We start from the raw sequence: 138366 nt of genomic DNA on the forward strand, positions 1-138366 counted from the left end.
GGTTTTATTCCACCACCCACAGGCCCTTTTGCAGAGCAATCTGCTCCCTGCTTGTTTGCTGTGCTCTTCATTCTGGGTCTGCATCCTGGGCACAAATCCATGTGGATTTGTGTAATGGAGCAGGTATTTCCCCCTTCTCCCTGTTTCTGGAAGATGGTTTGAAAACCATTTAGGATGAAACCTATTTGCTGAGAGCTATTTATATTTTTGCTTATTTATATATTATAGGGTATTTGCTTATATATGTATGTGTGTATATGTATAAATGGAATATATATATACTTCCTAATTATGTATCTGCTGCTTCTCTGCTGGAAAAAATAGAACAAGGCATTGGGACGGTCGAATTCTGCTCTTAGGTTGGAATTAACTCTCAGCTGGCTGCATTGTGGTTGTTTCCAGCCTGGAAAAGACTTCTGGGGAAGAGGGGATGGGCAGAGTGTGAGGGGTCAATGGGGAAATGAGAAGAAGCAGATATATTGCCTCTTCTTCCAATCCTGCAACACAGTTGTAGCCAGCAGGGATAAAGTTCTGCTTCAGAAAGGAAGGATTTAGCTCCTCAAGCAGAATCAAGGCCAAGAATGGGAGCTATAGATGCTATGAAACAGCCCCAGGCTGGGGAGTGGAAACAGCCATGGGCAGAACATGGTGTGTTCCCGTTCACACATCACAGTGAAGCAGCTGGGATACCAGGAGCTGCTTTTATGACAGCTCTGTCCCCTGTGCACATCCTCCTATCTCAGTGTATCTCTAATGATCTTTTCTGTTGTAGCGGGTGTGAAGCAGGACCCAATTGCTCCAGTTTGGGTGCCAGCTTGGCTATTTCTACGTGACACCGCAGTTTGCAGGGGAAGAGCATGGAATATGGGTAAGTCCTTGTCCTGGCTGTGCCCTTAGCAGCTACTCAAGGTGTAACACACACAGGAGCAGTGCTGTCAAAGCTGCCACAGAAGTCAATCTGTTGATGGCACAAGATGGGCCATTCCCTACAGTCCATCATCTCCTTTCATCACTGCATCATGCCCACACTTTTCATGTACCGTAGCAAAGGAAGCCCAAACACAGAGGTGTTCCCCAGAGCTTCCAGGTAATGACCCTGAAAGCGATTCAAGTTTTCAGCTACTGTCAAAACCAGGCCAAGCAAATTAGAGTCTTGATTCAAACCCCAATTACATTCGTTTTTATCCCAGCTGTGTCCTGGGAACACCTCCTGGTAATGATGTCTTATTGCTAAGGCAGCAGAGGACGTCTTCAAAAGTCCTTGTATTCTCATAGCATCCATTAAGAGAATCCAAGAGGAAAATCATTCCTCGAAGTTCACATAACAGCAGCAGCCGTCTTTTGCATGTTTTATTTTGAAAACAAAGCAGTCCAAAAGGAAGATTTTTCTTGTTTAATATTAAGACTGTATTCCATGCAGCTACTCCATAGTAAATACCTTGCATTAAAAGACAGTTAAAGTGCCTTTAGTCCCTTGAAATAGTCCAGCTGTGCTGTAAATTCAAGTATGTGGAAAATAGGCCTTTAGTTATTAAGAGAATATGTTTTGATCAGGGTCTTGCTCCCACTGATGTCAAAAACGGGGGGGTTTAGCCTCCAACTTCCATAGGAGCAGACCCCACCTCGCGCTGGTCTCTGGCAAGCCCTGTGCTGTGTTTGCCCACCACTTGCTGAGTGGCCAAGGAGCAGCTTCTTGGTGGCATTTTCTGCCCGCTGACCGGCAGCTGCCTTATGCCCAATGACACACTCAGCATTGCACGGTGCTTGGAAAGACAAATGGGGAGGCACAGCACTTGGTTGTGGTTTGCATCTTTAACCAGCTGAGCACCAGGCTGAGCACAGCCAACAGCCCATATTAGAGCTCTAACTTACACAGGTCAATATACACATGTATGTTACGCAGGCTGAAGCAACCCCAGACCCAATCCAGAGGGAAACCCCAGGATGTGGCTAGAGAAGCCCCAAGATTCAAAGCAAAATCCAACTCTTTTCATGTCATAATCCCCATCATCCTGTTCTTGCTCCAACACTCTAGACTAGCAAGATTAACCGGCATCTTGAAGTCAGAGTTTAACAGACAGCACAGGGATATTGGTCCTGATGCTTTTGACTTGGTGCAGCCAGCATTGTACTTGCACCCAGCCTCTTCTTTTCAACGTTAGAGGAGCGCTTCCTGATGGCAAAGGCATTTTTCTCTTTCTTATAGGCATTGGCAATGTTACCATTGGGTTTTCTGGAATTTAACAGACAACCTCTTCTCTTCCACTCTTCCAGATGTGAACTTCAAGTGCCCAGAGCTAGACCTCACATCAGAAGGTAGGGCAGAGTATTTCACCCTCCTTGAGACACAGTGTGTAAGTGCCTTGCTTCTCCAGGCTGGGCACTGGGAGATGCTGGTTGGCTCCAAACCTTCAGCTCAGAGCATGACTATGAGCAGAAACGCCTCCATCTACTCTACCCCAAGATCTTAGAGATGATGAAATGGAGCTGTTAATGCTCTACTTGACAATACCCTAAACCATATTCCTCAGTCAAAGAGAGAGCAAACATCTGGTGCATGGCTGCAGAACACCTTGGTTTGGTTTCTTTCTTTCCTTAAAGGAAAAAGGACCGTTTTAAACAGCCTTTTTCCCTCCAGGCACTCAGAACTTGGCCTCTCCCTTCAATGTAGGTGTTTTCCATATCTCAACCATTGCTGGGCAAGGCACTTGGATGTTGTTATTCTCCACCTGAGCACCTGATCCTCTTCTGAAGCCTTCCAAGACCCTGGCTGCAGGAATGCCCCAGTGTTTGACACAGCTTTATACATTATTTAAAGTCTGTTTTCTTTTAAACTCACAGCATTTCAGAACCCTTGGATGTTACCCAGCATTTCTAGGGCTTGTAGATGAGGAGGAGTACCCCAAATCTTCCAGTTTCTATGTGTGCATGGTCAGAAAAACAGGCAAACCAAGGCCATTATTTGGAAAGAGTTAAATCCAGAGCAAATTCCTTACCAGCTCATAACCATTTCAAAGGAGATCAGATCCTGGGCCTAAACTAGATGAAAGCATCCCTTTAAATTCTTTCTACTTCAAGGATACAGGGGGAAAAGCAACCTTCCAGCTGAAAGCTTTATTTGGGCATAAAGTTTCTCTTCAAACTATGTCTAAAGAGAGACTTTGTCTGGGCTGGAACAACTCGGCACGACTCTGACTTAGGCAGTTTGAGCGTGTTGGTGCCTTTATGCCATAAGATGCAGCCATGTCTCCCTAGTGGCTATGTAGGAGATAGTAGAATCTGGGTGTAAATGCCCCAAAGCAGCCGTATTTGTCTTGAACGGCTATAGGAGTCAGCAGATGAGAAGGAAAACACGAATTAGATGGCCCCTGCCTTTGGCAGCATCCCCCATCAGTGGCAGCTGGACCAGGCAGGGGATGAAATCTGCACCAAACCCATGATTATCGGAATAAAAAACTGAGGATCAAGAGAAAACGAATTAAAAAAGGGACAAAAGCCCCATACACCCAACACCTTTCGGGGGGGGAGAACTTTCACCGTCTATTGGACTTCGGTCTCCCCCATTTTTAACAGGAGCTTTCCTTAGTTTAGAGCGCAAGCTTTGTCTGTGGAAGTAGGGGGGAGTATTTCTGCGTGGAATTTGATGGCACAGAAGGAGTAGGAAACCCTGAGAGGTCTCATGTCAAAGTCCCTCGCTAGGGTCAGAGGCTGGACTCATTATCCTATGCCCAAATCCAGACTAGGGACCTGTCACAGGCAAAATAACCCAGCAGAAGCAATCCGCTGCCTCCAGAAGGCTCTAAACCCAGGATATTCGATGGTGTGAAGCCACCAGCGTGTGCCTTCACTCCTTATTTATGTGCCATGCCCACGGAGGACTTTGGATTCACTGCAGGACCAAGCCTGTGGGAGGACACGGATTCACTCATGCGCTGTCCCCATCCTCCTCCAGCAAATCCCACTCTGTTCCTGCTGCATTAGTGGCCACAGCACCAGGATGTGTTCGGAAGGAATCCAAGCTCTCTGGAATCACACTGCCTGCTTTAGGGCAAGGGTTATCATTAGCGATATAGCAAACTAATGAGATGCCAAAAAGTGCTTCAAAGCCATTGGCTCACAAACATCCCGAAGGGGAATCCTCTGCAGGGTTTTGCCATTAAGACAGAGCCGGTTTCCCTTTCTCCCAGGCAAGGGGTAGAAGCTGTTGCTTTGAAAGGAGAGGAGGGCCAGGGGGTTGAAGGCTGCAGGCTTCCCAGCTGCAAAGACAAAGCTAACCGTTGCCTGCCATAAAAGGAGGGGAGAGAGGAGAGAGGGATGGAGATGGCAGGGGAGAGAAGAGAAAGGGATGGAGATGGGAGAGGGTTGGTGAGCCCTGGGAGCCAGCCTTAACCTCTCCTGGGCCACCACCAGCACCTCTCCAGCCTCTCCATGGAGACGAGTGAATCAGCCCAGCTTTCCTGAGTGCAGGCAGCAAAAGGCATTGGTTTTGCTGTCTCCAAGAGCTTCCTGCTCGAGACAACCCCATGGTTTGCCCATAGCAAGATTTCTCCCCCCTTTGCTGCCTCTGTAAGGCTCCCGGTGGAGGAGGGAAGAGCTCAGCCAACACAGTGGGGAAAAGCCCAACCACAAACCGTAAACCCCTCTGTGAGCTGAAGAACTGACTGCCCTTCTTTCTACCCCACATCCAGGGCTTCAGTGCCAGGCTACAGCCAGTCCTATGGCCACAACCAACTGCCACCACTGCAGGCTCTGCTATCCCGTGAGGAATCCAGGCAAATCCAGCCCCACATCACCCCGACTCGCTCTTCAAATGCTCCATTGGGTCTTTATGCCTCTACTCGCTCTTTCTTTTCCAAGAGGGGAAAGACTTTGCAATAGGGTAACAGAAGACTCCAACGCTTGAGATATGGGAGGTTTGAGGCGCAGGGGGAGAAGCGTTCAGCACTGTTCTGCTTCCACAAAGCCCTCCTTCTCCTGGCTGGCTGGTTCCACCTCGGAGTACGTTGCGTGGTTGCTGTGATTTCGGAACTTCATGGCAGGCCAATGATGTGGCCTCCGCTGGGAACAGAAACAAAGAGGCATCAGAAGCTATGGCAGAGCCCTTCACGCCAAGCCCGCAGGGAAGTAGGAGTCTTGGTCCTGAAACAAGGACACTGCTGTCTTTGTGGAAGTAATAAATGCTAACAAGTACTTTCATGCTTAACCCCGTTCATTCCAACACATCCATCTCGTTGAGCTGACCCACTGCTAAGGTTAAAATGGGGGAGGAAAGGGAAACTTGAAGTGAAATCTCACATCAGCCTCAGAACAAGGATGGTCCGTGCCCGGCATGGCCACCACAAACACGTCAGCTTTGTGTGTCCTCTATCAGCAGAACAGGCACAGCTGCATTGCCCCGTCCCAGCCGGGTGCAGGTGAATGCATCCAACACTGCCAAGGGCTGCTAGACTGGTAAAGGCCACGAAGCTCAACTCCCTGCTTCCTGCCCCTGCAGACAGGGCAGATGGGGCAAAGCCAAGTGCTCAAGGAAAAAGCCAGGGAGCCATAAGGAAAGGCTGAGGGCTCGGTGTTGCTCACTCCCTCTGCAGCAGCTCCTACGCCAGCATTCAGCCCACTTCTGCCTGCCTTGGGATCCTACAGCAAGCGGTCTTCTGGCTTTTAACAGCAGATGGGGATGGTTGGACCCCCATCATTCCATGAATTAAACCCTTCCATTTAGAGCCTTCGCGCCACCACTTACACAGTAGCTGATGGCGTGACATCTAGCAGTGAAACCTGACAATTTTAGTCCCCAGCATCCAGCTGGGTAACTCTAAAGGCAGCCATCTCAGATGTGTTGTGGCTCCAAGAGAGCCACTCAGATGTGTCGACGGCTCCTGCAAGCAGGTGGAAGAGCGGAACGTCGCATGGGGGAAAAGAAAAGGCAATGTGTGAAAGAGAGCATGTGAAAGGGAGCAAAATAACAGCGTGTGGGAGGGGAGAGCCTAAGTTTAAAACATCATCAACGGGAGGTTGGGAGATTAGCTGTGACTGTAGGACCGTGAAAAGAAACTCAATCTGGACTCCATCAACGCTCCTCTTTGCTCCCCTGGAGAAGGCTGGGATTTGGGGTGACAGCAGAGGAAACCGGGGCGAGGGATCAGGCTCTCCACTCACCTCAATGAAGAACAGGGCAGCGGTGGACGTGGGGTGGCTGTTGATGTAAATCCCAGCCAGGATGATGACCGCGATGAGCAGCACGGCCAGGACGATCCCCACGATCGTGCCGCTGTGGAGCGGGGCGCTGGCTTGCCTGGAAGGAAGGCTGCTTCCCAGCCCTGCAAGAAAGGGTTCACTTCAGCCCGGGCCTGTGCCGGGACCTCGGGACAAGGAAGGGAAAAGCAAGGGAAGAGCTTTCAGAGCTCTGCACATAGGACCGGGCACTTCAACCGGCTCAAGGAGAGGGGAGGAGGCCCCAAAGGGCCGTCCGGGGTCCAGCATCCCTTGCAGATGACACGAGGAGCTGGGTTGAAGGCAGATTAAACCAGCACCATGCAGAACCCCATCTCCAATCCGCAGTCTTTATATACTGGCTGCTCACTCTGGTGGAAAGCCATTAGCCATATGCTGAGCTGGGGCCTCCGTGTGCCTCCCTTGCCCTCGGTCCTCAGCTATGAATATGCAAAAGAGCTACAGAGGATGGAGGTGGCACTTATGAACAGTGACATTACCACCCTTTGGGAGCAGTTTGGCTGGAACTGGGAAGACAAAGCATTCCAAGGGCCCCGTGCCTGCAAAGGAGCTGATCCTGCCCCCAGTTTGACTTCCCTGAGCTGCTTCCAGGTGAGCGGAATGGGCTCGCGGTTGGCACAGACCACAGTGCTTGCAAACCTGACATGGGGTGAGGAGGGCTCAGATCCTTCCCGTACCCTGGAATTAGTCAGAGCCTTATGGCAACGGTTCCCTGCCCTTGGGGCCGACGGACAGACTTTGAGTGAGAAAGGATTCATTGGAACAGGGATGAAAAAGGCAGAGCTGGGCTTGAGGACACTTCGTATTTGGGTTTTACACTGCTCTTTGGCACAGCTGAGGGAATTCAAAAGGAAAAAGGACTTTCCCTGTGCAGAAACTGCAGAGAAAGGGGATTACATGGAAAGAGAAAACTCATCATCTTCGTGTGCACAGCAGGACGAAGCGGGAGAAGCAGACAAACAGCACCAGGGTAAAAGAGATTTGGCCTGACTCTCACTTTCCACTCTCTGAAATGGTATTAATCAGGGTAAGGACAAGAGGAGCCTTATCTTGATCCCATCCTTTCTGCTCCAGCTGCCCACCCTTTCCACCCTGCAGCTCCCAGGGGATTTGATTTCACTTGGAATGCCTGCGAGCAGGCAGGGGGAGGATGAAGGGCTTACCTTCACTGCCTGCGTACTGAGTGAGCTTCGTGTCATCTGAATGAACAAAGGCAAATAAAGTTAGGAGGCACCAAGGATGTTCTGCACCTTCCCACCCGCTCCCACTATGGCGTTTGCAGCAATGAGTTGCTAATACAGAATCCCAGCCTGGTTTGGGTTGGAAGGGACCTCAAAGCTCCTCCAGCTCCAACCCCTGCCACGGGCAGGGACCCCTTCCACTGGAGCAGCTTGCTCCAAGCCCCTGTGTCCAACCTGGCCTTGAACACTGCCAGGGATGGGGCAGCCACAGCTTCTCTGGGCACCCTGTGCCAGCGCCTCAGCACCCTCACAGGGAATTGAAGGCTCCCTTATAGCAGGTTCTCAGTCATGGTGCCCATACATCCCAAATGAATCAATGGATGTTGTCACGCTATAGATGTCTTCCGTGGCGGCCCAAAATCCAATTCCATTTTCAGTCTCGTTCTGGAAGAACTGGGATATTTTGTACAAGGCTTCACACCTTGATGGGCTCCACAGCAGCACCCTCACGTGTCCAGCTGGAATCTCACCGCTTGGCTTCCACGCTGACACATGAGACATCCACAAACATCCCCGTGAGCGGCTCCAGCGAGCTGGGGAGGAGGATGCAGGGGGTGGGTCCTTCCTCTGCTTCACTTGTTCCTTGGCTGTGCGTCTCCAGATGAAGCTCGCTGCCTGATGCAGCTGGATGAGTGTTTGCTTCCAAGATCACCAATGAGCTCCGTGCCTGGCTCTGTCACAGAAAAGCCTCTTGTTCTTCTTCCAAGAACCGGCGATGAGTTGGGAAACCATCTCAGCGCTGGTGTCATGCTCCCCCCTTGCCTTTAATTGCTCCTTTCAAAGTCAGCTCTGTCAGCAGGAGCTCCGCTCGTCTGCCCAGCTCCTTCCCGCTGCTGAAGAACAATCAGGAGTGCTCCTTTCTATTTATTCTAATTAGCAGTTTGCTTTAGGGACTATTAAGCAGGCAAATGGAAGCGATACCTGCCGCTAGGATCCGAGGAGCCAGCCCTGTGTTAATAGGATTATCAAGCTTTAGAACATGGGTGTCTTGAGGGAAACTCAGGGCCTTATGCGGAGCTTTCCTGTGCTGGAATCAACACCATTCCCAAGCAGAGGGCAATCACAAGCCTGTGCTGTGTTATTGCCACTCTGATTGTCCTGGCGGCCCTGACACACCAGCTAAGACCAAGCACATTAAACGCATGAGCCCTGTAAACTGTATTGACCTCTGCTATGATGCTGGGGTTCTCCCCACCAGGTATCAGCTCCTTGTGGACCTTCTTAAACACCTAAACCGGCTGCGATGCAACTGTAAAACTCTCCCCACTGATGGGTTTCCTCTCCTCCTTTGCCACATCACCCCTCTCACCTTCTCCTTCCCATTGCCTCCTGTACTCACCCCAACCCTTGTGCTTCCAGACCTGCTTGTTCTTGGATTCATTTGGATATGAATGGGCTTCGGGGTGAAAAACCTCTCCAGGGATGAGCATCAGGGAGGCGGTACCCACGCGCTGGCCCCTACCTTCTGTAGTGAGGCTGTCAATGAAGAGCGAGGACGTGGAGGTGGTGATGTCCTCATCCAGCGGGGAGGAAGAGCTCTCAGGAGGTGCTGAGTAGTGCTCACCGGCTGCTAAATCCTCACAGGTCTTCTCGTCAGCCTGGGAAGAAACCAGACAGGAGCCACTTTGCCCTTGCTCTCCTCCAGCAGGAGCATCAGTGGGGACCGGACTCTGCTTCCCAGGCTTGGGGCTACCGAGCCCGAGGGCTTCAAACATCGGAGTGGAAGCAGGGGATGTGGTCCAGGAGTATGGAAGGGGCTGACCTAGGGGTTAGAGGAGGAAAAGGTTGGGAACCACTGAAGCAGGACAAGATCTGACCTTCTTGCATCACTGGGTGAGCTTACATAGGCCCTGTGACCCCCTTTCCCCTCACTCATCCCTCTCGGTTAAGAGGGAACAAAGCTGAGTTTTCAGAGGGAGAAACAAGAGAGAAAACCAACCCAAAGCAGAACCAGATGTTTCCTTAGAGCTGATCTTTCCGAGACAAAGAAACTGGTTCATCCAGCGTGGAGATAATTGGAGAGCAAAGAAAGTCACAAGGAGTAATTCCTTCATGCTTGATAGTGAGTAAGAGTCATGCTTCAGAAGGTGAAGAAAAACACATCCCAGAGCACTCCGACTGCACCACTTGGTAACTTAAGGAGGTCTCTGCACCTCTGCTGAATATCCAGCACCAAGGGAACAAGGCAGCAGCAAAGCAAACCCCGCGTGAGATGGACCAGCTCTTAACCATTCCCATACAGACATCCAAGTGGATCGGTGGTCCTGCTCTAATGGGAAAGGGCTATCTAAAGGGATGCTCAGCCTATTCCAGGCGTGGGTTAAGTGGAGCCAAGTGTGACTTTTAGGGGATGTGGCCGCTGGTTTCGCTGCAGATCAGCATCACCCCTAGCAGAGGACCTAAAAGTGACTCTTGCCCCAGCCTCACCTTCTGCCCGCAGCCATAGGACAACCACTCCTCACGGTACCGGTCAAAGCCGCTGGAACATCTGTGGACAAGAGCAGAATTAACCTGTGCCAGAGGAATTCGAGGGACACGGCAATGCTAAAGCTCCTTTGCCTACTGTGGGGGCACTGGTAGGGATTCCCAAGCTGCCCAAGAGTCCCAAATGCTGCCTCGATGGGTGTTTGGACAAGTAGCCAAGGGCTGGAAAGAGGAGATACAGGTTGACATGGGGATGTTGTATCTCGTAATACAGCTGTGCTGGAAGGACCCAAATGTTCCTCTTCACGGAGGAGGAAAAGGGTCAACACCGCTTCTCCGAGGTAAACAGAGAAGCAGAGAAATAGGAAAAATACAGGGACTGACTTGGACTTTCCATTCCCTGGACCCTGCCGCGATCTCCACGAGGGTTTGGTGGGGTTTTTCCAGCAACATCTGCGCAGGAAAAACACATTAAAGGAATTATAAATGAGCTCAGGAAAACACCAGCTCGAGAAATCCCTACAGCAAGAGAGGGATCGGAGGAGCACGCTGACCTTTGGGAGGTCTCCGGGGACAGCAAGCCGTGAATCAGGGGTTCACAGCTCATCCAAGCACTGCTTCACCCAACGACCAAGCAGGAAAAGGAGGAGAAACCACAAAACCCCACTCCAGGTCCTGCTGAGTCACTGGCATCTTTGCTTAAGGTGCTGTTCCGGTGACAATTATGGGCTCAGCAAAAGCAAAAGCACAAACCCCACTGTCCAGAGGTGAGTTACGAGGTTAACTCTGGGGTTAAATCACTGAATTCACTCCCTGGAAGCCACTCGATGAATTTCCTTGGGACAGATCCTGTTGGCTTTGCGAAGCCAGCCTGGTTGAGAGCCAGCAAGATAGCAGCAGGCTTGCTCCAGCTCGCCATGTGTCCTGTCCATGTGCAACCTCAGCTCTTCGGGACGGAGCTGCCAACACGCAGTTATGGCTGTGGGAAGCGTGGCCTTCAGCCAACACACACAAGCATCTGGAGAGGGGCTTTGGACAAGGGCCTGCAGGGACAGGCCAAGGGGAATGGCTTGAACCTGCCCGAGGGGAGACTGAGATGAGCTCTTAGGCAGAAGCTCTTCCCTGTGAGGGTGCTGAGGCGCTGGCACAGGGTGCCCAGAGAAGCTGTGGCTGCCCCATCCCTGGCAGTGTTCAAGGCCAGGTTGGACACAGGGGCTTGGAGCAAGCTGCTCCAGTGGAAGGGGTCCCTGCCCGTGGCAGGGGTTGGAGCTGGAGGAGCTTTAAGGTCCCTTCCAACCCAAACCAGTGTGGGACTCTATGAAAGATGAGCAACAGTGACTGAGGGTTTGGAAGCTGGGGTTTGCAAACACCATGAGGTTGGAATAAGCAGGATAGCAAAGCTCTTGAACCCTGAGGTTTCAGCCCAAACAAGACCCAGACTGAGCCACTGCCCAAACCCAGGTGTGGGTTTGCTGCAAAAGCCACATCTGGTTTCATGCATCTTGGCTGCAAGAGCATCCCGTTCTCTGATCTGAAGGGAGGAACCACACTGAACCACGCTGCCCTTGCAGGAGGCGGCTGGGGAAGGGGACCAGCCACTGAGCCTCCCTGGGAGATCCGAGCTGTGCCGCATGTGAGGATCTGTGTTACTGGGTCCCCTCCCCTGCCACGAGCTCTACATACAGATTTCAGCAGAATCTCATTAAACTCCTGCTCCCCATCACGCTGAAGGAGAGCACGGAGCAGAGATGCTGCCTGGCAGGGCCAGCCTCACCCCCCGCATCCTCTGTGCACCCCTAAACTGGCACCAGTAACCCCCCCCCTTGCTATGTCTCATCCCCAACAAGGAGAACATGATAAGCATCCCCCTCTCTGTGACCTACCTGAAGCTGGAGGCTGTCCCGGGCTCCCTGCCCTGCACTTTGGGCTCAAATCACAGCCTAAAGCAGGACAAGTTTCCCCCCTTTAAGCTCACTGATTCACATAAGAAATGTGAATCTTGCTTCTGGTCCCAACTTGTTCCAGCTGCTGCACTGAAACATCAGGACCGAAAGCCCCAGGGTTGGGAAATGTCTCCTTCCTTTCAATGGCTTGTAGCTGGAGACCAGCTCACAGCATCACCAGGGCTGTGAGCCTGAGAGCAGCACCAGAAAGCAACAGGGAAAGGAAAAGAGTAATAAAAGCCCATGAGCACTGATCCAGGCACCAAGCCCGGAGCTGTGCTTGCACTCCCAGCTATAGGAAAGTGAGCAAGAGAAGAGGTGGGGAGGAAACCCATCCCTGGTACCTCTGCAGGACGTGGCACCAGCTGCAGTTGAAGGTCAGCTCCGAGCTCATGCACATTTCGCAGCTCTCATGCTGGAGACAGGCTGTAAAAGAGAGAGGAGACACAGTGACACAGCAGCATGGGCACGGGTACCATCCTGTGTCACAGCAGCATGGGCACGGGTACCATCCTGTGTCACACCAGCATCTGCATGGGCACCATCCAGTGACACAGCAGCATGGGCACGGGTAACATCCAGTGACACAGCAGCATGGGCACGGGTAACATCCTGTGTCACACCAGCATCTGCATGGGCACCATCCAGTGTCACACCAGCATCTGCACAGGCATCCGCTGTGCGCTGGTGGTGTGGGCAGAACCAGAGCATCAGCAAAGTCTCTAACCCAACCTCTCTGCTATGGGCCTGCAGACACCTCTCTAGCAGGATGAGCTCCCAGTCCATCTGTAAACCTCTTCCCATCCTGTTTAACTGGGAGGTAAAACGCAGCTGAGACTGACAGCACTTCTATTACACAGAGGGTGTTGAGCAGAAGGAAGGGAGCGATACAAACAGCTTAACCCTCTGTTGCTGTGTCCATAGTAAGTAGCTCTGCAAGAATACCTCCATCTGATGAGGCTGACCTGCTTGGAGAGTCCAGCCCTGGCTGGAAAACGCAGTCTGTCAAGAAAAGCACAGAAACTGGTGGTTTCTGTGCCCCAGAGCTGCCCTCCTGACCTGAACGAGCCTAAACATGAAGCCCCCAGAAGGAGAAGTGGCCTCCAGCTCTCCCCAGCCCTGTGGCTCCTCTGGAGATGCTGCTCTCAGCATCCCTGCCTGCTGGGGAGGACGAAAGAGCAGGGTTTAAGGAGAAGAAATAGAGCTATTTCTGGATGCTTATTTATGATGTGCTCTGCCGTGACCCTGCTGCTGCTGCCGCTGTCACCCCATGCCCCGGGGAGGCCGTTTCCATGCATAACCCTGGTATCTCCAGACACATTCCCTCCCTGCTCTGTATCCATGGGCTTCGTGATGGCTCACATGTGTCCTTGGATCCCAGCACTAAAAATGGGGCTGCTGAACAGCATCCCGAGATATTCCATCTGAGTGTGGAGGCGTCCGAAACAGCTCATAGGCAGACCTGAAGTGAACCGGTGTCCAGCGGGATTAGCTCAGCTTGTGGAGCAAAGAGAAGGAGTTCTGCTGGATGGGCAGGTGGGAAGAGCAGGGAAGAGGGAATTAAAGGCCTAGGGTGAAAGGGGATCCGTTGGTGAGCAACAAGAGCCATCAACCCAACATGAGGAATGGTGCTGGCAGTGGCATGGAGCTTGGCTTGGGGCCATGTGGGGCCACGGTGCTTGACAGCACGGCTCTCATGGCTTAGCTGGGGAGTGCTGAGTGGTAGGGAAGGAAAACTGCCTGCAGATCCCTTTTCCCAGCTTTTCCCACGCCCGCTGGGCTTTGCTGCATCCCAGGCTCCCATCCTGGCTCCAGAGCAGCCAGCCTGGCACACACATGGGATTTGGCCGAGGCTGAGTCTGAGCTGATCAACCCAAACAGGGCTGCAGGCACAAGATGGCAGGGGTTGGAACTGGATGATCTTAAGGTCCTTTCCAGCCCAAGCCATTCTCTGATTCTGTGTTCAGTGACAGCCATTCAGAGACCTTCAGGATAAGTGGGGGACCCTGCTTGATGCTCACCCTCCCTCCATAGCTCCCAGCCATCGGTTGATGGGTGACAGCCACACACCCCCAGTACCCACTGAACCTGCCTCCTCCAGCCCTCGGCTCCACATAGGAGGCTGCTGTAGCTGCTGGGTGAAACCATGGGAGGAAAACAGCCTTCAGGGCACCACCCCAGCTGCATTGTCCCATCACTGCGGTCCCCAGGGCCCCATTGCCCCATCACTGTGGTCCCCAAGCGTGTCTGACTCACTGGGCAGGGGGGTGAACTCCACGGCTGACAGGTTGGTGATCTTGCTGGTGTCCAGCTCCACGCGATGGTACTCGTAGATGGTCCGGCGGCGGGACTCTGAAACATGGAGCCTTGGCTATAGACCAGGCACGAACCCACCCTTGGCACCCTTCTCCATCCTGCAAAGGGGGTTACCCCGCTGCTGCTGACTCCCACTTGGAAGGCAAAGGCGGCCCCAGCTCTTGGGGTTGTTCCTATGGGAGAGGAGCGTATGGAGGCTGCAGGGAATCATGGAAGAGTTTGGGTTGGAAGCGACCTTCAGCGTCATCTCCTCCGCCCCCTCTGCAATGAGCAAGGACATTTCCAACCAGGAAGCAATGCAGGATGCGCTGCGGGGCAGAGGGATGTCAGGACACAGATCTCCCCATCCCTGTTTGCTGGGAGGAGCTTGGAGCTCGCTGTGCCCCTGTCCCTGAGCAGAGGTGGATGTGGTCCAGGCCAGCATCGCTCTAAACAAACACATTTCTCATCAGTGACTCATGGGGCTGTGAACCTCCCCCTGCGCAGCGCCGGCTGCAGCCGCTTCTCCACGGCCTCCTCCTTCCCCATTTCCTTCTCTTTCATGACGGGTGTCCATGCAGCCGAGCCCCACACATCTCCTCACACTCCTTGCTCCCTACCATGAATCTAAGCAGTGCATCCTCCTGAAGTGCCCCAAGGTGAGGACATCCCATCTCTCCTTCCCCAGCTGTGATCCCAGGGGAGCTGTGCCATCCCTGTGGGATCCGCTGCTTCCCTGCCCCAGCCTCCCCCGGTTCCCCCAGCACAGTGACCCACCAGGCACGTCAGGAGATGGGTTGAGGACCATGAAGGCATCAGAGAGGCCGGCTTTCACGGGGTGCTGGGCGGCACTGATCTGCAGAACTGGCACGGGGATCTGCAGCCAGGGAGAGAGGATGTGGTGGAGGTGATGGAGGTGATGGAAGTGATGGAGGTGATGGAGGTGATGGAGGTGATGGAGGTGATGGAAGTGATGGAAGTGATGGAGGTGATGGAGGTGATGGAGGTGATGGAGGTGATGGAGGTGATGGAGGTGATGGAGGTGATGGAGGTGATGGAAGTGATGGAAGTGATGGAGGTGATGGAGGTGATGGAGGTGATGGAAGTGATGGAGGTGATGGAGGTGATGGAGGTGATGGAAGTGATGGAAGTGATGGAGGTGATGGAGGTGATGGAGGTGATGGAGGTGATGGAGGTGATGGAGGTGATGGAGGTGATGGAAGTGATGGAGGTGACAGACGTGACGGATGTGATGGCCGTGATGGACCCTGCTCCCGCTGCTGCTGCAAATGTCTCCAGTGTTTTGGTGGCACTGGGAATGCCCGGACCCAGTGTGTGGATGGTTATAACAGGGCCCCTCCTGCTGTGCCTTCCCCAGCAGAAGCATCTCTCACCTCCTTGTACCCAAAGACGATCCTGCCGGTGCTGTACAGCGCTGCCTGGAAGGTGAAGCTGCCCATGTCCTCCTTCCCCTGAAGATAGACCTTGTCCCACTGCACCACAAACGCCGTCCCTGCAGGAGAGACCAGAGCACATCAACCCCTCACCTCTGATTGCTCCCGTTCCATGAGGATGGAGCGGGAAGCTGGGATGCTCCAGGAGCCACCCCGGTGTGCGCTGGGGTGGCCGGAGCCGGACTCACCATTATCCATGTACTGGACGGTGGAATTGCGGGAGAAGCTGGGGTTGAAGTTGGCCATGAGGGGAGCCACGTACTGCGTGGCTGTGAGCATCCGGTGGATGACGTCCCCCATGAAGATGAAGCCTGAGCGAGCAGAGGAGGGTGAAGAGCGCCCGGCCCCTCCTTCCTTCCCTCCTCTGACCCCCACCTCCCTGCCCTGCCTCCCGCAGCATCTCCCCAATGCCTGTGTGACCCCTGCATCCCCGCAGCCTCTGGTACCTGTGGCAGGGCTGGGGTTACACTTGGGGTGCAGGGAGAGAGCTCAAAGGGCTCTTGGGGGCTCAGGGTTGGACTGGATGATCTTCAGAGGTCCCTTCCAACCCTACTGATTGTGTAAGGTTGGAGTCAGCCCCAGAGCCATGTCCTCCCACTATGGGAATGACAATGGAGCATGCACACCCCATTGCATCCCACCCCATCCCATTGACCCCATCGCATTCCACCGCATCCCATTAACCCCATTGCATCCCACCCCATCCCACTGACCCCATCCCATCGACCCCATCCCATCCCAACTCACCACCCGTCGCTATCGTGACCTGCCGCAGGAGGTGGCCGTAGAAGGGGAAGTCGAAGGAGAGGATGATTCTCTATGGGAGGGAGATGGGGTGAGAGCCCGTCCCGCAGGACATGGGCTGGGGTGCAATGGGATGGGTCGGGGCTCACCGATGCCTGTCGGTGCGTGTTGGAGAGGATCCCATGGATCTTCACTTGGCTCCTGTTGGCTGTGGCCAAGTCAACCCACAGCCCCCTCAGACGAGCATCCGCCGGCCCATAGACCCGCGACACGTAGTAGCTGTGGTTGTCCTCCTGCGGTGACAAGGGGCGATGGTACCCGGCTGGCCCCATGGAGACCCCCAGGCAGGGCTCAGGGACCCCATCTCAGCACAAAGCAGCCATAAACCAGCACCCAAAGCCCAGTGTGAAGCCTGCAAAGGGCTCTGAGCAGTAGGAGAAGGTGCAGAGAGCACCATGAGACAACCGAGAGCAGAGGCCGGCTGGCAAGAGGGAGCCGTGACTCAGAGAGACCTCAGCTGAGCAGATGCAGCCTTCCCGGGAGGAAAACATCCTGCTCCCGAGCCAGGGCTGGGAATTACACACGGGAAGTGAAGCCAACAAGTGAGGATGGGGAAACCCAGAGGAAATGATTACCCTTGGAACAGGCAGCGCAGGGAGAGCAGCAGAGTGGGAGCGAGGGGCTGAGCATGGGGACACGGGGCTGCATCCCCGGAGCACGGGATGGGACACGGCTCCATGTGAGTGGTCAAACCCCTCCTTGCTATTCCCAGGCTCCCAGACCCCCTTCCCAAGCAGACCAGAGCATGGAGCACACAGCAAGAGCCGTCTCCAACCAGCCAGGGACCTGCCGGAGGACGCACATCCCCAGGCAGACCACAGCATCTCTCCCTAGGGACCTGTTCCCTGTGTGAGCCCATGCCAGAGGCAGGGAATGACCCATCAGCCCAGGATGCAGTGGGTAAAAATGAGGCAGTAAAGCTCTGTGTTACTCCCAAGGGAGCGATTATAGCCCCTTCCTGCTCCCAGGCCTTCCCAATATATTCCCAAGAATCAAGAGGGGATATAAGCAGGGCCGGGATTGCGGAGGAGCTGACTCACTTGAGTGTCCTCATCCATCACCTTGCTTTGGATAGAGCAGGAATTAGGAGAGGGTTTGGACACACCAGTGAGCGGGGCAGGGTTTTGGGCAGGACTTGGGGATGCCCAGTAGCACATCCCCCTTCATCCTTCATCATCCCAACATTCCAAACCTGGAATACTTTGGGAAACCCCTCTGGGCTGGCACCCACGGGCTGGACACAGCGAGATGCAGCAATGTCCCTGACCTGGCCCATGGCTCCGAGTGCCCCAGCAGGGAATTGCTGCCTTTTCCTCTGGAAAGCACGAGCGCCATCGCTCCCACCCTGCGGCTCCATTGCTGGGTTTGGGCTGCTTGGGTTTTGCCTTTAAACGCTTCCACATCAGGGACTTTGCTGGTTTCTGGCCCCTCTCCATCCCTGATGCTCCCAAGCTGGGGCTCCAGGCAGGAGCAGCCCCAGCCCTTTCTCCCCTCCACACCAGGCCATGGAGGCACCAATCCCATTGAATCCATGAGGGGCAAAACCACCAGGACAAGTCACCGCATCCTCCATGAGGAGCCAGCCTCAGCCACGCATCCAGAGCCAGGTACCCTGCGATCCCGCGATCCCATGAGCCCATCCCGTAGGGATCAGCGGCAGGCAAACCCCCTCGGTTTCAAGGGACACAAATAACCAGGAGCTAATTGAGGGCAGGTAATTAGGCAGGGCTGGATGGGGGAGCCAGGGCTGCTATCCCAGGAGGGGCCACTGCAGTGCTGCATCCAAACCCACCAGCTTCCAGCACCCCTCAAGCCCCATAGCAGCATCTCCCTGCACACGTGGCAAGTGGAGCATCCCCAGCTCCTCAGGATGGGAAGGGATGACCACAGGGCTCGGGGTGATGCCCAGGGCACCTCCCCACTGGGCTGTAATTACCCTCCTGGATCCAGCCCCATGCATTAAATCAAAGCCAACATCTCCCTGCCCAGCCTGGAAATAGCTCCCAGCAGTCAGGCACCGGCTGGATCCTGCCTCGCTGGGACCAGATTCCCCCTTCCCAAGGGTGGATCCCGCTGAGGGGGTCCCCACTCACCACGATCCGTGTCTCGTTGGCCGGCAGCGTGTCGATGGCCAAGCTGCCCCCCACCAGGTCCTGGCTGATGTGGGTCCCCTCGTGCCCAGGGCCTTCACCCATCGCTGGGCTCCCAGAGGGGTGTCCTGGAGGTGGGGGGGCACAGGGATGGGTTATCAGGGTCCCACAATGGGAGTAACCCCCCCCAAGCAAGGCAGCTTCTGCTTGGGTGACACGAGTTTGGGGGGGTCTCAGCCCCCCCTCGCTGCAATGATGGAGGCAAAGAGAAGGCTCCCCAGGTGAGGGATGGGTGCAGGGATGGGTGATGGACACCCATGGCCATGGGAGGAGAGCTGCCATGGGGGGGTGGAAGGACACCCCCCAGCTCATTCACACCCGCACGAGGTGCCGGAGATGGGGAAGATGTAGCTTCAACCACCAGCACCAGTGGCCGTGGTCCAGAGCCATCCATCCCCAAATCCGGGCTGGAATGGGGTCTCAGGACCCAGAGCATCCATCTCCAAAAGAAACACATCCCTTGTTCCTCCCTGCCCGGCTCCAGCCCCAGGGAGATGGAAAACATGGAATCGATGGGGGGGGCGGGTTGAACAAGCCATTTGGGACCAAACCTCCAGAGATCCATGGCACTTCCCTGCGGCTCCTGGTGGAGCCAGGACACCCATCCCCAGAGACTGGGACAGCAAAGACACGCGGGGGGGCTGCTCCATCACCCCTGGGACAGGGTCCCCCCCTTCTCCCCATAGGGAGCTCGTTGCTGCCTGAGGAGCTCGGAGCCATCCCGTGGGGCTGGGCTCTATTCCCAGCTCCTCTGGGAGGGGAAACTGAGGCACGGAGGAGCCGGCAGCCCCCTGGGGTGAGGAAAAGGGGCTCAGTGCTTGGGGGTCCCCACGGGGGCACTGAGGGGGACCCAGCCCTGGCCCATGCTGGGGGCTCAGTGGGACCCCACAGAGACTCGAGTGTGTCCCCCCCCCAGTCTGCATCCACAGCCACGGGTGGGGGGCTCCGGGGTGGGGGCTCCCCAGCAATGGGGCCACAGCCTCCCCCCCAGCCCCACCGCTGCACCCCCCGTTCGGGTCCCTCGCCCCCTCCGCACCCCCCTACCTGCGCCCAGCGCCGCGCGGAGCAAGCAGAGCAGGATCAGGCCCCCCCAGCGCATGGTGCTGGGGGGCTGCGGGGCCCCCCCTCGGGCCCGGCGCTGCTGGGGGGGGGGGTCAGAGCCCCGCCATCGACCGGTACCCGCGGGAGCCGCGCACCCGCCGGGAGGGAGCGGAGCGGGAGCGGAGCGGGGCGGGAGCCGGGGGTGGGGCCGGGGCGGGGCTGGGGCGGGGCTGGGGGGGGGATCCCGGGGCCGGGGGGGGATCCCGGGGATGGGGAGCCCCGGAGCGGGGACGGGATCCAAGGAGCGAAGCGGGGATCCCGGCGGGGGGACCCCAGCCCCGGTCCGGGCAGGGCTGCGGCCGCCCCAGGCCCGGTCTCCATCCCCTCCCTGGGGGGGGGGCAGCAGCGCAGCCGGGGGTCCCGCAGCCCCGTCCCCATTGCGGGCAGCCCCGGCCGGTGCCGCGGTGCCCCGGGGTGGGGGGTCCTAAAGTGGGGGTCTCAGAGGGGAGGGTCCCAGGGTGGGGGTCCCAGGTTGGGGGTCCGAGGGGGGGGGAATCCTTTGGGGGGGGGGCACTTTGGGGATCGCTGCCGGAGTTGGCTCCATCCTTCTGCAGGAGGAAGCGAAGCCTCCGGTGGGGTCACCCGAGGCTGCGGGGAGCGGCGGGGAGCAGGACGCGACCCCCCCTCTTTGCGGCGGGTGCTGGGGAGCAAATAAAGGGGGTGGGAGAAAGGAGCCTCCCGAGAGTAGCAAAAGAGGGGGCACCCGGATTTGAACCGGGGACCTCTTGATCTGCAGTCAAATGCTCTACCACTGAGCTATACCCCCGCTGCAATCCCAGTGCTCTGACTCGTGCTCCAGCAACGCTGCATCCGACGACATCCGTTGTGTACCCCCGGCCTATGGACACCCCCTTGTGCACCCACTGAGCACCCATGACCCACAAACTCCCCCATGCACACCCCCTCTTTCCATCTGCCCACACAACCCCCCCACTTGCACAGCAGGGGTTGGAGGATGCAGCCCCCAGACCCATCCCCAGCCTCAGCGGGTCGGGGGGGGGGGACGGGACGTGGCATCCTCACCCCCCAAACCCACCCGCACAGAGCAGGATGGAGCCAGCGCAGGCTCGGGCTGTGCGTGCACTGCAGGGACTGGGGGGGCTGCGGGACCCCCGGGGGTTGGGGGGGGCAGAGGCACCATGCGGGGCTTCCGTAGGGCTGGGGGGGATTAGAGCCGGAGACAGCAGCGTTGGGGGGAGCACCCAGCGGGGGGCGGATGAGGGGAGCGATTGTCCCCATGGAGCGGGGTCAATATTTGCTCCCGGAGCCGCTGAGCAAACACGGAGCGAGCGGCGGCAGCGCCCGGGGCACGATCCGGGATCCGGGGGACAAAGAAGGTTCGGGGCCACCCCAGTGCGAGCGGCCGCGGTGGTTCCCCAGCCACCGGCCCGGGGGGTCCCCTCGGCCCCGTGTCCCATCGGCCTCCCCCCTGCTCTTTACATGGGGAAACTGAGGCACGAATCACTCAGGGCAGGGCCCAAGGGGGTGATCTCCATCCCCACATCCCTGCAGCGCCAAGGAGGGGACATCGCAGTGTCCCTGCCCTGGGGACAAACCAGAGCAGCCACGTCCCTGGCATCGCTGCAGGAGCCAGCCCTGGGCTGCCTTTCCCCGCTTCAAAGTGTATTGGCGAGGTCGGCGGGTGCCCCCCCGCCTGCCTGGGACCACACTGTCTGGGGGGATGCTCGGGGGGGCCATTAGCGGGTTTGCCCAGCGCCGGCGCAGCTCAGCCGGGTGATAAGGGCCTGGCCACGCAAACACCTCGTTAGTGAACCCATTAGGGAAGGTGCAAAGCCCGTCACCCCCCGGGGGTTGTGTGTGCACAGGGAGGGGGCACACGGAACATGCATGGGGGGGGCACAAAGCAAAAACCGCTCAGATGCCAACTGCGTGCCAAGCGCTGCGCTTCCTGCGTTTGCCCCCTGCTTTCTCCTCCCTCCTTCCCACTGTCCCCTATGAAACGAGGGGGACAAACCCCAAAGCTGCTGTTGCCTGGAGCTGCTCGATTCCAGCCCCCCAAACCATGGGGGGGGACACACACAGGGGCACCCCAAGCTGCACCCACCCGGCGCCGGAGCCAGACTGCACCGAGGGGGCTGTTTGCTTTGGGGCTGTTGCCCGCAGCGAGGGGAAGGCTGCAATTATGTTAATCCCTTAACCCCTGATTGCCGCCTCCTTCCCCATTAGGTGGGCAAACACTTTTAGCAGCAGGGCTCATGATAGGCTCTGGGCTACAAATACCTCGTGTGCCCCCGGCCCGGGCACCCAGCGCCATCGCCAGCACCATGCAGATGTCCCCGGCCATCCTCGTCCTCATCGCCTCGCTCCTGCCCGCTGCCTCCGGGTACCTCTGGGCCTGGATGTATTCGCTGCCCCATCAGCCCCCCGAGGAAGCCGCGCTGGGGAGAAGCGCCAGCCCCGGGGACAAGGCGGAGGAGGTGAGGGATGGGTGCCCGGTGCGATGGGTGCCGCACGGTGAGGGGGTCCTGGGGGCAGGAGGAAGGGGGGTACGGCTGCGGCAGGGTGGGAGCTGAGTTTAGAGGATGGATATGGGAGCAGAGATGGGTACAGGAGAGCTGAGTTTGTATCAGGGTGGGAGCTGGGTCTGCAGCAGGGTCTGGAGCAGAGATGGGTGCAGGATCGGGGTTTATAGGCAGGGTGGGAGCTGGCGTTAGCCCCTGGGATGGGAGCCGGGGCTGTGAGAGAGCGGCTGGGTGCAGGAGCAGGAGCCGGGATCGCAGCACGGAGGGAGCCGCGTTTCCAACCGGGGCGGGGCTGGCGGGGCCGGCAGGGGGCGCGGGCGCGGCGGGCGGTGCCGGGCGCTCCAGTGGCGCAATCGGTCAGCGCGCGGTACTTATAGGGCAGTACGCGGAGCAATGCCGAGGTTGTGAGTTCGAGCCTCACCTGGAGCAGGACTTTTACGTGCTCCGACAGCCGCCCCCCCCCCCGCTCCCTGCTGCTCCCATCACCCGCTCTCGCTTCCATCTCCGCTTTGCTTCACGATGCTCGAGCAGTTTTTGCCCCTCTCTGCTGTTTCTGGCCTGTCCCGGAGGCAGGGATGAGGATGCGCTGTGTCCCCCCCCGCCTTATAGGCAACAACGTGCGGCCCCGCCACCCCCTGCACCCACGGACACTTCTGCGACGAGCACTTCGGGCTGTGCCTGCCCGAGCGGCCCGAGGGGCAGTACTGCCGCCGAGACACGCACTGCGCCCGCGGCCTCCTCTGCATGTTCGGGAAGTGCCAGCAGCCCGTGCCCGACGGGCAGGAGGGTGAGCGGGGACCGGGCTTTAACGGGGGGGATATCGCAGCATCACCCCTACGAGCTGTCGGAGGGGGGCACCCACTGGTCCAGCTCCATCCCTGTCCCCGGCGAGGATTCTCCCTCCCGTGACGCTGTTCCCCATCCCCGCAGGAGCGCGGTGCGTGCGGGACGAGGAGTGCGGAGCCGACGGGTGCTGTGCGCGGGTGCACGGCGAGAGCGTTTGCCAGCGGCGGCTGGAGCGGGGCCGGAGCTGCCACGTCCCCCCCGGCGGGCTCGCCTTCAGCATCAACCAGCTCTGTCCCTGCCAGCGCGGGCTCGTGTGCAGGGCGAGCGCGCCCGTCAGAGAGTGAGTGCGGGGCTACCGGGGACACGGGGAGCGGGGCCCGGAGCGCGGGGCTACCGGTTTGTGCTCCATCTCCGCAGGAAGGCGTTCGAGTACCGGCCGGAGAAGAGCGAGTGGCGGTGCCGGCAGCCCTGAGCCGGCGGCTCCCCTATTTATTGCCTGTAAATAGCGCGCCCGGAGCCGGCCGAGCAGCGCCCATCCCCGCGGCTTCGGGTCCTCACCCCTTCCGTCCACCCAGCGTGGAGCCGGGCGGGTCCCAGCTCCATCCGCAGCAGTTCCCCCTTTCGCTGGGCACTGCAGAGCTGAGTTGTGCCCGGTCTCAGCCCTGCGTGCGTGTGTGTGTCCGTCCCCTCTGCACCAGGCACAGCCACGGGGCAGGTCTCACCGAACTGTTTATTACAAAGAACCAAGCGAGCGGGGCGAGTCCCCCCCAAAAAAACAAAAAAGAAAAAACCCCAACAGAATAAATAAATAAAATAACACTTTTTTGGGTCTTTTAAATAACGGTTGTGGAGTGACATAAATAGGGGGCATCCACTGCCCATGGGGGGCCTGGGGGGACCCCACTGCCTGGCGAGCACCAGGGCAGGCAGGTCTCAAAGCACTTGGCAGCAGTGACACTGTGTGACCCCCCCCAAAGGGAAACTGAGGCACACATGGGCACAGGTGGCAGAGTGGGGTGTCCCCCCCCCCCCGATCCCTCCAAAGCTGGGGGGGGTCTGGGTAAGGCAGCGACCCCCATAAATGGGGCAAGCCCGGCCCCACGGTGAGGGCTGGATGTGGGGTGGGGACACCCCCACCTTGGTGCGGGTTGGGGGGGGGGACACAAAGGGCACCCCGGGGCGGGCGCAGGAGAAGGCAGTGCCCTGGGGGGGACACACAGATACAGGCTCACAGACAGACAGACGGACACAGCGGGATGGGGCACAGCGGGGTGGGGGGGGGCACAAGGAGAGGGGGGGCTCTGCCCTGTGCACCCCAATCCCAGGGCAAGGGCCCCCCCCACAGGGCAGGCCAGGGCTGGGCGGCTGTTAGCATGTGTTAGACCCCCCCAGACTGGCTCAGATTGACACACACACCCCCAAACTCAAGCAGAGCCCCTCCAAGGCAAACACATGCAAACTGCCCCCCCCCGCGGCACGCAGCACCCCGAAACCCTGCTCACACTGCACACGCATGCACTGCCCCCCCAGGCGCTGGGGGGCGCTGTGGGTCACAGCCCTGCAGTGGGGCAGTGCCAGGCTGCTGGAGGCACTGCTCGGGGGGGGGGGACGAGTGCAGGGGCCCCCCCTGCAGCCGGGTGGCAAAGAGCACCATGGAGAAGCAGGGGGCACCCGGGGGGGGGGACACACACATACAGAGCCCCCACCATGGGGCAGGGGATGGGCTGGGGGGCCCATTTGGTCACTTGCCCCCCCCCCCCGGCAGGGAGGGCCTGAGGCACCGCGAGATGTTGGGGGGCTGCGGTGTAATGGGGGGGACACCCCCCAAGTGAGAAGTGGGGGTCCCAGGGCAAAGCAAGGGCTCCCCGTGGGGGGGCACAAAGGCAGCCGGTGGGGTCCCATCCCCCTGGGATGGGGGGGTCCATCCCTGCCTGCTCCCCCTCACCCTAACGGGGGGTGTAAACGTCCTGGCCCCATTGCTCCCCATCGCTCTGCTCCGATGGGCCCTGCCCCATAGCCCGGCCCCGGGGCTCGCCCTCACCCCATGGCCCTGCGGGGGGGTGCGGTGGGGGGGCAGCCGGGGGGGGCCCCGCGGGCTCCTTGTCTCCCGGCTCCATCTCGATGTCCGTGCAGCAGGAATCACCGGGCTCGGTGCCGGCCGCATCCGCGCTGCCCGCGGGCTCCATGTCCACGGTGTCCTGGCGGGACAGGCGGCGGGGGGGGTGCCGGGGGGGGCGGCCGCCCTGCCCCGGCACCGGGTACGGACCCTGGTTAGGAGAAGCAACCACACCGTGCAAGGAGGGATGGACAAGGGGGGGGGGTTAGTTGGGGGGGGGGGGCCACATGCGCTCAAGCCCAGCCTGGCCTGCACACGCTGCTCACTCAGGACATGACTTGCGTCAGGTCTCAGCCTGGGGGGGGCCAGGCTAATGGGGGGTAATAGGGGGGGTTTGTGCCCCAGCAGCCACAGACAACACAGGACACGTGTCCCCGCCCTGCCCTCCGGTGAGGCTCACGGTGGGGCAGGGGCTCTGCGCCCCCCCCAGCCGGTCCTTGCCCTCACTGCAGATCCCCCGGGATCGGGGTCTGGCACCCCACATGGAGGCACCCCATGATCCCAAAGGGGATGCTGGGGGGGCAGATCGCTTGGGGGGGCCCTAAGAGAGCCCTCAACCTGGGGGGGGGCACCAGTCCCAGGCAGGGAGCAGATCCCAGGGGGGAATCCCAGGGATGGCCCCATCCCAGGGGGCTGCAGCTCCCCAGTGTGACCCCATCCCAGGGATGGCCCCAAACCTCGGTGTCCCCCCCATCCCACAGCCCAGGTACGGGGGTCCCCATCCAGCACTCCCCATAGAGGCCCCCCCAAGGATGGTCCCCGGTGCCTGGGGGTGATGCTGGGGGGTGTCTGTGTGTGTCTCACAGCGCGTGCTCCTCCAGGGCGCCGGGGGGGCCGGCGTCGGTGCCCCCGCGGCCCCAGAGGCCCAGGTTCCGGCGCAGGGAGGTGAGCACCTGTACCTGGAGGTTGGAGACGGGCGCGGGGCTGGCGGCCAGCGCTGCCGTGGCCATGGTACGGTTGAGCAGCGGGTTGGGGGGGTTGCTGCTGGGGGGGTGCGTCGCCTTCCAATAGGCCTCCAGGTACTCGGCCAAGTGCTCGCAGGCCTCCTCCAGCTGGTTCTCGTCCAGCACGATGTCGAACATCTCCTGGGGGGGGAAAGGAGGATGTGGGGCAGAGCAGGGGCTATGGGGCGTGGACTATGGGGCAGGGTGAGCGTTATGGGGCAGGGCTATGGGACAGGGCAGGGGCTATGGGGTGGGGGCTATGGGGCAGGGCTATAGGGCAGGGAGATGGGGCAGGGTGGGAGCTATGGGGCTGGGCCGTGGGGCAAGGTGAGGGCTATAGGGCAGGGGTATGGAGCAGGGTGGGGGCTATGGTGCAGGCAGATGGGGCAGGGCTATAGGGCAGGGCTATGGGGAGGGGCTATGGGGCAGGGTGGGGGGTTATGGGGCAGGGCTATAGGGTAGGGCTATTGGGCAGGGGGGGGGCTATGGGGCTGGGCTATGGGGCCCCTGAAATACGGGTGGATCCCATTGGAGAGGGTGGTGGAGCCTATCGGATGGGGGGAGCTACTGGGACAGGGCGGGGCTTACGAGCTATGGGCGGGGCCTATGCTAACGGGCGTGGTTTCTGACTAACGGGCGGAGCCTATTCACAAAGGGCGGGGCCTATCGGGGCGGGGGGGCGGAGCCTGCGCCAGAACGAGGCGGTGGGCGGGGCGGTGACGCACCGGGGGGCACTGCGCCAGCTTGTCCGAGGCCACCATCTGCACGTTGAGGTGCTTGGCCTGCGACTTCCCGCGGGACTTGACCAAGCGCTGCAGGACCTGGCGGGGGGGGCACAGGGACCCTGCTGAGCCCCGCACCCAGCACCGGGCCCCCCCCCCCGCGCCCCACGGGCCCGGTCCCACCTTCGGGGAGGCGATCTTGATGTAAACGATGATGGGCGCCAGGGAGGTCTTGGCCAGCTGCGCAGGGTGGTTGATGGTGTCGGCGTCCAGCGCCACGAGCTGCAGCGTCCGCGCCAGCTCGAAGATGCGCTCGGTCTCGCTCTGCACCTCGGCTGCGGGATGGGGGCATCGGGGTCAGCACCAAGGAGGGGGGGACAGGAAGAGGGAAGGGGCAAAGCCCCCCCTCCCCGGCCCCGTGACCCTCTGGTGACCAGGGTGTCCCCAACCCTTCTGTGTCCCAGAGCCAGGCAGAGAGGATGGGGGTCCAAAGGGATGTGTCCCCCCCCCGTTGTCCCCCCATGCCAGGGGTGTCCAAGCTACATACCCAAGACATCTGTATCAGGAGCAGGGGAGGAAGGAGCAGCGCGGAGGGGAAGGAACCCAAAGGAAAGGAGAAAAGGAAACAACAGAGAGAAGATAAAAGAGGAGGAGGAGGAGAGGCTGAATCAAACAGGTTGGGGGGAGCACAGGGGATCAGCATGGGGACAGGAGGCTGATACAGATGGAGGCTTGGGGGGCGGGTTCAATGGGGGCTGTTCAGCAGTAGGCGGGTCCCAAGGGGGGTGCTGAGCCTCACCCAGGCTGGAGCGCGTGCTGGAGCGCTCGATGATGGTGTGCTTGCTGGGGTTGTTGAGGACCGAGCGCTTGGCCAGCGAGATGTCGGCCGTCACCCTCGTGATGGAGATCCTGGGGGATGGAGGAGGGCACAAAGGGGGGGCAGACCCGGCCCCTTGGGACCCTCCTGACACCTCCCTCCCTTTCCTCCCCCTCCTATGCTGGAGCTGGAGCTCCTCGGGGGAGAGATGCCCCCAACAGCAAGAACCATGGGGCAAGGCGTTAGGGGTCCCCCCATGGGATTAGGGGTCCCCTTGTGGTGTTAGGGGCCCTCCCATGGGGTTAGGGGGTTCTCCCATGGGATTAAGGGGGACCCACAATGTTAGGAGTTCCCTCCATGGTGTTAGGGGTCCGTCCCCCCATGGCATTAGGGGTCCCCTCATGGAGTTAGGGGTTTTTCCCCATGGGATTAGGGGTCCCTTTATGGAGGGAAGGATCCCCACATAGTGTTAGGGGTTTCCTCTGTGGGACTAGGGGACCCCTCATAGGATCACCCCTCCTTGGGGTCAGGAGTCTCCCTGTAGTGTTAAGTGTCCCTCATGGGGTCAGGGGTCCCCTTTTGGCACTAGGGATCCCTCACTGGGTGATGGGTCCCTCCCATGGTGTCAGTGCCCCCCCGTGTCTCACCTGCCATCAAAGCGATGCTTCAAGAAGTCAAAGAGTGCTTTCTGCATCATGTCCGTGACCTGGGCAGGGACGCACAGAGGGGTCCATGGCACCAGGGTCCCCCCGTGTGTCCCATTCCCCCCGTGCCCCCCACTCCTCACCTCGTACCCCTTCAGCGACGGCCCCACCAGGATGATGGGGCGCATGGAGGGCACCACGTCGTAGGGGGGCACGTGCTCAGTCTGTGGGGCAGAGCTGGGGGTCAATGGGGTGAGCACACGGATGGAGGGGGGGGAGGGATGCTCAGCTTCACCCCTGCGGGGGGGGCAGCTCCAAAAGGGGGGGCTGCAAGCGGGGGGAACCCCCAAACCCCTCCCGGGGGGCCCTCCCGGGGGTCCTGTCGGTACTCACCGACTTCTGCTTCTGCTTCGCTACGCGCCGAGGGGCCGGGGGGGCCGGGGGCGAGAGGAGACAAACAAGGCATGCGTGTTACCAGCCATGGGACACACGAAGCATCGCCCTGCTCTGCGTTAGGTTCTGGGGTGCAAGCGGGGGCTTGGAGTGGGGCGCTTGCCCCCAGTTAAGCCTCTGCAGACCTGCTCCCCCCCGTGGCGGGGCTGTGGTTGCACCCAGAGCCCCCCAGCTCCTGCCCAGCTGAGGGGGAGGAATGGTCCATTCTCATTCGCAGGGGGGTGGGGGGTGACACACCGGCCGTGCTGGCACACACCATGCGCACACATGGGGACCCCAGGCAATGGGGGGCGTGGACTGATCCATCCATGGGCCATGGGAGGAGGCAGCCACAGACTGATCCACCCCATGGGCCACGGGCTGATCCATCCCATTGATCATGGGGGGAGGCAGCCACGGACCGATCCACCCATGGACCATGGACTGATCCATCCCATGGACCACAGGGGGAGGCAGCTGCAGACTGATCCATGCCATGGACCACGGACTAACCCATCACATGGGCCTTGAGGGGAGGCAGCCACAGGCTCATCCATCCCATGGACCAAGGGCTGATCCATCCCATTGATCATGGGCAGAGGCAGCCGCAGACTGACCCATCCCATGGACCACGGACTGATCCATCCCATTGATGATGTGGGGATGCAGCCACGGACTGATCCACCCCATGGCCGGGGGGAGGCAGTGTTAGGGCAGGCAGGGTGCAGCGGGCGAGCGCGGGGCCCGGCGGGTGCCGTTACCTTCCTAAAGAAGGGGATGCGCTTGTTGTGGGCTGGGGGGGTGGTGACACTGCTCACGCTACTCTTAGGGGAGCGGTGGGTCTCCATGGCCGCCTCCTCCTCCTCTAACTCATCGGGGTCAAAGGCAAAGCTAGGCATGTCCAGGGCACCTGGGGATGGGGGCAGCCGGAGCAGGGGATGGAGGGGGGGAGAGAAGAAGAGTGATGATGGCAATGGAAGAAGGAACATGGAGGTGTGGGGATGGTGGGAAGAGCAGGAGAGGAGATGGGGGGGTCCCCAGGGGATGGAGGGGGGGGTGCACCCGCCTGCCTGCACCGGAGCTATGGACAAGGAGGGGGGTCCTGCCCCGGGGACCCCCGACACTCTTACCGCTGGCGGGGGGGGTCGGCCGGCGCGTCCCCGTCACCACATCACCCAGGCTGGAGCTGGAGTTGTCGCCCGATTTGCTGGATGGGAGAAGCACAGGGGGTGAGGATGGGATGGGGATGAACTTGGGGGGGGTCAGCACCTTCCAGAGGGACAGAGCCAGGCTGGGGCAGGAGCCGGTGCCCCCGTGGCTGAGCCGCACCTGGAGCTCAGGCGGTTCTGCCTCATCTTCTGCTCCTGCAGCAGCCGCATGTTCTCCAGCTTGACGGGGCTGGGGATGAAGCCGACCTCGCAGCCCTCCTTCACCAGGCGCCCGATCCACCAATCGTTGTTGTACTTCTGATGGAGGAGAGGGGGGCAGAAACCCCTGAGACCCCCAATTCCTCCTGCCCCCCCCCATCACCAACCCCGTGCCCACCTCCTTGATGTGCAGGAAGTCCTTGGGCTCGAAGCAGATGGCCATGCCCTGCACCGGGACGTCGTCGCCGGCGGATGGGTTGTACCCGACGTTGGTCCGTACGGCGAAGGCCACCGGCTTCGTCTGGCAACGGGAGAGGGGTCAGCACCTTCCACCCCCCCCAGCACCCACAGAGAGCCGGGGACAGGCAGGAGCTGGTGCCGCAGTGGTGCTGGTGCCACCGGCCATGGGTACCGTGGCCCAGGCCCTCACTGGGGACACCAACGGGGAGGTAAAGAGGGGCTCATTGCATGGAGCAAGGGGAGAACCTGGGCTCGCAGTGCCACCCAGTGCACCCACTGCTCCCCAGTGCCACCCAGTGCTCCCCAGTGCACCCACTGCTCCCCAGTGCCACCCAGTGCTCCCCAGTGCACCCAGTGCTCCCCAGTGCACCCAGAGCCACCCAGTGCACTCACTGCTCCCCTGTGCCACCCACTGCATCCAGTGCCACCCAGTGCACCCAGTGCCCGCAGTGCCAGGGCTCCAGCGCAGGCGATGCTGCGGGGCTGGGGCAGGAACGAGCCCGACCCCGCGGGACGTGGGGGCTCCCACCTTGGCTTTCTCGAGCTGGGCCATGGCCTGGCGCTCCGCCTCCTTGCGCAGCGCCTCCCGGTCCTCCTCCAGCGACACGTCCGAGTCCGACGGGCGGCTCGTGTAGGACTCGGCCGAGCCCTGGGGGGGGCAGCGGGGACGGGGTCAGGGCCCCCCCACCCCGCACCCAGCGCCCATGGGGGGACACGAACCCAGCCCCAGCGCTGCCCCCGCCCCACGGATCCTGCCCCCGGGCCCATGGGAGCCGCAGCTGCTCCCGCAGGGAACGAGACCCGAAGCCACCGCCTGCTCCCGGCCGGGCTCCCCCTCGGAAGGGAGGGAATTGGGGACCCCCCCTGCACCTCCCCACTGCTGCCCCCCCCCATGGTAATGGGGTCACCCCAGGACAAGGCTGGGGGCGGGTCAGAGCCCCCCATAACCCACAGCCCCTGGGTCAGGGCAAACCCAGCCCCATGGCAATGGTGCTGCAGGGGAGGGTGAAGGCACCAAGCACCCCGGGGGGGGGGGGGCTGCTGCCTCCCAAGTCCCACCAGAGCCCCCCCACCCCTGCGGTTGTGGGATCCCCAATTTGCCCCATGGAGGTGTTTGAGGGGGGGGATGCTCCCCTTCACCCCAGCCCCAGCCATGGGTCAGCCATTGGGGACACCCCCCCCAAAGCCATGGGGCAGGGAGACCAAGGGGTCAGGCCTGAGCCCTATGGGGAGGCTTTAAGGGGGGCAGAGGGGACACCCTCACCCCACACCCGCCATGGGTCCCACAGCTCCGAGGCAGTGGATGGGGACCGAGGGGTGCCGGGGGGGGCAGAGGCTCACCGGGGCAGCGGGGGGCTCTTTGCCGGGTACCTCCATGGCTTCAGGGCCGGGGCGAGCGCTGGGGCGGGCGCTGGGCTCGGGGCACCCGCTCAGGTTTCAGCCCTGGGTATATTTAGCCCAGAGCCGGGCAGGGGTGGGGGCCAAGGGGGGGGGAGAGCACAAATGGGCCCAATATGGGGGGGGGACCCCGTTGGGAGGGGGGTGCAGGACCCCAATATGGGAGGGGACACCCTGGGAATGGGGGTGCAGGACCCCAAACGGTCCCAGTATGGGAGGTGACTGCAGGGCTGAGATTGATGATGGGGGGGGCACAGCCAGGTTGGCCTCAGCCATTGCAATCCCTGCGCTCCCAAACCTGGCTCCCGCCGTGATTCCCGGTGGGATGAGGCACCCCCCCCATGCAGGCAGAGCCCCGGGGGCCCCCCCGCATCCCTGTGCCCCCCCCGCTCACCTGCCTGACAAAGCTGTTGGAGGTGGTGTCGGACGAGGTGCTGCCATCCGAGCGCTTGAAGCGGCTCTTGCGCTTGCTGTACTTGCCCTATGGAGAGCAATGGGGGAGCCCCAGGACTTGGGGGGCAGCTCTGACCCCCCCAAAGCTCCAAAGCCCCCCCCCCCAGCATTGCTCCGTGTCCTCCCCCCGCCCCACAGGTTCCTATGGGATGAGAGAAGGGAAACTGAGGCAGGGAAGGGGCTGGGGTTGCTCCCACTGCTTGGGGACCATGCAGCCCCCTCCGCAGGGCCCAGCATCGCCTCATCCATGGGGACTGACTCTGTGATCCCAATGGAAAAGTGCAGCTGATGGGATGTGGGGCAGACCCCACTGTGCCCTCACCCCCCCCACACCCCATAGACCCCCCCCAGCCAAACCAGAACCCAGGGAGGTGTCTACTATGGGGGGGACACCCATAAGCTCCCATTGGGATGGATGGGGGGCAATGGGGATGCCCCAGTGCCCCCCCCCCATGCGCCACAGGGACAGCTGGGCCCGGCTGCCACCAGCAGGGGGGGGGGCCCATAACGGGCAGCTCTGGGTATTTTTAGGTCCTTTCCCCCCCTCCTCACCCACCCAGCCATGGGGCTCAGTGTGGGGTCCCCATGGGGGGGGTCACCACAGACACCCAGAGACCCCCCAACCATGGAGATGGAGGGGACCCCCAGCGCCTCCATCCCTTCTATGTGTGTGCCCCCCCCCCCATTGTCACCCCAAGTGGTTGAATGTCCCCATAGGGGGCAGCACCCAGACACCCCATGGGGATGGGGTGCCCCTTGGGGGGCACATCCCTTGTCCCCAAGATAAAGGGGATAAACGGGGGGGGGGCACACAAACCACCCCAACAGAGTTTTCCCAATCCCTCAAAGTTTCCCCATGCACCAGCATCCGGGGGGGGGACAGGGACACAACCACAGTGACACAGCAAGCACAGACCCCCCCATGCACCCCCAAACCTGCGATGGGGCCCGCATTAGGGGTAGCTTCATTATGGGGGGGGAGGAGCACCTTGTTTTGCACGCTGGGGGGGGGGGGATCACCCCAGTTATGGGGTGTAGGGGTTGCGGGGGGAATCAATGGGGCTCGTTGCGGCCGGGGGGGGTCACCTGGAGGGCAGCGTTGTCCAAGACGTCCATCTGGATGTCCTGCGTGGAGCTGGGGGGGGTCCGGGCCATGCCGCCTTCCCGCACCATGGAGCAAGCCGGGGCCGGCGGGGGGGCGCGCACGCACCGGGGCGGGGGGGGCAGGATGGGGACGATGGAGCCCGGGCCTGGCCTCGGCGGTGGCGGCGGCCCCGGCGTGCGGCGAGGGGAGGAGGAGGAGGAGGAAGAGGAGGAGGAGGAGGAGGAGGAGGAAGGGGAGTGGGGACCGTGGCGGGGGGGGGGCACAAGGGATGGCGGCGGCTGCCTCCGCCTTGGCCGCTCCCACCGCGTTCCGGCAGGGATGGGGGGCGCGGAGCCGTGGTTGCCATGGAGGGGACCCCAAATCCCCCCCTTTCCATGAAGGGCACCCCCAAAACAGATCCTTTCCCTTGGGGAAAGCGAGGGAGGGTGACGCAGAGCCCCCTCCCCAAGGCGCTGCTCAGTGAGGGGGGGACCCCGAAAGGAGATGGGGGAACACCGGCCCCCCAGTTTAGTGTGTGGGGCTCGGAGGCACACACGTGCAGAGGCAGCGATCCCGAACACCAGTGCTCCATTGGGATGCTCTGGGGCTCCCCCAGGACATGGGTACCCCTAAACCTCCAGCTCCCAACCCCAGGGATACCCATACCCGGACACGGGAAAGGGCACCCCGGGGACCCCATAGCAATGGGGGGGGGGAACACACCGTGGCTGATGGCCCCCATTGACTCCCAGTCCCATCCTGCCCATGGGGTGAGGGGCAGATCCTGCCCCCGACAGGACGGGCTGAGCCCCCCCAACCTCATCCCAATGGCACCGGCTGTTGGAACACACGAGATTCCTGTTCCATGGGGTCAGGAGCGTGCTCCCGGGAAGCGGGACAGCTGACACCATGCTTTCCATGCTCGGCCCCATCCGTCACAGTGGGGAAGGGATGAGCCGCCCCGGGGGGTGCAGGATGGGACCGCCACCAGCCCCTTGTGCTTGACCAAGCTTCGGGTGTTGGGGCTCCACTGCCCCCCAGCACCAACCCTGCCCCTCTCCCTGGGTGCTGCGGCCAAGGCAGGAGGAGCAGCACCTGAGGGTGCTGGTGTGGAGCAGGGGGTGCTGGGGATGGGTTTGGGGAGGCAGAGCTGCTGCAGGCAGATGTGTGGGAGCGGGATGCGGTGACAGCATCAGCTTCCCACTGCCAGCACGGCTCTGATGGGCTCTGCTCTGCTCCTGCACCCACCTGCACCCGCAGCGCTCCTGCACCCACCTGCACCCGCAGCGCTCCTGCACCCGCAGCGCCCCTGCACCCGCAGCGCCCCTGCACCCGCAGCGCCCCTGCACCCGCAGCGCCCCTGCACCCGCAGCGCTCCTGCATCCGCAGCGCTCCCTGTGCTGCCCCGTCACTGGTCCAGGACATCCAGAGCAGGACACAATGGAGCCGGCAGAGGACCATAGGATCCCAGCCTGGTTTGTGTTGGAAGGGACCTTAAAGCTCCTCCAGCTCCAACCCCTTGCCACGGGCAGGGACCCCTTCCACTGGAGCAGCTTGCTCCAAGCCCCTGTGTCCAACCTGGCCTTGAACACTGCCAGGGATGGGGCAGCCACAGCTTCTCTGGGCACCCTGGGCCAGCGCCTCAGCGCCCTCACAGGGAAGAGCTTCTGCCTAAGAGCTCATCTCAGTCTCCCCTCGGGCAGGTTCAAGCCATTCCCCTTGGCCTGTCCCTACAGGCCCTTGTCCCAAGCCCCTCTCCAGGTTTCCTGCAGCCCCTTTAGGCACTGAAGCTGCTCTAAGGTCTCCCCTTCAGGAGCCTTCTCATGTCCAGGCTGCCCCAGCCCAGCTCTCTCAGCCTGGCTCCAGAGCAGAGCTGCTCCAGCCCTCGCAGCGTCTCCATGGCCTCCTCTGGACTCATCCAGCAGCTCCACGTCCCTCTTCTGCTGTTCCCTAGAGCTGGACCCAACACGGATCCCAGCTGCAGATCCCTGGTAACGGAGCTCCAGGCTCTGCCCTGCCCCAGGATGCTCTGGATCGCGCTGTTTGTTGTAGGAACACGAGGAGCCCCATTCCCACAGCACACGCCTGTGTTTATCCCTGTTTTTCCCTCCGAGTGAACCAGGAAATCTGTTGCCATCGGCTCCCTTTCTCACACCATATGCTGAGCGCGCCTGCGGCCGCCAGATCCCAAAGCAACCGTTTCCATCCTGTCTTTGGTGCTTCGGGAGGTGGCTTTGGGGGTTCGCACCCTCCAACCGCTCCAAAGGTGGAAGGAGGCAGGAAAACGGCTGCAAAAGGATGCATCTGGGCGCTATTTGGCACCAGAGTGGTTAAAACGTGATGTTTTCACTGCACAAGTTTGCTTTAAGGGGGAATTCGGTCCCTGAGTGCGGTGCAATCCAGGCGTTATCACTCCGCATCATTCCCTTCTCCCGGGAACTCTTCACCACGGCTCCTGGAGAGGCTCCAGCGCCTCTGGATGCTCCTCCCACATTAAGGACACCGGTTTCGGGCCTCGCTCGGGGTTTTCCTGTGCCAGGAGGGCCCAGAACATCCCTGAGCCCGTCCCTGCTTTCCCAACTGCGGGAGCAAAGCGGGACCCGAGGTCCCAGCTCCAATCCCTGCTCATCCGCACACCCCATAGAGGAGAGCTTCGGAGCAACTGCAGGAACCAGAGCCCATCCTGCAGCTCCCAGGGAACAACCACGTCCCGGCTCCCTCGGGGCCAACAATGGGACCCGGTCCCATCCCACTGCCCCCAGCCCCACCGCGCACGCGCAGGCTCTGGCTGTACCATCCCGCACGACACAGAGGGGTGTCTGAAGAGGGAAACCGCGTCTTTCCTTCCACCTCCAGAGCCTCTACGCTCCCGGTCGCCCTCAGCCCCCACAGCCTCATCGCCGCTCTCCCCTCACCTCGCTCCGCACCGCCTCGGTGCTGCGGGGCACGGAGCGGAGTGCGGCCCAAGTGGTACGTTCCGCTCCCCGCGGCGCCGGTACTGGGCGGGACCGGCCCCACGCCTCTTCCTCCGCGCCCGGCCGCAGCCATGAGGTGAGGGGTAGCGCTCTGCGGGGCCCGGGGCGGGTACAGCGGCCATGGGGGGGGATCCGGCGGGGAGCGGGGCCTGGGGTCTCGGTAACGGGGGGAGGCTTCGGTAACGGGGATCCCGCGGCCCTGGGGCGGCTGCGGCCTCCGCGGGGGAAAATGGCGGCCGCGGTGAGGGGAGGGGGAAATGGCGGCTGAGGAGAAGCTGAGGGAGGGAGGAGCGGGGCCAGGGCAGGGCTCGTCCTCTTGTGCTGGGCACTGAAGGGACATTGAAGTGCTGGAGCGGGGCCAGGGAAGGGAGTGGAGCTGGAGCAGGGCCTGGAGCACAGTGTGATGGGGAAGGGCTGAGGGACCTGGGGGGTTCAGTCTGGAGAAGAGAAGGCTCAGGGGGGACCTGATGGCTCCCTACAAGTGCCTGAGAGCAGGATGGAGCCAGGAGGGGCTGGGCTCTGCTCCCAAGGAACAAGGGATGGGACAAGAGGAACCGGCCTCAAGCTGCACCAGGGCAGGTTTAGATGGAGCTGAGGAACAATTCCTGCCCAAAGGGTGCTCAGGGCAGTGCTGGAGTCACCATCCCTGGGGTGCTCACACGGTGGGGATGAGGCCCTGGGTGAGGGCTGGGTCGGGGGTGCTGATGCAGGAGGTGTTTGCAGCATGCTCCGGCTCCAGAAGAGGTTGGCCTCCAGCGTCCTGCGCTGCGGCAAGAAGAAAGTGTGGCTGGATCCCAACGAGACCAATGAGATCGCCAACGCCAACTCCCGTGAGTGCCCTGCCCGGGGTGCTGGGACACTGGGAGTGTGAGGGAGCCCAGTGACAGGTCGCATGGGGTGGGTTTGGAATGGGGGGGGCTGCAGTGATGGAGAACCAGGAGCACGAGGCGGCTTTGGGAATGCAGGCTTGGTGCCTGTGCTTCCCCCCGGTGCACGGTTGGTGTTGGAGATGGAGGTTTTTCTCCGCAGGGCAGCAGATCAGGAAGCTCATCAAGGATGGGCTCATCATCCGCAAGCCCGTGACCGTGCACTCCCGAGCCCGGTGCAGGAAGAACACCCTGGCCCGGCGGAAGGGCCGGCACATGGGCATCGGTGAGTCCATCGGAGCAGCGGCCTCCACGAGGCTCCTGGCAGGGCCTCCGCTTGCGCTTTGTGTGCATGGTGTTGAAGGTGCAGGAATCCGGCTCCATTCCCACCCTGTTTTCCCTCTCCAGGCAAGAGGAAGGGCACGGCCAATGCTCGCATGCCCGAGAAGGTGACCTGGATGCGGAGGATGCGGATCCTGAGGCGCCTGCTCCGCAGATACAGGGAGTCCAAGAAGATCGATCGGCACATGTGAGCTGGGCCCGGGTGGTGCCAGAGGCGTCCCCACGGAGCACGGCACCAGGGATGATCCCAGCAGGAGGGATGAGGGGGTCTGGGGCTGCCTCCCTGAGCCCCGTTTCCTTCTGCTCCGTCAGGTATCACAGCCTGTACCTGAAGGTCAAGGGCAATGTGTTCAAGAACAAGCGGATCCTCATGGAGCACATTCACAAGCTCAAGGCGGACAAAGCTCGCAAGAAGCTCCTGGCGTAAGTGCTGCATCCACAACTGGAGTGATTCTGGGGGGGTTCTGCTGCTGGTGGCTCCTTCTGGGGCCCGGCTGAGGAATGGAGCCAGAATTGGGCAGGGCTGGTCCAAAGATGAGCTCTTAGGCAGAAGCTCTTCCCTGTGAGGGTGCTGAGGCGCTGGCACAGGGTGCCCAGAGAAGCTGTGGCTGCCCCATCCCTGGCAGTGTTCAAGGCCAGGTTGGACACAGGGGCTTGGAGCAAGCTGCTCCAGTGGAAGGGGTCCCTGCCCATGGCAGGGGTTGGAACTGGATGAGCTTTGAGGTCCCTTCCAGCACAAACCATCCCCTGCTTCCATGATCCATTGATGCAGCTGGTGCTGGAGCAGCGCTTGCTTCAGGTCTGGGGGAGCAGGAGCCAGGGTGGAAGCTCTGTGGTGATCCCCACATGAACCAGCTCTTCTCTTGCAGTGACCAGGCTGAAGCTCGTAGGTCCAAGACCAAGGAGGCTCGGAAGCGGCGCGAGGAGCGGCTCCAGGCCAAGAAGGAGGAGATCATCAAGACCCTCTCCAAGGAGGAGGAGACCAAGAAGTGACCGCTGCTTGTCTTGTGCGCAGGGGATCCTCCATCCACGAGCATCCAATAAAGCTCCAGAGCCCCGACTGCTCCCGCGGAGTCTCCCTCTTTCTCTCCAGCATGTGTGGAATGGGAAGAGCTCCTGCTCCTCACGTTGGTGCTTGTCAGGGACAGGCTTGGGGTGCGCTGCAGCCACACAGGGGAAGGGACAGGAGGGAGCAGGGGACCCCCAACCCTCACCCAAGCAGCTCCTCACCCCTGTGGGTGCTTCGAGGGACCACCCCCCACAAGCTTTTATAAGCTGGTTGAGCCCCACAGCCCCGTCCATCACCACCCAACCCCTCCCGTTCTCACCCTTCATCCCCATCCTTCCCCCTGCCCCCAAGCACAGAATTCATCTTCAGAAGACCTGTTTTAAACCTCATTTTTGGGGTCCATCATCCTGAACCTCATCTCCCCCAAACCCCCACGATGCCACATCCATAGGGGACTCCAGGAGCAGGGATCTGTTCAGGTGTCTGGTTTAACTGAGCTCTCTGACAGCCCCAGCCCCATCCCTGTGGGAGCAGCTGCAGGAACGCGCTCGGAAGCGCTGCTGCAGGTCTTGAACCACCAGAAAAGCCTCATTTGGGGTGGAATTGGGGCTCCCTGGCCCGGAAGGACTCAGTTGCTGCCCTGGGGAGGTCCCTCCTGCTCCAGCCCAGGAGGGTTGAGGCAGCAAAAGCTGCTTCTCAAGGCTCTGCCCATGGACCCTATGGCACGGGCTGGGTGTCCGGGGAGGAGCAGGGAAGGGCCCTGGACTGAGGTCCTGTCCTGGGCCAGTAGATCCAGGACCCACCAGCTCCTCACCCCACCTCAACCACAGCTGAGCCCCAGACCTCAGTGCTTGATGCCCTCTGTGGCCACCAAACAAAGCCAAGCCCCAGCCTGGAACGCTGCCCTGTGTGCCGGGGTTGGGTTTTGCTCTACAAGTTCCTCCTGTGGTAAAACAAGAGCTTGGAAAATGGTGTTTATTGGTATTTATAAATACAAACAGAAAGGAAGAGTCCATTTGGAGACGGATTAAGTGACTTTCAAGGACACTGTCAAGTAGGTTCTGAGCTACCTTAATGCTGTCACCCTGTTTGGAAAACGACGACGAAAAACGCTTTGGGTTCTGTAGTCTTGGGAGTTTCCCCCCTTGAAAACTGGGCTCTGCCACAAGGAAAATCCATCCAATCTGGCTTGGAAATCCACGTCAGCTCTGCCCTGCCCCGTGTGAACTCGAGCTCTGCAAAGACCATGATGGCTGATGCTGCCCCGGTACCATGGGAAGCTCAGTTTGTCCTCGGCCACCCTGAAAACTCAGGAGAAGGGAGCTGTGCAAAGGGGAGGAGGAGGAATGCTCGTGGAGGAGGGAGGGAATCCACAGGGCTCAAGGGAGCTGAATAAAGAGAATGGATTAAAAGCCAGCTACAGGGGAAGGATGGGCAGCATCCTTGAGGCACCACAACGGGGCTCCTGTCAGCACACTGGGACGTGAACGCTGATGGGGTGAGGTAAGGGGAAGCTGGAGATGAAGGTGGGAATAAGTGACCCTTCTGCCTGCCCGAACTGCTTGGAAGGGTGGGAAGAGGGTGGGAAGCAACAGAAACCCAACCCTGAGCCTCAAACAGATCCCTCGTGCTGCGCCCCATGGAATGAAGGTGCAGCACCACTTCTGGGGCCAGGCTGGTGAACCAGCCCCAGCCAGAGGCATCCATAAACACTGGTCCCTTCCAGCCCGGGTGGGCCATGGCAGGAGGAGCACAACAACATCCCCAAACCTGTGACAGAGTCTGAGCTCTGCCCTATGAAACCCATCAGACCCCTGCCTGTTCGTGTTCCATACTGGGAGCAGCCGGGCTCATCCTGCTGCAAACACATCCCTTGGGAGCTGGGAAGCAATGGAGCAAACCCTCCTTCCATCCACAACACTTACCTGCGGAAGGGGCTCAAGCAGCAGCCCCCCCAGTGCTTGCACAGAGGGTGATGACTCGAGGTGTGTTTTCAGGCTGCTCCTCCCATGGTTGGGATTTCTTGATCAGGGCAACAAGCAGAAAGACTCTACCCTGCTTTTCCTTGGGGATGAAGGGAAGGAAGGCAGGGATTACAGTCACTGCAACAAGGGTTATCACTTGTTCCCCTATAGCAAGAGTTAGATCCTTGTCACTGGGAGGAAAACCTGAAATGCAGAAGAGATTTGGACACACAACCACTGGTCAGAAGGGGCCGAGGAGCCTCCTGCGGTGCAGCTCCCTTGTCCTTCAGCATCCTCTCCTACCAGGTCACTCCAGGCTCAGGCTGCTCCCGGTGGGAAGCACTCATTGAAACGCCTGAGTCCTGACTCTGTGGTTGGTGAAGCTCCAAAAGTGACTGAATTAAAACGTGTCAAATCAAACCCAAGCAGGATGCAGGGAGGGGACCCCCCCTGAGCCCGATGTGCCAAGTTTCGAGCTGGATCACAATGACCTAAGGAAGCCTCTGAGCCGGACGCTACAGAACACAGAAAGAGATGAACGTTCGCCGCAAGCATGCTCAGGGTGCTCAGCAGGGGAGCCCGGCTCAATCCTGTCTCCCAGCAGCTGCTGGCTCATCCCCTCACTGAAGAATGGACACAAGAACGTGGGGGGGTTCAGGTTTGTTTTCTTTGTTTCCCCTCTGGACAAGAGGCGCGGGGTTAAAGCGTGGTCCTTCCTCTCCCCCTTCCCCATGTCCAAGGGTTTCACTTTACTCTTCCAACCTCAACAGCAGTGACAGCCGGGGGTTCACCGCCAGCCTCCCCTCCTGCCCGCAGTGATTCCACCTGAGCATGCCCCGCAGCAATGGTTCCGAATGAGACCAATCCACCTAGAGAAAAAGCCAGGAGAGCTCCAGCTCCCACAGCGCAGAGTTCACCGGCTCGCTGGAGCACGGGGGGGGGTCTATATGTATGGGAATGGGTGGCTACAGGGGCACCACAGCCCTGCTCACTGCCCCTTGCAAATGACACTGGTATCGCTTTCCTTGGAGATCCTGGTGGCCCCCCCTGCTTCTACAAGGGGGCTGAAAGACTCAGTTTGCTGGAGGAGCAGGGCCGCTGTCATAGGATGATGCAGCATCTGCAGAAGCGTTGTCTGCTGCCTCCCACCGAGGGAGGTGGAGTCACAGGAGCGAAGTAGGCGTGGACTCTAATGTTGGGTAAATGGGTCTGGAAGGCAAACACAAGGGGGAAGGGGATAAAGAGAAGCTCCAAGAGGCCTGGCTTTGCTTGTCTCCAGGCTGACACAGAGACTGGAGTCAACTCCTGCAGGTGACCAATGTGAGCTCATTCTGTCACCAGAAAAGAGAATCACAGGGAATAAATAAGTGATGCCCTTTCCTCCCCCCATCACTCCTGGGGTAGCTGTGGGGAACAGAACAGCTCCTCCCTGTGCAGAGCCATGTCCTCTAAGAGAATAAAGTGCTACCATTGCTCCTCTTATACAGATCATAGTCATGGAATGGTTTGTGCTGGAAGGGACCTCAAGGCTCCTCCAGCTCCAACCCCTGCCACGGGCAGGGACCCCTTCCACTGGAGCAGCTTGCTCCAAGCCCCTGTGCCCAACCTGGCCTTGAGCACTGCCAGGGATGGGGCAGCCACAGCTTCTCTGGGCACCCTGGGCCAGCGCCTCAGCACCCTCTCAGCTCGAGATACAGACCGAGGAGGGGAGCACTGGGACACTGGGTGCTTTAGGTGATCAACAGCTCACGACAGAGCACCCTGGCTCTGTCCCCACTTGAGCCCCTGCAGCCTCCCCTGCACCGAACTGCCTGTAGTACAGGATCATCCCTGCTATTTATACAGGAAGGGCCAATCCAGTGCACTGCAATCTGCATGGAGGATATGAGGCAGTGGAGAGGAGGTGCCACTGCACACACTGCCGTGATGCAAGCTCTCTGCCCTCTGTTTAGAAGAGCAGTGCCACTCGTAAAACGACCACCACTACTCAATGGACACAGCAACCACCTCTTCCCTACCAGCCAACCCAAGCCTGTGAGCGCACAACAGCCACTGAACCAGCAGCTGATGGTCCCCAACCCTCCCTCCTCCCAGCGAGGCTCTGCTCCTTACCCTGAGTCTCTTGATGCCGGCGCGGGTGATCTGCTGGCAGTCGTACAGCTCTATCCTCTCCAAGCTGTGGCAGCTCTTCAGGTGCTCCAGGGAGGCGTCCGTGATCAGGGGGCAGTTGTCCAGCTCGATCACTTCCAAGCGGTCGTGGGCGCAGGCGCCGTTGCCCAAGTGCCGGATCCCATCGTCCGTGATGAGCTCGCAGTGGGACAAGCTCTGCAGCAAACACAGCCAGGGTGAACCGAACCTCCCCTCTGCAGGGTAAAGCCATTCCCCTTGGCCCTTGTCCCAAGCCCCTCTCCAGGTTTCCTGCAGCCCCTTTAGGCACTGGAGCTGCTCTAAGGTCTCCCCTTCAGGAGCCTTCTCTTCTCCAGGCTGCCCCAGCCCAGCTCCAGCCCTCACAGCATCACACAGGGCAGACTGAGCCTGAACTCCCCCATTTTCCCACCAAGAGGAACATTGCTTCCCCGAGCCAGGCCTCAGCTCCCCAGCTCCATAATAGAGGTGGGAAGAGTTGCAGTCTCCTCTCCTATGGATGTAAAGCAGGGACAAGAGGTTCTTTGGGTCAGGTTTCTAGCTGAACTCTTCCAAAGCCTTCACAGCACATCCTATGAAGGCAAAGACAAATCCCCACAGGCTGCACTTCAAATCCTCCTGTTTGTGGCACCAAAACCCCTGGAATTCTCCCTTGGAACACTCACCAGAACCTGGAGCCGTGGACAGTGTATGGAAAGCTGGATTAGTGTGCTGTCTGTGATCTGGAAAAGAGGAAAAAGCCCTTTTCAGGCTGGGTGCTTTGCTCAAGGCCTTCTCCCCTCCTATGACAGGAACGCTGCAAAGTTGGCCTCATCCATGGCAGAGTTCCCCTGTTCTGAGCCCCAATTCCAGGTTCTTGCCCTCCCTTATAGGAATCACCTCAGGTTTTCCTGAACTTCCTTAAGCAGCTCTCATGGAATAAGCTCACATGGAGCAGGTGAGCAGAGCTCCATCCCATTCCAACAGCTCTGATGCACTGCTCCATTGTTCCTCTTTATCCCTCAGGAAGAAAGAGGCTCAACACAATGGCTCCCGGAGGGGAACTGCCTGGGATGCCTTTGTTCAGAGCCCAGTTCTTCTTCTTCCTTTCCCGGGTTCACTTCAAAGCAGCTCCTGCCTGGACCAGTGCCACTTCCTCCTGTGATCTCCTTGGTTTCTGCCCTGTGCGCATCGGGAGCGCAGGATTCCGGGCTCGTGCTGTCCCCATGGCAGGAAGCAAACCCCGCTGCTTGTACCACAGCATCCCTTCCAAACCCATCCTCAGGGTCACGGGCTTTAAATGGGACCTTGAGGAAATCCAGCTCTTTTCCCTCTCAGTGCTCCCTGGAAGCAGTTACCAGCGTGTGGCACATGCCCTCCATGTGCCCTACGGCCACTATGAGAGCCAACTGCAGCACAGGAGGCAGGGACAGGGATGTCACCCCATGTCACCCCACTGCCTTGTAGCATGGGTAGTCCAGTTCCATTCCAAGCCGTTGCCATGTCCTCTATAACATCCTCCCTGCTCAAGGTGTCCTTTCCACACAGAGGTGACTTCCATTGTTCCCAGCAAGACACAGAGCACAAACCTGTTCTTGCCTTGTGCATAAAGACCTTACTCTGGGGCTTCACCTTGCGGCAAGGCTCACACTTCTATCACCTCTATCACTACTGAAGTGCTATTTTGGTTATTATTTGAGATTGATAATGAAATTTGATACTAACTGATACTGAGATATGAACAAAGGCTCAATCCCAAAGGTAACACTGTCTTATCCTAAACACATCCAGTTTCCCTGCTCAGGATCTGAAATCCAGGCCTCCTTTGGAGCCAATCTCCCACTCTGTCCCCCTCTTGCCACACTGCTGTGACTGTGCTAAAGGAGAAAGAGCCAAGGGTGGCAGCTCCTACCTGGACACACTCTTCCAGGTCCATCTTTTCAAGCTCATGGCAGTTCTAGGGACAAAGAGAAGAGCAAACACACACACTGAGTGCAGGGATCAGGCAGCAAACGGTACCACAACCACAATAACACAGCTCCTATTCAAACTGCAAGGTCCTCGCCATGAACATCACGGTGCTGCTTCTCTATGCCCAGCACCAAGGTACAGTAAAGGACCATGTAAAGGCACAGAAGTGTTCTAGTCCTAGCAAATGAGGGCAGTTAAATTGAGGGTTGCTTGCGCACAACCCAGGTTACTACAGCAGATCAAACAATGGGGTTTTTACCTCCATTGCCTACAGGATGCGTGGCTCAGGGCAACGGCAAAGATTACAAACAGCCCCAGTTCGGTGGCACAGCCAAGAGAAAGGCACCGGTCATTCACATCCATCACGAAAAGCAAGCAAAGACACTGGGGAAGGAGCACTTACCCTAGCTAGAGTGGTAAAGCCCACATCTGTTAGCTGGGAACACCTTGCAACTTCTAATATTCTGCACAGAAAGAGTTGAGAATCACCACGGTGCAGGCATTTGGCTTCTCAGAGCGTTTCATTACAAGCTCCCAGCACCCCAGGAAAGTTCTGACCCAGTTCAGGCTCTGCTCCCCGAAAGAATGGATGTGCCCAGAGCAGCCACCCTCCATACCTGAGGGCAGGCCACAGGGAGAGGGAACAAGGAGTCAGGCTACAGGGGAACGCCAAGGCAGGAAGGGCTGACCTGGGAGACCATAGAATCCCACAGTGGGTTGGGATGAAGGGACCTCAAAGCTCCTCCAGCTCCAACCCCTTGCCATGGGCAGGGACACCTTCCACTGGAGCAGCTTGCTCCAAGTCCCTGTGTCCAACCTGGCCTTGAACACTGCCAGGGATGGGGCAGCCACAGCTTCTCTGGGCACCCTGTGCCAGCGCCTCAGCACCCTCACAGGGAAGAGCTTCTGCCTAAGAGCTCATCTCTGGCAGGTTAAAGGCATTCCCAAAGGCGGGATCTCACCATGAAAAGGGTGTAAAACACAACAAAAGGTGGTGTAAAACACAGCCACCTGAGAGATGAGCACTGGAGAATAAGTATTTAATGCCATGATAGAAGAGTCTGAAGTCTTAAGAGGTGAACCATTTGCTGCTGTGACAACAGATAAGCTTGCTGGCAGGCACTTCCTGCTGAGGTTTCCTTCACAGTGGTACCAAATTCACTCACCTTTACAGGAAAAGAAGCCAACTTCCCTAAAGTGCATTATGGATTTTACCCTATGGAGCTTAACACTGTACAGCTGCAGCTGAACAGGAACACAGAAACCATTTGGAACTGAAATGATGCTTTACCTTCCTCTTTCGACACTGGTTTCCATGCATTTGTACCCGTAATGCTCTAAATGGGCTAGCACAGAACACAGTTGTGCTTTGTTTCCCCTGGAAGGCACCTATTTTGTGCCATTTAATGCAGCCACTCAGCTCTTAGGGATGTCAGAGAATAAAACTCTCTCTTCTTTCTGCACCTGGGTATTTGCTGCATTATAGTGAAGTCCTCCTGCAGAAACTGGTCCTAATAGAAAGAGAGTCTAAAAGATAACACAGAAGGAAGCAAGCACCTGCAGAGCTGCTGCTGGGAGCCCCACTCTGTCAAGCAGAGCGAGTTCGCACAGATTCCATCTGAAACCACCCAAACCAGCATGAAAAACCTGTTAACACCACACGGCAGGAGGAAACTGTGCAGTTCCCGTGTGTTCTCAGTACAACAGTCACCTAACCTCACCCGGTTTTCACCAGGGAACAAAAGCATCGTGGTGTAGAAGGAGCCTGCTGCCATTGGCAGCACACGTCAGCATGGCACGGAGCCCTCTTACCACTGCTTCACCCACAGGAGCTCAGAAACCAGGGGTTTGGGTACATCCATGACCCCCCCCAGCAAACACCTGCAGAAAGCTCAGTGATCAAAAGAGCCCTTTTAGAGAGGATTTCAGTGTCTATAAACAGGCTCAAACGCAACAGGACCACGTCACCAAGGTGGCTGGAGCTGGGGTAACTGTGCTGCAAACTTACCTAAGCCTTGGGCAGTTCTGTCCCAGGGCGTTCAGGATGGCATCTGTAATGTTAGAGCAGCCTGAAGCACACAAGGATTGCAACTTGTGGCATCCTCTGCATATTGTAATGAGACCATCATCTGTTATTTGCTACAAGAAAAACAACAACCACATCACAAGCCATAACAGCGCAGGTGGAGGAGCAAAGGCGCTGCTTGTGCTCCTGCTCAGGCTTCCAACCAGGCACGTCCCTGAGGCCGAGTTATGCTTCTTTTAACCCCAAAACGCATGCAGCTATTTCACTGGAGCAGCCGACGCAGGGTAAGCCACGCTGAACGTGACTTGTGAGCGTTGGGGAAGCGATTCCACACGCATGGAAGTGTTTCTGAGTGGAAGGGGAGGCAAGGTAACAGCGGGTCCAGACTCACTCAACAGGCAGAGTTACCCCCAAAATAAGCTACAGGTTTTCACAGCCTTGTAAAACTACACTTCAGTGGTCTGGGACCAAAACCGGAGCTGGAAGAGACAGCAGCATCCCCAGGCACACGGGGTCCATCCAGCCCCACATGCTCTGCAGCGGGATGGCAACAGGGCACAAATCTGCTCCAGATGTGCTCTTCCTTGTGTGGGGCTGGGAGTCTGTGTGGGCGAGCGACACAGGCAGTGGGATAAGGGAAAAGGGATAACGGGGGGCAGAGGCTGTGCACACTGAGGACCAGGTTAAACCTCACTGGACTTTCAGAGGCAGCCAGACCCAATTCCCACAGGAAAACACCAACTTTTGGGACTAGCATTGCTTCGTTTAACAGCAAGTCTATGGGCTGGTAAACCCAAGCTCTGGAGGGAGAAGAAGCAGAAACTGAGCAGAACTTGGCGTTTTCAGGTAAGGAGATCAAGAACCTTATCAGTTTTCTCCTCCTTTCTTCCCATTGCCTCTTCCCAAGACCGCAGATACAGGTCTGGAACTTGCTAACAGCTCAGCCCCAGTCTCATGGATGGGCACTGGCCTCATAACTGCTAAAGCTACAAGTTCAACAGGACTGGGCAAGAACAGCCCTGCATCCCCAAAGGCTCTGCTCACTTGCATGGAAAAGGCAGAGCCTGTCCAGGTATCGCCTGCATCACCCTGGCTCCAGTTTGTGTGTGCAAAGAGCCCATTCCAAGTTCTTTTTTGGCAGAAACAGACATTTTTGGCACTGCAGAGTAACTGCTCAAGAGCCCTTTTGGGCAGGGAAAGTGCACTTCTTGGTTGAGCTTTATGAAGAGGCCCGAGGAGCTGCGGGCCCAGAGCAGCATCCAAGCATTCCAGGCCAATGGAAAGGATTTTTCCAGCTCCTCCTGCAGATGAAGCAGGGCAAAGAGACAAAACAACCGTGACAAAGCCAGTGCCGTGACACTGCTCTGGGGCTTATTCAACGTTACTGAATGCTCCCAACAAGCTGGGTTTCATCCATTGGTTTTGAAAGCCTCGTAAATTCCCCATTTCCCTGCCTGCACTGGTGCTGATGCTCCTGGGATGGAGCACATTCTGCAGGGTTCTGCTTAGAGATGGCCTCTACCAGCACCACACTGGGGCTGCATGGGGACATCACAGGAAGCTTTACTTACTAAGCATGTTTGAAGGTTTAAAGTGACCAGTTCAGGACAATGGGCACCAATGTACTTCAGAGCTTCGTCCTCGAGCTGGAAAGGAAAGAATCAGAAACTGAAGCAACGTGTTCATACTTGAAGTGAGCTACACAATAAAGCTTGGGGGATAATAAAGCATCTGTGGTTTGGATACCCACGGGGCAGAAGGGCAGTGCGCCCTTGGCTTTTGGTTTTTAAGCCCCTCAGGAGCAGGGTTCAGAGACCCCCAACACTTAAGTTACTGATTCAAGAGAGGCTGAGCTGGTCAAACACAGATGTAACAAAGCAAGCAGCGAAATCAGGGATGGAGGAAATGCTTCCCTAGCGAGGGCTTGGAAGTGCCACCACCTTTATACTGCAATAGTGGGACCCAGAGAGAGCCTTACTTTGATGTGAGCAGCCCAAACATGTCCAGGTTGCTTCCTGCTGATAAAGAAAAGCTGCTATTCATAAATCTCTAAGAGCAGATGGCAAGTAATTGATAACAAGGATGTATTGCCATCAATATTACTCACGACTCCATAAATACTAGAAACTCAAGCTGTTCCTGTGACCTGAATCCTCGGAAGAGCCTGAGATTGCACCTTTAATCAAGTCAGTTTTACAGCCACGTAATGTATTATATATATATATTATAAAGTAATGTAAACCCATCTCATGTATTAAAACCCTGACAGCAGCATCCATTTGGAAGAACCACTGACTCCAGCCCTTCCAGCTGGGCTGCCTTGGGTATGAGTGCTTTGTGCCCATCAGCAGTGTGGTGCTGCTTTGCTTAGCAGCAGCTTGCAGGACTTTTGGTGGCCAGAAACAGGGGAAAATATGCTTTTTGTAACACCAGAACCTAGTGCTGGTTATCTACACACAGCAGAGGAAAAGGGCACTGACTGACTTGGGCTTAAGGAAGCCCTAACCCCAGATCCAAGCCAAAGGGCAGGTAGAAGGAGCTGACAGATGAGAACTCATTTTCCAGGTCTACCTTGAGGCCCTTAAACCCTTGGGCGTCTCTGGCTCACGGTTTCAAGCCCTGCAGGCTCAGATTTACCCTCCTTTTTCAAGGATAAGATTCTCAGATACGTGTTTGCTCCTTTCTTGCCCATCAGAATGCATTGAAAAGACCTCAGCCCATGTCCTCCTTGGCCTGTCCCTACAGGCCCTTGTCCAAAGCCCCTCTCCAGGTTTCCTGCAGCCCCTTTAGGCACTGGAGCTGCTCTAAGGTCTCCCCTTCAGGAGCCTTCTCTTCTCCAGGCTGCCCCAGCCCAGCTCTCTCAGCCTGGCTCCAGAGCAGAGCTGCTCCAGGCTTAGAGCATCTTCATGCTCCTCCTTGTAACTCCTTAGTAAAGCTGCAATATGGGGAAGTATTTAACACACGGAGCTAAGACAGCAAAGCAAGAGTAAAGGAAATCAGTCTAAGTAACAGAAAGCACAACAAGGGGGCAAAATCCCCTTTCAGCTGTAAGAGTCTGCACCATTTACATGTCCAAAGTACAACTACCACAGTCTCTGCAGCCTCTTCAAAGCACAGTTATAGCTCAAGAGCTCTACAATGTACTTGAAGCAGTAGCATGTTCCTGACTGCTGCAGAGATGTCTTTGCAAGGAGGCACACGCACAGTGATTCTCTTGGACTAAGTACAAGATCCAAAGGCCATGCAGAGGAGATCCCATCACCAGCTCAGAGCAAAGTTCTGGCACGCTTTCTGACATCTGAGCCCTCAGAAACGGATGGGTGCAGCCCTGAATAATAAAGTTATCTCCTTTGGAAGCAAAGTTTTCTCAATGTGTCCCCAGTGGGCAAGAAAGAAGAATGATTCTACAGCAATTTGTTCCCTGTCCCATTATTCACACCGAGCTCAGAGCTATTAACGTATCTCAGTAAAAGCAGTTAATCTCCAACAGAGTCATTCCAGCAAATGGGAAAACCCCCACTCCTTCATCCCCACACTTCCAGGGAGAGCAGAAGGGAGCTGTGATTCGCTCTGAGCCCTCTCTCTAGGGCAGTACCTCTGTGCAGCCTTTCAGGAACAGGGCTTTGAGTCCTCCGCAGCCTCTCACCAGGGCCTGGATGCCATCCTTGGTCACTTCGTCACACCAGGAGATGTTCAGCTGTTCCAGCAATGGGCAGCCCTCGCTTTGGGAGGGAAAGGAAAAGCTTGGGTTTGGTTTGGGAAGAAATCCCGCTGAGTGATCCCATTCTGGACACCCCCCCAGCTCCTACACAAAGACACACATTGAAGGCTTTCTGGATCCAAATACAACCAAAGCACCCTCAACCCAACCCAAACTAGGGCTGATTTCTGCCCAGGTGTAACTGCATCTGCAAACAGCTGCCAGGAGGAGTAACACTCAATTTGTAAGCAGGAACACGCCACCATCTTCCTGAGAGAGCTGCAGCACAAATGTGATCTTGGGAAAACAGGGATGAGGAAGAAGATGCTCAAGGGAAGGGAAAAACAGGCTCCAAAAGAACAGAACCATTCACTTGCTCTTCCAAATGTTTTCTTCTGGTGTCCAGATTCACTCTGCAGTGGTTTTTTCCTGTGACACAGCTTCCCTGTATTTTCTTTTATTCTCTTATTAATAAATCTGAATGTATTATGATCTTAGATTATACTGAATTTGTAAGTATTATTTTTTAATAGCTTGGCCTCTATTGTTACCTTCAGTGGGGTTTTCCTGCCTCTTTTCCCATCCCAGTATCTTCCCACCAATAGATACCAATGTCTGTCCTTCCCTTTTCTACATTACTTGGCCATTCCACTGAGCAGACTTAAGCAGTTCTGTGCCTCCTAAGCAGTTCAACCAGCCAGCCACATGCTGGTGCTCACCCTCTAGCTCTCTAACCAACTGCTAAGCAGCAATGGCACACTTGGAGTGAAGAAGCTGAAAAAGGAGCACTTCAGAAAGGACTCAGAAAGGCCCCAAAGGCTTTAATAGAGCACACTCCTTTCTTCTACCGCTCATGGCCATCAGGACGGATACAAACAAGGCTGAGGGCAGGTTTACTGAGTCCTCCTCCTCCGTTCTCAGCAAACCAGGAGGCACAACGTGAACACTGAGCTCTGCTGGTGAACACCTGACCTCTAAATCACAGCTACACCTCAGCCTGTGTCAGTCTCCTCCAAGGCACACAAGACACAGGCAGTGGTGGCTCTGCAAACCACCAGCAAAAGCCAACGTTGTTGACTCCTACCTGAGTGCTTTCAGGGACAGGTTGGTTATGGAAGTGCAGGAAGCCAGGTCAAGGTGCCTGAGTTTAGAGCAGAACTTGCTGAGGCTGGTACATGTCCTGCAAGAGAACAGAGCAGACACTCAGGCCACAGAGTCACACGCAGATCCCACCACATGCATTCTATCACCGACCACAGGCCTTCCCTTAAACCAGGGATGGAGAATCCAGCGTGGTGCCCACGGGAAAGGGGATGCAAAGAGAGGAAGGAGTTCTACTCACGCGTCGGTGATCTTGGTGCAGCCATTCAGGTTCAGGACTTCGATGTTCCTGCAGTTCTGGGCAAACGTTCTTGAAGAAAGGAAAAGGGAAAACCCTGGATTTCAGGCAATGCAATTCCAGGTGTTTGACAGCCTTTGCTTTAACGGGAGCACAGACAGAGTTTATAGACTTGCCCCCAAATAAGTGAATATACAACAGAAAGAATCGATGCTGCCCCACATCTTTGCCTTGGGATCTGCCAGCCTTAAGGCAAAGGCTAGTAACTCAGTGCCAATTCCTGCAGCAGCAGCTGGCAAGGTTTTAATGAGCACTGAGAAAAACAGTTACTGTGTGAAGCTAAACCATGATAAATTAAAAAGGCTTTAATGAGAAATGAGCATTAAAAAGGCTTCCACGTTAAATGATAAATTCAAAAGGCTTCTGTGTTACTGCTCTCGATGGCTGATGTTAGGCACACAGGCTAAAGAGCTCAGGTCCAAAGTGTTCCTCAGAGCCTGCAGAGATGGGATCTCTTTTCCCATCACCTTTAAGAGCAGGAAGAAGCCACCCCAGTACCTCAGTGCGTTGTCTCCCACTCCCAGGCAGCCGCGGAGGCTGAGCTTCCGCAGGAAACCCCCACATCTCTTGGAGATGTTCTCAACCACCCGGCCCTGTTGGAGACACAAAGCAGCACAATGAGGACCCCGATCAGCCCCAGATTGAGCTCCCAATGCTGCAGATTAACCAGGTTGCTGTTCTAGGGAAAGCAGTGCTCACAAACACAAAGGCCAGGGTAAGGATGTAGGGCAGGGAAAGGGAGAATTATTCAGCTTCTGAAGATGGAGAGATAAGGAACAACCACCTAAAGCCACGCAGGCTGATGACGGAGGAGCTTCCTCCAGTTCAGAGCTCCGGGACAACCATAGCTGAAAGCAGCAGTGCCCTGGCTACAACAGGGCAGTAAGACTTGCAAATAAGCCCTATAACTGCCTATAATGAACTCTGTTCAAGAGAGACATGAGGCAGAACCAGGCCAGTAGTCTCCTTCTCAGAGAAAAAGGGATGCAAACATCTGTGCTCAAGAGATCTGTATCACTGGGAGCCTCCAGAGACACCACTGAGCATCTCTGCAGACAGGCTGGCATTGACCCAGCTATTGCTCACTGTGAATGAATCACACACACAACCACACACTGGTTTGGGTTGGAAGGCACCTTAAAGCTCATCCAGCTCCAACCCCTGCCATGGGCAGGGACACCTTCCACTGGAGCAGCTTGCTCCAAGCCCCCAAAACCATTGAGAGAATATTGGTATCAGTGTGCAGAGATTCAGTCACCTCCTCCCCTTGTCTACATGCTTGTTCATCACAGAGCAGGAACATCCCTTGGTTCTTCAAGTAGCAGTTGGCATGTAAGACCTTGTACCAGTGATGAGAGTCTTCTATAATCATTCTCCAGTCCAGAAACTGAGCAAGCATCATAACCCCACGATCAAAAGGGGAATGAGCTCAATGAGACCTCTGGATGAGGTTCTGGTGACGTCTGGCTGTGGTGCACTGTGGAAGCACTGCCCTGGCTGAGGGCTGGGGCTCAACCTCCACTTCCATGTGGAAGGGCTGGAAAACCTGACCCAGCCTGTGTGGTTCCGCAGTTCCTCCGGCAAGCTTTGGAATTCAAAGGCTTGGATGAGAGGATTCTGGAGAGAGGTCACCTCAATGGGTGCACATTCCTTTAAAGCAAAGGACATGCAGACACCAGGCAGCCCTGGAGGTGCTTTCAGGTTAGGTACAACCTATCCAAGCGCTGTGTTTTCAAAGGGCCTGTGCTTCTGCAGGAACCTCTGTCTGCTGTATGGGGAGGTGACAGAACAAAGAGGCATGAAACCCACGTGAAAAGTGCTGGTGAATGAGAAGAGCATCGCTCGTATTCGCAGTGCTCCTTCCAGCCCTGAACCAGGCTCCATCCGTAACTCTGCTCTGCCTCCATGGAAGGAAAGCCAGAACTCCCAAGGGTTCAAATCAAGCAAATCACACCATTTACTTCCTCCAAGAAGCCTCAGGCCACTCAGACCCTGAAGGTGCAGTACCACAGACCTCCTCCTATAGCAAGGGGTCTGAGCTGCTCAGATACAGCAGCAGGAGATGAATTTCACCATTTCCTCCTCAAATAACGGGTGTATTTCCCACCAGTTCCCATGGGTGAGAATCTTCAGCCCTCATCTGGGTTACGCCTCTGTTATGAGTTAAAACGATCTGCTCCCTATTTCCCTGCTCCAATACATTATAAAGAGGATAGACCATTCCCTTTTCCTAACCAATGCAAGTTCCACTTGAAGACCAGCACAGCAGCATCCATTCCTCTCAGTGCTGAGGAACCCCAGTCTTACACACTCGGAACAGCTACAACAAAGCCTTTCTTAGGCACTACTTTAGCCTTATCCCCCCCAAAACACCTTCATGCCCATTTCAATGTCTGATATTAAAGCTAAGCCAGGACAGGACAGACATGTTCAGGCCATGTTTCAAGAGATACTCAGTGTTAATGGTCTAAGTCAGGGCTCTGTTAACACCTAAGTGAAAAGTAGCCTCCATTCTGCTCTACAAGAGCAGTAGCTCTCCACCAGAATGGAACTGTTCTCCTTATTTCTGGTCTCAGAGCACACACAAAACCACTTCCCTTCTATTACTGCCTTTAAGTCGTGATACAGATACAGAATCCTGTCCATTTTCAAAAGCTGAATAGATTGCCAAGGCTTTAAAGCCTCCCTGAAGCTAAGAAGAACTGAAACGAATGATTTCTCTCCCCAGGGAAGGCAACGAGGGCTACATTGGGAGTATTAATCCATTCTGGGCTGTAATTACATTTTAAACAAGAAAAACAGGTTTGTATGTCACTTAATTATACCTCAATATCCCTCTGGAAATCAAACAGGTCAATTCGCTGCCAGTTGCTGCCATCCAGGGCCAGAACATTCCATGCCTTTATTGGGGGAAAAGAAAGGTAAATGTCTTGTTAATAGGGAAAAAAGATGCCAGTGCAGACCCAGTTACAGTTGGCTCCTTTCAGAACCAACACTGTGGCTCAGATGTAAAAGCAACAGGTCACTAGAGCATCTCTTGCTCAGACAAGAGTCCCCTCACTATGGGGCACACTCTTCCAAGCCCATGGTGCCCCAGCCACTGGTGCTCCCACACGAGGTGAAGATGCTGAGGCAGGACAGGAGGCAGTGCTGCAGCATCTTCATCATCCTGGATGCAATTTAATCCCCTCTAATCCAGCTATACCAAAGCCTTTAGGGGATGCTATAGTGGGGCCACTGTGAACAAGAAGGATACCGGCACCTGAGGAAACCCTATATTGGGTACCTACACCTCCAAGAGAAGCCAGGCTGAGGGTGCAGAGGGCTCAGTGGTGCTGGGATGGGGGCTTGGTAACCAGAACTTGAAGTATGCATGACATAATCAAGGTGCACAACTAGATCTCATCCTAACCATGAGCCCATCATTATGACCAACAACATGTATGTGTATCTGCATGGTTTTATACTACATCTATGACATGCACTAAGCTGCATCTCCATCACCATGTAGTAGCTCTTGTGCAAGCCATGTACAGGCAGAACTGTAAGTATTCATTAAACCCCTGCCTTTTAAATCTCATGGCTAATGTGGTTTAAGATCCGGTTATCACCATGAGAGAAGTTAAGAGCTCCAGCAGAGAATAAATGCATCAGGTGTCACTCAGCACTGCCAGGGCGCTGACCACACCACTGCAAACACCCTCCGCATGGAACCCACTCCCCCCTCCTGCTGCAGTGATGCCTCCTCTGTGCAGCTGAGTAGACACTGGCAAGACAGAGGATCCAAACAGATGTGGTGCCTGTCACTGGACCTGCAGGTGGAGATTTCCCAAGCGGATCATCCAAGCTGGATTTCAGGAGCTGAAGCCCTGAAAACTAGGAGCTGCTTCAGGAAAAAACAACCCTGAGGAAAACAGACCCAGTTCAACTCCATCCTTACTTCAACTACAGGAAAGCCACTTTCATTGACGTGTCTCTCCACCAAACCCCACAAGATGCCATTTTAGACTCCTCCAAGGATGGTGGTTTCATCAGCACAAACAAACCTGGGCTGACTGGAGGGGTCTTGGGCAAAAAGGGAGCCAGCTCCACATAGTAGCCATGCAGGGGACACTGGCAAAGGGATTTCAAGCTCTGAGTCCCCCTTCACTGCTGATATCAGAAGCTTCTGGTATAGTGGTGTTATTTAGGGCCCTGTGTTAACAATAGCTGAGTGACACAAAGCTCCCTCAGCTAAATCCTCGTGGTCTGACATGCGAGAGGAGGCTGGAGCCACCCAAATCCACCCCAACTGTTTCCATCCAGCAGCAAGGAGGAAGGTTCTTACCCTGGAAACTTGAGCACAGCGACACAGAGTGACCACATCCAGGAAGGAGAAAATCCTGTAGGAGAAAGAAAAGAACCCTTCCTGGTTATGGATGCTTAAAGCACATTAAACCAGGGTGAACAAAGGGGAAACCAAAGCCCTGGAGACAGCAAAACTTCTTTGTGATTCAGTTGAAAGCTGAACTGTGAAAAGAAATGCAGGGTTAGCAGTTAACACATGAAAGCAGGACACAGATACTGAGGCACTGTGAAATATTCATCTCCCACCTTGTAGTGCTTGCTGGCAGCAAACTGTACGATTGTTTAGCAAGAGATGCTCACGGGTATCGTGTGGCTTAATGGTTCAGTTAGGTCAGGATAGGGCACAAAATACACACTGGGGTGTTTGGCTCCTATTTGACACAGAGGGAGGTTGTCTGAATAACCATAAACCATACATAACCCTATTGATCTCTTCACACTGGGGAGCTCCCAACGGGCTCAGTACATTGCATGCGCAGGTAGGGGTGTACGTGCCCGAGAGGAAAGCACGGATGTCACAGCCCAGTGTAGCATTGCAAAGTGTCATTGCCGAATGCCTTCGTCCCAATAAACAGGACAGCAACACCAGGGTGTTGGCCTCAGCCCCTGGGTGTGCCCTGGCAGGGGAATGACATACCACAGAGCAGTGACCACATCGCCTCAACGCTGAACGCGTCTCCAAGGCGCTGCCCTGACACACGCATCTCCTGGCTGCGAGCTGCAGTGGTGCAGAGCAAAATCCTCCTCCTCCCCCTGTGTTAACAACACCTCGTGTTCGGAACAGCTGTGTGAAAAACAAGGGATAATCCATGCACCGAAATCAGGCTGTCCCGAGAGGGAGGCCACGGAGATGCTGCGAGGGCTGGAGCAGCTCTGCTCTGGAGCCAGGCTGAGAGAGCTGGGCTGGGGCAGCCTGGAGAAGAGAAGGCTCCTGAAGGGGAGACCTTAGAGCAGCTCCAGTGCCTGAAGGGGCTGCAGGAAACCTGGAGAGGGGCTTGGGACAAGGGCCTGTAGGGACAGGCCAAGGGGAATGGCTTGAACCTGCCAGAGGGGAGACTGAGATGAGCTCTTAGGCAGAAGCTCTTCCCTGTGAGGGTGCTGAGGCGCTGGCACAGGGTGCCCAGAGAAGCTGTGGCTGCCCCATCCCTGGCAGTGTTCAAGGCCAGGTTGGACACAGGGGCTCAGAGCAAGCTGCTCCAGTGGAAGATGTCCCTGCCTGTGGCAGGGGTTGGAGCTGGAGGAGCTTTGAGGTCCCTTCAACCAAAACCATCCAGGGATTCTTTGCCCATTCTATGTCACGACACGATGATCGCACGATCGATCTTTCTTGACCAGCAGGTACATACAAAACACTTCAGCAACATCAGTGTTGATGGAAGAGAAAAGGATGCTCCTGCTCGAGGATGAATGCAGATTCTTTATCAAAGCACGGATGCTCACAGGTATCACACGGCTTTAGCAGTCAAACCTTCAGCCAGGATAGGGCAGAATCAACAGCCACGTGTGCTCCTGTGTTTCTACACCACCCGAACACACAGATTCAAGGAGTCTGGTTCAAGACACTTCTCATCTGTTCCTTACACATCCATCATGAGATATGTGCACTTCAAAGGTCTGGAAAAGAGCTACACACACTTCACTGTAACAGCGCTTTGGGAACCCACTTCTGGAGGTGAGCAGCCGTTTCACCCTCCCTGCTGATGGACAAGTCTTCCCCTCCCATTAAGTGTCATTCACTCCCGCATGTCTGCGAGCACTGAGGATTTATTCAGCACAAAGCCCATGTACAACAATACAAGGAAAGCCTGGGGAAATGGCAGAAGCAAGGGAAAATTCCTACTTTCCCCCTAGATTCCCATTGTGGCAGCAAACACCACCCCACGCTCCATGGGAACAGCACGCAGGTCAGGAACCACGCAAGCTTTCTGTATTTTCCTTAAATTGCTTTCTCCATGGAAATCCCAGGCTATGAATAACCCTCTCATCCCTCCATAGGGGCGATGAGGCCTTGGCCAAATGCTTCCTGCTTCCTGCTCCTCCCTTCCCCGGCTGCCCCCGCAGCAAAAGGGATGTCAACACAGCGGAACGCTTGCCCTTCGCCCCTCTGAGGCTGCTGGTGCTGAGCTCTGCCAGGAGCTCCCTTTGGCGTCTTTGGCTCTGCAGAGCTTAAGAGCATTTTTCAGTGCGTTCTGAACTGCTCCTGCCCTCGCCCATGATTCAGCACAATGAGCCTGCAGGAATGACTCCTGCAGCAGCAGTCGCTGCTCTGCTCCGAGGTTTGGTCATTGCAGAGCTGGCTCCAGCTACAGCCCTTTGGTGAAGCGGGGAGAGCAGCAGGAGCACGGTTAAATCCTGCAGGCACAATGACACCAGTGAGGATTTCTAACACCACCCTGAACCAGCTTTTCCTTCCCTAAGGAGCTGTCCCTATAGGTACAGGCCAAGGGGAATGGCTTGAACCTGCCAGAGGGGAGACTGAGATGAGCTCTTAGGCAGAAGCTCTTCCCTGTGAGGGTGCTGAGGCGCTGGCCCAGGGTGCCCAGAGAAGCTGTGGCTGCCCCATCCCTGCAGTGTTCAAGGCCAGGTTGGACACAGGGGCTTGGAGCAAGCTGCTCCAGTGGAAGGGGTCCCTGCCCGTGGCAGGGGTTGGAGCTGGAGGAGCTTTGAGGCCTCTTCACCCCAACCCAGGCTGGGATTCCATGACTAATGGTTTTCCCAATTCTGCCTTAACAGATCAGCCAGCCCAGAGCTGGGATGTGGATTCGTACACCCAGCGCAATGGGTGTGCTCTGCTCCCAGCTGACTGCTGTTCCCTTACACTGGTCCTTCTGCTCTTCTGAGCAGACAGTAATAACCCACACCAACAGCTACCATCAGTGATCACAGGTGAAGGCAGACCGAGCTTTGCATTCCAAACAGGAATTAAGCTCAAGTGTGGAACTGTAGCAGATCGAGTCTTCACCACAAAGGGACTCCCCTGCCTGAGCAGTTCAGCTCTGAGCCACGCTGCAGCCAGGGCATTCTGCAGCCTCCAGCCTCTTAATCCACTCAGGGTTTTCCAGGACTCCTCACTTTCCCACTGCCATTCTAATTGGATTAGGGTCAAGACTCTAATGCCATCCCTGGCTGCTGCGGGCTTGGAGGTGAGCTGGCTTAGACCTCCAGCCTGCTATAATTATCCAGTGACCCACCAGTCCTGTTGCATTTTGTTCTGGACCCATTTTATACCCGTGGGCAGCTCTGCAGAGGAGGAACTACAACTCTGCTGTCAACTCATCGCTCCCAATGAGCCCTGCTCCTGCCTGGTCCTGAGCAGAACTCGAGCTCCTGAGGAATAAATTAACTTGAAGGTCAGAAGGCAAAGGCGATGCCAACGGCTGTGCTGGAGATGGGCAGGCAGCAGCACAGAGGAAAAGCTGCTTATGGCAGGAGAGAACTGAGAACTGCTTGACCTGCCCATGAACCACCAAAGAAAAGAGAGCTCCTGCTGCCAAGGGAAGCTGTTGAGCAGCCCCACGTCACAGCAGGAGCAAACCTGCTTCGGAGAAGCAGCAGAGATCTCCCTGCCCCATCTGAGGCTGGGGTTTGGCTTCCAGACAGAACAGGCTCCTGGCAGGCAGCCCTCGAACGAGTGAATGCACCTTTCCCAGAGGATCGTTGCTGCCAGCACAGGGAAACAGGGATGGGATGGGGAAACGACCACAGGCAGAGCTGCCATGGACCAGGAATTCAGTGCTGAGGGTCACGGAGGCAGGGGCAGCAGTGAAGGGCTGGCTCCTTTGTCAGTGTAAGGGGTGTAGTGATGGATGAAGGTGGAAGCTCCTACAAGCTCAGCTGTCAGCAGACAAAGCTGAAGCAGGCACAGCAATATGAGGACAAGGATTTGGGACCCATCAACTGATCCCTAGCCACAAACCACTCTGTTCAGAGTCCTGCCCTTGGGGAACACAGAGCAAACACCACTGTTACCAGCACCAGGGCAGAACACGACAGGAGCTTTGCAAGGACACCCTGCACTGCATTTGCCACCTCCATCCCAGCCTCCCAGACAAAAGCACCACTGGAGTCACACATTTCTGTCTCGGGGCTGGGACAAAGGCTGCTGTTCACCCCTCTGCTATCCTCCCACTCTTCATTTTGCTCAAATACAGCTTTCCACTCCGCAGCCACATTACATGAGACATCAATGCCATCTGCAGAATGAACAAACCAGAGAACAAGACATTACACAGCAGCCCTGCTTAAACACACAAGGCTTTGTCTTGTGGACAGTGACACTCATTTACAGGAGATTCCTGCAGATAACTGCATCCAAGCTGCTCTTTGAAAGGCTGCACTGTCAATCCCCACTAATTAATTTTCACAGTATGCTAACAGTGAATTCCAACTCTCAAACCATCACTTATGAACTTTAAACATTTACAAACTCACCCTCCTGCTCCCTCCTGTGCTCCTCAAGCTCCTCAGCACTTGCCCCGGTCTACAGCAGCTTGGGATGATCCATGATAGCAAGACAAAGAAGATAAAAGCATCTCCACAGGGCAGAGCTCCTCTTCCCACACTTTTTATCACCTCTTGGTGCTGACGTTACCAGTTTCTTGTCATGTCCATAATTCAAGCTGCCACCTGCAATTGCCTTCTCCACTGATGATGCTTCACTATTTCAATCACTCTATTTGGTCCAGCCCCCCAGCTTCAAGCACTGACGGACGCAACTTTACTTCCAGATGCCACACAGTGATGACCGAGGTACAATCACACCCCCCCCATCACTGCTCCTGCACCAGGGAAGGCAAACACTGGAAGGTGCAGATGCGTGTGCACAGGGAAGGGCAGAGCTCTCCTCCGCGACCCTCAAAGCCCGGTCCTTGAGCTCTGCCACCAGGAGCATCCTGCCCTGTGCTGAACATGTCTCCTATGGATGAGGACCAGGACAAAGTCTGCTCGTGCCCAACTGCAGTGCAGAAATTCACTTTTTACTAGAATTGAACTGAGAGAGGCAGAATCCTGTTCTAGGCATCAGCAGGTACTCACCATGTATTTTCACTAAGGATTTTAGTCCTAGGGTTCTTTCCTCTACAAAACAGCAATCTGAAAACCCAAAACCTAACCATATTTAGCATAAACTGCTGCTGCTGCAGACCTCAGATCCGCTTCTCTTTGTCTGTGGCTTTTCTAAAGTGACCTGATCCAAGCTCATGAGTTATGAGCATAACCAGCAAAGTACCAGCCCCCGAGCTCCACGCTTGTGAAGGGGAAGGACTCACCGGAGCAGCAGCTCTTTTGGAAGCTTCTTGTTGATCACAGCTTCGTCGTTGTTTGAGAACATCTGTAAAGAAAACACAATTCAAGCCATTGAGCCATGGGGTTTCATGAAGGAAAGAAAACCTACCTGAGGGAAGAAGCTGCCGCTTAACAAGGCCATTCCGAAACAGATGCCTGGCCCCAGCAACACTCGAAAGAGAAACTTTGTGCTCAAGCTTTCAACCTCCTGGATTAGATGATGGTTGGGTAGACTATTACATCCAATATGGTTTATAAATGGTCCAGAAGGCTCTGTGGGTTGAGAGACGAACAGAAACGGAGATTCTAGGCCCTGCTCTGAGGTCTCCCCTTCAGGAGCCTTCTCTTCTCCAGGCTGCCCCAGCCCAGCTCTCTCAGCCTGGCTCCAGAGCAGAGCTGCTCCAGCCCTCGCAGCATCCCCATGGCCTCCTCTGGACTCATCCAACAGCTCCACGTCCCTCTTGTGCTGTTCCCCAGAGCACAGCAGAGGGGGGCAATCACTGCAGTGGCCAACAAGTGACAAACCTGCAATGGACTTTGAACCCTCTGAAATGACCTCAGCGCAGCCGAAGGAATGAGAAGCTTCTCTGTTCCAAGGAGTCCAACGAAGAGCAGGCAGTGGTGCCTCGTGTGCTCCTCGAGAAGCACCCACATGGATTTAAACCACTCGGTATTGTCTTGCCATGGTGAAAAACCCAACAAACCACCAACCTCCACACGCTTGTGCCTGTGGGAGGAAGGCTGAGTGTGATCTGCGAACCAAGACTGCTGAGCAGTGATGCCTCCTTCTGTTAGAAGCCTTCACCGTTGCCAAAAGCCAAGCAGGGAACGGTGAGAAGGAGCTTTCATTTCATGAATAAAAGTTCCTCTTGAACCTTTACCTAAAAGTTGATCTTCCTGAGCCTCAAACCTGCTAAGAACTGTGGAAATCCCAGCCTGGAAAAGCTGATTCAAATGGCCTGCTGTAGTGCTCTGAAGGAATGGAGGTGTGTATATGCAGAGCAAATAAAGCCAGCCTCAGGCAGGTCACTCCTGTGGCACAGGATCAGATTAAGAGTTAAAAAAAGGAAAGTAAGACCTGGCTTATGGCGCTGTTTGCCAGACCTCAGCGAGACAACAGCTTCTGCAAGAGCAAACACCCTGTTCCTGAGCATCCATCCAGCCCCTCACCTACCAAAGACAGTGTGGAAAGCTAAGGGGAAATGCCAACATGCTTTTGAATATCGGTGATACCAAACAAGAGAGTAACATCACCGTGTCAAGAGGATGCTCAAACTGGTGCTTTTGGACGCATCAAACTTCAAAGCTGGGTTTTAAGCATCTGAAGACACCGAGGGATGCTGAAGTGGGCCACGAACTCTCCAGCATTCTTCCTTCACATGTCACTCAGAACGAGTGTTGTTCCCCCCCTAGATGCTGTTCTCACCTCCCACCAGATGACAGCGAGGCAGCGAGTCCGAATGGGTTCACAGACAGGCACCACCTCAGCCCTGTTTGCAGATGATGAAATGGGGGTTTTGCCATTGCCCCAGTCACACAGGTTCCATGAAGTCTGCTCCATTCGGACTCGGGCACAAGAGCAGCTCCTCGAGCCCAGGACCTGGTTCAGACTCAGTGACAACTGCTACCAACTGCTGAGAGCCACAGCGGGTCAGGAGAGACATCGCAGTGGCTGTGAGAGGAGCCAACAGGCTCCTGCCCCTACATCCCTTGTCCAAAGCCCCTCTCCAGCTTTCCTGCAGCCCCTTTAGGCACTGGAGCTGCTCTAAGGTCTCCCCTTCAGGAGCCTTCTCTTCTCCAGGCTGCCCCAGCCCAGCTCTCTCAGCCTGGCTCCAGAGCAGAGCTGCTCCAGCCCTCGCAGCATCCCTGTGGCCTCCTCTGGCCTCGCTCCAACAGCTCCACGTCCCTCTTGTGCTGCTGCCCCAGGGCTGGATGCAGGGCTCCTGCTCTGCCTCATTAGATGGTTCAGTTGATCAGCTGGGAAATGAAGGAAATTCTGCAGAGAGTTCTAATGAAGGAGAAATGCAGAGGAATTACTCATGGGAAAACGAGACAGTGATTTTCATTCCCCCAGCCACCAGAACAATAGGAAACAGGCAGATCTCTGCTCTTCCCCATTACTGTCCAGGCCAGAACCTTACATTTGACCCAGCACCCTCCACCCCTTCAACAGAAAAAGGAGAAGGAAAACTAAAGGAGCAAATCAGACAGCAGCAGGAGCCTTCCGAAAAGGAACCAGCCTGGAAGAGACCAAGCAAGGGGCAGGAAGGATTAAAATAGAGATTCCAGAAGCAGCCAGCCTTTTCTGTCTCATCTGTATTGGCAACAAGGCTTTGTCTGAATTCAGCTGTGCCTGTGTGAATGCAGGCAGCAGTCACTGCCTGTTGTTAATGGAGACTGTGCATCAGGGAGGCTCCAGCACAGCATGTGCCCAACACCAGCAGCTCTGCACTGGGGTGTATTGGTAGAGTCAGGGCAGTGTGGATAGGTAAATACACCCATGGACACTGGGACTCCTTGGCAGGGCCATAGAAGAACAAAACCAGTCTGAAAACAATGGTAGAGGCCGTTCGAGACTTCCAGGCTTTGGAATTACTTCTAGAGATACAAACTAACTGACCTAAGTTTGCTTTTCCTTCCATGCCGCTTCACATCCTTTACCACCAGGTGTTATGCTCAACAGGATACAGAAAAACACACAGGATCCCAGCCTGGTTTGGGTTGAAGGGACCTTAAAGCTCCTCCAGCTCCAACCCCTTGCCATGGGCAGGGACCCCTTCCACTGGAGCAGCTTGCTCCAAGCCCCTGTGTCCAACCTGGCCTTGAACACTGCCAGGGATGGGGCAGCCACAGCTTCCCACCACCCTCACAGTAAATCCCTGTTAGTGGCCCCAGTGTGGATAATGAAGAGGTTTATCTGCTGGGAACACCGGAGCTGCCAGTCAGGCTCTGGTCACATCAGGCCCTCATTATAGGGCACAGCACCCAAAGTGGGTCATCTGCATGACATCCACGCAGGATGCAGACAACAGCACCTTGGTGTTGAGCTGAGCGCGCAGTGGGTGAGTGTGTAATTATGAGTGTCCCTGCACAAGAAACACCTACATATGGACTGTACTCATCATACATGCAAAGAGGGGAGTGAACAACAACTGATGCAAGCTCAGAGAGTGAAGCAACTCCCAGCAGGCATGGGGTGAGTTAAAATAGAGAGCATTGTGTCATTACTGCACCTACTCATTCAGCCTCTGAGCAAGTCCTGCATTGACATGGACCAGGCTTCCAAAGCCATGCAGACAGCAGCCTCACCGGCCTCTCTCCCCCGGGTCTGATGCTGTGCTCTCCATCCTGCCCCGAGTGCATGCATGAGGTGATAGTTAACATGGAAATGAAGTGTCCCAATGCTGGGCTGATCCAGCTTCTGCCCATTACATGACACAACCGTGTGTCAGTGGCAAAAGGGGTACAGCCATCACCAACACAGCTCTGCTCAGGTACAGCCATCACCAACACAGCTCTGCTCAGGAAATCCACACTCAAAGTGCATTTCTCCGTACTGCAGAAGTTTCCAGAGAAGGCCATGGAGATGCTGCGAGGGCTGGAGCAGCTCTGCTCTGGAGCCAGGCTGAGAGAGCTGGGCTGGGGCAGCCTGGAGAAGAGAAGGCTCCTGAAGGGGAGACCTCAGAGCAGCTCCAGAGCCTAAAGGGGCTACAGGAAACCTGGAGAGGGGCTTTGGACAAGGGATGTAGGGACAGGCCAAGGGGAATGGCTTGAACCTGCCAGAGGGGAGACTGAGCTGAGCTCTTAGGCAGAAGCTCTTCCCTGTGAGGGTGCTGAGGCGCTGGCACAGGGTGCCCAGAGAAGCTGTGGCTGCCCCGTCCCTGGCAGTGTTCAAGGCCAGGTTGGACACAGGGGCTTGGAGCAAGCTGCTCCAGTGGAAGGGGTCCCTGCCCGTGGCAGGGGTTGGAGCTGGAGGAGCTTTGAGGTCCCTTCCAACACAAACCAGGCTGGGGTTCTATGATAAAGCTGAAGGCTGATCACAAGTCACTGTCAATGTGACAGTTTGCAGAACTTATTTCTGCATAAAAACATACTGTTTTCAAGAAGCATCACCCCTCTCCATGCTCTTTTACCTGCACACTAGCACAGTCACACACACACGCACACACACACTAACACAGTCACACACAGAGGCAGGAGTATTGAAGACCCGTCTTGTCCTGAAAAGCACTGAAGAGCTCAGGTTAACAGGAGAGTTGGTCAAGAAGCTGCCTGGAACACAAGAGGTTCCACTTAAACTTGAGAGAAACTTCTTCTCAGTGAGGGTGACAGAACACTGGAACAGGCTGCCCAGGGAGGTTGTGGAGTCTCCTTCTCTGGAGACATTCAAAACCCGCCTGGACACATTCCTGTGTAACCTTACCTAGGTGTTCCTGCTCTGGCAGGGGGATTGGACTAGATGATCTTTTGAGGTCCCTTCCAGTCTCTAGCATACTGTGATACTGTGATCATCAGGACATCAACTCATTGCCCACAGCTGTACCTGGTGGAAGCTGCATCCCAGCAGCACGATCCAGCTGCTGCCCACATCAGCTTGGGGTGGGGGGGAAGCAGTTCCACGCTGCTGACAAACAGCATCTGGCACCAGCACCAGAGGGGGATGGTTGGGCTTAAAACTATATGAAAATCACATGAGGCTGAAGTGTAGAAGCACCAGTGCCAAAGGCAACAAGGGAGCTCCCGGCACAGCCCCGCTGTGGACTTTAAACTCAAACACTTGTGGAAAATTCAAAGCTCAGTGGGGGAAAAAAAGGGGTGAGGAGCATTTGGAGCTCTATGGAACACGTGGCTGCGCGGCTGGGAAAGGCACTGTAACCAGTTGTAACAGACTCAGTTATCCACCTTAACGGGAACATCACCACTGAGCCCCTTGAGAACACAGGCTGAGAGGCTGGATGGAGCTCCCAGGAAGCACCAACACCATGAAGACACAATCAGGTTGATGCAGAGCGGGGAAGAAAGGAGGTGATGGACATCTCTTTGCAGCATAAACCCCAAGCAGGCAAACAATGGGGACATCCATGCAAGGTGGGTAGCAGGAAAGGAAACCTAAGAACAGGTCTGAAAAGACAAAGAGCACCGATGGAGCGATTCATGCACCTCTGTTTGAAGCAAACCCATGCCAAATGAATACAGCATTTTAAAGCACAGCCTCTTGAAAGGCTATCAGCTATTATCAAACACTGCTCTTGTTTGCTGGTGTAACAGGAATGGCATGAGACAAACTCCTTACAGCAGCCTTACAAACACAAAAGGAAGAGGAAGCCCCGTGCTGAGGATGACGTCTTGGAGGTTGTTTAGACCCACAGCTCCCTGTTCCTGGTCCACAAGCAAACGCTGAGCAGACCCCGCCAGCCACTTCAACCACAGGAAATGAAGCGATTAAACCCAGGACAGAAACCAGGCTGCAGTCATTAGTCAATAATGCATTGTGGAAAGGGCTTTCGAGCCAGGAGAGGTGGGGAAGCGATGGTGGCCCTCAGAAACGAAGGATTAACTTTCCAGCCAGCATATTGGGTCAGGCTATATCCCCACCCAATCCATATCATCCACACACCTTAGGGATTCACCTTCACAGCTGTGGAAGAGTCATCGCTGTTCTCCAGTGAAACCTTTGTGCAAATTCATCCCAATAGTTTGAATCCTGGCGAGGCAGATCCCTGTGAGGTGTTCTGCAGCTCCAGCTGCTGGCCCACATCCCAAAATCCCAGTGTTTAAATCACTTGTATCTGCTCCGCTTCACACAGAGGAGATCAACAAGCCCAGCACAGAGTCACCAATACAGGACAAGTCACACAGCAAAGCGAGCTCACAGCGCACAGCTCTGATCTGGTACAAGCAGCCGAGCATAAATCACAGCGAGCAAAACATGGAATTCAGTCCGGATTTCCTTTGGAAGAGCTCAGTGAAGCTTTGAAGTGTCTCCTTACAAACGCTGTCAATAAACAGCAGCACCTCACCGCTAGGTTTGTTCACTTTGGGGACTGAAAACACTCTCCCTGTTACAAGGCTCAAAGAACTGAAACAAAGCCGACATGCACGGAGTATTGCTTCCCAAGTGCTGCTTCCTGGTACAAGGCTGAAGGGAAGCTGGAGTTCAAGCAGCAGAACTGCCTTCCTGGAGGCAAAGTGATGCTGCAGAGATAAGTCACACACAAGTGCCAGCGCCAGGCAAAGCTCTTTGGAGGACACGATACAAAGCACGAAGCCGTTGACATCCACACACAGCTCAGACTGACGGCATTTTCCTTCCGGCCTTCAGTGCCACAGGGAATTATTTCTGCTTTAGAAAACCCATCCAGTTCAATCCATGTGGAGACTCCAAGGGAAATGGCTGCGGTGGAATTGAGCTGCTGTGACGGAATTGAGCTGCTGTGACAAGCTCCATTGTGAAGCTCAGTGGAAGGAGGGAAGGTGAAGCCACCGGCCACTCTCCTGCCATGCACTGTGGTACCAGCCTGGCTCTCAACCAGGGCTCCCACCTTTAGGAATTTACCTGGCATGCACCATCATCACTTCCTCATCTGCTTGTGGGTGCTATGGAAAAGCTTGAATTCCTGCTGCCAACACACAGCTGGAGTCAGGCTGAGCCACCTCTCCCTGGAGCCTGACCCCCCTCTGCACTCACCAACCGATACACAGCCTTCTTCCATAGAGTCATGGAATGGGTTGGGATGAAGGGACCTTAAAGCTCATCCAGCTCCAACCCCTGCCACGGGCAGGGACCCCTTCCACTGGAGCAGCTTGCTCCAAGCCCCTGTGTCCAACCTGGCCTCGAACACTGCCAGGGATGGGGCAGCCACAGCTTCTCTGGGCAGCCTGGGCCAGCGCCTCAGCACCCTCACAGGGAAGAGCTTCTGCCTAAGAGCTCATCTCAGTCTCCCCTCTGGCAGGTTCAAGCCATTCCCCTTGGCCTGTCCCTACAGGCCCTTGTCCAAAGCCCCTCTCCAGGTTTCCTGCAGCCCCTTTAGGCACTGAAGCTGCTCTAAGGTCTCCCTGGAGCCTTTTTTGATGTTAAGTTTTGAATCAGCAATGCTAAAAGCATGAGGCTGAATAAAGGATTAGTAAACCCCTACAGAAATCAAACCCAAGATAAAGACTTGATCCATAAAGCCCTGTAGAAATCACAAGAGCTGCCTGCTGCATACACCTCTGATGTAGCTGGAACTGCCACAGGGAGGAAATTCATCGGGGATTTATGTGCGAACACACGGGGTAGTGATGTTGTATTGAGAAAGTAAAGCTCCAATGCCGGATGTGCAGGTGAGATACGAGAAGGTTACTTGTGATTTAAGAATTATCCTTTCAACCTGTGCTATATCCTATGTTTTATCCCCTAGAAACCATTCCCACATCCCTAAGGCTTTTCGTTCAACTGTTTTGTTCTCCTCTCCCACTCCTGGCTGCGAGACAGTGCTCTACAAACAGAGCATCCCATAACAACACCTGAGAGCTCACTGTGGTCGTATTGAAAGTGCCATTTACCCTCAGCATCAGCATCCTCATCCTCAGGAGACCCACCTCAGAGGAGCTGCATCGGGTGGTCAGAACGCGAAGCAGCCTGGTGACACACTGGGGAGGCAGGAGCTCATGGTTCATCAGCTTTGGCTTTCCTAGGGGTTGTATCTGGTGCTGAATGAAAAACCCACTCTGGAAACAGCACATCCAGGAGCTGCAGAGCTCAAAGCAAGCTGGTCTCAGCAGTAAATGGTATGAAACAAAGGCAGGGTGAGCAGCCAGGAGCAAAGGCACCACAGATGCTTCACCAAAGATGGTTTTGGGCATCAACCGCATGAAAACCTCACATCCCAGGCAGGAGCAGGCAGCTGGTGCTCTGTGGCCTATGGCAGGTCCTGGATTTAACACACTGCTGCTTTCTCACACACACCCTGCAAAGGTTTCAATATGCACCGCTGCTCACAAAACCATCCCCTAAGCCCAAAAAAGGAGGAGATATAAATAAGACAGAAGCTTCCTGACTCCATAGGGACAAAGCCTATGGCCGTGTGTCCATATGATTATGTCTCTTTTAAGCTTGGTTTAACAGGGTAGTGGTTTACTACAAATACCCTTTGACTGGATTAAACAACAAAAACCCCAAACCAGACAGGTTTCAGTATTTCCAGGCCAAACCTGAGCCTTCTCCAGCTCTCCAAGTACGTACCAAGGCTCAGCACAAGTCAAATAAGCTTCCTTGATAGACAAATGTCTTCTCGTTCTGTTCTCCAGAGCCTGCAGCTCTCTGTTACTGGTAGTAGGAGGGTTTTTCCTGCTGGGCTTATATTCAGGCATCATCTAGACCTGGTCTAGTGGAAGGGTTGAACCTGGATGAGCTTTAAGGTCTCTTCCAACCCAAACCATTCCATGGTGATTCCACGATGATGGTATTATTGGTATCATCCTTGGAAACAAAAACCAAACGATGGCATCTCAAAAGCCCTACCTGGGATGAGGTGTGAAGGCACGGGGTGAGTTCACCACACAAAAGGACGCTGGATCTGAAAGCAAGCCTGATGGCTCAGGCAGGCACACAGAGCCACCAGCACACACAGACTGTGGTTCACATCGTGTCAAGAAGGCCACAACACTCACGGGCTTGACTTTCATAATGGTATGAGTCAACTGAGATGCACAGCAGGTCAATCCCTCAGTGACAACAGCAATTACCTGCGCTCCCCAGGCCCCAGTTAATAATGGTACCTGAGCTGAGCCGTGCCTGCGCGTGCCGGTGCGAGCTCCCGTTCCTGTTCCACAGGCTGCAGGATGGACACAGCCCAAGGAGCCCAGCACCTCTCCCCAGAGCACACATGCTCCATCTGCAATGGAAACCACCCTGGGGAATCCCTGTTGGGGCACCTCAGTGCTCACCCCACTAACCTGCAAGCGGAGCCCTCCCCAGCGCCATAGACAGCCAAAGCAGTGACAACGCTTCACCTCTTCACTGCATGGGGTGGGGAGGAAATCCAGGGTTTCTGGCATTTCTGCTTCTATTTCCTGCTGAAAGGCCTGCTTGCCACAGACTCCATGTATTGCTCACGGTCTGGGTAAGAAAAGCAACTATAATTACTTGTGCCTGACAACATGGCTCAACAGAACACACTGTGGAGCAAGAGATCCCTGCACAGAGGAAGCTCAGAACCCATGAAGATGCCTGCAGCTTGCCCCATGGTTGGTCTGGTACCAGAGAGGCTCCTGTTTCACATAAAACACTGCTCCTCACCACAGGCAGGTAGTTTTGTGACCCATCATCCCTTTCAGCTCTGTGTGAGTGCTCACCAGCTCCGAGCAGCGCTGCCCAACATCATCCATCCCACTTGGAAATCCAGGAGGCTCCAGGGACTGCTCTGATCCACAAGGCTTCATTTGCTCTTTGATGAGGAGTTGGTGAGAGGAGCGGGTTAATGGAAGCAAGCTGAAGACACTTGGTTTGCAGAGGACATCCCATCCGATGATGGATGAACCAGGTTACAGAAGCAAGCAGAGCGCTGGAAGGTAACCAAGCCCTCCAAAAGCAGAGCACCAGTCCCTCAAAAGCATCAGGAGGTGATGAGATCCCCTCCTCTTTGCTATCCTTTAGTTGTAGCTCATCAGTGATCACGTATTAGGTACCACAGGAAGCACAGAAACCCCAAACATAAGCCAGGACTGCTCCGTCAGGGCACGTTCCCCATCAAACCGACACCACAGAGCATTAGGAGTCAATCTGGGCGATGTTTTCCCTTTTTGTTCGCTTTGCTGCAGTCAGTGATTATTCTCTCTGTGGTGGCCACACCTCCTGTAAAGGGACTTATTTAGAACATGCTCCTTTGGCTGGGCAAGCTTTCATTTCGGAGAGCTCCATCCCGCCTGGAACGGTGCTGCCTGCACATCCACACCAGCAAGGATGCATAAGTGGGATTTAGGCAGCTTAGTCCATAGACCAGCTCCATATTTTATCACTGGAGTAAGAAGCAATGATGAATAAATCCCATCTAGATTGGATTTGGGAATTACCCAACAACAGCTCAGGAATCTGTTTACGTGGCTTAACAAAGGCAATAAATTAACTCGGGGAACCTGAAGCAAACTCCCCCTCAATCATTCACTTGTTAAAGCCTGGAACAGACACAATCCACGTTCCTCACAACCCCAATTTAAGCTGGTTTTACCCCAAGATAAGACTCCAGGCTCCCAGGCCCTGCTTCCCAGCCCTCAGATAGGGAACCCACATGGTGCAAAGCAGAGGGCTCTGGAGAACTCATCACCCACACTCCTGGGCTGTCTCCATTGATCTTACAACATTGACCACTTTGAGCGGCAGCTTCCTTCCACTCACACCACATCCCTGCGTAACTGTCCTTATGTCATGTGAAATACGAACTATCACACCAAAAAGCACATTCTCAATGGCAAATGCAACTTCTAAAGCAGAGACATGACAAATGGGTTTCTCAAAAGCTGGAAAATTACTCCCCATGCTTTCCCCTTGGAAAAACAAAGCTATTTCTAAGTGTGGCTACGCTGGCATTACAGAAGCTTTCCACACCAAAACACCCTCCCTACGAAAGTCTGTATTTAAAGCAGAAGAGCTCCAAACTCATCCCTCCTGGGATATATGGGTGAGTGGGTCAGGGATAATCAATGCCAGGGCTAATGAAACCATGCCCTTCATTTACCAACCAAAACACATCCACAAAACAGGATGGTTAATGGCACTGCTGGAAGCTCAGAGAGCATTTCTAGCACACACCACCTCTCCTACAGGAATTAGGGTAAAAAAGGATTCAGTCAGATCTCAGATACTCTTGGAGCATTTAACTTGGCCATTTTTGAGCTATGGGAAGAAAGTAACACACAATTCCAAAGAAAGCCCCAGCTCAAAAGCAAACCCACTCAAAGCAAACCAAATGATGCTTTTCCCCCCTCTTCTTCCCCAAGGAATCTCATTTTGCTACAGACCCAATATAGGATGAACTCCAGTGTTTCCAGAGGACTAAGCCCCAAGCACACTGCCCCCAGTGTGGTTTTATCCTGCCCCGCAACAGCCCCTCTGCAGCAAGAGGCAAGGCTCTTGGAGAGGAAAGGCATAAAGCTCCCGTGGAGCCAGGAACAGCCTAGAACAGGAACAACAATAACCCTGGATGAGGTGCTCCGCACGCAGCCGCCGCTTCGGGAGCGGCTGGGTTCAGGTCACTGCTTTTATCATCCGGATGCTGCAGAAACACAGATTTACCAGCATTTAACCCCAAATCACCCTGAGCCACCCCAGTGCTCCTGAGCCAAAGATTCCATAGAGGAACGGAACCATTCCCCTTGGGAAATGACGACTCGTATTGGCTGCACCTTGCTCGGCTCCAGGACCAGCTCCCAGCGCTGAACCGGGTGGAACCGGCCACTGCGGCTTACCATTAACCCGGGCTTTCCAGCCCTCTCTCTAGGACGGGAGGAACACGGCCACATCTTTACCGTTCCGGGCTCTTTTCCTCCCGTGCTGCGCTCATCCCCGAGCCGGGCGGTGCGGGGAAGGAACGGGCAGGTACCTCCATCCTCCACAACAGCCTCTTCCAGCGGCGAGCAGCAATCCTGGCGCTGCTCCGCACCCGCGGAGCCAGCGGTAACAACAACGCGGAGCCGGGAGCAGCCCCAGCTCGTACCCGCTTTGTGCCATCGCCTTTCAATAGATCTTATTGTTCCCTCTCCGCTCCTTCCGTCCTCCCCCCTTCCCGCACCAGTGCCTTTTCCCGGCTATTGCCCAAATAACAACGCGCTGCCCCCCGCCCATTCCCAATTCCCATTCCCGAACACCCCCCCCCCCCCTTTTCCAGCCGTTTTCCCACATCTCCACCAACTCGCTGCCAGCAACACGTTCCCCCCCGGGGAGGGTTACATCAGGCAAGGGGGGGCCGAAACCAGTTTATACCCCCCATATATACACATACACCCGCTCCGCAGGTCACAGCCCGAGTCCCCCCCCCAAGCCATGCGTAGACGGGGCCTATTTAAGACCCCCCAACCACATTCACACCATGCCCCCCCCCGTTACCACAGCGCTTCAACGACCGGTTGTCCTGGTGGGGGAAAGCTGTTTATATTCCCCACGTATACGCATACAACCTGCCCTGCAGCCCCCCCAAACCCCCCCCATAACCACGCGTGGACAGGGCCTGTTTAAACCACCCAGCCCCATTCACACAATGCCCCCCCCGCCTTACAACGACCGGTTATCCCGGGTTGGGGGGGGTCTCACCACACACTAACGCCGTGAGGGGCCACACGCTGCGGCCCTCTCCTCCGCGTCCGCCTCCCCCCGCCCCGTACCCCGCCATGTCCTCGGCGGGCCCGGCCTCACCTCAAAGCGGCTCTTGGTGACGCCGTTCACGTCCCTCCGCATGGCGGGGCAGCGCGGGGCGGCGCCGGGGGCCGCGGGGGGGGTCCCGGTGCTCCGCGGCCTCCGCCCGCCGCGCCTGCTCCGGCCTCAACTTCAACCCAAAACAAAAACACTCCGCACCTGCCAGCAACGCGCCCGCTCATTGGCCAACGCCGGCAAGAACGAGCCCCCACCTACCCCATAAGCCACCGCCCCCCCCACCCCCCCCCGGGTCCTATCGCCCCCCCCGCCCCGCTCCTGCTCCCGCCGCGGGGCACGGCGGGGATGGGGGAGCCCCGGGGTGGGGACGGTGGGAATTAGAGGGTCCCCCCCCTGCCCCGCCGCTCCCTTCCGGGAGCCCGCTGAGTTTGGCCAATCAAAGGGTGAGGCTGGCGCGGCGTCACGGTGATGTCATCCCCGCGGGAAAATCAAGCGTGGCGGGGCTACCCCGCGCCGCAGCGAGCAGACACCGCCGTGTACCAAAGAGGTTTATTGGCGTGTAAAGAAACGCGTTTCTCCGCGATATTGCCCCCAAAAGGGCGCGGTTACAAACCCAGGCGCGTATTTACACCATCAACACATTGTCCTCCAGCCCCCAGGGCCCCTCCAACACCCTGGATCCATTCGGCTTCTGTCTTGTTCACACATTTTGCAGGGTCTTCTCTTTCCAATACTGAAAGATGTAAAATAATCGTGCCACAGAAGCCAAGTTATCTATTAAAAATAAATCTTTTTGTCACAGACCGAGCCCCGACACCTCGGAACAGCCACAGGGTCATGGAGATCATCCCTAAGCACGGCTCTGCTCTGTCTCAGTCACATGATTTATGTCATGGGAAGGGGATGACGTATGAGAACAGGGCACCAAAATGGGGTGAAAAGCATTAAACTGCTGCCATGGTGCTCTCTGAGAGGAGACGTGGTTCCCAAGAGGAGAAATTCAGGATACAGAGCTTTGGTTGGGTGAGATCACTCCTTTCCAACCCATCTGCGTGGTTATTCTGACACTGAGCAGCGTTCCCTTGAATTTCCAGCGTGATTCAGAGCACCAAAAGGCCAAGCCCAAAGAACCCCCCCTTGAAATCCCCAGCGCTGATTGAACACTGCTTTTAAACCTTCACCCATCCCAGAGCAGCTCAAAGGGCTTTGGAAAAGAAAACAAGTTAATAACACCCCCCAAAAGCAGCACACAATGAGGGAGAGCTGGAGCCACTTCCTGCTTCCAGGAAGACCACTTCCAGGGGGTCTGGAACTGCAACCCTGGATGAGTTTCTTCCCTCCATCCTCTGCAGTCCCACAGCTCCAACACATTTGCTCCAGGTTGACTTTGACTTCCTTCGATTTACCACATTCCCATCTTCTTGGTGCATGGGAGATGTGAAGGGGGGAAGCTACAGGCTGCAAACCAGGAAGAGGAAATGGTGGGAAATACAAGGGAAAGCAATGCAGGGGCTTGGGGAAATTCAGGCTCCTGAATTCCACTGAAGGCAGGAGGAAGAGGAGTAAAATCCCTACAAGTAAAGCTTTGAATAAGCTTTAAAGCAGCAACTTGTTGGGAGCCGACTGGGAATCTCTGTGGAATCTTCCCCCAAACATGAAATTTTCCCATTCCCACTGAGAAAACCCTGGCTTCTGGGAATCAATAGCAAAATCCCCTGGGAGCAGGTACATGATGCAGAAGATGCGCTCCCAGAACTCTGATTTCCTGCATTCCTCCTCAGTGAATCACACGGAACTGCCTGGCAAAATAAAACCCTCTCCTGAGTCTCTTTTCCTTTCAGGGACCACAAGATAAGGCTATAAAGGATGCCTGAGTCATGCTCCCAATTCCAGTCAAAAGAGGAAAAATTGCCATCTTTGAGGGAAATCCCTGCTCTGCCACAGCTCTGTTCCCACGAAGGGCAGCCAGGGGTGCTTTTCCAGCAGGGATATGAGGCAGCAGCACTTGTGAGCGGTACCAGAATCACCAGAAACAAAGGGAAAACAAAGCAAACCCCCACATGAAACCCTGGAGGGTTCAGGAACCGGGACAAGGCCCGTCTGTGGCCATGACCACACACAAGGCATCCTATTGCCATCACTGGAAGCATTCATAGTGGGGATGCACTGTGGGCAGGACCAGGATGCAGGTCACCAGCTCCAGGGATGCACTGGGGGAAGCTCCAAGCTCAAGCCAACAGAGTCCCTTTTCCAGTCAGATTTGCTCCAACATTCCTCAGCTTCACCAGCTTTCCAGGGCAGAGCAATTCCCAAGTTCCTGAGGCTCTCTGGGCTCTGCATCACACCAGTAGAACTGAGGCATTCCGGCACCATTGAATAAATAGGTAAACCAGAAGGGAAGTCCAACACAGACAGCAATCCTTCCTCACCAGGCTGGGGATTGAATCCTGCTATCCATCAGAGCACGCAGCGGGATTCAGATCAGGGGAAGCTGAAGTTGCTCAGCCCCACACTGCCTTGGGCATTGAATGAGGAAATGCCACAGGCATCATATCAGACCATATTGTTCTCTTTTCCTTCCAATCATCCTTTAAAAATCCAGCCCCAAAATCAAACTTCCTTGATACAAAAGTAACTTGATTCCAAGCGGGATGAGGGGAAGAGGGACTCAGACTCTCCAGAACAGCCCATGATTCCGCTTGCACCACTCTGGGGTCTGCTCCCATGCTCACACACACTTTGCTTCACACCCATTAACTCCAATGGGGTTATTAATACTTCTTAAAACCACGTGTAAGCACCAGCAGGGTGAAGGCCACAGTCAGGACCTGGATCCCGAGGGAGCTGCTGGCACTGGCGCTTTTCTTTGTCTTTGGAGATCCTTGGGAATACTTTTTGTTCCCCCCTTTTCACACACAGCCTGTTCAGCAGCATGGCAGGTTTGCAAGGGGGATCTGGAACCTGCAGGGCCTGCAAGAGAACATCTCTTCCAGACATTAGGGATATCAGTTACCAATCAGAGCCACATCCATGAGATCATCGTCCTCCTCTCCTATGAGGAACTCGGGGCTGGCGCGGGGCGGGCGCTCAGCCGCAAGGATGGAGCTGCTGCCCATGGCCAGGGGCTGCTCAGCCGAGATGGGCGACTTGGACCAGCTCTCTGGCTTCAGGCTGTGCGACTTCTTTTTGTCCCTGTCCTTCTCCCGCTCCCGCTCCCTGTCCCGGTCTTTGTCTTTCACTTTCTTCTTCTCTTTTTTATGCTTCTTATGTTTCTCGGCGCTGTACTCGGGTAAGGGCCGGATGCCATCGTCGGAGCTGGGGCTGTTCTGGTAGGATTTCTCTGCTATGGAGGAGCCCGACTCGCTCTCGCTGTCGATGTTCTGGGGAGTGTATGCAGGGGACTTGCTGTGGCTGGGAGAGCAGCGCTCGTGCTTTGGGGTTGAGCCGCTGATGAGAGGGGACCCATAGCTTTTGGAAGAAGCCATCTGAGGCCTGAGGCTGTCCCCACCTCCTTCCCCAGGTTTCTGCAAAGTGACTTTGGCTTTAATGCTGGGGGAACCACCATCGTGTTTGCTGATGATGATTTTGGCCACTCCGGTGCTTCCGACGCTTTTGGAATCCGAAGTCTTCTTGGAAGAGTCAACAGATCCCCCAGAAACAGAGACTTTAGATTTCTCTTTGTCACTCTTCTCACGTTTGCCCTGGAATTCCCCTCCAGACATGTTGTGTTTGGAGGACATCGTATGGCTTGAGGAATTGGAACTTGGCCCCATTTGTCCATCCATTGGGTCATCTCCACCAGGCCCGCTCGTGACAACCCCGTGTTTAAGCTTGTCTATGACTGCAGTCAGAGATGGCTTCTTGTTTCTGCTTGGAGACTTGCCTTTGGAGCTTCCATGCTGGTTTTGAGATGAAGACATGGAAGACCCACTGGACGAAAAGGAAGATGAGGACGTCGTCGAGGAATTTGATGAAGGAGGTGGTTTCTGAGACATCGACCCAGAGGATCCCATTCCTGAAGACGACTTCATACTTGAGCTTGAGCTGGTCCCAGACATGTGGGAGCCTCCAGAACCTGAACTGATCGGTGACTTCGCTTTAGATGATGGGGGAGTACCTGGGACAGGTTTCATGGGAGAAGCAAGCTTCTCGGAACCTCCCGAGGGTCTCGAATGAGATGGGGAGATGTTTGGTTTACTCATGGACGGGTTCATAAGTGACGATGGCTTTCCTTGAGGTTTCATCTTGGTGCTTCCAGAGCCGCTGCTGAGGCCGTGTTTGGTGATGGGGGAGGATCCCGGTTTTCCCACTGACTGGGCTGAGCTTTTGGACTGGCCTGAACTCGAGCTGCCTTGGCCTGAGTAGAGGCTGCTGCTCATCTTGGAGCTTGAAGACCCTTCCGATTTGCTGCTTTTCATCTTGCCTGAGGTTGAAGAGGAGGAAGAAGAGGAGGAGGAAGAAGAATGGCTGTGATGGCTTTTGCTGCTGGAGGAGGTGACGGAGCCGCTACTTGTGTATTGCCCGTGTGAAGAAGGTTTGCCAACAGTCACTGTTCCTTTAGGGATCTGAATGGTGATTTTGGGGATAGGAGGAGTAGCTACACCAGGAGGAGTCTGAGATCTGCCCGAACTCCCAGGAGACTTGGACCCACCTGTGCTTGCTGGAGGTGTGAAAGGCCTGTTGGATGAACTGTGAGATGGGGATTTCCCATCTGTCTCCTGCTTCTTACGCTTGGGAAGTTTCTCTTTACTTTTGCCATCACTGGAAGGCGTCCGGCTGCGCTTCCCAGGCTTCCCATCTATCCCGGCTCCTGCCATGTTACTTCCAGAGCCATTGCCTTCCTTTACCCGTTTCTGAGACTTCTCCTTCCCTAAATCCCCTGTGTTCAGCAGAGGGCTCTGCCCTCCGCTGTGGTGCTCCATGATGTCCGAGGACCCCAGTGCTTTGCTTGCAGCTGCAATAATACTAAAGTCTACTGTGTCGGACTGAGTGCTCCCCTTGAATTTATTGTCCCCCCCATCACCCCCCAAGACTTGCACCCCCAAAGTAGTAAGAGCCTGGGATGCATAACCCTTGAAATCATCCGTGTCTCCACTCTGGCTGCTCTCATCAAAGTATTCCTCCCCAAAGCCGCTTTGACTCTGACTGTTGAGCAAGTCAGGGTTGAAATCTACACCATCAGGAAAGAAATGGTTTGAGGAATCACTGTTGGGGCTGACGGCAGCGTCCGCAATCAGGTCTGCAGGGTCTGTGTATGGGTTCTCGCTGGCATTGCTCTGAAACACATCTGGGTCAAAGAGGGCACTTTGTGAATGGCCTGAACTGGAAGAGTCCCTCACTGGAGTACCAATGGGTGGACAGTCCTCAGTCGTGGTGGGGAGCTTGGAAGCCTCCTCTGCTATGTCCGAGAGGATGTCGGTGACGTCGGCTCCAATGCTGTCCGAGCTGGAGAGCCGAACCATCCTCTGAATGCTGGGCTGCGTGTGAGGGATGGGCTGGGGGTATGTAGCAGGAGGAGTGCTGCACTGGCTGGGGGCTGGAGTAATGTGGGGGGTGTCCAGGGTATCTGCAGTCATGTTGACATCAAAAATGGGGTTCTGGGAGTCAACATCCATTGAGAAGAGCTCCCTTTGGAAGTCATCCTCAGTCTGATGCTTGGGTTTGTCGGCTGGTGCGCGGGACTTTTTTTTCTTCTGCTTATTCCCGCCAGGAATTTCCATCCGGGGGGAGCCAGAGGAAGAGTTTTGCCTCTCCAGAGGGCTGCTCCCATACAGGCTGGAGAAATCCTGAGGGGGATTCTCTTTCAGAAGGTTCATGAGCATGGGGTGGTTCTTGGTGTTGCTTGCTGGGGAGGATACTGGTGGTGGTGTGTGGTGGGGAGGGGTTGGGCTTGAGCCAATGGCTGAGCCCACATTGCCTGTGATCTGCAATAAACTGGTGAGAATTGGGTTCTGAGACACTTTGCTGAAGTCCTCCCCATGGCTCCCCACCGAGTCATGCCTCTCTTTCATGCTTATGCTCATGTTAAACAAAGTAGTGATGGGACCCCCAGGAAAAGTGTTGGTTGGGGTAGTGGTACCGCTCAGGGGGTTGGTGCCTGTGGTCATGCCATACCCTGGGCTGCTGGCTGGGGGGAGGTTTTTCTTCACCATATCTTCAACTGTCTCTGCAATGAGGGATAAGGCTGGCGTGTCAGCTTGAATCGTTTCTGCTTTCCTCCGGATTGCTCTCATGGTGACAGGGATGGACATACACCTGCAAGACCCAGCACAAAGGGGTTAGTGTGTGTTCTGCTGCCCTATGGCAATGTTCAACAAGACCTTTACACAACTTGATTCTCCCCCTCTATTCTGCTCTGCTCTGGGGAGATCCCCCTGCAGTCCTGTGTCCAGCTCTGGAGCAACAGCACAAGAGGGACACGGAGCTGCTAGAGTGAGCCCAGAGGAGGCCATGGAGATGCTGCGAGGGCTGGAGCAGCTCTGCTCTGGAGCCAGGCTGAGAGAGCCTCTGACGTTCTGCAAGCAGAAGCAGCCACTCTCATTGCAAAGTCCTGCACAGTGCCCTGCTCCCATTCTGCTGTGTTCCAAACAGTGGAGGAACCTTGGTGAAAGGTCTGTGTAAAGACAAACTGCTGGGAGCTATTCCATGTCTTCTAAGACTCAAAAAGCAGCTATCTCCACAAGAAGGCACCTGGACATGCATCCAAATGTAAGAAACTACAGTTGAATGCTTGGAATTGGGTTTTCAATAGGTCTTCAGCTTTCCTCTCATCCAAACCATCACTTTCAAGGACTCACCCCCACACAGCACATCTCCAAACCCACCAGGGTAAATGTGAGATAGACACAGAGTACATCTGTATGAGCTGGAGTTCCTGGTAGCACAGAAACCCTTGGCTTACCTTTGCACAACCTTGGCAATGAAATCATCTGTACAGATCAGAGCATCAGACAGCCCCTTGTAGAGCTTACAGTTCACATGAGTGGAGTCCTGCACATCCATTACCACTACAAGAGAGGAGGAGGTTGGAAGAGATCAAACTCCTGATTACAGTGGAAGGAAACTTTGCCACCCTTCCCATAAACACGCTCTTGCTCTTCCTGATTCCACTTACCACAGACCAGGGAGTCATTCACAGGATGCTGAAAGGAGACACTGAAACAGGAGTCAGAGAGCGGGCAAACTTCAAACTGCAGGATCCCAGGGGAATCTGAAAGACATGGAGACATGGGAGCTGTTCAACTAGGGAACACGGGGCATGAACCAGAGTCACCAGCTTGATACACCCATATAGAAAGAAAGGGAAAAGCAGAGGGAAAAGGAAAGCATAGGCCTCATTTCCTATTCCTACACCTGGGCCCATCACCCAGGGTTCCTCATCCCCACCTGCTGCACCCACCTTCCTTCAACACCGTCCTCTTGACACAGCTGCCGATGAGGGTGTTATAGGCCACCTGGTGCCGGATGAGGCTGAGGATGAGTGGGACCCGGCCTGGGTGCTGGAAGGCGATTTTACTGATCAGAGTTCCTTGGAGGCTTCTTCCATCTGGGAGAGGAGCATCTTTGTTCAGAAAGTAACAGTGCTGCTGTCCTGGAAGAGCCTGACAAACAATTCCTGCTTTACTCCAACTCCTGCTGGGTACAAGGCAGTAACAGACCTCCAGGAAGGAAAAGCAAGCCCCAGATGCAAGGGACACCAAAGCCACCTTTCTGGGTGAAATGACTAACAAGAAAGGCACAGCCTTCCAATCTGAATAAGCAAAACATGATTTTTGGCTCCTCAGAAGTACCAGAGCTGAACAGTATTCACTGTCCCCCCTAAACTGCTTTCATACAGTGCGGCAGCCCTTCAGAGGAAGAGAGAAACCCTCTGAAGTTAACAAGAGATCCATCATTGACAGATTTAAGAACTACAATTTCTCCTACTTCCGAGGGGAGACTGAGATGAGCTCTTAGGCAGAAGCTCTTCCCTGTGAGGGTGCTGAGGCGCTGGCACAGGGTGCCCAGAGAAGCTGTGGCTGCCCCATCCCTGGCAGTGTTCGAGGCCAGGTTGGACACAGGGGCTTGGAGCAAGCTGCTCCAGTGGAAGGGGTCCCTGCCCGTGGCAGGGGTTGGAGCTGGAGGAGCTTTAAGGTCCCTTCCAACACAAACCAGGCTGGGATTCTATGATTCTAATTACTGTGGTCTGTACCTGAATTCCAACGCTTGGTTGTAAAAAGATACTTACTGCATAGAAGTGCATATTGTGGTTTAAAGGTACTGGATCAGCCTCCTTGGATAACTCAAACTGTGTGATCAGCTCATACAAGGGTACAAATGTTGGTGGGGTGTCGAACAAAGGAATACCTGAGGGCACAAGATGGCACAGAATGATAGCACCAGGGAGGCAGAAGGAGAAGGTGGGCCACAGAAGGTGCTACCATAGAGGAAACCTATCCAGGTTTTCCTGACAACAGCACAAAACCTCAAGCCATTTTCCTGTCACACGTCCAAAACAAGCAGCAGTTTATGAATAAGAACCTGGGGAGCAGCTATGAGACAGATCTGTCACCCACCTGTGCAGCCCTGAAGCTTCTGAATGAAAGCTCGAGACACTGGGATGGGACGTGGGAATTTCAGGAAGAAACAAGCTGGTAGATCCACACTGTTGGCACTGGTGATGGATGAGAACGACGGAGTTCTGAAACAGTGGATTAACACAGGATCTTATCAGACATAGGGCATGGCTTTGGCTTCTGCTATCAACACCACACAGCAATTTCCTGTTTGCTCCAACCCAAGCAGGCTGTTAGATCTTAACAATTCAGGTATGCCTCAAAAGCATGTCACATGCCTGAAATAGGGATTTCTTGGCTAAAGACAGTGCCATGATGCACTGACATCACACAGCCATCTCCCCACTCCAACTCCAACAGAGGCCTGAGTGTTGAACGTGGACCTAAACCAGGGTGCTGAGCACTGTGTCCTTTGCTTACCCTTTGCTGTCAACTGGATGGGAGCCCATGATGAGCGGGGCAATTGGAAGTTTGTACATGGCCATGGTGCCCTCAATGGTGACCGACACGTTCATCCCCAGCGAGCGAGGGACTGCGAGAGGGAGCAAGAAACAAACACAACAATAAACCCAGAGCAGCTTTATGTGAGAAACATCACTGTGTGGAAATCATGGAGTCACAGAGTGGTTTGGGTTGGAACGGACCTTAAAGCTCCTCCAGCTCCAACCCCTGCCACGGGCAGGGACCCCTTCCACTGGAGCAGCTTGCTCCAAGCCCCTGTGTCCAACCTGGCCTTGAGCACTGCCAGGGATGGGGCAGCCACAGCTTCTCTGGGCACCCTGTGCCAGCGCCTCAGCACCCTCACAGGGAAGAGCTTCTGCCTAAGAGCTCATCTCAGTCTCCCCTCTGGCAGGTTCAAGCCATTTCCCCCCTTGAAATATCTTACTTCCTCCACAAGGCAGTTTCCAGCATTCACTTTGTCACTAAACTGGCCTACAGCCAAACTACTTTTACTCCCTAATGTTCTGGTTTTCTCTTGCAAGGTGAACCAATTGCATCATTCTTAAAAGAGACTCCAAATACATTTGTAAGTTTGTAGTATGCTCTTTATAATGCAAAACAAATCATGATTTCGGACACTTTCACCCTCTCCTCTCCCAAGAGCAGCCTCAGCTTGAATAACTGCTTGGTTTTGTCATTTTAGTGAGACACAGATATCCATGTACATGCATAAAACTTCATCTTCAAGTAAGATGGCAGAGACACAACAAAACAGAACCCATGTTAAGGATGAAGTTCACCCTAAGGAAAAAGGCTCTGTGTGCACCCCATCCCCCTTGGTAGCACTCTGGTCTGAACCCCAGAACAGCCACAAGAAGATGGTCACCAGCATTTCCACAGGGGCTTATTGAACCCGTGTCCTCTGCAAGTCAACCCCTGACTGTCCTGTACGACAGGGTGACAGCAGAAGGCAGTGAGACTGCTAGAGCTGTCTTCTTTTCTCCTCCAAGCAGCAGCAGCAGCCCTCACTGAAGCTGACCTACCATTGTTCTCATGCAAAATAACAGGGGCTCCAGAGCCATCTTCAAACAAATCATAGGGCGAGACGTAATATTTGAGGTTCATCAGGAGACCTGTGGGAGAGAAGCTGCTGAACTTGAGGGTACAAGTCACCCTGAGCACTATGAACCCCCACAGCCACACAGCATTCACACTGAACCACAGCACACACCAAGCAGAGCTGTCACCTTGAAGAGCTGTGCTCTGCTGGCAGACACAGATGTGTCCATCTGCATGGTTTTGTAAAGCAAACCCGGATCTCTGCATCACGTGGGACTCACACTTAACCTTGTCCCTCTTTGCTTGGCATTTCCCACTAATTTCCAGCAGCTCAGGTGAAATCAAAGTCCATAAAAGGGACTCTGAAAAAAGTAAGTTTGCTTCTTTCCTTTTTTAAGCACTAATCAAAGGTACCTCCACTCCTGGGGGTGAGATAGCCAACGCTGCCATGGAGAATCTTGTCCAACGGATTGGCATTGGTGGCTTGCCTGCAAGAAAGACGACCACAAGTCTGTAACAAGCCAGAGTCATACCTGAAGCCAAAATCCAGTCCCACTGATCTTAAACTTCACAGCATGGCTGTTTGCCCAGACTCTACAGCAGTAAAAGAGGGTCAAATGGTTCCCAGTTTCTTACTGTAAGCCACGTTACCACTGATCCATCCAGTTACAAACTTCATTTTTTGCCTTTTAGACTTTCTTGCAATCGAGTTCTGCAGTTAAGAAGGAATTGCTAGAAAGCTCCTTTCTCATTCCCTTGCTACTATAGGCCCTCTATAGCCTCAGCATCTTCTTAGCAGCAATGATAGACTAGACAAGCACTGATGGGACACTTCCCACATAAGCAGGATGTAGCGCAATCAGAATCAGCCAACACGATGCAGTGTTAGTAAGAAAACCCAAACCAACAACAAACCCCAAACCATACAGACGTCCTTACCAGTACATGCCTGCCATTTTTGAGAGATCCAGCTCTAAGGACTGCAGAGCCAAGTACATTTTAGTTTTCAGCTTGCTGGGGAGAAGAAAAACGACAAAACAATGTAAGAACAAAGGAAAAGGAACTGTGCAAAGAAGTGCAGGCTGAGAAGCTGCAGGCCTTGCCCTCAGCTTGAGCCTTTAGACTTGATAACTTGTCACACTGCAGCTCCACCTCACTTGAAACCTTCCCTACCCACGGCACAAGTGCAAACCATGGTGGGGAGTTCAGGGGGCTCACACACAATGAATATTTCAGCACAGAAGTAAAACTCATACATTTATTTTATACATGTTGTGGTAAATAAATACATTCTAGACTTACTTGTCTCCTGGCAGCTTATACAGGTTCACCAGTCCCCTCAGATGCTTAGAAAACTCATCAAAGTTCTTCTCTCTGAAAGGCAAAGTTAAGATGCATTCAAACTTGTAACACACAAGGGTTTGTTTTAAAAGGTTACTTTAATACAGACGCTAAGTCACTTCAGAAAAGACTTTTGCTACACGGAAGCTACAAATTATGTTCTCTGCATGGTCCAGCTTTACTGATTCTGAGGAATGTTGCCCTGTGGCTTTGAAGATAACTGGGCACAGCACTCAGGATCAGAAGGAGCTGAACCAAAGCCAGAAAACCCGCTGAAGACATGGAGAGACTTTGTGGAAAAGAAATAGTTCTGAAACATTTTGCATTTCCAGACCTAAACCAGCATGGGATCATTTCTGCAAAGAGAGGCTGCCAAAAACACAACAAACTCTTGATGCTCACCTCAGATGCTGCACCAGTTCTGGACAACTCTGAAAAGGCAAGAACACAGAATGAGATCAGTGGCAGTGCAGTGATTTCAGACCCTGTGCAGCACAGCAACTGCGAAACATCAGCACAGGAACATTCTTGAGCAGCACCTTTTCCTGAGCAGCAACAGAGTGCTCACAACTCCATGCTGCTCCAGCTCCAGTTCTGTCCCTCAGCTCCTCTGGGACAGATTTAAGCACTTCTCTTTCTGCTTAAACAACTCATTTGAAACAAACTTTTGAAATCATGACGCTTTCAGTTGAAAACTGTAATCTTCTACAGAGGTACTAAAAACTGCTCTGTTCTCAGAAGAGTGGCCAATACAAGCATCAAGTTCAAACTCTCCTCCATGTACAGGAAGGAAATAAAGTAATTTTCTTTCAGCATTCCACATTTTAGTACTTCCCATTTGCAGATCTCAGTTTTCTAAGCTTATTTTCCTTATCCTGCTTCCAGAAACACAGTGAAAACGCCCACAGCTGATTTTGGCAGCTGTAAAACCACTCAGAGGGAAAGAGAGACCAGCAGTAAACTGATCCTGCACATGTACCTCAATCAGGCTAACCCACAGGAATTACTCATGGAGGATTTCCCTTTCCACTAGAACAAGCAGTAAAGGTGTAAGGTAGGTGTATACATTAAATATAATCCATTTCCTGTGCTCAAAGCAAAGGGAGTCAAAACCACGCAGGCATCACCCTCACCTTGGTCAGTGATACATACCACAGGGTTTTCTCCATGGTGAGCCACCTTGACATCACACAGCAGCCCTGTAGGATCTAACTGGACTTCCACATAGAACATGTCTGAAGTGATGTAACATTCAGTGCCATTGGCACTAAGGTGAGATCCCAGGCTTCCATGCAAAGCAAAACAGAAATTGCCATGAGATGCACACAAAAAAACAGCCAAAGCAGCAGTGAGAGTATGATGGGTACAAAGGAACAGGGAAAGCCTTTGCTGTCAACTAAAGGAGAAGACCTACCCATTTTGTCTAGCTATAGACTCCAGGCGATCTGTCATGGCAGGCAGAGAAGATACTAGATGGGGAGGGCAAAAAACAAGGCTTAGTGAAATGATTCAACACCTCTCCAGGAATGAGACATCAGCACCAAATCCAACCTCAACCAGTTCCTCCCTCCCATGTCTGCTCATACCTTCACATGTGCAACATGAGCTGCACTCAAAACACAAGCAGAACAACTTGAACAGAGAGAACCAAATGTTCCCAGAACTGCAAGGAGAGAAGGGATTTTATCCTCCCAGTGGAATTCAAGTCTGTTTTCAGAAGAGTGGCTAGGCCAATGTAAAGAGCAAGTTCAAACTCTCATACAGGTGCAGAAAAGGAAATTAAAGCCATTCCTTTCACCACTCCATGTTTTAGTACTTCCCACTCACAAGTTTTCTACTTTCACAACAGAAGCACCACAGACAATCTCCAGGCACCGAGAGGAGGTGCCCAAACATGAGCACACACACAGGAGGAACACAGTGAGATGTGCCAGCAGACACCTCGCTGCTCTCCTGGTTCGGAGGCCTCTCGCTGCTGAGCACAGGATGCACCAACCTTTCAAGGCCTTCTGCAGTGTCTCCAAGCAGCTCACTAGGTGCTGGTGCCCCCCCGAGTTCATCACAACGCGCTTTTCCTTAGTCAGAGAGAAGAGAAACAGCTTTTTGTGCCTCACTCAGTAACAGGAGTTACTGCCATTGTGGTTCAGTCAAGGGAGGTTTGCTGAGGTAATGAAAAGCTGATTAATTTCCTCCCCAAATTACAGCTGCATTTTGATTCCTGTAGGAGAACGCTATCTGCTTTGGAAGAAGGGAACAAAGGCAGGCCTGGCATTGATTTATTTGCTTTTAAGCAACTTGCTCATCTGGAAGAACAGACTGGAGCAACTTTTAAATAGGCATAAGCTAAGAGTTACACGAGAGGCAACACAGAAACAAGGAGTCAGGCACATTTTTAACACCTCAGTGCATACAGAAGCGGTTGTTGTAGCTCTTCCCTGCCTCCTGCTCCTCCTTCCCTGCACTATTTCAAGCCCTCATTTGCCAAAGCCAATGCTGAGTTTGGAACATCACTGACTGGGAGCAAATTGCTTTACAAAACCCAAAATCCCCAAAGAGCAAGGGGCAGCCCTTTGAAGAGGTCTAACAAAGCAACACCACCATTGCCGCTCCAGGAACTCCAGAAAGCTCCTGCTCAGACCCCAACACCTCTCACCGTGACTTGACGCACTAACTTCATGGTTTCTGTCCAAGGCCTGTTCTGGTTGTACTTTGCATGGAGTCTTTCCAAGAGGGTGCTCATCTTGTTCAGCTTCTCCGTCTCTGTAAGACAGGGGACTCTTGAGAACATAGAACAAGACAACACTTGAAGTGCTACAAATAAAACAGTTGGGCGGTTGGAATGAAAAGCCTTTCTACCTTTAAGCTAAATGTGATTTCATAAAACATATTGACTGCTGACTTCTCCCCATGATCTCAACTTGCAGGCTCTCTCACAAGCTGTCAAAACCTCAAGGACCATAAAACGAAGATACATGGTCTGAGACAGAAGCTTTCCTGCAACAGTGTACAAAACACTTACAAAAGTGAGGTTAAGCTTTGTTTCCTGCATTCCCCTTCACTATTCTTACTTCCAATCCTTCAACTTCTTTACATTGAAGATCCTCACAGACCCTTCCCTCACCAAACACTCAGCCACATTGGTACAAGTGCCAGTTGTGATGGGTTCTGTGAGCAGACACACTCCTGCCCCACACTGGTGCAAGACACAGGCCTGGAGGCTCCTCAGTGCTGCTCTAGGGTCAGGGCACGGTTCTGAAAGCAGCAGCAGCAGGCAACTGGACGGGGCACAGATCTCCACCAACCTCAAACCAACTCAAGCTTACAAAACACTTCTCACATCCCATAGACTCCCATCTGCAATGTGTGAGTCTACAAGCTATTAGAGAAAGTTCCACTGTTAGGAACAATATCTCCCTGACAGGAGAAAAGGATGGATAGAGGGTCAGTGACTAACCAAATACCAGGCATTGACCAGTTCAGCTAACACAGTTGAGGACTCCTGGACACTGACAACAGGCTGTCAGCCCCATGTCCTGGTGGCTTCAGAAGGGAGCTTTCATCACCTCTCTGGGCACCCTGGGCTGGTGATAAAGTGCTTCCTGGTGCTCAGGTGAAGCTTTTAATTTTGCACACATGGCCTACAGTTCCCATCTGAAGGGAGCTCTGCTGCCCCTGCTTTAGGCTCTCCTCAAGGTATTTACATATTGATAAGATCCTGTTAAGCCCAGGGAAAATGAAAGAACTGCGAGATCACAGAACCCCAGCCTGGTTTGGGTTGGAAGGGGCCTTAAAGCTCATCCAGCTCCAACCCCTGCCACAGGCAGGGACACCTTCCACTGGAGCAGCTTGCTCCAAGCCCCTGTGTCCAACCTGGCCTTGAACACTGCCAGGGATGGGGCAGCCACAGCTTCTCTGGGCACCCTGTGCCAGCACCTCAGCAGCCTCACAAAGAAGCTCCTATCAAAGCTGGAGCCTCACGACCGCAGCACGAAGCCACACAGGCCCGGCGGGGGGGGGGGGGAGGGAAGCAGGAGAAAGCCCGTGGCCCTCCCTTCTCCTCCTCCTGTGTAGGCCCCTCAGCCCCAGCCCATCACCGGTGCCTCAGAAACGCCACCGCCCCCCCCCCCGCCGTCTCCTCACAGAGCCGGCGGGAAGCCCCAGCGCCCGCCGCGCCCCGCTCCCTTCACTCACCCTCAGTGCCGCCTGGCGCCGCCTTCATGCTGCGGCCGGGGCTGTGCGGCCCGCAGCGGGGCCGCGGCGATCGCGCGGGGAGCGGAGGGGAAGGGGGACGGGACGGGGCTGGGCGGGGAGCCGCGGCCGGGCCCCTCCGGCCTCACACGGCGGCAGCCGCCATGGCTACGGGAGCGCGCGCAGGGGCGACCTCACGCCCTCTCGCGAGAGCACCGCGTACACAGGAGAGGGCTGTGAGAGTGCAAGCTCCGCCCCCTCCACCCGTCCAATGAGCTTTCTGTGGGAGCAGCGCAGCTCTCGCGAGAACACGAGTGCGCACCGCCCCCCCCCCCCCACCAACCTTTATCACCCCGCGAAGTTCTCGCGAGATCCGCGCTCTGCCGGGTGAGGGGCGGAGGCGCTGTCGCCGCTCTCGCGAGAGGAGGCCTGGTGTCGCGAGAAGTTGCCGAGGTTGCCCCCCTTGGACGCGGAGCTGTTTCGCTTTGGGAAGTGAGCGGGGGGTGGCGGCGGGACGGGACCGGCCGGGCCGGGCCGGGTTGGAGGCAGCGGCGGCGGGGCCCCGCGCTCCTTCTGGCGGTGCCATCCGCGGGCTCCCGGTGCTGAGGGGGGTGGAGAGCGATCGCGGGCCCAGGCCCCGCCTTCCCGGGGCGCCCCCGCCGCGGCGCTGCCCTCTGGGCCTGGGCCCCTCGAATGAGGCGGTGAGGCCGGGCCGCGTCCCCTTCCCCTCCTGGTGCCTGCCGCCCCTGTTCCTTCGTCCTTCCGCCTCCTCCGGTAGCCGTGTGGCCGCGCTCCCCCATGTAGGAGCGGCCGGGGGGTGTTGGTGGCAGGGAGATCCGAGGCCGGGGTGAATGGTGCGAGGGGCGGGCGTGTGAGGAAGTTTGGGGGTTTCGGAGGCTTCTTCCCCCTCCGCTCTCCGGAGCACAGTGGAGGAGGAGGAATGCCAAACCCGGAGAGACATGGGGGCAAGAAGGACGGGGGCGGCGGGGGGTCCTCGCAGCACGCCCCCGGCAGCGGGAGTTCCAATAGCAAGGAGAGGCACCGGCCGGCCTCCCGGCACAGGCGGCACAAGTCCAGGCACTCCAGGGAATCACCGCTGGTGGCCCAGGAGACGACAGCATCCTTGGGCTCGACGATGAAGCCACTGGTGGAATACGATGACATCAGTTCTGATTCGGATACCTTCTCGGATGATGTGGCCCTCAAGCTGGATAGGAGGGAGAATGAGGAGAGGAAAACGGACAGGAGCGAGAGGGTCCAGAAGCACCGGCACCATCAGCACAAGCGTGTCCGTGAGCTGATGAAGAGCAAACAGTCAGAGAAAGAGAGGAAGTTGGAAAAGAGCCTGGATTCATCCAGTAGGTCTGGGTCCACCAAGGAGAGACTGTCGGGATCTTCCAAGAGACTCCTAGAGGGTGACGAGCATCCCAAGTCATTGTCCTCAAAGAGTAGCAACAAGGAATCCCGCTCAGCCAAAGCGCACAAGGAGAAATCCAGGAAGGATCGAGAGCTCAAATCCAGCCACAAAGAGCGCAGTAAAAGCCATCGGAAAAGGGATGCTCCCAAAAGTTACAAAACCATTGACAGTCCCAAGCGGAAATCCAGAAGTCCTCACAGGAAGTGGTCTGACAGCCCTAAACTGGATGACAGCCCCTCAGGAGCCTCCTACATCCAGGAGTACGACCTCAGCCCTCCCCGCTCTCACACATCCAGTAACTACGATTCTTACAGGAAGAGCCCCGGCGGCTCCTCGCGCCGCCAGTCCATCAGCCCGCCCTACAAGGAGCCTGTGGCCTACCAGTCCAACACCCGCTCCCCCAGCCCCTACTGCCGGCGGCAGAGGTCCATCAGCCCCTATAACAGAAGGCGCTCGTCCAGCTATGAGAGAGGCAGTGGCTCCTACAGTGGGAGGTCCCCGAGCCCCTACAGCCGCCGGCGCTCGAGCAGCCCCTTTGGCACCAAGCGCTCCGTGAGCCGGAGCCCCATCACCAGGTACATGCTGTCAGCGTGCTCTTCCTCGCCCCAGGGAAGGGAGAAGCGTGTTAGGGTGGCTGTGGGCATGGGGACGTTTGACCCCATTCCTCATCTCTATGGGCCCTAAGGCTGCTTGGAATTGCTTTGGCTGGGGTCGTGGCAATTCCTTTGGAAATGGTGGTTCACACTTTGGGAAGCACCTTCCCGAGTGGTGGGAGGCAGCATCCATGTTGGCTCCCAGCAGAGAGGCTCAAGGCTGAATGAGCTCCTGGGATTAAGTTACACCCACCTCTGGAGGTGGCCATGATGGGAGGAGAGGGCTGTGCTCAGCTCCTGAGGCTCTTCCCTGTGAGGAGTTCAACCAGGGAGAACATTTTCACATGTTTCAGGAAGCCTTGAGCTGTTCAGTGCGGGTGGGAACTTGATCACTCTGTTCAGGGGGCTTCAGTGTGCTCATTCTGAACAGTCTCTTTTCCTTCATTCCAAGGTGAATTCCATCTTTCTGGCCTAAACTTCCTTTTCTCAGTGCTGGAGTTTCTTGCTTCCATCCTGAAATTGGGGCTTTCCCAGGGCCAGTAACCAGCTGTGTTTTGGCTTAACTTATAGAAAGATTTGGGTTGGAAGGGACCTTAAAGATTTTGGCTTAACTATAAATTTCTCTCCTTTTTCTTGAATCAGTAACTTTCTTACAGAAGGAAGCTGTTATTTGAAGGTAGTTCTGTGTGTTCTGATTCAGATGTTCATCAATCACCCTGTTACTTGCACAAACACATACTCTAATGATTCTTCTTTCCTAGCTTCAGTGTATGTTGAGTTTCCAGTTGTCACCATGGGTACTGCAGAGCTTTGGTGGTAGCTCCATGGCAGTTAAGATGTGACCTGGAATGTAATGGCTGTAGAAATGCTCCACGCTGTGGTAGCTGCATCCTCTGGTCAAAACAGGAGCTGCAAGAGAAGAGGCTGCCTCCAGAGTGTGTTTGTGATCAGCACTTCCCAAAGAACACAGGGCTTTTGAAGTCTGGCCTTTGTTACTAGAGCTCCTAACTTCAGGAATACCATCTCCCATAGTGGGCTTGAAATGGAGCCTTTGTCCTTGCTGTGAGAGCTGTGCTGGTTTTAGCACCTACATAAAATCTACTCATTCTGGTGTGGTTTTACAGAGGGAGAATTCCCTTTGGGCTCTTCCTCCTCTGCCCGCTTTCTCCATGTACACCTGAGGGGTAGTCCTGGATGGTTTTCTTCTCCCTTCCCTTAATCCTTTTTTCCCCTGGTGGCACTGCTCTGACAGGCTATTTGCCAACACATTGGGAAGAGTAAGAATACAGCAGTAGGAAATGGATGTGCACTTCATGCTATAATCGTGTGTTACAGCAACTACTAAATGTCCATGTTCAGCCCTAAGCAGGGAGAAACCATGTGGAAACCAGGGTCGTATGCTAAGAGGTGGGGTTTTTGCCCCCCAGGTTACTCCACTTCCCAACAGAACCTGAAGCTTACTCTTGTTGTAGGTGTTAGGTTGCTTCTGACTTGATCTTAATTATGGGAGCAACTCCATGCTGCTTCCCTGAACTTCCATACCCTCATAAGAAACTTTCTAAGGGCATCTTTGTCTCCCTGGCAAAATGCTAGCCCCCAAAGCAAAATAGATTCCAAAGGTTACTGACTGTTTGCTCTCAGCTTGTACTGAATTCTCTGGATCTCGAACTTCATTTGGTAACCTGCTCCTCTTTTTTTCCCTGGGCAGATAACTTACTGTGTGATACATGCTTGTAAAGCAGAACAGAAAACATGGATTATGCCTTGAGAAGACGTCTGCCTGAAGGGGTTATAGTAAAGGGAAGAAGGGGGTTAATGCATTTTCTATATGTTAGGCAAACAGTAAGTTGTAATTCAGGTGTTGGCTTCACTTTGCTGAGCTTGCAGCTGAGTGCTGAGGCTGTTGGTGCAAGCTCCTGGTCAGGTATCTGCTCCAGAAGGCAGAGGTGGGGCTGCCCCTCTGCTGAGGGCTGTGAGGAGCTCACCTCGGGGATGGATGAGCTGAGCTCTCCTCAGCAGCTCCACCAGCACCAGCTTTGGTGGATGTGCTGCAGGCGAGTGGGGAATGGGCACAGCTGAGTGTGCACAGGAGTAGCTGGGGAGTGACTGTGATCTCTGCTGTTGGCTCCTGCAGAGGGACAGTTTGGGAGAGGAAAGGTCTTTAACTGGCACACTCAGCAGCGAACACCTAACTGTGGCTGAAATCCCTCAGAGGAGGTAACACAGGCTTTTCCGGGCCACTGAGTGACTTCCACTGACTGACAGTGTAATAGTTGGGGGGGGTATTTTCAGTGCATTCTGTGTTTTGTTTCATTTCCACAACCAAACCCCAGTGTTAGGAGACTGAATCCCTGTGCTGATGGGAGGAAAATACAGAATGTTTGCATTTCAAATGGCTGTGCAAAACAACTTGTTTTCCATTGAGGAGCAAATGAGCCTGATTGGGTCAGTAGGGAAAAGAACAGATGTGCCTTCCCATTCCCTGTAACAACTGTTGGCATTGCAGCTAAAACTAGAAGAGATTCCAGAGTCCTTCAGCTTGCTGGAGGTGGGTTGTGCTCTAAGTATAGCAGCTAAGTGTGAGTGTGTGCACGTGCTGTAGTAGTGGCCCCTGTTACACAGACCCTTGCCACAGCAAAAGGTCGTTGGGTGTTCATAAATCAGAAGCATTTGCCTCTTGTTTGAGGTTGTTTCCTGAGCATGGGGCATGCAGTCAGGCTTCCGAAGCACTCATTTCCATGTTACTCTTGACTTCCGTTGTGGCTTGGAGCAGGTGAAATGTTTTAATGTCTGTAGATGTTCCTAGGAGCTTGTGTAATGGTTGATGTGGGGCTTTGTTCTGCTGGCTGCTTCAGGGTCTCATAGCCAAGGGCTATGAGCTGTGGTTGTCTTTAGCGTGAAAAGGACTGGAGGGTTCCAGCAATCCCTCTTCCCGCCCCCATTCTAATCTTCTGATTGTATCAGTGAAATTAATCTAATAATGCTTTTTCATTTGGATTTCCAGATGAGCCATAAGCTCTGCTTTGGGTTAATGCACAGTGGTCATGGATCTTGCACTTCTCCTTTCCAGTGCTAGAGATATAACAAGGTGGGGTTTAGCCCCAGAGCATTTTTAACCACAGAAAGAACTGCAGTGAGACTGAATCTCCCATCCGTGATGATCTTAGCAGGGTAAGAAAGCTATGGAGAGTTGTCTTAACACACGTGAAGGGGCAAAAGTGCTAACTGGCTTCAGGTAAAGCCAGGAGAAGAGCCTTCCAGAGGATGGAAGGAGTATCTTCAAAAAGCCTGGGCATCTTCTGTCTTGCTGTATCTTTCCTGAGAGCTCCAGCAGTGATAAAAGCAAGTGTAGCTGTGGAAGATCATCAGCTGTAGTGCTGGTGGGGCTGTTGTGTTCTCGTATGAGATAAGGTCTGGAGTGATCTGTTACTGGTTGTAGCTGCTGGGAAAGCAGGGGAGCTGCTGGCTGTGGGGCTTTCTCAGCTCTGACAAAGGAGCTGGAAAATGGGCTTAAGAAAAAAGAGCTCTTTATAGATAACTGTAGGTTATTGGACAACTGAAGAGGAAAAGCCCTAGTGATGCTCGTGGAGCAGGAATATATGGCTTCAGTCCTGGTGGAACGAGGTAGAACTTTACTTCTGGGGAAGTTTGTATCAGATCTGCTGAGTGATCATGTTGGGAATGTTGCTCTGCAACCAGCTGAGTTAGAGTAACTGTTGGGGAGTAATCATGGGGAGGATGGAACGGAGTTTTGCAGCATCTTAACCTGGAAGAGTTGTAATAGGGAATGCTAACCCTGAAACTATGTGTGGTTGCAGTAAGCTACATCCTACAGGATCCAGTAGGGATGCTGCCGTTAACATGCAAGGGTCTTTGAGCAAAACCAGAACTGTTTTGAGCCCTGGGATGTGGTAGGTGAGCTGCTACCCAAGGGGTAAACTGCATCTGAGGCCGTTAACTCTTGAAGCAGAAACCTCGAGAAAAGAGCTGATCCTGAGGCATATTCCCATTATAGAAACACATGTAATGGAAGAGGACAATAGTTGAGTGACTTCAGGTGACACTTTTGTTTTTCTCCTTCTGGTTGTATATTTATTTTGTAAGGGTAAAGGTAAGGCCTACCTACACTTGTGCTCTTTGACCACTGTTAGCTCGAGGTTTGGGGTTGTACGTGCTAGTGAGAGGGTGGAATGCTTGGTGTAGCAAGGGAAGAGGATTCTGTGCAGCCAGACCCTGCTCTCACATCCTTGCAGGTGCTGGTGGTAGACTACAAAGGAATTTTGCTTTAGTCTCAGTTCTCCAATTATTTTCCAGACGTTTGCTGTCTCAGAGTGGTATTAATGTCTACTAGAAATAGTAAATTACAATGAGTGCTGTTCCAAGGGAGCCAGCAGGTCCTGGGTTCAAACCTGCTCGCTCTTAGGTGGGGTTTAGAACCACTGTGAAACTCTGTTTTGAGACAAGTCCCCATTTTCACAACTAGATACTCCTGAGGAATAACTCATGCAATCCAAATATGCTTTGAGCAGTTTCTAGTATCCATAGATTCTGATCTCAAAATGTCCTTGTTTTCCTGTTGCCTCACATAGCTTCTAAACCCTTCAGAGCCTATCACATGTACAGATAAGGTGTGCTGCCTCATAACCTGCAAAATCCTCATTGGAAGCAGTTGTGTCTTGTCAGGAAGTGTGACATGGACACTGGAAGTACCAGTTTCCAGTTCCATTTTGTTCCTAAGCTTGTTTCCACATCAGCTTTACTGCTGGGTTCACCCTATTCTCTGGTACATACCCTCATGGTGCAAGGTGTTTCCTGCCTTGCTTGTGTCTCACAAGTTTCAGTGTGGCTTTATTTCTGCGTACATACACCTAATGTAGAGCCTGCTTACTTTAACAGAGACCCTCTGGGTATACCTCAAGCAGAAAGACAATTCCTGGTGGACTGGGTTTTTTCTTCTCCTGAATCACAATGTGCAAATCTGTGTTCTGATGAACATAAAAGAACCAGGGAGGGGGGATTGGCTTGAAGTGAGGTGCTTCCTGGGGCAGCATTCCCATGAGGGCAGTCATATTTTGTCCCTTGTCTGCTTTAAAATTGTACATAATAACTGGGAAAACTTCATAAACTCTTTAGTGCCTGCATCTGTGACTTGCTTTCCCCTTGAGGCTTGGCCCACCTTCATCCTTCCTTTCTGCCTTGAACAGTGTGATGATGAGGATAGTCCTGCCACTGGGTGATGACCTGAAACTTGCTCTGCTTTAGCCTGTAAACTCCTTTCAGTAGCTTTCCCTCACAGGTATTCTGGACTATCTGACCTCAGCTGATGGGAGCTCTTTCCAGAGCAAGCTGTTGGTGTTGGTGAGTAGCTCGGGGTGAGAAATGCTTCGTTTTATTCATCCTCTCCCTGTCCCCCCCACAGGAAGTCTGTGAAGTCCCGAAGCCGAAGCCCTGCCTATTCAAGGCACTCTTCATCTCACAGCAAGAAGCAGAGGTCTGGGTCCCGCAGTCGCCATTCCAGTATCTCCCCCACGAGGCTCCCGCTGAACTCCAGCCTCGGGGCAGAGCTCAGCAGGAAGAAGAAGGAGCGAGCGGCCGCGGCGGCGGCTGCAGCCAGGGTGGATGGGAAGGAGGCGAAGGGCTCTCCCGTGTTCCTGGCGAGGAAGGAGAACAGCCTGGCTGAGCTGAGGGAGCCCGCCGCGGAGCCTAAAAAGGCCCTCAAAAGTGTTAAATTGGACAAGTCGTCTTCAGACACGGAGTCAGTGAATTTACTGCACACGAATGCAGAGACTAAAACTGCTGCAGAGACAGCGAAAGCCAAGGCAGAGGAGAACTCGGAGAGGAAACATCCTGTTTCAGTCAGAGATTCCAAACAGACAGGAGCAAAAGACTTGAAGCCTGTAGCAGTGGTAGAGGACCTCCTATCTCCAAAAGAGACAGACACAGCAGAGAAGGAGCTTCCGCCCCCACTACCCTCAATAAAATCACCCCCTCCTCCTCTGCCAACAACCACACCACCACCTCCAACCCCGCCGCTGCCACCTTTGCCGCCATCACCTGCAGCTCCACCTTTGCCACCATCCCAACTGCCTCCCATTCAGGTCCCTACTTCAGCCCCAACACCTTTGCCATCTTCTTCCCACCCAAGGACGTCTACTTTATCCTCTCAGGTGAACTCTCAGCCCTCTGTCCAAGTCGCTACAAAAACACAAGTGTCTGTGACGGCTGCTATCCCACACCTGAAAACTTCAACGTTGCCTCCGCTTCCGCTCCCCCCTATATTAGTTGGGGAAGATGACTTGGATAGGTAAGGTCACACCACAGCCTCCTGGTTGCATTTAAAAGCAAAATGTTGAGATAAACCGCTTCTTTTGGGGTAGTTGGGCAGCTTTTCCTCATCCTGCAGAGTACACTCAAGACTACTGCATTATTACATGGCCTCAGTCCTCATTTTGGCCTTGTCAGGTTTATGTGGAGAGTTTTATGGTTGCATGCAGGTAGTTACGTCTTATCTCAGTGAGAAAAAGAGGTTTGGCTGCTGATTTAATGCTGGTTAGTAAAGGTTTCACATCACTCTTTGTTCATATTTATGACAGTAATGTAGCATGGGTCTGGCATGATGCACCCCTTTGTTGCAGCCCTTTGCACAGGCTTATCTTGAAATTGCTTTTTGAATGCCTCCAAAACCTGTACTTAAATAACAGGGAACAGCTCAACAAGTCCTATACCAGAACACAAACCGGAGTGATGGCGGTTCCAAATGCATCAGTCACGCAGGCTGGGCACGAAACTGCCATTGGTTTAACTGCACTATTGAGTCATTAATACAATCCTTCCTGCTTATGAAGTAGGTGTTCATGTAAAAATGGAAGGGTGAGGCTGCACCTACTTCATCTGTTTCCTATTATGTCTAACCAAAGCACACAGGCTCAATTCTGTCCTGTAAGAGCAGCTCCTGCCTTGGCTGCTGCTGCTCTGGGCTTTAATATGAACTTGGCTACAAAACCTTCCTGAGGGGTGGCTTTTGGTGAAGGGGAAAGGAGCAGAAGAGCCAAAGTGGAAGTGGAGAGGAAGAAAAGCTACTTCCCCTTTTGTGGCTGTTATCGTGTTGTGGTGCTGTTAACATCAGCACAGATACGTTTTTCTCTGCTTAGCTTATGTGTCTTTCCAACCATCACTGAAGATGGCTTAGGTATCTTGTTGGTTAGTAAAGCATGGGGTTTAATGACTAGTGCTTAACACAACGGTTATGACTTGGTCTAATTGCCCTGTGGGTGAAGTGAACATGGTTATGTTGCAGTTTCTCATTCACTGAAGTGATTTTCCTGCTATCCCTGTAAATGTGGGTGATATTGTCACTTCAGTCAATGTGGAAGTTAGACTCATGCGTGTCTCTGCCCCTCCAAAGCTGTGTAATGTTCAGCAAACACTTCTTTAACTGTATCTGTGATGAGCAGCAGCTATTCCCAGCCTGCAGGTTTCCCTCCTCAAATGCCAGGGTAAGCAGGATTCTGCTGCTGTGTTCCCTCCTTCCCAAACCAGGGATTTAGCCTTTTTTTACCACCCAGGTGTGGCTCAGTTTTGTCCAAGTTTGCTTTATCTCTGCCATTGCTATGAACTGAAGCATGTGGGTGATCCTGCAGCTGGTTGCTATGCTTAGTAACTGGATTTCCACTGCCTTTCCCAATGAAAGGATGGGAAATCCTGCCTCGTTTTGCTGAGTCTGGTGGCAGTTGCATGTGGCACTGATTGAGCAGCAGCTCACTCTTATTCAGCTGCTTTCATATATAGGAACACAACTTTTGTGGCTAGACTTAATTTTCCATGCTGAGTCTCCAGCTTTGAGCCTGTGGGAAGCGCAGAATATGGAAACGTGCTTAAATGTGTCCACGTACCAAATATGCCTCATTCAGCTGGAGACTCTCCATCCTTTCCTGGTGCTTGCTATCACCTCTGGAACATTTTTAGACCACAGGGTGCACTGTGGGCTGCTTCACCTCGCAGGACGTGTAGTGGGAGGAGAGGAAAGGCTGTGTAGACACCAATACTACAAACTCTCTCTCTGTGTTTGAGGTTGCGTTCAGAGCTCTGAAGGGTTTGTTGGGCTTTCTCACTTCAAAATAAGGAACCCCAGACTGGTTTGGGTTAAAGGGACCTTAAAGCGCATCCAGTTCCAATCCCCTGCCACGGGTCCCTTCAGCCCAAGCCAGTCTGTGGTTCTGTGATCAGATCAGTGCTTCAGGTACACATGAAAGCCATAAAGAAAGCCAAACCTGATTGGAACAGTCTCCCATCTCCTGTGTGCAGTTGTAGGCCCTGTTTGGGTCCTGCTTTGAAGAACCTCTTCTGAGGTTCAGCCAGGGTTCTACCTTGGCTGGGGGTTATTCTGCACATGTGTGGTTAATGGAGGGGGAGCTGAGCCCATGCAGCTCTCTCATTCCTGGTGTTTCTGGGATCTGGTGAGTGCTTTCTGTCATGATGTGCCATTAGCTCTGCAGCTGCCTGGTGACTTCTTAGCAGTGGGAGAAGGCTGCTCCCCTGTCTTTGACAGGAGGTATCCAAGCTCAGTGCCACAGTTGTGTCCTTCTCTGTCCTTTCTTAACTGTTTCACAAGAGGTTGTTGTGGGGATGAGACAGTGCCTAATGAAAAAACTGGGAAAATGACCTACTTCCATCAGGGGTACGTGTGGAGTTTTCCGTGCTGAGGGGTTAGACCTGACAGTGCTGGCGAAGAGCAAACCTGCTGCTGCCTGCCCTAAAAACAGCCCCTGGGAGGCTGTTTGGACCTCCTCATCTTTTCCTGCTGGAGATGTGCATGGAGAAGAATTCCTGACTATTCAAACCTTGGAATTCTCCCTGCTGCATGCAGGAGAGAGACATTAGGATCTGCCAGTCAAAGCCAAGCTTTGGATGCTGTTGGGAACTTGATTATTTAAAGTCCCCTTTGGATGTCTCAGCAATACTCACAAGTCAGAGCCACGTTTGGGTCCTGGCTAAGAAGTTAAAAGTCACTGATGTAGAGAGATGTCATTCTGGGTTTGTATTTTTAGTGCTCCTTAACAAGTCATGCATTTACTTTCAGTATGGTAAAGGGGCTGAATAGAGGAAGTAAGGGGGGAAAGTGGGGGCTGGAGGTAACCTGAACTTGCAGGAAACTCACCATAACCCTTTATTTAGTTGTTTAGTTGAAGATGGTGCATTCAAACCTAACCCTGATGTATTATCCTTGTAAACTTGAAGGTTTCTATTTGGCTATGCTCATTTTGACACTGTAACTTGGGCTCATAACCATGTTCTCGACCTGTCCTGCAGCAGGTTGGCTTTGTTTGCTCCCTGGCTGTTAAGTCTGACTTTTGTGTTGTATTAACTTTCCGGACTTTAGTCCAAAAGAGATTCTTCCTCCAAAACCTGTGAAGAAAGATAGAGAGCAGAGACCACGACACTTACTCACGGACCTCCCGCTCCCCCCAGAGCTTCCTGGAGGGGATCCATCTCCTCCTGACTCCCCGGAACCAAAGGCAGCCACACCACCTCAGCAACCCTTCAAAAAGAGACCAAAGTAAGAGCCTTTCCCTCTCTTCTGTTGGCTTTTTGGAGCTGTTGGGTTTAATGTGTCTTCACACAGATCTCGGTCTAGGTTTCCAAAGCTTTAGGTTTCAAGTGTAACCGCAGTGCTCCTTGAAGAGCTGACTGAGCTCTTCTGTTTGAAATGGAACCTGTCAGCTGCTTTGCCAGCTCTCAGCAGCCTCCCCACCATTGATTGGATGGGGAGAGCACTTAATGGGCACTTACTTATAGATCTTGAGTCAGACTTAATTCACTTGTATCCATTCTTTGTCCCCAGACTCGTTTGAGTGCTCTTGATTGAGGGAAGTGAAACGTGGAGAGAACAAGTTCATATTTCTGTTGTTTTCTTTTTGGGATATGAACTGTTTCCTGAGGGTTGTTTTTCACTTGGACCACTCACAGCTGAAGGCCGCTTGCCTCATCCCTGTGAGAATGAACAGCACTTTGGGAAGAAGAGGAGGTTGTGGAAGTTGTGAGCCAAATGGAGGCCTGGTTCAGGCTCTCTGCTGAAGCTGTAATGGATTCTGTTGTCTTTGTCTTTGACCCTTCCAGTGGCAGAAATTGCTGGAGTGTTTCAGATCCAGTCTCCAGCCACACTTATCCTGAAGGTGCCCACATCCTTTAATTTAGCAATGCCTGCAGGGCAAAGAAACCTCCTGATGAGTATCCCTATAGAAAGCTCTTGGTGCTACCAGAAGTTTGCTATTCCAAACAAGAGGTTTCCACCTTTTCTTCAGGCATGATTGTGTTGCAAGGCATACAGAGGTTCCCTGACAACAAAACCCATGTGTTTTGTACACTGAGTGCTGGCTACACCTTCTTTGAAATACAACTCAAATCCAAAATCCCATGGTTTTGCTGCCTTCCCTCTTCCAGAATCTGTTGTCCTCGGTATGGGGAAAGGAGACAGACGGAAAGTGATTGGGGGAAGCGTTGCGTGGACAAGTTTGACATCATTGGGATTATTGGAGAAGGGACATATGGGCAGGTGTACAAAGCCAAGGACAAGGACACAGGTAAGGATGCCAAGTGGCTTCAGGTTGCTTCCACTTGAAAGTCTCGTTCCTGTGGGTGTGCTTCAAACCTGTTCCAGTGTTAGTGGTGTTGCCTGTTAGCAATGAATACCTGTAGAACTAGAAGTGGCTCCAGCCTTGGAGTATTTACATCAGGTGCTTACAAAAGGGGCAAAAGAATAGAAGCTTTGAAATCCTGTTAGTGCCCCTCTACTTTACTTGCTTGTGAAATCACTGCTATGAGTACAGTTTGATGTGTGGTCAGGTGATCACAGGAATCACAGAATCCCAGCCTGGTTTGAGTTGGAAGGGACCTTAAAGCTCATCCAGCTCCAACCCCTGCCACAGGCAGGGACACCTTCCACTGGAGCAGCTTGCTCCAAGCCCCTGTGTCCAACCTGGCCTTGAGCACTGCCAGGGATGGGGCAGCCACAGCTTCTCTGGGCACCCGGTGCCAGCGCCTCAGCACCCTCACAGGGAAGAGCTTCTGCCTAAGAGCTCATCTCAGTCTCCCCTCGGGCAGGTTAAAGCCGTTCCCCTTGGCCTGTCCCTGCAGGCCCTTGTCCCAAGCCCCTCTCCAGCTTTCCTGCAGCCCCTTTAGGCACTGGAGCTGCTCTCAGGTCTCCCCTTCAGGAGCCTTCTCTTCTCCAGGCTGCCCCAGCCCAGCTCTCTCAGCCTGGCTCCAGAGCAGAGCTGCTCCAGCCCTCACAGCATCTCTGTGGCCTCCTCTGAACTCCTTCCATCAGCTCCACGTCCTTCTTGTGCTGTTACACCAGAGCTGGACTCAGGACTGCAGGAGGGGTCTCCCTGCAGCAGAGGGGAAGAATCCCCTTTTGGCCGCACTATTGTAGCAGAGCTTGTGGAGTGGTTTCCAGGGTTAATTTATATCTACTTGTGTGACCTTACACTGAAGTAGATGAGGGGAGCACTGGTGTCCCTGTCTTGAGTTGCTGGTGTGATAACTTTTGGCAGTGATTGTTACCTTGCGGGATGTTGCTTTCAACTTCCCCTTGGAATCCCAGCAAGCTGGTGGCAGGGGTGTGTGCGGAGGCTTTGACACTGCCTTGTCCCGACAGGGGAGCTGGTGGCTCTCAAGAAGGTGCGGCTGGACAACGAGAAGGAAGGTTTCCCCATCACAGCCATCCGCGAGATCAAGATCCTGCGGCAGCTCATCCACCGCAGCGTGGTGAACATGAAGGAGATTGTCACGGACAAACAAGATGCACTGGATTTCAAGAAGGACAAAGGTAGCTTTTGCTGCAGGCTGTGGGTTTCATCAGCCAAAGAGCTGATGCAATCCATTAGTGTTGGTTCTTGGTGTGAAACCAGAAATCCAAACGCTGGTCTAGATGTTCTTTCTTTGGGTTCCTCCTTGATACATAGCTCGGAGTTTGGTATCTGGAGTTGGCCTCACATCAAAGCGTAGGTTCCAGTTAAAATGAGGTGTCACACTGCAGAGCCAAGGTAGACACAGGTTTAAAAGGATGCATTGCATTCCTGGAGAGTCCCAAAGAAAGCCTTTACAGGATCACTTTTAACACTGATTAGTGGCAAAAACCTTACTAATAGTGAGATGAATTTTGTCCTCTGTTGCTGTGGAAGAGGGAGATGTTCCAGCATCCCACCAGCTGTTGTTTGGGGCCTTCTCTTCCATGAGAGAGCAGGGAACCCCACAGACATCAGGTCAAGCTGTGAGTGGAAGTAATCTCTTCAACCAACTAGCTTAAACAAATCCAAAAGAGCCAGGGAAACATGCCCAGGATTTCAGAGGAACTGATTTGGGGGCTGCTTGGTTGTGTTGGGTTTTGCCTCTCTTGAGGAACAAAAAGAAGTCTTTTAAGATGTCCAGGAAGCCCTAAGTATCACAAGGGTGTGTTATAGAAAATGCCAACAAAACACCAACGAGACTATTTCAACAATTGAATTCACTTCCCCCCCTCTTTGTCTCTCCTCTTGTCTTAAATGATTTCTTTCTTTATTATACCAGGTGCCTTTTACCTTGTGTTTGAGTACATGGACCATGACCTAATGGGGCTGCTAGAATCTGGCTTGGTACATTTCTCAGAGGACCATATCAAGTCTTTCATGAAACAGTTAATGGAGGGGCTGGATTATTGCCACAAGAAGAATTTCCTTCATCGAGATATCAAGTGCTCCAACATCTTACTGAACAACAGGTAACCTGGGAATAGAAACCCTTCAACCCAAGCTCTTCCCTGCCCTCTCCCTGGGTTCACCTCGAGTATGGTTTGGAGCAGGAAGTGTTGATCCTCTGGGGAATCCAACCCTGCATGTTTCCACATTGTGTGGTGGGTGGTTATGATTAAGCAGTGGCTTTTCTGGGTGCTGCTGCTGTGAGGGTGAACAGCTCCACCAACCTTCACCTGAACTTTCTGCTGGTGGCACTCTCCCCACTGTTTTGCAGCTCTTTACAGTTAGTTTTCATGTTGACTTGAAATAAATGGGGCTCTGCACTTGGTCTCCATGGTATTTTGGCAAAAATCCTGTTTATCGGAAGCACTTATATGCAGGGAAACCACTGAGGGTTAAGGTAGGAAGGAGCAGCTATCTGTGAATGCTCTCTCCTCTCTAGATAGTGTTTGGCACTAACGCAGCTCATCACAGAATACATCACAATTACTCATTTGCTGTTAATTCTCAAGTCTTTATCTGGATACCCATAAGAAAACGTTGAGCCTGTGAGAATAATGGTGCACATAATCACATCCACATGTCTGGATATCCATCTAAAAAAGGTCCCTGGGACATTGGCCTATTGGGAACGGTTTATGGTAGAGATGAGACTGGATTGTTGCCTTTTCTTTTTGTTTCTTTGAAGCATTAAATAGGATCTGCAAAATTAACACTGGTATATTCAAAAGTAATTATTGCTCCCATTGCTTTGTTGGGCCTTTCTACTACATGGGGGATTTCCTTTCCTTTTCCTGTTGCAGTGTGTGAGCCTGGCTCTGGTTCAAACCAGTGACTGTCTTTTGTCTTTCAGTGGGCAAATCAAGCTTGCAGATTTTGGACTTGCCCGACTCTACAGCTCAGAGGAGAGGTGAGGCATGGGAGGAAGGGGGAAAAGCCTTCCATAGGTGGGATGAGCTCCTTTCTTCTTAATACCTACACAGTCACTTCATTTGGAAGTCCTGGCATTGCCTGAAGAGTGATTTCCAGTGTTAAGTGGCATAATGTAGCTCCGGCTGTTGGAAAAATCTACTCCTGGCTGCTACTAATGGCTTTCCACTAGAGAAACCAGCTGATAAGGAGCAAAAACATCTCTGCTTGCCCTAGCCCATGTTTGGCTTTGAGATCAGTTGCCGTTCAGCCGTGGCAGCCTCCTGCTGCCTTTTAGAGGTCAGGATTTTCAGTCTTGGGTGCCTACAACTTGCTATCTGCATATAGGCAGACCTGAAATCCCTGACAGCTCACCAGCTCTATGTAACCCAGGCAGGTGCTATGGAAGGCTGGCACTTGAAAGCCCACTGCTTCTGCTTGTGTGCCAAACTCTGTCATTTGGAAGTGAAAATTAGAGTTTATAAGGATTTTGTGGCTCTTGGCCTCAGTCTGTGTTTGTGTCTTGCATTCCAGCCGTCCATACACCAACAAAGTCATTACGTTATGGTATCGACCTCCAGAGTTGCTGCTAGGTGAGGAGCGTTACACACCCGCCATAGATGTGTGGAGCTGTGGGTAAGTGCCTGCCTTGTGTCTTTTGTCCTGTTTGGGCTATGACCATCAGCACATGGAGGCTGGTCTTTGCTTTGTGCTGATCTCTGAAGCTCTCTCTGTTCCAGCAGGGCAGAGTGCTGTGATAGTACAGGGGTACTTCTAAACTTGTGTGCTTTGAGGAGATAGGTGTGTGTCACCTGACTGAAACTACATCACTTAGTAAAGTTGACATGTGAGAGCATGAAAAGTGTCTATTCTTCCTATTTCAATAACCAAATCAGCCAACCTTTGGTCATGATGCACCACTAAGGAGAGGTGACAGGCTTACCCTGTGCTGGTTGTAGCTTCAGTGTATGGCCCTGTAATGGCCCTGTCCAACCTGGCCTTGAACACTGCCAGGGATGGGGCAGCCACAGCTTCTCTGGGCACCCTGTGCCAGCGCCTCAGCACCCTCATGGGAAAGAATTTGGCACTGACTGCCGTTACTGTCAGAAGGCTTTAGAGTAGATATTAAGGACTGAGCCAGAATTGTCCCCTCCCTCCTTTCCTTCTTTCTCTTTCAGCTGTACAAATGGTGTGTGTACAAACCTTGTGTGCACAAGGCTGTGTCCTGTGCTTGGCAATGACAAACAGTAAGCTTCAGGCAGCTGAGGATGGTTTGGGCAGGCAGATACCCCCCCTCCAGTAAAGTTGCAAAGAGAAATGGGCTGGATCTGAAGGCAGATGAGCTGCCTGGCTGGTTTCCTTGTCACATTATTGCCATGTCCTCCTTTCCCTGCAAAGAGTTAAAGCATGAAGCCAGTGTTAACCAGCCTGGTAGTGAATGTTATTTCCCAGCTGCGTGGAATCAGTGACTCTGTACACATAGGTTAGTTTGTCAGTCCTCAACTACAAGCCCTGATGCAAATAACTCTCCTCAGGCAAACCTGCTCCTGAACAGAAATGCTGCAGTGTTCAAACGACCATCCCAAGGGTTTGCTGTCATGACCTCTTGCTTTTCCTCTTTCCAGCTGTATCCTCGGGGAACTGTTTACAAAGAAGCCTATTTTTCAAGCCAATCTGGAACTGGCTCAGCTTGAATTAATCAGGTAAAGCTTTGCACATGCATGCCTATGAGAAGAGGTACTGCAGAAACTGCTCATGCACACAGGCTCTGTGTTAGAAGAGCCCTCTTTCTCTAACCTGCCTGCAAAATAGGAGCAGCAAATGATGGTAACTGCAGATGTGAATAGGTGGCATTTAGGGGTGTGTGGTTGCTGATGTAAGCACTGTCCGGAAACTTTGCTGTTGTTAGTTGAGTGTGCAATGAACCTGAATTACATCTCACACTGAAAATGTGTTGTTTTGGATGGCTTACAAACTAAAGGTAATCATTTTTCCTCTTCTGATACCTCTTTATTTAACCTCTGAGGGTTATCTCACTGTAACTGGAATGATTAACCAGACCTAGATTATTGGTACCATAAGTTGCTAAAAAAGAAAAATAACTGTTCCAGCTGAAGCCGGAGCAGTTGGGGCTGGGGACTCTTCTCCTGGCTGCATTCCACTCACTGACCACACTCTACTCTTCTGGTTGTCAGCCGGCTCTGTGGGAGCCCCTGTCCAGCAGTGTGGCCAGATGTCATCAAGCTGCCCTACTTCAACACTATGAAGCCGAAGAAGCAATACCGGAGGCGCCTGCGTGAGGAGTTCTCCTTGTGAGTCCTGGTAGAGGAGAGGATGAGTAGCTGCCAAGGGGGCTGTGTGCAACTCATCCACTGTCCTTCAGCTGTAGTCTACCTGGCAGGGTAAAGCAGTGCTTCCCCTTCTTGCCCTCTCCAGGAGGGTTTCTCCCTTCTGGGTAAGGCTGGAATGGGGTTGCTGTCCCTCTTCTAAACACCTCATCTGCCACAGGTGCCTTCTGAAGGGCTTGTGATGCTTAGGCAGGGTCTGTGCTGGAAAGCACTCTTGTCAGTTTTGTGTCTCACAGTGCTGAGGCTGGCTGACCTCAGAGACGTGCTCCCTGAGGGGAGAGTATGATTGTGTGATAATTCCATGGGATTTCTAGCTGAGCTGCTCTTCCTAAATGGCAAAAATTCCACTGAAAATACCCCATATCTGATGCCTGTTCTGGTGATGTCTTTGAGCTGTTGCATCACATAGTAACTGATTTTGACTGCGAGGGTTTCTCTTAGGCCTGAGGTGCCTCTCTGAGAGTGCCTGTTCACAACAAGCCCTGAACTCAGCTGTATTTCCAACTCTCCCCAGCATTCCTTCGTCTGCTCTTGACCTGCTGGACCACATGCTGACACTAGACCCTGGCAAGCGCTGCACAGCAGAACAGGCCCTGCAGAGCGACTTCCTTAAGGATGTTGACCTCAGCAAGATGGCCCCTCCAGAGTAAGTTCCAGTGGGTTCCCTGCTAACAAGCTTTGGGAAGGAGCCCCCCGGCTTGCCCTTGGTGGGGGGGAGGTCAGTCAGAGTTATGATTTCTGGATTCTTTTTGTGTGTTCTGTTGTATGGCTGAGCAAATAGCTCTTCCTGTGCTCTTGGTTTTCTGCCTGGTATCAGGCTGGGTTTAGAAAGCTCAGTTTAATGCTTGCAAGGTGCTCTAAAACTCTGGAAGATACAGGAGAGGAGCATGGAGCATCCCCCTGTCCTTGTGCCAGGGGGACTGGCCAGGCCTTGTTTGTGCCACATGTTAATTGACTCAGGGGCTGTTGAGCAGTGTCACATGCAGCCCTTCTCTCCCACTCCAGTAATCAAGGTATAAAGCTCTGCTCTTACTGGGTGCGAGTAGCTTTTGAGCTTCCCTTTAGGGTTACTAAAGGCAACTAATTCCTTAAAGCAACCAGATTCAGCTTGACAAGCTTGTGTGCATTGTGGCTAACCCAGTCCAGCCAGGAGGGAGATCCGGGTGCAAGTGAAACGATTCCCATCCGATTCTGCTGCCTTGCCCCTTCTTGGAATATCCATGCTTCTCCTACAGTACTAATGACTTCCTGTGCTCTCTGAGGGTTACACTGGTGTGTGTCCTAACTGCCAAGTGTTGTTCTCTTCCAGCCTCCCGCACTGGCAGGACTGCCACGAACTGTGGAGCAAGAAGCGGCGGCGGCAGCGGCAGAGCGGGATCGCGGTGGAGGAGCCGCCGCTGTCTAAAGTTTCTCGGAAAGAAACTACCTCTGTTCCCAGCACAGACCCTGTCAAAAACAACAGCAGTCCTGTGCCCCCCCAGCCCGCCCAGCTCAAAGCAGAGCCTGGTGCTGCAGATGCAGTAGGTCAGTGCCCAGCCTGGTCTGTAAAAGGCTCCTGGTAACGTTACCTCCCTGCTCTCTCTGGCCTGGGTGTGGAGGCTTGTGTCTGGTTTGAAGCCAGGCTCATTCTTTCACCTCTGTTTCTACACAAAGGAAAATTCCAGGTTTTCCCCATCCTGATTTCCTCAGGAATCTCTTACTGATGAGCTGACTGTGAATTTGGTCTAGGAGTTCTATTAGTTCTGAAGAATGCTTCCACAGTGATGAATGAAAGGACTTACCGAGTCACTTGAATGAAGTAACAGATCATAGGCTGGAAGGTGCAGCTGTGTAAAGGGTGTGCAAAAGAGCTGAAGTTTGATTTTACTGATCAAACTCTATAAAGCTGAGGCATGGCATCTCTCAAGCTGGTGGGTGAAAGTGTACAGTATTGCACTCTGCTTGGTGCAGGGAAGATCACTTGGTCATAGAGACTTGCAGGACCAGGTTTCTAAAGGTGTGACCAACCTTTCTGTGCCTCCAAAGTAGTTGGAGGAGGGTATCTTGATTCCGGGAATGCAGAGCTGTGCAAAGCTACCCAGACCATGGGGATTGTTCTGTAGAAGCCTTATAAAAACCCAGATATGGGCTAGAGCTTTCTTTGTCTCGGATGTTGTGCTGACAAGTAATGAGGAAGACAGTTCTTGCTCCAGGGAATGCACAATCCATGTGTTCAATGAAACATGGCAGATGGACAAAAGGTAGTGGTTGGATTAGCAAACAGCTGAGGAAAGTGAGTGTTGTGTTCTTAGTTGCCTTCCAGCAATAGGGGCTTCATTTTAAAGCTTCTAAACCCAAACCTTTGCAGCTTTCTGCCCCAAAAGCTTGCCTTACAAAGGCAGTGTCAGTGTGAAGGGCCAGCGTTGGCACTTGTCACTCGGGAGGCTCTGCTCCAGAATGGTGCAGAGGGAGGTGATGCCACTGGAGGGTTGTGTTTCAGACTAACCTGGATACTTGCAGGTCAGGACAGTCTCCTGTGATCCCAGGCCAGTTTTCAGCAAGGAATTGCCTTCTGCTTGACCTAATTTCTTTTGCTGTGTCAGGGGAACACACCCTTTCTCCATCCCAAAGAGCAGCTTGGCTTCGTCCTGGGAAACCTGCTTCCCAGTGCATAGGGAGTGCCGATCATCCAGGGAATGCTGCAGGAGGGGCTGAGGTGCTCTCAGATGTGCTGCTCTGATTGCCACCAAAATGAGCTGAGGGTTTCCATGTTCATCACGTGTCCTCAGCCTCGCTGCTGTAGCTGTCGCTGTCCTTGGTCACCAGTCTGCTCCCTGGGATGCTCAGACAGGGAGGTTTGGTTCCACTGAGCTCGTTTTAAGCAGCAGCCACGCGTGCAGCTATGCCGGTGGCTCTGAGAGGGCTGTGAGGAAGCTTCCCAGGGCACTCAGCTGAACCTCGGGTGAGTGCAGTGTGTGCACAGTACCACGGGGTGCTGCTGCAGTGCTGTCGGAGCCGATGGCAGGCTGGAGGGGGCAAGCTGAGCAAACGGTCCCAGAATCCTCCTCCCAGAGCCTCCGTGCCTTCCCCCAGCATGGGGTCACAGAAGGGGGGTGTGCAGTGTCAGGAGTACAGGCTGATGTGGTGTAGCTCTGTGTAACCTTCCTGTGATGCTGCTTGTGTTTCCAGCAGGCCTTGGCGAGATCACTCAGCAGCTGAATCAGAGTGAACTGGCTGTTTTACTGAACTTGCTGCAGAGCCAGACTGATCTGAGTGTCCCACAGATGGCCCAGCTGTTGAACGTTCACTCAAACCCAGAGATGCAGCAGCAGCTGGAAGCTCTCAACCAGTCCATCAACGCTCTGACAGAAGCCACCACTCAGCAGCATGAGTCTCAGGCAGCAGCAGCAGCAGAGGAAGCCATAGAGGAGCCACCTGCGGAGGCGCAGCTACCAGAGGAGCAGGCAACTCCAGAAGCAGCCAGTGCTCAGGGAGACATGCAGAACGTGCTGGCTGTTCTGCTGAGTCAGCTGATGAAGAGCCAGGAGCCTGTTCTGACCCTGGAGGAGAGCAACGGGGAGAAGAGCAGTGAGCAGCGGGGGCCGAGGAAGACCCCAACAGTGCAGCCAGAGGAGAGTAAAGGTAAATAACGTGCCCGTTGCTGGTGCATCTGGGATGCCACGCTCTTGTTTGAACAGTTCAAGTGTTCCACGTGAGGGCCTCTAGTTTGTCTGCAGCCAGGAGGAGCTGAGAGGTGATGACAGAGGGAGCAGGGGCTGTGGGTGGGAAGAGGAGAGGTGCTGGGTGCCAGAATGGGGGCAGGATTTCAAGGCTGAGGCAGACACTGACCTCCTCCCTGCAGTAAGTGCTCAGGAGGTTTTAACAACTGCAGCAAGCCAAAACATGGCAATACTTCCTCCTCTGCTTCACATCCCCAAAGCATATCAAATCCAGTAGTGCTGCATCAGTGGAGATGAAAGGTTTTGGGGTTTGCCCAGACATAAAAGGGAAACTCAGAGGTTCAGTTCTTCCTCCAACACCCCTAACAATCAGTTCACACATTCAGGTAGGTTTTTTCACCCAGGACATGGAATCCCTGCAGGTTTTCCCATTTTCCTGTTCATCCCAACTCTTCTTTCACCGTTCCCTTCCTGCCCTCCAAACAAAAAAGAAGGAAATAAAGATAAATGTGCAGAGATGATTTTGAAGAACACGAGAACTGAAACAGTGGCAAGTGCTGGAAGGGAGGGGGACAGTGGCAGTTGGGTTCAGCAGGGCCTTGTGCATCCAGCTTTGAGTAGACTTGGTTGAGTCCTGACATCCAAAGCTGAGCTCCACCGCTGGTTCTTGTAGAGCAGGTAGGAGGCATGTTGGAAAGAGCTGTTTGTATCAGTGACCTCTTGGATTTCCTTCCCGAAGGTGAGTGTAAATGTCTCCATGTCTCTTGTTTCTGTTGATTTTTTGGTTTTATTAGCAACCTCCCGTGACGACCTCACCAAATTCTAGAAGCACCTCCCGGGTATGTCTCAGACTCTCCAAGGGAGCCTCTTTTGGCCAGATACACAACTCCTCTGCAATGTAGCTGAACGTGCTGTGTTCTCGTGCCTTCAACACACCCGCCCACCACGAGCCAGTTGTGACCGTGCTTGTCTTTCCTGGTTCTTTTCTCTTTCTGCCCTAGTCCTGGAAGATAACTAGGTTCTTGTAGAGCAGCTTCAATTCAATAACCTTGTTCTCTGTTTATAACGATTTTAAAGGAGATGCTGTCCCCCAATCGGCTTGGCTTCCCAAATGACCTGAAGATTGTTTTCTGGATTACAATACAATCTAGTTTTAAAGTGGACTGATGGGTGGAGGGGTGGTCCTGGAAGACTACTGGTTTTCACAATAAAGTTTGACCTTTTTAATAACCAGTTTTGCAAATGATTTGAGGATCTGATTCCAACAAAGGTGTTCGTGGCCTTTTGTGTCATCGCCAGTAATAACTTTAATCATGGGGTAGCTGAGCCTGGTCGCTGGACGGGAGGTCGAGGCAGTTCAGTTGTGTTGCTCTGCAGGAGTCAGGATGGGTTGCTGGGAGCAGGTTGTGTCCCATGTTGTCCGCTTGCTGCTTGCACTTAGCAAAGGGAGAGCCAGAGCTCTCTTTGGTCTTACCCATCACCTAACCAGGCTGCTTTGTTGTTCTGCTGCCTCGAAAGCAGTAACGCAAAGCAGTGAGAACGTGGTGACGGGGTGTGAAGGGTGCTCTTGTTCTTGCTAGGAGAGAACAAGTCCTCTTGAAACAGAAATCGTGGTGACTTCAGGTCTGAGTTGGGGAGAAGGGGGTTGGGGACGGGGACAAAAGGGTTTTCTCATGCTCCAGGGCAGTTTGTGTGATGCACGCAAGGATTTGTGGATTGAGATTGGTTTGGACTCTCTGCTGGAAAATGTCAAAACCCAGGAGAAGGGCTGGTGTGCTTTGGGGAGAAGTAAAGTGGACACAGGAGGGTGTCCCCACTCCTTCGGTGTGGCCTTGGGGTTGGCTTTTGGTTTTGTGGCTTTCCTAAACCAGTCCACCAGTATGAAGGCACCAGTGAGCCTGGGACCGAAGCAGTAAGGCCATGGCATCCCTCTGCAGCGACCCCATATGCAGCTCCATCCATCTCCCACTTGGCATTAGCCTTTTGATCCAAGAGCAGGAATCCTTTCCACGCGTGCCCGTGGGTTAGGAGAGCTGTTGCCCACTGTTTGGATGCATGGAGAAAACTAATGGATGTTTTGTTCGCATTGGTCTGCCCCTGAATGGCAGATGTCCATCTCTCCCAGGGCATCCTGATTCCATAGGCTGGTTTTGGGGGTGGGAGGGGTGGGGTTATGTTGGTAAATCTATTGCTGTCTGCTTGGTGATGTTATAAGACGGTGTTTAAAAGCAGTAACCCTTCCACAGCGTGTCCTCCTCGCGTTGTCCCACCAGAGAAGAGACCCCCCGAGCCCCCCGGACCGCCACCACCGCCGCCTCTCTCCGAAGACGACCTCTCCAGTGCAGCCCAGGAGCTGAACCCGGCCGTGACTGCTGCTCTCCTGCAGCTCTTTTCCCAGCAAGAGACGGAGTCGCTCGGCCCCACGCCGCAGGAGCATCAAACCCCCAGAGCCGCGGACTACAGCAGGTCCCGCCCGACCAGGACTTACAGCACCGAGAGCTCCGAAGGCGGATTTGGAGCCGAGGAGCTGAATTCAGGCCAGACGCTACTGGAACCTTCTGCCCAGCCTCTGGGGAAAAGCAGGACCTTCTTGGGCTCTGTGAGCCACCTCGGGGAGGCGAGCAACTACCAGGGCACGGGATCTGTCCAGTTTCCAGGGGACCAGGACCTCCGCTTCACCCGCGGCCCCGTCGCCGTGCACACGGTTGGGCAATCCTTCCCCAAATCCGAGGGGAGCAATAACACACTGGTGCATCCCGAGGCCAAAATCCACAACTACAGCGAGCTGGGCCCCCCGGGGACGGCCACTTCCAGCGGAGCAGGAACAGGTCACAGCTGGGGTGCCCCAACCCAAGCCACCTCTTCCTATGGGAAGCCGTTCCGTGGGGCTGGCAGAGTGCCTCCGCGGGGAGGACGGGGCAGGGGGGTTCCCTATTGAGCTGCCCCCGTCCTCCCCTCTTTCACCTCCACCTTTAGCACCTCGACTTCAGTTTCTGGCCCAGAGCAAGGTCTCCTCTGCATTTCAGCTGCTGCAATGCTCCCCGTTGTTATTCCTTGCTAGGCTGCCACCGGGCACCCTGGGACTCGCTGGAGGGTCCCCACTTGGGTGCCTTTGTGCTTGCTTAGTGACAAAACTGAACCCCCGAGGCGGGGGTGAGCTTCCTGCCCTCATGTGGGGGATCCATTGCAAATAGGAGTGAAATGAAACCCGAGCACAGGGAAATAGGAAATCACTTAAATCTCTCACTAGTGCTTCCCGGGGAGGGGGAGCGCAGGGCAGGGTTCAGGTATAGGGCTAAGGGGAGGTGGGTTCCCAAAGTGAGGATTTTGGTTTTTCTTCCCAATTCCCTTTAAAAACAAGAGAGGAAAACAAAGGGGAATCTATTGCTGGGAATTGGTTATCCCAGCTCTGGAGAGCCGGGATGGGGCACTGGCTTGACCTCAATTGATCCAGTATTGATGTGAGCTCCAGGTCCAGGGTCCATCTCCCTTGACTGTAGCCTTAATAAATGGGCTTTTGGGGTTTGTACCTTTCCTAGTGCAACTTCCCAGTGGGAATTGTCCTGGGGTTTTGGGTTTTTTGCTTCCTTTTCCTTTTTTCCAGAGCCGAAGCGAGCCCCTCACTCCCCAATTCCTGTTTCTCATTTGAAACTTCCAAACGCCTCGCCAGGAAAAGAAACCCAAACCCAACTTCTTGGGGGGCAGCTATCACCCCAGAGGAGCAGCTTTTGGAGCCACTTGGCCGGGCTCCCTGAGCAGCAGCTCAGTCCTTGGAGGCTTTTCCAGGCATCCCTGTATCATTTCTAGAAGCATATATAAATATATATATATATTTTTGTTGTGTTCAAGGAAGTCTCGATGATGGAATTCCTCCTCCCACAGAGCCCTGCGCTGTTCTCCCTTTCAGTGACACTTAAAAGAGATGAATAAAACAAAGGTACCTGTGGATGAGCTGCTTTTTTGTCCCTGATTAGGCCTTTTCCTATGGAAAACATCCTTGGAGAGCCCAGCAGGCTTCTGAGCTGGGAAAACTGGGGGTGTTGGTGGTGGGAGACCTTGTTCTTCATGGGGTTGGAGTTCATGCATGTGGATGGAGGGAAAGGGCAGATGAAATGCACCTGGGCGGGTGCTGTTTGAGCTGGGGGAAGCCTGCCTTGTGCAGCTCTGCTGGGGGAGGAAGGAGGGGAGAGGAAACCGCTCTGTTCTAGGTGGTGGGGAAGCTCCTGCATGAGCAGGGACCAGGAGGCTCCGGAGCATTGAGCCAGCACTGAGGGTGCGGAATTCCAGGGTCAATGAGTTGGGTTTTGGTTTAATTTGGATTTCCGTTGAGTTCCAAGTTTGTTCCTGATGAGCAGGAGCAAGAACAGAGGAGCTGGGTTGGAGGCACTGAACCAACCAGGGCTTTGGTTTCTCTCTGTTCTCTCTCCATGCGCTGCCAGCTCCAGGCTGCAGTGGAGCTTTTGGTGGTGGTGGTGGTCTGGCTTTTCCCTCCCCAAACCCATCCCATGTGGAAGGAAAAGTCATGTTCCAAGCACTGAATCCAATTAGGAAACCAATGCCTATTGCTTGTCCTCCCAAACCGGCCTCGCAAGGAGCGCATGGACTGGCCTCTGCCCCCCACTTGTGGGTGCAGGTTAGGGGGGCTCATTCCCACTGCTGCTCTCTGGATGCCCTCAGGGGTAGCGGCGACCCCATGGGCAAAGGATGAACCCCCCCATCTCCCTCCCTTGCTCAGGGGTGGCATCTGGGGCTGGAGGTGCCTTTAGGAGCCCACTGAGATTGGAGCCAAGCAGGGGCCTCTCCCTCCATCTCCAATGGCTTAACTGGTCCCAGCAGGGCTCTTTGAGTGGGGGGGAACCTTCAGGGCTGGGGGGGCCGCTCTCCCCGGCTGCCTTTTCCCCTTTCCCTTTTGTGTTTTCCCCTTTTAAAGGGTCTCTGTGCAAAGCAGACAAAAGGATTGATGGGGGGGGTTAAAGGCTCTAGAATGTGGCGCAGGGCCCACACAAGCCCTCCTCTCCCCCTCCACACACACCAGTTCAGGGTTCGAAGCGAGACCCTCCCCAAGTCCCCCTCGAGCTCGAAGGCGCCTTTGCTGGGTTTAACCTTTGTCTCTGTACAGATATTTTGTAATATACGGGCTTTTCTTTAGGGTTTTGGTTTTTTTTCCTTTTGAGTTTGTAAGAATGGAAAAGTGGAGATTGGAAAATTAAAGCTTTCCTGTTGCTGTATTTGCCTCCTGTTGCTGCGTCACTGCCTGCACCCATCACCCCCGGCCCTCCCTGCTCCTGTGGCTTGGCGCCCAGTGAGGGCTGGGGGCTGCTGGGGTCCTGGGGCTGCTCTGGGTATGGTGGGAGCAGGAAGGAGGAGACCCGGAGCTGCGGGGTTAGGAAGGGAAGCAGTGAGGTTGTGGGTGCCTCCACGTCTGTGCATGGCTCCTGGTGCCTCCTGGGGCACGGGAGAGGACCTTGAGGTGTCCTGCGGAGAGGTTGTGCTCCAGCCCTGAGGTGGGAGGGAGCTGTGGCACAGAGTTATGTGTCATCCATCCCTCCATCCATCCATCTATCCATCCTCCTTCCATCCACCCCTCCATCCATCCCCCTGTTCTTCCCTGCATCCAACTATCCTTCCATCCATCCATCCCTCCATCCCTGCCTCCATCCATCCATCCTTCTCTCCATCTATCCATCCCTCCATCCATCTATCTATCTATCCTTCCATCCATCCCTCCTTCCATCCATCCCTCCTCTCCCTCAGTCCATCTCCGCACTGTCTCCAGGAGGCTTTCCCCCAGCCCTGGAGCACGGGAAGGGGCAGGATCCAGGATTCCAGGAGACACAGAGGGGGCTGCTCCTGCTCCAGGGGCTCCATTCACTTCCAAGCACCGGCTCCTTCCTGCTCAGCCAAGGCTCGCTCAGAGCCTCACTCGCTCCTTGCACTGCCCTGCCCTGGTGCTGGTCCGTGCCTCCCGCTCCACCCTGGCTCCCATTGCTCTCCCTGCTCCTGCTTTAGCATCCCCATGGCTCACACCCTGTGCAGATGGTGGGGGGCGGCCGGAGCGAGCCCGGAGCAGCCTCCGCAGCCCCTGATTTATGAGCGGGCAGCTGGGAGCTGGGAATCAGCCTCCGGGAGCCGGGAATCAGCCTCCTGCCGCCTTCCCCGCTCTGCCCTGGCGCACCCGGCTCAGCATCACCTCCTGCTCCATCCCCAGCACCCGCAACACCGCATCCCGACCTTCCCGCCGCGGGCGGACAAAGGCCATCAGCACGTGGATCCCGCGGCATTCCGAGGTGACCAGCCCCATTCCCTTCATCCCATTCCTTTGGCATCGAGCCTCCCTGGCAGCAGCTGTGCTGCCAAATGGCTGTGGGCCGAGCCGGGGCTGTAAATCTCCAGCTGCTCGATCCCACCGTTCCCAGCTCCTCGTGGTGCCATTGGGATGCAGCACAAACCCTTCTCCCTTCCGCATCCCCACAGTCCTCGTGCAGGCGAGGGCTCTCCCGCTCATCCCAGTGTTGGGAATGGTGGTGGTGGTGGCGTGGTCGGGCTCCATGTGGGAAGCAGATCCCAGTACATCCCAGCACATGCTCCGTGCTCCTCTATGCGGGATGATGGAGAGGAAGAGGAGGAGCGGGAGCCTTCCCATGAAGGTGCTGATGACCATATGGGCACTGTCCCACTGGATTCTCCACCTGGATGCTCTATGGATGAGAGCTTCCCAACCCAGCTCGGCTCCCCAGGCGGCTCAGCCCATACCCGTGTGGGTGCGCACAGGTGTGAACACGTGTGTTCACATGTGCCAGGCACCGGGTATCGCTCTCCCCATCCTCCTCCCGCTCTGTTTGTCCTTTCCAGCTGCTCCCTGGCAGCATCCAAGGGTTTTCCCCGCAATTCAGACATTTCCTCCCAAAAACCCGTTCACACCTTTCCTCGCCATTTGGGAATGGGAGCGGGGGAATAAAAGGGTCCAGGAGGGATAAAACCACCATAGAAAACATGGGGGGGGGCTTGGGATGGAGGTGGGGTTGGGGTTGGGTTTTGGGGGTGAAGGATGGGCACTGTCCATCCCATGGGATCCAGCGCTCTCCATCCCATGGGAATAGGATGCTGCGCCGGGGATGTGTTTTGAGGGCCCTGTACGCACTGAGGGATGGATGTGGGGGGCTCAGTGGGTCCGGGGGGGCAGCAGTGGGTGTCCCGCTCCCTGTGCCACCACGGCCCCCCCGGCGCCGGCAGCTTGATTAAAGCGGTGCCGCGGCGCAGCTGGTGCCTCCCGCAGCACCCAGCGCCCGGGATTAACGTCTCCAATTAGCGGGGATGCGAAGCCACCGCAGCCCGGGGGGGGGTCCCGGCCCCCCGCACCCCCTGTGCCACCTCCTTGCGGTGCCACCACCGCACCAGGATGGTGATGCTCCAGCCATGCCCCTGCGCTGCGCCCAGCATCCCCTGTATGTGGGGACATCACCTCCTGGCTGCTGTGCCCGTCCCCACCACCGTGCCCCATCACCACCTCCTGCCATGGCCCAGCATGGGCAGGGGACCCCGCTGCACCCCAAGGACCACAGTGGGCACCGCGTGGCAATGGGGACACCGTCACCATCGCCGCTGCCACCGGCGCAGCTGAGCCAAGGCGGGGGGGGGGGGCTTTCACCTGCCATTTAATTGGATGTATTTTTAATTAATGGTGCCTCTGGGACCCACATGAGACAAACACGAGCCCTGAATAGGGGCAGGGGAGGACTTGGGGCCGGCGGGAGGATTGGGCCGCGGGGTGCTCTTACCCGCCAGCGCCATCAATCACCCCCTGCTTTGGGCTCCGCGCTCTTGGCTGGGGCTCAAAGCCACTCCTGTGATGAGTGGCGAGTCCTCACCAGCGATGAGGATGAGGGGGGTGAACCCTGCTCCCAATTGCTCTTGCTGGGACCCCTGGGTGTGGGTGGGCACTTTGGGGGGGTCCCCGTACCCCCAATTCAGCCTTGCTCCTTCCAATGGATGGGGGGGCACAGATGGTTCAGGCACATGGTTCCCCCCCAGCACCTTCTGTTCTGTCCTGTCCCGGCGCTGGGGGGCCGGGGGGGTTTGCAGGTGCCGTGGGGCAGCATCAATGTTTAGTGGTGCTGGGGGGGGGCTCAGCTGCCTCCTGTGCTGGAATGTGAACGGCAGCCTCAGGGATGCTGCTGCTGCTGTGACCCTCCAAGGACCCTGTAGCCCCCTATGGCCCCCTATGGACCCACACGGACCCCGTAGTTCCCACACCCCCCCTCGGAGGGAGGTGTGAAACGTGGTGGTGGCCAAACCCCGGCTCCTCAAAGCCACGTGTTGGGGAGGGAAGGTCCAAGGGGAGGTCCCAGCCTGGCTCCCTGGGGCTTGGATGCGGTGCAGCCGCTGTGATGGGGCGCTGGGGACCGCTGGGGACCCCTCACAAGCGGTGACCCCAGAGCCCGGCCCTTTGCGTGCGGTGCCGGGCACGGAGGCGCCGGAACCTTTTGTTGCTGCATCCCGGGATGCTGCGGCGGGAGCAGGCTCCGGAATGCGCCAACGTCCCCTGTGCCCGGTGGGACGCTGCGGCCCGGGGATGGACCAGGGCCACGGCCGGGCGCGGTGGTGCCGGTGCCGAGCGGGTTCATCGGCGCTCCCGGGTCCCGGCATTGTGATGCGGAGCCGGTCGGAGCAGCAGCTGCTGCCGCCCGGGTGTTTATTGTTACCCAGAGACAGCCCCTGGCTCCCGCCCAGCTCCCCCCGCGCTGCGCTGACAGCGGCGGGGCCCGTTAACCCTCTGCTGCCAGGGACCCCCCCCGGGGCTCGGCGGTGGAGCGGGGACAGGGGGTGGCACCTTGGGATGGGCCATGTCGTGTGGTGCCCGGCGTATGATGCTGTGCTATGATGTGCTGTGATGTACCATGATGTACCGTGATATACCATGATATACCATGATGTACCATGATGTACCATGATGTACCATGATGTACCATGATGTACCATGATGTGCTGTGATGTACCATGATGTACCGTGATATACCATGATATACCATGATGTACCATGATGTGCTGTGATGTACCATGATGTGCTTGTGACATTGTGCCATGCCATAATATATTATGCCATGCCATGATGTACTTGTGATATTGTGCCATGCCATGCCATGATGTGCTTGTGACACCACCATGCCAAGATGTGATGTGCTTGTGACACCACCATGCCAAGATGTGATGTGCTTGTGACACCACCATGCCATGCCATGCCATGATGTGCTTGTGACACTGTGCCATGCCATGCCATGCTATGACATGCTGTGACACCGTCATGCCGTGCCATGCTGTATTATGCTATGCCATGATGTGCCCATGACATTGTACCATGCCATGCCATGATGTGCTTGTGACACCACCATGCCTTGCCATGCTGTATTATGCTATGCCATGCTGTGCCCATGACACCGTGCTGTGCCATGATGTGCTTGTGTCACCGTGCCCTGCCCTGCCATGCCACCAGAGCCCCGGGCGGGCAGCACAGCTCCCTGTGCAGTCCGTATCCATGGCACAGTGAATCCTCCCTCCAGGCCCGGTGCCAGGAGGGGTCCCGGGGGCTCAGCGCCGGCCCAGCGCAGTCAAAACCAGGGGACAGGAGGGGCCCAGCTTGTGCCGGGGTGGGATGAGGGGGGCAGAGAGGTCACAGTGGGGGAAAACGGGGTCTCCAGGTGGGATGGGGGCATCCACTTGGTGCCATGTGTCCCCCTCCTGCCATGGCACAGCACAGCACAGCTCGGCATGCCATAGAGCAGCATGGCACAGCCTGGCAGAGCTTGGCACAGCATGGCTCAGCTCAGCACATCATGGCATGGGCACAGTATGGAACAGCACTGCATGACATGGCTCATGCTAGCATGGCACCTTCTGGCATGGCACATCCTGGCATGGCACCTCGTGGCATGGCACATCATGGCATTGACATGGCACATCATGGCATTGACATGGCACATCATGGCATGGCACATCCTGGCATGGCACCTCGTGGCATGGCACATCATGGCATTGACATGGCACATCATGGCATTGACATGGCACATCATGGCATGGCACATCCTGGCATGGCCCAGCCCAGCGCAGGAGCCACCCGGTTGTCACCCCTTGCCCTCGTATGGCCCCGGTCACCCCCCCTCTGCCCAGCCCCGCTTCCCCCCCTCCATCTCCCTCCACCCCACTGCAAGTTTTTATGTGCTTCCAGGCGCTGCATGGCAATTAGTGCTAAACTCATTTGCACAACTGCACTTAATTGGCTACAACAATTAATTAATGTGTTGGAAATTTGGCACTGGGAGGGAAAAAAGGAAGAGAAAAGTTTGTCATCGGGGGAGAAAAAGGGGCAAATGGGGGTGGCTGCGCCCACCTGCACCCACCTGCAGCCCCCAAAGTTCCCCCCCGAGCCGCTTTGTTGTCCCTTTTTTCCCCCTTTTCCTTCTTTTCCACCCCTTTTCCTTTTTGTTTCTTTCTTCCCCTTCCCCCCCCCCATTTTCCTTTTTCTCCCTTTCTTTCTCCTTTTCCTTTCTTGCTTCTTCGTTTCCTTTTTTCTCCCCTGCAACTTAAGCAAACTCATTTCCCTGATAAAATACAGCATGACTAATGACTGAAGCATGTAAAAATCATTGGGAAAATGTCCTTGGAAGACGAATGCATTTTCAGCAGAATAATTAACTTAATTAACAAATTCACATGCATATTCATCAGGCTATTAATGTCTTCTCAGCTCAGCTTGACGAACATTGCGGTAATAACCATCTCATTTGCATATTGCATTCTACTGCTCTCCCAAAAAGCAAAAGGGAGGCGAGGGCCGGGTGCACACGCGTGTGCCCGGCCCCCGCCGCGCGTCCCGGTGCCGAGTGGAGGGAGGTGCGATGCCGGGAGCCGCGGGTACCACCGGCACCGGCAGCACCGGCAGCACCGGCACCGGCACCAGCATCGCTCCCCGGCCTCGGCATCTGCGGCGCGGGCGCGGAGGGGGAGAGGACCCGGAGCAGCTGTCGGCCTAATTCGGCTCGTGGGCGGCTTAGAAAAACAGATTATGTGCCTGCGACAGGCGCTGATTCCTGACATACGCTCGGGGTCTGCGTCTTCATCGCCCGCGCGCCGCAGGGGGGGACGTGGGGTGATGGGGATGAAGGGGGTGAATGGGGTAATGGGGGTGATGGGGATGAAAGGGGTGAAGGAAGTGAAGGGGTGAATGGGATGGTGAGGATGATGAAGACAATGGGGTGATGAGATGATGGGGGTGGTAGGGGTGATGAGGGTGATGGGGGTGATGAGGATGATGGAGGTGGAGGAGATGGTGGGGACAATAGGTGTGATAGAGGTGATGATGGTGATAGAGGTGATGAGGGCGATGGGGATGATGAAGATGATGGGGATGATGGAGTGATGAGGGCGATGGGAGTGATGAGGATGATGGGAGTGAAGTGGATGGTGGAGATGATGATAGGTGTGATACGGGTGATGACAGTGATGGGAGTGATGGGGGTCAGGGGGATGATGGGTGTGATGGGTGTGAAGGGGATGAAGGGGCTGAAGTGGGCTGACGAGGATCATGAAGACAATAACGCTGATGAGGATGATGGGGATGAAGGTGTGATGAGGACGATGGGAAACTGAGCGGACCCAGCACCTCCTGGAGAGGCTGCCGTACCCCCTGCTCCCCACACCCCTGCCGCGCCCTGTTTGGCCCTGCCCATCACACCACAACCACACAGAGGGTCAGCCCCATGTGAGCACATGGCACACACATGGGTGTGCACACAGCATGGACTGGGATGGATGCGTGGATGCATGGATGGAGGGAGGGAGGGAGGGATGGATGGATGGATGGATGGATGGATGGATGGATGGATGGATGGATGGACGGACGGATGGATAGATGGATGGATGCATGCATGGACAGATGGACACACAGAGAAGGAGGCGGGTGGATGGATGGACAGGCAGATGTGCGGATGGTGGAGATGCAGGCACAGACACACGGACAGACACACGGGTAGACGAAGGTGCTGTGCAGGAGAGTGGCAGCAGGAGGGTGGCGGGGTGGGTGCTCGGACAGACGCACGTGGCTGGACAGACACACGTGGTTGGACAGACACGTGGTTGGACAGACGGACACATGGGTAGGTGCCGCTGTCCTGTGCCGGAGCCGCCAGCGGTCCCCGGCGGGGGGGGGCTCTGTCCCTTTGGCCTCCGCTCTGGCACCGTCAGACTCAGCCGCGGCCGCTCTCGGCACCCCCCGGCCGGGGTCCCGCCATGGGCCGTGACCGAGACCCACCCGGGGCATGAGGGGACCACCCTGCTCCCAGCCCTCAGCCAATCCCCAGCCGGGAATCACGCCTCCAGCCAATCGCCTGCCGGAGCTGGTGCTGCTGACCAATGGCAGACTTCTTTTTTCCCCCTGGCCCCGCCCACCATGGCTATATAAACCGCCTGCCCCGCCGCTCCCCGCGGTGCTTTGGTTCCATCTCTGATGTCCCCGCTCCGTGTCCGTGGATGGAGAGGGCAGGATCCGACCCTGCTCGGCCGTGAGGTGCCCGCAGCACCCCCAGCTGCCCCCGGGAGGGGGGATACAGCCCGAGGCCACCACCCCTGGCACCAGGAATCGATGTGGAGCCCCCTCCTGGGGTATGGCGGTGTCAGAGGGGACGTCGGGGCTGGGGCCACCTTGCCTTCACCTTTGAGGTGCCACCAGCCCCTCAGCTCCCCCTGGGGACCTGCCTGCCCCAGTGACCGCACTGGGGGGGGGGGTAAAACCTGAGCCCTTCCACGTGGGGAAACTGAGGCAGGGGCCTCTGAGGCAGCAAAGTATCCCCCATCGTCATCCCCATCCCTGCTTTGTCCCCACCGATGCCCCTGCGTGCTCGCCCATCCCAGCCATGTCCATCAGGGGGGAGACCCATGGAGGAGGGGGGGTGTTAGGCCACAGGGTGAAGGTCGGGTGAAGGGCACCGGCGGTGGCGCACGGGGGGGATGCTGCAGTCACGGTGCCAGCTGTAGCCGGAGAGGAACCAGCCCGGCGCGGCACGTGCCAAAATACCAGCAGTAAAGTAGTTAAATGAATCCAGGGCGGGAGCTGGGAGCTGCGAGAGCGGCTTTGGGCCCCCATCCAAAGGAGTTAATGTCCCACAGTATGATCGATTAGTTGTCAGCCACGATTTCAAACCAATACAAGATGAATGGCATCATTTTCCTTCCCTCATTTTCGGCAGAATTAAGAAGCCATTAGCTAACACAAATTTTTGGCAACTTTAAATAAAAGGAATAAAAGGGAATCGAAAAGCCCCAATGTACGTTTGTGGCAAACACTCCCCAAGGTAACCGTGAGGATGCAAATACCCTCCTGCGGCCACGCTGCTGCCAGTGACGGTGCCAACCAGTACCCACCAGCATCAAGAGGAGATGCCAACAGTGGATTTTAATCCTTTTCCTAAGGGAAGCAGCGGGGTGTCCTGCCCGGCCCATGGCACATTGGGGTTTATGGTCACCTCCGGTGCTGAGCTCCAATCACCAGTGTCACGCATGTGGTGAGCTGCGAGGCCTCGGCTGCGGGGGTGCTTTGTGGGGGTCTAGTGAAGGACAAACCAGGCGCAAGCTGCTCCTGCCCGGTGCCCGCAGGCGCGGGGCCGACGTGCCAGCCCAGCCGTGGCCATTACGGTGACGGGCGCCAGCTGCGCCCGCCTGATCCCCCCCTCCCCGTGTCCCCAAGGAGGCTGGAGGGGGGGGGGGGGCGGGCACGGTGCCACCACCCGGGCACCGGGGCAGAGCCGTGGCAGCACCGGGCGAGGGGCGATGGGGTTGGGTAGGGCCATGAGGAGGGCAAAGGCAGCGACCCCCGGTGGGACCACAGCACCAAAGGGACCCCCAAAGCTCTGTGGTGACCCAGGGCCCGGCACAGGCTGGGTGCTGGTCACAGGCACCCCCATTCGCTGCTGGATCACCGGATTTTAGGCACCAAATGGGGTGGAATTAGGATTATTATCACAGCTGCTCTAAATGTAATTAGTTTTGCTCTGAACTTGTTTGCTTTGCCGGGATTATGGTCCAATCCAGCCCGGCACTAACCTGGAAGAGGCTGCAATGACTCCAGGGAAGCGGATGCTGGGTCAGTGTGATGATTCCAAAGGTTTGGCTTTCAATTACATTTAACATCTTCAGTCGGGAATAGTTTCATTAGGAGCAGGCAGAGGAGGGATGGGACAGGAGGGATGATGCTCCAAGCCGCTGGTGGACACAGGGCTGGGACCTGCCACTGTGCCCCTGCTCTGATTGCTCTGCCTGGGCACAGCAGACGGACGGATGGATGGATGGATGGATGGATGGATGGATGGATGGACAGATCCCATCATCCCCATCCCAGGGCAGAGATGCATGGAATGGGGGTCCTATCTGTGTCAGCATCATGTCCCCATCCCCTGCCCATGTCTCCTCCAGCACCGCAGCCCCAGGCAGGTGTTTTGGGAGCGATGGGTCCATCCCAACACTGCACACCAGAGGCATCGCCAGTGCTTGGAGCTGTCAGGATCCACCCAAAGCAGATGGGATCCAGGGGATGGGGCCACGGGAGGGGGCCGGGTGCTCCTGCTGCCCGGCACAGACCTCAGCAAGCCCAGTCGAGCCGGAGCTGCCAAGAGAAATGGGCAGATTATGGGATGAACACAGGCCAAGGCAGGGCTGGGATGCAGCCGCCGTAAATCAGCTTTTAAGTAGCAACAAAATGGACATTTCCCATATGAACCGAGCCACCGCCTGGCACCGAGCGGGGTGACAAGGAGCCCAGGCAGGGCCCGGGCCTGGAGGCACCGAGCTGGGGGAGCACAGAGGGGTACCTGTGGCCCGGGGCTGCGGGGGGCTGCGGGGATGGGGCTGGAGCCCAGGATGGGGGTCACAGGGAAAGGGGAAGGGAAGGGAAGGGAAGGGAAGGGAAGGGAAGGGAAGGGAAGGGAAGGGAAGGGAAGGGAAGGGAAGGGAAGGGAAGGGAAGGGAAGGGAAGGGAAGGGGCTGTCTCAGGGTGCTCAGGTGGGCACCACCTGCTCTCCGCTGTTCCTGGCCGGGGCTGGCCCCACATCTCCCACTGGAACCAGCCTTTCCCACTGCCCCTGTGTGGGTTTTGCCCCTTTTCTCCCTGGGAAGGGCTGGCGGGGGGAGGGGGGCAGGTTCCTCCCTTTCCAAAGGGCTCTGGGCTGTGGGATCCTGGACTGCACAGCAGAGCCCTGGGTGCCCGGATGCCCCCAGCCCTGGGTGACCCCTTCCCCTGGGTACCACTCGCCCCCCTCCCAGCCCATCCTAGGTCCAAGGGGACCCGCAGGGCATCTCTCACGGCCACTGCCCGCCCGTGGGGACAGGGACAGAACCCCCTGTGGGGCAGGGGGTAAAGGCAGCGCAGGAGGGAACACAACCGAGGTACGGCCGTGCCATAGAGCACAGGGACACGGTGGGGACACTGCCCTGGGGGGTTGCACACACAAGCCCATGGGGGGCTGCACACACAACCCCATGGGGGGCTGAGCATCCCCCCCCAGCCCAGCCAGGCCCAGACCCCGTGGCCGGGCCGTGCTGCGGGGCTGGGGATAAGAGGGCCGGGGCGGCGGTGCCGCATTCCGGAGAAGCGGCTTTGCCGGCGGCCGGTGCCAGCAGGCGTTGGCAGGTTTGGAGCCTCGCAACGATTCCAGGCACAGATGTCCTTGTTTTAACTCCTCTGCGATGGAGCCTGGCAGGCCGGGCGGGGGAGGGGGCGGCTCGGCAGCCCCCGGTGCGGCGGGGACCGCTGCCAGCCCCGGCCGCGGCTTCGGGACCACCACTCCCCCCCCAACCGGCCGGGATCCCGTTATCCCCATGGCACAGACCCGGGGGAAGCACCCCCCCATCCCCATCCCCATCCCGACCCCTCACCCCCGACCCCCGGGCAGCCCCCGAAAAGGAGCCTCCTCCGCAGCGCGGCGATCGCCCAGCGCCGGGAGCCTCCGGTTTTTTTATGGTAGCTGCAATTTTGGCAGAAATCTGTCTTTAATTTAGCTGTCCATATAAAAATCCGCACTGTATAATAATGAACAGATGCCATGAAATTTAAACTGAAGCAATGACTCCTCCTCCCCCCCCCTCCGGCTGGCACTCGCCGGTGGCAGCGGCGACCCGGAGCTGGCGCTGGCCCCGCGCCCCTGCCGTGCTCTGCCGCGCCGGGAGAGGGAAAGGGACGCGGGCACCGAGGGCACGGGGGGTAACGGGGGGGGGGGGAATCCACCCCCATCTCATCCTGCCTTGGAATAACGGGGCTGAGCCCCGAGAGCCGCCACTGCGGGGTGCCCCCCGCTGCTGCCCCCCCTCCCGTCCCCCCAGTAGAGCAGTGCGGGGTTCTCGGTAGCATCATCACCCCCCCGGCCCCGACGGGACTTTGATCCCACCATCACGCAGAGCCCGGTGGGTTGCGGCGGCAGCTCCCGACCTCCTGCTTCCGGAGCCGCTGGCGGCCGCCTCTCAGCACCGGAACCGGGCACCGAAGCCTTGTACCGGAGCCGTGCACCGGAGCTTTGCACCGGGGCTGTGCACCGAGTGGGGGGCCGCATTGCGGGGCCATGCCGGAGCACCGGCAGGGTTCCCGCATCCCTTCGCTCGATCCCCTCCCCTCCGCCGGGGCAGCCGCCCTTCGCTGCTGCATCTCCCGGCCACGGCCCCGGTGCCGACGGCCGCGGGTGACGGGCGAAGAGCAGCGATCTCCCCGCCCGTCGTCCCCGCCACGGCCTTGGGGCTCGTTCCCCCGGAGAAGCGAGGCCCTTCCCGGTGCCGTCGGAAGAGGCTCTACTCCTCCGCGGGGAGCGGCGACCACCGGGGACCGACCCGCGGGGCTCGGAGAGCCCTGGGGGGCAGCGGCTCGGCTGGGGCCGGTTGGACCCGCTCCGCCGCCTGGGCCCGGTGCCTCGCTCTCCCTTCCTCGGCACGTCGGGGCCGTACTGGAGCCGTTCCCTGTTTCCAGCCTCGGCGGTGCCGGCCCCGGGCCTGGTCGGGCTGGAGGCGAGTCCCGGCCCGGCCCCAAATCTGCCCCAAAACCTGCGGGCCTGTGAGACGTGGAGGAAAGCGGGGCCGTCGGGGGGTGATGAGCCCCGGTGGCGTGGACGGCAAATAGAGCTGGGGAGGCGGCGGGGCTCAGGCACTCGTTCAGCACCGCCGCAGCGGACAGCTCCGCACCGGGCACCGGCACCGCGCCCGGGCTCCATCGGGCACCGGCACCGGGTTCCGTCCCCGGGACCTGGCACCACAGCGGGGTTCCTCCGGGGCTCCATCGGGCACCGGCACCGGGAGCCGACCAGGTACCGAGGCTGCCACTGAAGAACCAGGCCTTGGCCGCCGCCGCCGCGCACCATCACCAAAGCCACCAGCACCGCGGCCCGGTGCCAGCTCCGGGCATCACTCTCCAAGCTTCAGCTCCCGGGGGACCGGAGCCGTGTCACGGCCGCTGGCTGCGGACCGGGCCCGAGCCGGGCCGCGGCTCCAGATCCCGGTGCCTTTATTGGAGGGGAGGTGGGGGGGAACGGGACACCGCCTCCCCGGTCCCGGGGGGGGACACCCATGGGGCAGCGCCGCGTTATATCAGCGCCGCCTCACCGACGGCCGCGCACTCGGGGCGGTGGGAGTGGAGGAGGCACCGGGGGCACGGTGGCGGGGGTCGGGCCGGTGCCCCCGGTGCCCGGTGCGGAAGGAAAGCGGCGAAGGCGGCGGAGTCAACATTGAATATTTATTAATCGCCGTCGAAGGACGCTCGGTAATTACAGGGTTCGCCGCGAATCGCCCCGGCGGCGGCGGCTCGTCACGGCCGGAGAGTCCTGGCGGGGCCGCCCCGGCGGGGACCGGGCTGCGGCGGGGCCGGTGCATGCAGAACGGCCGGGCCCCCCCCACAGCCCGGTCCCGATCCCCGGTCCCCGGCAGTGTCCGCGGCTCCCGGCGCGGGGGTGGGGGGTGTCTTGCATATCGTTGGCCATAAATATTTATTAATCGAAATGAAACGGAACAGAAACACGAAAGCACTTCTGGTGTCGGGCAGGCGGGTCCCCTTTGCTACACGGTTTGTGGTGGGTTCGTTTTGCTTTACTTTTCTGTTTCTTTTTTTCCCTTTTTTTTCTTTTTTTGCAAAACTTTTTGTTTTTTTGTTTTTCGGATTTTTCTCTTTTTTTTTCTTTTTTTTTTTTTCTTTTTTTTTCGTTTCGAAAACGTTTTCTCAGAAATCCTCCTCCTCCTCCTCCCTGGGCTCTATTAAATGCTGGTTTCTCGAAGGGGGTGCGGGCAGGGTCCAATAAGAAAACCAAACCCCAAAAAAAGCCAAGATCGAGAAAAGAAGACAAAAAAGAAAGAAAGAAGGAAAATCAAAGCCGTTTCTCGGCCTTCCGGTGGCTCCGACTGGAGGAATGCGGCAAACCGGAGCGGAGCGAAACACGGGGCCGGGGCGGGTGCCGCGGAGGGGGGGGAGGGCTCAGCCCCGCTTCCCCCCCTTCCCTCCCGGAGCCCCGCTTGCATAGAACCGGGGCGCTCCGCGGGGCTGGGGGGGGGGGGGGTCTCTTCATTTTTTTTTCATGATTATTATTATTATTTTTCCTCTTTTTTTGTCTTTTCCTTTTCTTTTTTCTTTTTTGTTTTTTTTTTTTTTTCCTTTTTTTTTTTTTTGTCTTTTTCCGTTTCAAGTTTTTGAAAACAGGTAGAAAACGTCCTGACACACGCGCTGCGAGAGGAGCTCCCGGGGTGGGGAGCGGGGCCGGGGCCCCCCCAAAGCAAAGTGCATCTCTGAGCGTCCGCCGGGCCGGGCCCGCTTGCATAGATAGAAATGTGGGTTCCTCCCTTCGCCTCTTTATTGCTTCGGAAAGTTGCGCTCCGCGCCGCAGCGCGGCTCCTCTCGCTCCCGCGGGTGTCCAATACCGGGGGGGGTGTGTGTTGTGTTTTGGGGGGGTGGCGGCAGTGGAGGGGGGGGAGAACGGCCCAAAATGAGGGGGAAAAGGGAGGAAAAATATAGAGGTAAAATGAAATGAAAACGAATTAATAAGGAAACGACGCGGCTCGAGCCAAAGGGCCGAAGGAGGGAGCCCGGGGGGGCTCCGGAGGGTGAACGGGGAAGGCCGGGGCCGCGCTGGGAGCCTTCCCCCCGGGAAATAATAATAATAATAATAATAATAATAATAATAGTAATAAATGTAATAGTTTAACTACTTAAATAATAAATTAAGTAAATAATAATATGACCAAATAAATAGCAATTTAACCAAAGAAATAATTCTTCAAGTTAAGAAATAATTCTTCAAGTTAAGAAATAATAATTTAACTTATTAATTCATTAGCTTAATAAGTAAGAATTTAACGTAATAAATAATAATTTAACTGAATTCTCGAAATAAAAAGGGATTTACCTGAATAAATAAGTCGCTCACTAACTAAATAATTACTGAACTGACTGGCTAGGGGTAGTTTGATTCAATAAATAACACTGATCATGTAACTAACGGGTAAATAAGAGCAAGAATTTAAGGAAAAGGGGAAATCCTCCCAAAAAAGCACTTTGTCCCCGCGGGGCGCGGGGTCCCGGTCCCCGTATTGCACCAAAGCCCACGGCGGAGCCCCGGGGGCCGCTCCGCGGGGGCCGCCGCCGGTGCCTCCTGCCCCCCCCCAAATCATTCCGGGGTGGGGTGGGTTCCCCGCCATCACCGGGGGGTCAGTTGTGGAAGAAGGCGTTGAGCTCCTCGTACATGGGGCCCCGCTCGTGCGGGAGGTGCATGTCGTAGGGGAAGATGTTCTCGGAGTGGACCCCCCCGCGTACCCCCGTCGAGCCGAAGACCAGGTTGTGGCCGGCGGGCCGGGAGCCGGGCAGCGCCGAGTAGTGCATAGAGTAGTGATAGCTTTTCTCGTGGTCGGGGGAGGAAGAGTCCTGCTTGAGGGAGAAGTTGCCGTTGATGCAGAGCGGGGGGCTGAGCCCGCCGTCGTACTCCGAGCTGTTGTAGTCGGGGGACGCGTTCCCGTAGAGGCTCTCATAGGCGGAGGCGCAGTAGCCGTGTGTCCGCAGCCCGTGGGCACCGGGACCGGCGGCGGGCGGGCACTGCGCCGCGGCCAGCCGCGAGCAGGGGTAGGGGTAAGGGTGCACGGCGAAGGAGGCGCTGGGGCCGTGGAACCGGCCGCCCTCGGGGCCCTGCTCCGTTAGAAAGTTGCGGGAATTGAGCTGCAGGCACCCGGCCACCAGGTTGGTGGTGGGTTGCGAGAGCCCCTTGCACAGAGTCTGCACGTAGGAGACCAGGTCGGGCCGTTTTCCCGAGCGAAGGATCTCAGACAGAGCCCAGATGTAGTTCTTGGCTAAGCGGAGGGTCTCGATTTTGGAGAGCTTTTGGGTTTTGGAGTAGCAGGGCACCACCTTCCGCAGGTTGTCCAGGGCCGCGTTCAGGTCGTGCATTCGGTTCCGCTCCCGAGCGTTCGCCTTCTGCCGCCGCAGCTTGGAGCGTTCCAGACGCGCCTTGGTCATCTTGCGCTTCTTGGGGCCGCGCTTCTTGGGCCGCTCGCCCTCCGCCTCCTCCAAACCTTCCTCCTCCTCCTCCTCCTCCTCCTCGTCCCCGCCTAGCTCCCCTTCCTCCTTGCTCTCCCCCTCGGGCGGCTCCTCGGGGAGGGCGCAGCCCTTCCCCGCCCGCTCCTCCTTCTCGCTGCGGGCATCGTCCTCGCACTCCTCGGCCCAGCCGCCGAATTTCGGGACCTCGGGGACCAGGCTGGGCTCGCTGAAAAGTCGCGTCAACATCGTGGCTGCAACGGGGGCAAAGAGCCAGGCGTTACCGGCTGCCCGCCGCCCCCCACCCGGCCCCCCACCCGCCCCCCCCACCCATCCCCATCCCCGCCGCTCCCCGGCCGCCGATAACGAATGAAGAGCGGGGCCGCCCGCCGCCGCCTCCCGCACCGGCCGACCCGCACCGAGGGCACCGGGGCTCTCTCGGGGCGCGGCGATGCGGCCCCCCCCGACACCGCTTCCACCCTCCTCAGGGCTCCCCTCGGCCGCCGCCCGCTGCCCTCTCCTGCGCCTGCCGCGGCGGCCCCCACCCGGCCTCGACCCGGTCGGTGCCCCCCCCACAGCTCGCTCCGGTGCCCCGCGGGCCGGGCCCGGTGCCACCGGCCCCTCTTTGACGCCTCCAACTTTTCCCCGCCGCGGGCGCGGAGCGGCCCCGGCCGCGGCTCCGGCACCGACGTCCCGGGGCCGGGGGGTCGAGGCGCGGCCGCTGCCCTCCACCCTCCGCCCCCCATTGCCCCCCCCCCAGCCCCGTCAGCCCCGCCCGGGGCCCCGCCGCCCCGGGGCTCCCCCGGCCACCGGAGCGCGGCCCGGGAAATGCGGCGGCATCAACCGGCGGCGCGGCGGGGGGCGGCGGGGGCGGCGGCGGCCGATTCCCCCCCCCTCCTCCCGGGGGCAGCGCGGGGGTCCCGGGCGGCGGCGCTACCGGCGCCGCCTCCGGTGCCGGCCGGGGCGGCGGGTCCGGGGCGGGGGGCACCGCCCGGGGCGGGGGCCGAGGGCTCCGCGGGGGAGCGGGGGGGGGGGCTCGGCCAGGTCGGGGCCCCCGGGGGCGGCGGCGCGGCGGCTCCGCGCTGATTTCGTTGATGCCGCTCGGCCGCCGCTGCCCGCTCCGTCCCGCCGGGACCGCGCCGCCCCGGGCGCGCCCAACCGCGGGTGGGGGGGTGAAAGCGGGGTGTGGGGGTCGAACCCCAAACCCCAACAACCCCTCCCTGAAGGAGGGGGCGCTCCGGGGGGAGCGGGAAAACCCCATCGGTGGGGAACGGGAGAAGCGAGGGCCGGGGGAGAACGAAAGCCGGGTGAAAAAAGGGCGAGACGTGGCGGAGAAACCAAATCAACATGGAAGTTGCCTTTTCTCCATTCAAGTTTCCTCCGCTGCCCTCCCAGCCCTCCACTTCTTTACATAACTCACCTTCGGGCGGACCGCAGGAATTCTTATTTCATTGTTCCCAGCATCTTCTGGGACCGGGACGCGGCTCCTTGAGGTGCTCCAGCCTCCTGCAGTCCTCTATCCAAAAGGAGGCGAGAGTGGCATCTCTACCCAGCAAAGGGGGTACCAGCTCTGCTGCCAGTGCCATATGGTTGGCACGTCATGCGCGAGAGCTATCACATGAGAGCTAATGATTGACATGCGCTTGCATTCAGGGAGATTTGTCTCTCTGGGGAAGGAGGACTCGCCATCTGTCACTCTGTACTCCAAAAAAAAAACCCAGGGAAAAAGGAAAAAAAAAAAAGCCCTTTTCCAAATCTACAGCTCTGCCTACACGCCGCAAAATGGGACCCAGGCGAGATGCAGGCGATGGCGGGGCCGGCAGGAACAATGGAGTCAGCACCAGGGCGGTGGGGAAACTGGCCATCCCGAGCGTGTCGGGGGCAGCCAGCGGGCACCGGGGCGAGGGGGGAGCCGCCGTGGGGACCCTCGGTGGGAGCTGGCATCTGCGGCTCCATCCCCACCCTCAGCCACCAGCCGAGCTGGGGATGGCTGCAGTGGTGAGGGCCTGGTGCGGGCAGGGGGCTGTGGATGGGGACGTGGCAGTGGTGGCGGTGCCCGGTGTGGTGCAGAAAGGGGGCTGTGGTTCCGGGTGTGGGCAGCACTGGTGGTCACCATGCGGGTGGCACACGGCCTCTGCCTCCTGCCCCAAGTCCCCTCGGCTGCATGGTTGTGCCAGCCTCTCCCTGCAGCCCCACGGCACAGCCTGACATGCACAGACCTTCATCACGCTCCTCTGTGCACACACAAACACGTGCACACGTGCACACACAAGCACAAGCACAAGCACGGCCTCCACGATGCACACGGTGTTCGTGCCCCCCATTGACACAGGTCTCGTGGTGGCCATGGTGGAGGCCTGGTCATGCCACAGTGCAGCTAGTGAGGCCTTTGTGTGCTGGGTGCCTCCGCACCAGCCTGGCAGTGCCCTGTCACCTCCTGGCCTCCAAATCTGTCCCCACCTCGGTGTATGGACAACCAGAAATTGCTGCTGCCGTTTTGGTGGGCAGCACCGGAGCCAAGGAATCCCTTATGGGTGTGTTGTGTCCCTGAGAGCTGGATCCCATCACCCAGTGCCCTGCTCCTGGCTGCGGGATGTCTCCATGTCCTGGATCCCTCTGTCCCCACAAGCCCAGGGAAGCAGGACCCAGGGCAGCAGGTGCCACATGGCACGTGCCAGCCATGCACTGCAGGCGAGGGTGGCACAGCCATGGAGTGGTCACAGTGCCCGTGGTGTCTGTGGTGTCCAGGGCTGTGCTCACAGGCGGACAAAGGGCTGCTGGTGCCGGGTCTGTGCCAGTGATGTCGGCATCACCCACATCCCCATTGCAGGTGCCAGCGCTGGCACATGACAGAGGGGCCTCCACCGTTGTCCCCCCAAACCCTCTGACTGTCACTCACGGCTGCGGCCGAGCAGATGGCACCGGAGCAGGAGCTGGCCCTCAGGGAGGCAAAGCCCACCCCAGCCATGCCAGTGCTGGTGCCGGTGCCCGTGCCATGCCAGGGCACCAAACCCTGGGCACCCTCCCTGTACATTGCAGCCGTGATCACCTCCCGCTGTTGTTGCCATCTTCATTTGGCTGCCGGGTGCCAGGCAGGCATCGCCATGCCCAGGAGCCCACCCGGTGCCCACCAGTGACAGGTACCACTCTGGGAAAGTCCCCATCACGCTGCCCTCGGCTCCCCCTGGCATGGCTGCATCTGGGCATAAGGGCAGCGAAGCTGGTGGTGCCATAGTTGCTGGTACCATGGGGCTGCCCCAGGCTGAGGAGATGCCTGCATTGGCTTGTGTGGGGACAAGGATGGGGACAGGGATGGGGACAAGGATGGGGACAGGGGGAAGCCACAAGCCCCTGGCCCAGTGCATCCATCCCAGCCTAATCAGCAGCCGGGGAGCGGTGAGGGTGGGCGCCGGTGTGAGGCTCATCAGCATTCACAGCGCTTGGAGGGAGAAGAAAGTGGAGACATGAAACGGGGAGAGGAGATGAAAAGGGAGCGGGGGGAGATGGAAACCCAAACCAGGGCGTTGTGCCGGGACACAGCCCTCGGGGTGGGCAGGACCAGGGAGCTTGGTGCCATCCCCAAGCCATCCCCTCCACCACGGCTGGTGATGGTACCAGCCCCATCCTGGTGTCTGGGTGCTTTTGGGAGGCGGGTTCATCCCGGGTGAGGAATTCGGGTTCCATTCAATGGGGCAGTGAGGTTGGGGTGAACCCAAGATGAGGGCAGGAGGGATGGCGGCTGGTGCAGGGAAGGGGTGGGGGGTTTCTCCTGCTCCAGGAGGTCGGGATTGGGTGACCCTGGGGGTCCGATCCCCATCCTGCTGCTGGTTCTCACGTCCAGGGGCCGGTTTTCCCGGCATTGCCGCCTCTGGTCTCTGCCCACCCCAGCCAGGTCCCCTGGGTCTCGCTGCCCGGCGTTTGGCTGGTGCAGGAAGCTCTTTCCTCCTCCAAAACTCATCCTCTGCGTTCCTTCCCCTCCCTCCAGCAGGAAGGCGATGGATGGATGGGGATGGGGACCCTGCCTGGAACAGCAGTGGCAGCTCCATCCAGGAGGTGGGTGCCGGGGGCACACGTGGCATCCGGACGGACACAGTGCGGGCACGGGGTGGGAGCACGGTGCTGGGTGGTGCCGGGACCCCGCTGGGCACCAGATGGGTCCAGGCTGGCTCCCAGGGGCCCCGCATGGGGCGAGCTCATCCGGCTGCCACATCCCCGATGTGAGCCCAGAGCCCCGGCACCGCGGCCGTGGGAGGGGGGGCACCCGCGCCGGGTCCCCTCCCGCACCGTGCGATCCCCGTTCCCCCGCGGCGGGTCTGAGCCGTGCAGGGCCCGAGTGCGGTGCGAGCGGCGGCGGGGGGAGGCGGGGGCCGCGGTGCCAGATGGAGCCGGCTCCGCGCTGCAATATTTCTGGGAGGTGAAAGCTGGGGAGAGATGGATGCGAGAACGTGCGGCGGAGCCACCGCCGGGAATGGCAGCCGAGGGGAGGAGAGCGGCGGGAGCGGGAGCTGAGGCCGTCCCCGTCCCTGTCCCTGTCCAAGGAGCATCAGTCCCCCCGTAGGACTCATCCCTGGTGAGCAGGGGCCCAGTTGTGGTTGGGGTCTCTGTGGGATGGGGATGCGGTTGGGGGTGCCCTGCCCTAAGGAGCCCTTCAATAGGGACCGCGGGGTCATGGGTGGGATGGGGAGGCTGGGAGGAGGAAGGTTGGTGGTGGAGGGAAACTGAGGCACAGAGGGAGGGAAGGGGCAGACCCCTGCTCACCTCCCTGCCCATACAACCAAGGCCTGGCCAGGCGGGTTTTGAGGCACATGCTGTTAATTGGACAAATTAGATTGGGAATTGTTCAGTGGGAAACTGCTGGAGCCATTGCCCACTGGACTCCAGTTTGGGGTTTGGGATGGAGGGTCCTGGTGAGGGCACATGGATGGCCACAGGGGACTTGTGCATCTCCCCCCCCCACTCCTTCATCACCCGGGGGTCACCCTGCCAGGGTCAGATGCTCCTTGGGGACACGGCCACCCTGGTGAGGTCACAGTGGGCTATGACATCACAACCACTGCCCTGTGACATCACAAGGCCCCAGGAGACCCCCTGTGAGCACAGCATTCCCACCCAGGCCAGGTCAATGGGGGAACAGGGGTGGGTTTACAGCCCCATGGTGCCGCCGACGTGGGCATGGTGTGACTGAAGGAGCACAACTGGCACCGGCCTCCCCACGGCACATGGCACATTGCGGGGGGATGTGTTGGGGGGGATGTGGTGGGATCAGTGGTGGGGGCTGCCTCCATCGCCCCCCCCCCACCCCTCTGCTCTGGTGTCCCCAAACCCTCGCAGGGATGCACTGAGTGGTGTCAGGCCTCAGCAGGGCAGCTGGGCACAAGGCCATGGGCGAGGGGCTGCTGGGGTGGCACCAGTGACAAAGGCGAAGGGCAGGATTCAGATTGTGGGGCTGGTGGTGTTGGACCCGCATCCTGGGCAGGCCTAGGGCCACTGGTCCTGGGGACCTGATCCAGCCTTGTGCTGCCATCATGGGGCTCGGTGTGGGACTCAGCGCGGGGTTTGGGTTTTCCTGCCAGCCCCATGGCAATGGAGGACTTTCATCACTCAGCACTCAGGGGTCCTCACCCCCACCCCGGGGTGCTCTGAGGCCTCCCATCCTTGGGGGTATTAGGGACCCCCATCCCGCATCCCGGGTGACTTTGGGGCTCGTCAGCGCCCTGTGCCATTGACAGGGAAAGAGGGGCACGGAGCGGATTTGGGGAGCAGGAGGGGGGAATCTCCATGGTGATAGGGCGCCAATGACGACAGTCGCCATGGCGAGGATGCGTGGCCCAGCCCGTTGCCATGGCGATGCGCCTGGCACAGCGAGTCGCCATGGAGATGGCCGAGGGATGGAGCTGGTCCCTATGGTGGGGACCAGGGCCAGGCCAGGGCTGCTGGGGGTCCCTGGGGCTGAGCCCCCCATGTGTGGGGCCTCGCACCCTCCCGGGGCCGCAGCCACCGTGTGCCGCCGCATGCCCACCATCACCGCCATTGCCACCATCACCACCATCGCCACCCAGGTTCATTTGCACGAGGCTTTTCCACTCCAGTTCACACTACCATCTGACAAGCCCAACTTCTCATTTTCAGAGTAATCACTCCACTGCACTAATTGCACATGCAAATATGCAAATTCGTATTAATTAATTACTATACTAATTAGTTCTGTGGTATTTGCGAGTAATAAATCATTCGGAGGGAGCGGGAAGCTGGAGACTTGGCCCATTTACACTTCGCATAAAATTTTAATAGGCGCTCGGGCTGATCCGGGACAGCCGCGGTGCCGCGCTTAAAGGCACAGAGCCGGTGTGGCATGGCCCGGCCCCTGCCCGGCCCCGGGAGCACCAGGAGCACCGGCCCCGGTGCGCCCCAGCGGGAGAGGGCATGGACAATAGGCAGGGAAAAGGGAAAAGGAAGCAGAAAGCAATGGGGGGGAGGAGGGAGGTTGGAGGTGCAGGGGTGTCGCTGCTGGTGGTTGTTGTGTCCTCATGGGGAAACTGAGGCAGGGTCCTCACCGCAGCGCTCAGGGGTTCACCGGTTGGATAGGAGGTGAGTGGCCACTCATGGTATGGGGGGACTCCCAAGGATGTGGGTATTGAGGTCACGCATGAGGGTCGCTCTGTTCTGCTGGCCACCAGCACCACGCTGCCACCATGACCACCCCATCACCACCACCACAAGCACACCAGCACCATCACCACAAGCACACCAACACCACGAGCACACCATCACCAGCACCATCACCACGAGCACGGTGCACGGCGCAGCCGCTCCCCGCTGCCACCTTTGGGGATTTTGCAAGCCTTTAATTGTCGTAAGCACAGATTAATTAAGCAGCGCTAAACACAAGCCCATGCATTATTGATGAATAAGGGTGAGTTCAGGTTGGTGCAAACGGTGTAATTAAATATAAACCTCAAGCTGCCCATTGTTAACGTACAAATTACATTACTATTGCGACACGTGTCGGGGCGCACGGCCGAGGGGGAGCGGGGATGGGAGGGATGGCGTAGGGGGTGTTCGGGGCAGGAGTGGGGACCCCACAACCCGGCCCCATCGCTGTGGTCGTCCCTGGGCA

The 138366-nt window shown here is 55.9% G+C and overlaps 7 protein-coding genes across 12 annotated transcripts; 2 read left to right on the top strand and 5 right to left on the bottom strand.

The window, feature by feature from the left end:
- Window positions 1-4938: 4938 nt before the first annotated feature.
- On the bottom strand, window positions 4939-19641 carry PLXDC1 (plexin domain containing 1; the record flags this gene model as incomplete). Its single annotated transcript, XM_080633491.1, has 14 exons — window positions 4939-5058; window positions 6157-6317; window positions 7395-7430; window positions 8935-9070; window positions 9900-9960; window positions 12184-12265; window positions 14096-14191; window positions 14912-15011; window positions 15529-15647; window positions 15777-15899; window positions 16336-16405; window positions 16482-16625; window positions 18486-18610; window positions 19587-19641. The coding sequence occupies 14 exons, from the start codon at window positions 19639-19641 to the stop codon at window positions 4939-4941; spliced, it is 1428 nt and encodes a 475-aa protein (XP_080489617.1).
- Window positions 19642-25828: 6187 nt separating this feature from the next.
- Window positions 25829-33218, bottom strand: CACNB1 (calcium voltage-gated channel auxiliary subunit beta 1; the record flags this gene model as incomplete). Its single annotated transcript, XM_080633568.1, has 13 exons — window positions 25829-26113; window positions 26698-26793; window positions 26878-27029; window positions 27494-27603; window positions 28159-28217; window positions 28299-28379; window positions 29349-29497; window positions 29718-29794; window positions 29917-30053; window positions 30133-30255; window positions 30724-30843; window positions 31987-32073; window positions 33132-33218. The coding sequence occupies 13 exons, from the start codon at window positions 33216-33218 to the stop codon at window positions 25829-25831; spliced, it is 1563 nt and encodes a 520-aa protein (XP_080489694.1).
- Window positions 33219-36039: 2821 nt separating this feature from the next.
- RPL19 (ribosomal protein L19) lies at window positions 36040-38372 on the top strand. Its single transcript, XM_080633627.1, has 6 exons — window positions 36040-36180; window positions 36828-36934; window positions 37134-37256; window positions 37379-37499; window positions 37625-37735; window positions 38182-38372. The coding sequence occupies exons 1-6, from the start codon at window positions 36176-36178 to the stop codon at window positions 38303-38305; spliced, it is 591 nt and encodes a 196-aa protein (XP_080489753.1). The 5' UTR covers window positions 36040-36175; the 3' UTR covers window positions 38306-38372.
- Window positions 38373-39277: 905 nt separating this feature from the next.
- On the bottom strand, window positions 39278-73688 carry FBXL20 (F-box and leucine rich repeat protein 20). Of its 2 annotated transcripts, XM_080633512.1 has the most exons (15): window positions 73524-73688; window positions 61120-61181; window positions 55833-55887; window positions 54331-54405; window positions 52004-52098; window positions 51449-51517; window positions 51191-51286; window positions 50002-50128; window positions 47978-48052; window positions 46389-46519; window positions 44784-44844; window positions 44322-44366; window positions 43096-43152; window positions 42398-42610; window positions 39278-41494 (listed from the first exon to the last, which is right to left on the bottom strand). In XM_080633512.1, exons 1-15 carry the CDS (start codon window positions 73563-73565, stop codon window positions 41387-41389), a joined length of 1311 nt encoding a protein of 436 aa, XP_080489638.1. In that variant the 5' UTR covers window positions 73566-73688; the 3' UTR covers window positions 39278-41386. The 2 variants fall into 2 exon arrangements, with proteins under 2 accessions (XP_080489638.1, XP_080489639.1); XM_080633513.1 differs by lacking the exons at window positions 44784-44844; window positions 46389-46519.
- Window positions 73689-74033: 345 nt separating this feature from the next.
- Window positions 74034-89252, bottom strand: MED1 (mediator complex subunit 1). 2 transcript variants are annotated; one of them, XM_080633647.1, is made up of 17 exons: window positions 89069-89252; window positions 87531-87637; window positions 86874-86952; window positions 86292-86346; window positions 86030-86162; window positions 85280-85308; window positions 84839-84910; window positions 84476-84550; window positions 83951-84024; window positions 83521-83610; window positions 82457-82568; window positions 82037-82161; window positions 81709-81827; window positions 80881-81082; window positions 80596-80691; window positions 80383-80488; window positions 74034-79736 (listed from the first exon to the last, which is right to left on the bottom strand). In XM_080633647.1, exons 1-17 carry the CDS (start codon window positions 89094-89096, stop codon window positions 76487-76489), a joined length of 4752 nt encoding a protein of 1583 aa, XP_080489773.1. In that variant the 5' UTR covers window positions 89097-89252; the 3' UTR covers window positions 74034-76486. The 2 variants fall into 2 exon arrangements, with proteins under 2 accessions (XP_080489773.1, XP_080489774.1); XM_080633648.1 differs by lacking the exons at window positions 83951-84024; window positions 84476-84550; window positions 84839-84910; ... (4 more) ...; window positions 87531-87637; window positions 89069-89252 and adding an exon at window positions 83725-83911 and having other exon boundaries at window positions 83521-83624.
- Window positions 89253-89455: 203 nt separating this feature from the next.
- Window positions 89456-114665, top strand: CDK12 (cyclin dependent kinase 12). Of its 4 annotated transcripts, none has more exons than XM_080633223.1 (14): window positions 89456-91057; window positions 96495-97379; window positions 100455-100631; window positions 101516-101655; window positions 102729-102899; window positions 103640-103829; window positions 104657-104713; window positions 105247-105348; window positions 106338-106415; window positions 106908-107024; window positions 107575-107706; window positions 108370-108584; window positions 110229-110681; window positions 112966-114665. In XM_080633223.1, the coding sequence occupies exons 1-14, from the start codon at window positions 90006-90008 to the stop codon at window positions 113655-113657; spliced, it is 4461 nt and encodes a 1486-aa protein (XP_080489349.1). In that variant the 5' UTR covers window positions 89456-90005; the 3' UTR covers window positions 113658-114665. The 4 variants fall into 4 exon arrangements, with proteins under 4 accessions (XP_080489349.1, XP_080489350.1, XP_080489352.1 ...); XM_080633224.1 differs by having other exon boundaries at window positions 110232-110681; XM_080633226.1 differs by lacking the exon at window positions 112966-114665 and adding an exon at window positions 111514-112337.
- A 15768-nt stretch (window positions 114666-130433) lies between these two features.
- NEUROD2 (neuronal differentiation 2) lies at window positions 130434-131498 on the bottom strand (the record flags this gene model as incomplete). Its single annotated transcript, XM_080633586.1, has 1 exon — window positions 130434-131498. One exon carries the CDS (start codon window positions 131496-131498, stop codon window positions 130434-130436), a length of 1065 nt encoding a protein of 354 aa, XP_080489712.1.
- Window positions 131499-138366: the final 6868 nt, after the last annotated feature.

The sequence above is a fragment of the Psittacula echo genome (assembly GCF_963264785.1).
Source record: "Psittacula echo genome assembly, chromosome: 23".
Classification (NCBI taxonomy): domain Eukaryota; kingdom Metazoa; phylum Chordata; class Aves; order Psittaciformes; family Psittacidae; genus Psittacula; species Psittacula echo.

What these genes read in the sequence shown, in the direction of transcription:
- MED1 (XM_080633647.1), bottom strand. Translation starts at nt 89,096, where the DNA reads ATGAAGGCGGCGCCAGGCGGCACTGAGG. An exon ending in AGTTAGTGCGTCAAGTCACG is followed by an intron (nt 86,953 to 87,530) that starts GTGAGAGGTGTT and finishes TCTCTGACTAAG; the next exon opens with GAAAAGCGCGTTGTGATGAA. An exon ending in TATAAGCTGCCAGGAGACAA is followed by an intron (nt 84,551 to 84,838) that starts GTAAGTCTAGAA and finishes TCTTCTCCCCAG; the next exon opens with CAAGCTGAAAACTAAAATGT.
- RPL19 (XM_080633627.1), top strand. An exon ending in GATCGCCAACGCCAACTCCC is followed by an intron (nt 36,935 to 37,133) that starts GTGAGTGCCCTG and finishes TTTTCTCCGCAG; the next exon opens with GGCAGCAGATCAGGAAGCTC. An exon ending in GGGCCGGCACATGGGCATCG is followed by an intron (nt 37,257 to 37,378) that starts GTGAGTCCATCG and finishes TTCCCTCTCCAG; the next exon opens with GCAAGAGGAAGGGCACGGCC.
- CDK12 (XM_080633223.1), top strand. Translation starts at nt 90,006, where the DNA reads ATGCCAAACCCGGAGAGACATGGGGGCAAGAAGGACGGGGGCGGCGGG. An exon ending in GGGGAAGATGACTTGGATAG is followed by an intron (nt 97,380 to 100,454) that starts GTAAGGTCACAC and finishes TCCGGACTTTAG; the next exon opens with TCCAAAAGAGATTCTTCCTC. An exon ending in AACATCTTACTGAACAACAG is followed by an intron (nt 103,830 to 104,656) that starts GTAACCTGGGAA and finishes TTTGTCTTTCAG; the next exon opens with TGGGCAAATCAAGCTTGCAG.
- FBXL20 (XM_080633512.1), bottom strand. Translation starts at nt 73,565, where the DNA reads ATGCGGAGGGACGTGAACGGCGTCACCAAGAGCCGCTTTGAG. An exon ending in CTGTCCCTGAAAGCACTCAG is followed by an intron (nt 50,129 to 51,190) that starts GTAGGAGTCAAC and finishes TCCCTCCCAAAG; the next exon opens with CGAGGGCTGCCCATTGCTGG. An exon ending in ACCTGGAAGAGTGTGTCCAG is followed by an intron (nt 43,153 to 44,321) that starts GTAGGAGCTGCC and finishes CCTCTTTTCCAG; the next exon opens with ATCACAGACAGCACACTAAT.